This window comes from Microtus oregoni, unplaced genomic scaffold, assembly GCF_018167655.1.
Source record: "Microtus oregoni isolate MIOR12 unplaced genomic scaffold, Mior012 000004F_ref0000308, whole genome shotgun sequence".
Taxonomy (NCBI): Eukaryota; Metazoa; Chordata; class Mammalia; order Rodentia; family Cricetidae; genus Microtus; species Microtus oregoni.
The window spans coordinates 3,327,447-3,454,784 of NW_024543063.1; the positions used below are offsets into that span (position 1 = coordinate 3,327,447).

The window sequence follows — 127,338 nt, forward strand, 5'->3', positions numbered from 1 at the left end:
AGATTACAAACACTTCTGGAAAATAAAATTATTCGAGAGGTCATTAGGGAGACGAACTTTTAGATCAGAATGATCATGAAAACAGGATCCAATTTGTTATGTCAGTCCAAGGCAGGACTTTAGAAGTTCTGTAGCTTTAAATAGAACTGAAATCTTAGAACACTGAAGGCTTAGAGGGAGCTACAAACAGAATCTAAAGACCCATGAAGGGAATAACAGGTGAGGACAGGAATAAGTAAAATAAAGGGGAAACCGTGAAGATTCACAAAACTAAAGCTGGACTTCTGACAATATTTAAAAACATTGAAAAGAGGAAACGGGCCTGGGGAAATGGCCCAATGGGCGTTTGCTTTGAAGGCACGAGGAACCAGAGTTCAGATCCCCAGGGCCTGTGTCAATACTGGGTAGGTGTGGTAGACCATCTGCAATGGCATTGCTTGGGAGATGGAGGCAGGAATATCTGCATAGAGTTGGATAGATAGATTTGCCAAATCGGCAAGCTCAGGGTTTGCTTGAGAGACCTTGCCTCAATAGTGAGGTGGGAGGCCAAGAAAGAGACACAGTGTCAGCCTCTGGCTGCTACATGCATGTGCACACATACAATGTACTTGCACACACATGTGGTCTCACTCATAAATGCATACCACATACCACACACCCAAATGGAAGAAATATATATATATGGAAAAAAAGAGATCCAGAAACCAACAGTGTGGTGGTCAGTCTTCAAGTTGGCTGGATTTAACATCACCAATAGACACAATGCGGACTTTGTCAGTGAGGTGTTTCCAGAAAGGCTTAATTGAGGGGAGAAAACCCCTAAATGTGGGCAGCACCATCTCATGGGCTGTGGTCCCGAACTGAGGAAAACAGAGAACGTTAATCCGTCCCAGCAGTCATCTCTCTCTGCTTCCCGACTGTGGACACGATGTGACTGTGGACTCACGGTGACCGTGGACACCATGTGACCGGCTGCCTTAGGCTCCTGGTCACGTCCTCCCAGGAGAACATCTTCCCACTGTGATGAACAGTATACCTTCTTAAACCTCATGTTAGCAACTCAAAAACTCAAAGAAATGAATGCTTAGAAAAAGCTCAGTTGCCTGGAGAGCTGTAGACTTTGCGGGGATTAAGAAGCGAAAACTGAGTCGTCATCACCATGACTTTCTGGTCCTGACTTCCTTGAAGATCAACTGCCTATTAGCCATATTGTCTACAGTTGTCCAGTATCTTATTTGGGTAATACTGGAGAACAAGAAGGGGAGTGGGAAGCTTTCCCCTGGCTTTTGAGGGGCCTGGTGGGAGTGGGGGTAGTATCTACCAGAAGATGGAGGGTCTGGGCCCAGGCTACCAACCGGGATCTTGCAAACTAAGGTGGAGCACCGCCTCCCTCAGGTTGCTGTGGATTAAATGGCTAACAATTTACAGAGCCCAGCAACTGCCGGGGAGCAGGGGATGTTGCCGGCAGGGGCTCTTTGGCCAGGAAGCCTGGAGCCCTAGTTTCATGGTCGTATGACGTCATCTCACCCACCACCGCAGTGCGGGGAGTCTTGGTGGGTGAGCTGACCAGAGGCCCTGTCAGAGTTACTCAATCCTGGGCTGCGGTTGGCCCCATGTGCATCAAGCTGCCAGTCAACCCCGACTGAAATAGGGAAACAGAGGCGAGTCCTTGAAGGCCGGGTTTGCCGTTGAAGATCTAGGGAAGCATGCGGGTTGAGGTCCAGGGAATTCAGACCGAAGTGATAGTGTGTGATGACAGCCTATGACCCATGGAATAGGGAGTCAAGGATGGAGGTCTCCACCCGAGGGAAGGAGATGCGGGTCAGTCCGCCGCCTGTGGCGTCATCCTATTAGCAGCACACCCTGCAATGCTCTGACTTCCCTCTGGTGATCTGGCCCAGGCACCAGAAGCGATTTTAAGACTCACCTGTTAATTCTCTGGAGTCCAGAACCCTAGCCCGCCCTACATACCTTCTTTAGGGAAAGAAGCACCCCAACCCCACACCCAGTGGGTTCTTTTCTTGTCCCTCTACGAGGCACCTGTGATGATGTTCCCGGGCCCAGCAGGTGGATGTTTTACAGTTTTTATTATTTCAATTGAAAACAGTAAGGAGTCTGCAGGCAGGTTCCGCTGGGCGCTACCGAGCCCCTCTCTGAGAGTGAAAGGCAGTGCTGAGCTAGGGGCTGCTGCATCCGAATCCGGGCGTCTGTCCCCCACCCCTCACTGGTGATGTCACAGCCCAGCCTCAGTCCCAGTCCCAGCCCCCTCCCGCTCCAACCTCATCTCTTCTGCGGCCGCTACGCCCGTCCCTCTCCCCGCGCGCGACAAACCAGCTGGCGGCTGAGGCTCGGACGCAGCGCGCAGCCAACCAGCGCATCGGGAGGGGCTCGGGGAGGGCCGGGCCGGGGGGCACTGAGCTCGTCACGCGGCGCCACCGTCACAGCACCAGGAGCAGCCAGCAAGCAGCATTAGTTCCAGGCTCGGGGACCCTCGCCGATGCCGATGCCCATGAGGGGCCGCCGCCAGTGACGCCTGAGAGGTAAGGCTACCGCCCGCCGGCTTGTCACCATCCTCATTCATCCTCCGCGTTCATCATCCTGCACCTGTCTGTAGCATCCGGCACCCACACTAAGTGTGCATCGGGTGGTGGATTCCGGGCCGACGCCAATGTCCTTGTCGCAGCCCGAAGCGCGGGCTTAGAGCTGTGGCTTCCCTTCCCCCGACCTTCCTCCGCCTCTTCGAAGAACAAAGAGGCGAATTCAGGGGTGTTGGTGCTCCCTGAGAAGCTTTTCAAGGCCCTCAGAAAAGACTCCTTTGCTGTCGCGCGACCCTTGGCCCATGTGGGCGGAGGTCGCCAGCGAGAGGGACCAGCAGATTTATTCAGACTCCTTTCCCCCTGTATTCCTGCACTGCAGAGAGGCTACCCAGAGGGATGCGACGGATCTGCGGGGGAGGGGAGGCAGAGAAGAGGGGAGGGGAGTAGGGATCAGGATAAGGCTGCGGGGCGTCCGGACCGGGCGCGGCTGTAGATCTAGGCCCTAGGGGAAGGTGCGCGGGGCAGCCGCTCTGGTCCCCGGTGGATGGGGGAGGGCAGATGCTGGCGGCGACAGCAAAACAGGCGGGCGGGCGGGCGGGGCGGGGGATGCGGCGCCACGGCCAGGCCACCGGCTTAATGTGCACTTGGTGACTGCCCATCACTCCTATTGCTCCCGATGCCCCTCCCTCCAGAGACCCCATTTCCCTTCCAGAAAGACAGCGCGGGAGGAACCACCCGTAGACACGCCTAGAGGCTACTAAGCCGGCGCCCCAGTAACAGGTGTGGCCCCCGGCTGGAGGAAGGGGGCCGAGGGACGCGTCGTCTGGGCTAGTAGAGGTCCCCAGGCGTCTGGCATTGGTTGACTCTAGGAACATTGCCAGGGAAGACCCTCGCACTCCCTCGTTAAGCCACTCCTTGCTCCTACTGCTTCCTAGGGGAAGGCCACCGCCCTCTGCTCCCGAAGGGGCAGGGACCGCATTTGGGCTGAGAGGGAGAGGAAGGGTCTGAGGTGCAGTGAGGTGCAGGTTGATGGGGGCCGCAGGCGAGGGAGGGGGAGGGGAGAGAGAGGGATTGCCAAGTCATGGGGCCTGCTGGGCGCCGGCGCGACGTCGCCGGGCGCGGACCCGATGCGCGCCCACGTCCCCAGGAATGGGGACTTTTCCCCAGAGGCCAGAATACCCGTCCCCCAGAGGCTAGCCTACCTAAAAGGGGACCGCATTGCTGGGATTAAAGCCCTGCTAGGGTAAGCGGATTGGGTCACGCGGCTGCGGGAGGAGGAGGAGGTGCGGAGAGTTCCTGCTGCGTTCAGGGCTGGTGCTAGTCCAATCCCGGGGACCCACAGACTCAGCGCAGGCTCCTGCGGAAGACACGGTCACACCGAGCTGGCCGAAGGCGGCTGTCAGAGCAACGTGCCAAGCGCCTCTGTCTAAGGAGGCAGCGCGGGCTGCAGGGAAGCTGTGAGGTTCGGGGGCTGGGGACGCACCTGCGGCGGCCATTTTGCAGGTGTGGCTGGCCACCTGCCCTGGTCAGGCTATGAGGAGCGGGTGGGCAGGGCACGTGCGGGGCACCAGGATGAGGGGTGCTGCAGGGTCCAAGGTAGACCTCAAGTCGGCTCTAGCTCTGCACAAATCTGGTCCCCTGGAGGTTCCTTGCTTTTGGTGGGTGGAGTCAACATTCAAGTCTTCTCTGGCAGAGGGCTGTGTCCTCTGGGTGTGAAGCCTGGGAGGGCCCAGTTTCCAAGGCAGGGATCCCAACTAGTTGCTTCCTCCTGTAGTGAGGATGGATCTGAAGGACAGGTTGTCCTTCTTGGTTTGTGGGCCACGAGTCAGAGAGACTGCCTTAGGAGGTCCCTGTGTGGGAGCTTGCCTTATGACCGTGGGGGCTCCTCCACTGGGCACCGCTTGGGCTGGATGCCTCTCTTGCCATGCCCCCTGATGCCCTACTCAGATGGAGCATGGAGCCTGCAGACTGCACTAGCCTCAGACAGGTGGAGGTCTGGGCTCTCCGCAAAGCCAAAACTGATGAATGGCTGAGCAGTATCCAGGTCCAGGCCAGTGGGGTGAGGGGGGTGTCTCAGGATCCAGCCTGTTCTGTGCCCAGTTTTCTGTCTCTTAGGCTGATTGTGTGCTCTGCGAATGTTGGGCAATACTCCTATGGGCTTTGTGCTGGGTTTGGGGGGGGGGGGCAGCAAAGACAGGGTAGCAGGTGAATCTGACCGGCCGCAGCAAAAGATTATTCAAGGAGGATCATTCTGCACAAAAAACGGTACCCTGGCCAAGCCTTTGGGCAGAGCTCATCTCTCCAAGAACGGGAATGGGACTCAGTGGAGAGTGACGGGCCTGGGTCACTGAGCTGGCAAACGAACATGTGATTTGTGGTGTGCAGAGGTCCCACGTGTTCCCTATGGGCAAAACCAGGGCTCTTAGGCCCAAGGACAGAGCTTCCCACGGTCATCAGCAGGAGCAGTGAGAGACTCCCTAGGCCCTCCTGATGTCGTAGTGTTTGTTGCTCTACACCTGAGCCCAGCCAGGGTCCTGGATCTACACTTGACTGCTGACTGCCCCTCCCCCCAGGTCTTGGTGACTCAAGGTTGGCTGAACCAGGCCTGCCATGGTGAAGGTGGGGACATCGCAGGGCTCGAAGATTCAGTTGAGGCCAGCAGCAAAGGCCCTCCTGACTCTTCCGAGTGCCTACCCCAGTCCTGCCCGCTGGCACTAAGTTCTTGAGTTTGCCCTCAGCAAAGCCTAAATTTATACCCTACGTTCAATCTAATCCTGGGTGTGGCATGGGCAGGCCAAGACATCCAGATGGCCTGGAGGTCCCCCTGTGTGCCATCTCTTGCTCGGATTTCAGGACTCACATCTACCTACCTGGGTATCCTTCTTAGCCCCCGCCCAAGGCCAGGAACCGGCAGCAGTGGCAGCCCTGGTCCTAGAAGCAGGTGGGGGACTAGAATCAGGGACACTAAGTAGCTGTGTATCCCTTGCTCAGATTGGCAGTGTCCTTCAGTGCTGGTTCCCACTGACCCCTCATCCTGGCTTGAGCTGGAAATAGGTAAGGAAGGCAACTGTGGCCAATCTAAGGGTCTCTGGCAGAAGAGACAGGGTAGGAGTTCTGGCATCCATGTAGGACTTCCTGGGTACCACTAACTTTACACTGGGACAGACCAGAGATCAGCTCAAGGGGAGGGGCCGCAGGAGCAGTCAGGGTCATCAAGACCCTGAGGGTTTTATCTTCTCCATATTTACCTCCTGTGGCTGGGGCCGGGGCCACACACACCAGATACAAACACACTATGGCATGTTCACATATGTACACATCTGCACAGGTCACACTCGTGCACACATGCACGTGTGTAGACATACATACATTCAGCATCCCTGGGTCCCTGCTTTCGTTTTGACTCTTCTCTGAATCGTCCTCTTCCGGGCCCTAGATCTTCCTGAAAGGCCTCTTTGGTACCGCCTCCTTCAGAAAGTTTGCTGTAGGTCACCAGCATGAAGGGAGGCTGTAGGCTTGGGGCTGGGAAGAAAACAGAGGACATTTATTTGACATAAACAGCACTGTGTCATTGTGTGAATTCCATGATCTGATACTCTCAGATACTCTCAGATACTCCTCAGTGAGGAGGTGGTAGCATGCCCATTACTCAGATGCAGACACTGAGGCTCCTGAGAAGTCATGCTTGATTTTTCCAGTCTCCAACAATTGCTGCTCTTTTAGTTCCTTCTGCCTGCCTCTCACCCCTCCCATCTGTCTTTCCGTTTTCTCTTATATCCCTATTCCTTGTCCCTTTCAGGGGGCAGCATAGTGTCACCTCCTACCCCTCAGTAAGACTCAGTGAGTACCATCTTTGATCACCAAAGCCCAGGGTAAGCAGCTGCTACACTGTCCACTGGACTGGGGTAGTCTTAGGTCTGCGAATTTTTGAGGCTGTCTGGGGAAGACATCCTTCCCTTTGGGTGTAACTCTAGCGGTCACCCAGCCCCTGGCTGTCCCTATGGTCCCCTCTCCTTGAGCTGGCCTCTGGGGATGATGATGCCCAGGAACATGCTAGAGGGGTGCCCAGACTCCCCACATCTACTCACCTTCCCGGGGACCTCAGCTGCCTGTCCCATCTGTTACCCGTTCAAAGTAAGAGAGTAAGAGACCTGGCCAGTGGGCACCTTTCTGAGGCTGCTTCCCTGGGGGTGGGGACTCAGCTGCTTCTTGTGATTGCCTCTCACTTTCTGGCTGCTTCTTGGTCTAGAGTCACTGTGGCTGCAGGTCCCAGCACGGGACAGGGCATGGAGGAGCATGGAGACACATTGGCCTGGATTTTTGCTGCCTGTGCCTTACTTCTGTGCTTCCGCAGGGTTTCCTTTTTTTTTTTAAAAAAAAAATATATATATATATATATATATACATATACATATATTTTAAATTTAATTTTATGTGTATGTTGTTTGCATGTAAGTCTGTACATGCATGCATGGTACCTCAGGAAGCCAGAAGAGGGTGTCCCTGGAACTGGAGTTATAGACGATGGTGAGTCACCGTGTGGGTGCTAGGAATTGAACCCAGGTCCTCTGGAAGAGCAGCCAGCACTCTTAATCACTGAACCAGCTCTACAGCCCTGGCAAGACTTTCTTGATTAGGTTTTCATTTTCTTTTCTCTAGACCTCAGATTCCTTCCTTCCTTCCTTCCTTCCTCCCTCCCTCCCTCCTCCCCCCTTCCTTCCTTCCCTCCCTCCCCCCTTCTTCCTTTTTAAAGTTGAATGGCTTTCTTTTGTCTCCAGGGTTCCGCAGCTCTGCTGAGTCCCCTCTTTCCTGACACCACAGGCCTGGGAGCCACCTCCCTCTGGCTGACGTTGGCTACTGCCTCCCATTAATTGAGTCTGTGATTCTGCCCCCCCCCCCCCCCGCTGTCTGTTTATGCTTTTCTCTCTTGCTTTGCTGGGGCGCATCCTCTCAAGATTTAATGAAAATGACGCATGACTCTGAGCGAGCCTGTGAGGGGCTCTGCTCCATCCTCACCCCCTGCTGAGTCATTTCCTCTGAACTTGGGAGGCTATGACATCACAGGCCTGGGCATCCCTGTGCCTTCACCTGTAACTCTTCTTCTTGAATCTTCGTTTTCCACGGGAATCTACCATACATTTGGATAGGTCTCAGTGGGTGTTTGTTTTTAATGATGCCTGTGGGCCATTTGGATGGAGGATCAGGTCCCTCATTTGTAGGTTCACAGTCCTCCCACCTTTTCTCTCCTTTCTTCCTCTAATTCCCATGTTGCTGCTTTTCTCCCCCACATTCATCTCCTTGTCTTTTCTGCTTCGCGGACGATTCTTAGAGTTCGTTTTCCAGTTCTTGGTCTGAATCCTGCGTACTCCCTTTCCCATGTTTCGCCTCTAACACCTTACCTGCTTTAACTGCTTCTGTCTCAGAGCACCCTGCTCTCGTTGCTGAGTTTGGTCTGCTTGTTCTGTCTGTGGCCAGTTTCCTGCAGCTTTACCCCAGCTCCCCATTTTGCTCATCCGCGGGACTCAGAGACCCAGGAGTCCTCGTTGGTACATGCAGGACTTGGGAGGCCCAGCGTCAGAGGATACGTGCAATCCATCTGCTTTCTCTGAGCGAGACCCTGACTGGAGTAAGGACCCTTTGCAGGCTGGTCCAGGGGATGGGGTGGCTGCTGCCAAGTTACCTACTCAGTACCAGAGTTTTGGTCTCTGCCTCTGCCCTGAAGGTTGTGCTCTTTACTATTTGTGGGGGAAAAAGAAAGCAGTCAGCCGCCTACTGATGGTCCCAGTAGTTACTGATTCTGAGGCGGATGGTAACAGTGGGTGTTGGGCAAAGTTTCCGATTTAGCCCTATGCCTCACACCCGCCTTCCTCAGGATTCTTTGGGTACCCTGGGAAGCCCTGGGAAGAGTACCACACAAGCAGCCACGGCACCACTGAAGCCATCCAGGTCCTTTATTCTCACCATTGGGGTGACTCTGCTGTGCCCTTTCTCTCGTTGTCTTAGTGTGACTGGCAGGTGTGATGATTGGTTGAGGGCTCCCTCCATACACTGTGGGAGTCACGGGTGTGAACTGGCTTTGAATTGTGTTAAGAAGAAAACCCGTTCCAGATGTCTTCCCCCCCCCTCGTATTAAGGAAGAAAAACCTGGCGATGCCATGTTCTTCAGTGTCCCTGGCATGGTTGTGCATACACGGATCAGCCCACTGACCTATCTGAAAAGTAGACAGATCCCTAGGTAAAGGCTGCTCGGTTGCCAGGGAGGCCCTCGTGGGTTCTCTGTGGAGTCTCATCCTTCCTTGGTGGCCAAGAGCACCTGCTGCTCATGCCTAGCCCACGTATTTGTCTGCCTTCTGCATGTGTCTTGATCTGAGTTCTGTAGCTTTCATGAAATACCTGGGACCGTGTAACTCATGAAACATATGGTCTTATTTGGCCCCTAGTCAAAGAGCGCGGTGCCTGCCTTTGCTTAGCTATGGTGAAGGACTTATACCGTATCCGACAGCCAAAACTATCCCATTTAAGACAGAACAGGTGTACCAGAGGGTTTGATTTTATATTGAAGTCACTCCTGTGATGAGCCATTAAACCATGAATCCACAAATGGTCCATTTCTTCATCCTAAAGATGTTGTTAGCACACGACTCCGGGGATTAGGTTAGATCCATGGCTGCATTCTCAGGCATTGCATCATGGCTGTCTCCTACCCATGTCCACAGGGATTTGACATTTCCTTGCCTTCGCTGTGCACAGTCCTGTCCCATGTTGACGCAGAAGCCTGAAATATACAGATGCATCCTGGCCCATGCCTCCCTCAGACACCGATAGCAAGCAATGTCTCCGATGCCCCAACATGGGTCCTGTCCCCTGGCTCAGGAGCCCCCAGGACAGCCTAGTTTCCTTTTGTCTGTGTCAATGCCATGCTCCACATTAGCCATCCCTTCCATAGTGCACAATGACCCATTCTCCTGGCCTCTGAGAGAATTCGCCACCCCCCACCCCCTCTGGAGTATGGTGTGATGACGATGTTATCTTAGCTACCCTTTCTTAAACATATTTTAAGAGTTTTTGTATGTGTGTGTGTGTGCATGTGTGTGTGAAGGTGTTGTGCCCATGTTTGCACATGCAGAGAGGATGCAGAGGCCAGGGGAGGACTTTGAGTGTCCGGCTCTAAAGTCTCCACCAAGACTCTATCAAGACAAGAGTTTCTCACCGACTCTGGCTCACCGTTGGTTTAGCTAGGCTGGTTGACCAGCAAGCCCCTGTGACACTTTTGTCTCTGTAACCTGCCTCCTCAATCCCTGCTTGGGTTACAGGTGTGCCTGGCTTCTTACATAGATGTTGGAAATATGGACTCAAGCTGTTATAATAATAAACCTTACAACATTTACAACGTAGAAACTGCTTAGTTTTGCAAATTTCCATTTAATATTTTTAGGTCATGGTTGCTCCCAGGTAGCTGAATCCAAATGTGTTAGCTGTTTTTATAACAAACATCTAAGAGAATCACCTTACAAAGGGGAAGGTTTTGTGAGGCTCACAATTTGGTTCCAGGGTTGCATGACCTCATCGCTTTGGGCCTGTGTGGAGACATCACCATAGGAGTTCACTGTGAATTAAGCCAGTTTTTACCTCATGTTTAGGAGAGAGGAAGAGAGGCTAGGGTCCCTCTATTCCTGTCAAGAATCTCCCCAGTGAACTGGAAGACCCCCCCCCCATTCCTTTTCTAAAGGTCACATCACCTCCCAGCAGTGTAAGCTGGGATCACAGGGACTGAATGTGGGAAGTCCGGATCCAATTCGTAGCCCTGGGAACAGTGAATCCATGGTCTGTTTCCCTTCAGACTTGGCACTGGCATCCCTAGTATCTTGTTCTCCCACACACATTTTTAGAAGCAAGTTGCCAAGTTTAATAAAAGAGATTAAGCTATCACTTGAAATTACACTGATGTTTTAGATCGATTTACATAAAAGTCAGCATTTTTGAGATTTTTGTTTTTCATGAAAGGTCATAGCTCAGGTTGGGGAGGTAGCTCAGCTGGTAAAGCTGGTGTCAGGCAAACATGAGGACTTGAATTCTAATTCTATCCCCAGCACCATTGGGAAGTGGGCAGTTCTCTTGCTTGCAATCCAGGTGCTGGGGACATGGGGCAGGAAGGCTCCTGGGGCGTGCTGGCCAGCCAGTTTAGCTGAATGGGTGAGCTCCAGGTTCAGTGAGAGACCCTACCTCAAAGAATAAGGTGGAAGGAAACACCTAATGTAGACCTCAGCCCTCCCACTCACCTACAGGCTTCATGCACACAGACATGCGCACACACTACGTATGCACTAAAATAAACAGGAAAAGGTCAGAGTTCTTTATTTAGATCTTGGTAAAGTTTAAAGCCTTTCTTCATGAAAATTTTATAAACTCCTTAGTGATGATCTTTAGGTATTTCGTAATTTGGTTATTATTTTAAATGGTATCATACAATGTTTCTAATTCTCTGACCTGGTATACATCAACACATAGATTTCCAAAGTGCCAAAACCTTGCACTTATTCATGATTTATGGGAAATAAATTGGCATCTATGTAAATGAACAAACAGAGTGGGTGGTAACCTCTCCCTCCCTCCTTCCTTCCCTCCCTCCCTCTTTCCCTCCCTCCCTTCCTCCCTCTCCCCCTCCCCACACCCCACCCTTTGTTTATTGTTTTTCCTGTCTTACTGTGTGGTTGGAACCTCTGTAACAGTTAAGCAGAAGTGGTGGCAGGCATTCTGGGATGGTCCTAAATTTTTTATAAATGGAACATTTTTTCTCCAAGTCACTGACAAGTATGACGTTTGGGTGGGTTTCAGCGATGTCTTCTGGGATTTAAAAGTCATTATTTTTTTCAAATATCACTCAGAGATTTACATATGTGGGTTGGGAAGACAACTGATTTTTTACTGTTATTTGTTTTGTTTTTTAATATCTGTTGAGGATGTCTATATTCCATTTCCCAGCTGTGTAATGAGTCACAGTGACAGATGTCCCTGTTGTACTTTACACCAATATTTCAGGAGCTCCATGTTTTTTGTTTCCTAATTAAATTTTTAAAATGACATTTATTTGCTTTTTATTGCATGCGTGTTTGTGAACTTGAGAGCCATGACCACGCCTGTGGCGGCCAGAGGCCAACCTGTGTTAGCTGGTTCTCTCCTCCCGTCAGGTATTGCTTGTGACTGACGTCAGACACGAGGCTTAGTGGCCAGCACCTCGATCCTCTGAGCCACCGTGGGAGCTCCAGTGCCAACTCTTCTGGGCTCTTGCGTCTATGTTCATTAGTGAGATCCATCTATAATGTCCATTTTTCTAATTCTCCTTCACCAATTTGTCACCAAAGTTTTGCTAGCTTCAGTGAATAAATTGGAAATATAGACTTCCTTTCTGCATCCTTCTCTCTCGCCCACTTTCTATCAAGATCTATATAAAATTTAAATTATTATTTTTAAAATGTCTGGTGGACCTCATTTATAAAGTGCTTCTAGTTTGTTGATTTTTTTTATGTTATTTACTTTAGTTCTTTCCTTGAGGTGGAGTCTTGCTCTGCTGCCCAGGTAGGGATCAAAATCCTGGCCTCAAATGACTCCCACCTCAGTCCCTTTAGTGCTCGCGCCTGGCTTGTGGGTGAATTAATGTAGAAAAATGTGTGTTTCTGTTGGCTGGCTTTTCTCGAGTTCCAGGTTTTCCTGCTTCTCAGCACATCTGGAATTAATTTTTTGGACACCAGGGGTGGTTTTCCCACTCTGGTCCGAGTCACAGGTTTTACCTCTAGAGCGCACTGGGTATTGCTCTGGCAGCTCTCTGGAGGGGTGGCTTTGTCAGTAAAAAGCCCATGAAGCTTTTCCAGGGTAGATCTAGAGTAGATTTCCTGCAGGGAAGTGTGTTGAGTTACCTAGTTACAACAGGATTCTTTGGTATCTCCACAGAGTTCCTGGGATGGAGAAGACTCTTGTTTCCTGACTGATTGGATCACAGATACCTGTTGTAGTACGGAGCAGCGGGCTGTGTCCCGCCACCCAGCTAGCTTTACCCGAAATAATTACACGGAAACTGTATTCTTTTAAACACTGCCTGACCCATTAGTTTCAGTTTCTTATTGGCTAGCTTTTACATATTGATCTAACCCATTTCTATTAATCTGTGTAGCCCACGAGCTGGCTTACCAGGAATGATCTTAACCTGCGTCTGTCTGGAGTGGGAGAATCATGGCGACTCCCTGACTCAGCTTCTTTCTCCCAGCATTCCGTTCTGTTTACTCCGCCTACCTAAGGGTTGGCCTATCAAATGGGTCTAGGCAGTTTCTTTATTAATAAGAAATCACTCCCACATCATTTCCCCTTTTTCTGTTTAAACAAAAAAGAAAGGCTTTAACTTTAACATAGTAAAATTACATATAACAAAACAGTTATCAAGCAAGAATTACAGTTACAATATTTATATCTATTTTATCTTTTATCATAACTAAGGAAAACTATATCTATTTATTCTTCAACTCCATCAAAGACTCCAGAAGGATATAATACTACCTAAGTAAACAAGAAATAAGAAAACTCTAGAAATGACAGAGACATCTTGCTGCCTGGACAGTCACCCAAAGTTCTTTTGTATGGTTGGGGCATCCATCTTCAGCCTTCAGGCCCATAGTATCCAGCAGACATTTCCATGAAGCAGGAAATTTCAAAGACAGTTCAGTCACTATCTGCTGTGTCCTGCAGAATGTCTCGCAGACTCTTTCATGAGTCATGAACCCCAAAATACCGTCTCACCTTTAGGCAAGTTCAGCAGTCCTCTCTCTGCGGGTTCTCTGTGTCCATTTTATGCAACAGTCCAGGCAAGAGCAGTTTCTTGCCCAAATGGCTATCCAACTCCATAAGGATCCTCTTCGATGCCCATCTTCCTCTCGAAGTAGATTGGTGCCATCAGGAGCAGATATGTCTCATTGTCATGAAAAGTCCTAAGTTATTAAAACATTAAATGCCATATTCTGCAGTCTTTGAAAGATATGAAGAATGTCTATCTAACTGAAATGTATCTCTATATATCTAGAAAATCTAACTAACATGACTACAAGCTTGACTATTATTGATGATTAACCATTAACCTATATTTTTTAATTATACATTACATTTTTAAATGAACTACACAATCACAATACCTTAATCAAGATCAGAAATACATATACATATAACAAAATTGACCTTAAAATCCACACCAATGCAAATTATTCATATCTATATCATTTCCCCCTTTAAATGTAAAAGAACTTTTACAAACAATATTTTGGGAACATGGGCGCAGTTTTTTCTCTCCAAACTGCTTCCTGCTGAATGGGGGCGCTGTTAATCAGATCATTTAGGGTGTAACCTGTGTGCCAGGTTTATCTCAGTTGCCAGTTGAGTGAAGTAATTTTTTGAGGGTGTTCACAGGAACTTTTCGGGAGGTCGTGGTCTATCATACCATATCGGGATAGATGCAATCCATAGGGTCTGGTCCTCTGTGAAAACAAAAGAAGACCCTTTCCAAAGCATCATATCCTTAGACCCAAATTGTGAAGTCATACCCTCATGATATCCGTTTTGGTTCCACTTGGCAGCCCATAGAATGAAATGTCTCTCTGTACTTAGCTCCTTCACAGTCAAAAATTTTAAAGAAAACACAATGTACATAATCCAGACTCTCTGTGAATTTTTCATTTTTACGTGGCTTATTTTTCTTTATTTCTTTTAATCTCTTAACTATCTGTATTCTGTCTCTTTAAAGACTTTACCTTTTTTTTTTAAACCATTAACTTTATTGTCTATTTTTTTTTCTCTCTCTCAAGCCTATGTACATTCATCCAACAGTGTGGTCTTTTATGTCTGAATCTGTTTTATTGTGAATCTGTAACATTTTTTTACTATCTAGGAGCATTTCTTAAAATGTTAAGCAGTTTTTAAAAACTTAAGTTGCGCCATGTACAGGTAATACGGTACCGCCTGTGTCCTGCCCAGTTGAAACCTTAAATGCACTGTTTTTATGGTAATTACAGTAGTTCCTGCCTGAGACCAGCACAGTTCAGCATGGCAGAGCTGAGCCAAGCCGCTCCTGCCTCAGAGCCATTTGGTGCCCCTGAGCCACACACAGTTACAGGCACACAGCAGTCCACATTGCCATCAAGCAAGCCGTAGAGCTTTACTCCAAATGCTCCATTCAAAAGCTCTGTCTCCCACAGGAGCCAGACAGAGATCGCAATGGCGGCACAGCCCAGAAAGCCAGCATTTTAAAACAGCCAGTTTTTTCCTGCTGCTGAATCAGGACAATTTCTTTGCGGCACGCAACCCACAAACAGCAAAAAGCTGTCTTAAATTCTCTCTCTCTCCTTTTTAAGCCCTCTCAGGTTTTACGTGGAGTTCATTAGCACGTTGGGTGCCACTCTGTTGAAATACAGAGCGGCGGGCTGTGTCCCGCCACCCGGCTAGCTTTACCCAAAATAATTACACGGAAACTGTATTCTTTTAAACACTGCCTGACCCATTAGTTTCAGTTTCTTATTGGCTAGCTTTTACATATTGATCTAACCCATTTCTATTAATCTGTGTAGCCCACGAGCTGGCTTACCAGGAATGATCTTAACCTGCATCTGTCTGGAGTGGGAGAACCATGGCGACTCCCCGACTCAGCTTCTTTCTCCCAGCATTCCGTTCTGTTTACTCCGCCTACCTAAGGGTTGGCCTATCAAATGGGTCTAGGCAGTTTCTTTATTAATAAGAAATCACTCCCACATCAGATACCTCTTAAAAAAAAACAAAAAACAAAAACAAAAACAAAAAAAAACCAAAAAACTTTTTTTTCATTTATTTTACATACCAACCACAGTTTCCTCTCCTCAAAGTCCTGCCCCACTTTCCATGTACCCCCTCCCCTTCCACTTCTCCATCTTTGTTCAGAAAGGGTTTGAGCAAATCGTGCCTTCAGTGGTACTCTGTCCACAAACCCCTCTTTAGTCGGTGCGACCTTTGGAGATTGTTTAGCCTGGAATGCTCTGTCCATTTGTCTCTGGATCGCATGGCCATAGACTGACGCTCTGCAAACCTCAGGGGCATCATTGGCAAATACCCGGAGCTATGAGCAGTCTCTTCCCTCCCAGAATTATCCAGTTTTCCCCACCTACCCAAACCCTGAGAGTTGAGTCTGGCCCTTCTGACTCCGTGCTGGTTGGAAGAGAAGCCCTGTTAAGGTTGCTGATAGTATTTTCGTTATTGTTTACGAAGAATTTCTGTAGCTCCATTGTGACTCCTTTGGTGTATCCTTTATTTAAAAATTTATTTTTAAAATTTCTAAATGTGTGGGTTAGTTTTTTTTTTTTTTATTTTTCGAGACGGGGTTTCTTCGTAGCTTTTGGTTCCTGTCCTGGAACTAGTTCTTGTAGACCAGGCTGGCCTTGAACTCACAGAGATCCGCCTGCCTCTGCCTCCCGAGTGCTGGGATTAAAGGCGTGTGCCACCACCGTCTGGCCCATGTAAAAATTTTAAAGCTTTCTTTCTTTCTTTCTTTCTTTCTTTCTTTCTTTCTTTTGGAGGGGGGTTTCGAGACAGTTTCTCTGTAGCTTTGGTGCCCGTCCCAGAACTAGCTCTTGTAGACCAGGCTGGCCTCGAACTCCCAGAGATCTGCCTGCCTCTGCCTCCCGACCACTGGGATTAAAGGCATGTGCCACCAACTGTCCGGCTAAAGCTTTCTTTCTATAGTAAAACAGTGGGCTTACCCTGTCAGTCCTCAATATTTTAAGCATTGTACGGAGAGGCAGTTAAGGTATTTAGCCTTTGTGTTGTGTTTATTTCAGCGCCTTGCTTTTGAGATTCATTCATTCATACTCTCTATTCTGAAATTAAAAGACAGTAAACTAAAGAAAAGAACTGGGCTTTCCATGAGGACAAGGAACAGGCGAGAACACAGAACAACCAAATCAGTACTGTTGTGTGATGTTTTACTCTTTTGGCTTGTGGGGGCACCCAGCTCTTTCCCCCCTCGGCTTTTACCTTTCTTACTTCTGTATATCTTACTTTCACTTTTACTCTGTGGCTGGCTGTGTGGCTGGCCCCTAGCGTTCTCTCTCCTCCTTTTCTTGCTCCTCTTCTTCCAGATTTCTCCTTCTGTTTATTCTCTGTCTGCCAGCCCCACCTATCCTTGCTCCTGCCTTGTTATTGGCCATTCAGATCATTATTAGACCCTCAGGTGTTTTAGACAGGCAAAGCACCACAGTTCAGAGTTAAACAAATGCAGCATAAATGTAAGTCACACACTTTAAAATAATATTCCCCAACATTTCCCCTCTTTTCTTTCTAAACAAAAATGAAAAGTTTTAACTTTAACATAGTAAGACTGTATACAATAAAAACAATTATCAAAAAAGATTACATTCACAGTGTACTGAATTCCAATTCATTTGTATCTGATAAATTTAAAGAAACTGCTCCATAATCTATCCTATTTTAGTAAATCTAAAAATTTATATCTAACTTATTTTCTATCATATCTAAGGAAAACTACAACTATAACTATCTAGTCTTCAACTCCATCAAAGACGCCAGAAGGATATAATATTATTTAAGTAAACAAAAACTGCATTGCAAACGACTTCCAAAATCTCTAGAAATGACAGAGACATCTGACTGCCTGGATAGTCACCCAAAGTTCCTTTGCAGTGTTGGGGCATGCATCTTTCGCCTATAGGCCCATAGTTTCTAGCAGACTTTTCAATGAAGCAGGAAATTTGAAAGACTGTCCTGCCGACATTGGCAGTTTGCCAGTCACTTTCCTCTGTGTCCTGCAGAAGGTCTGGCAGTTTCTTCTGTGAAGCAGGAACTGTGAAGGACCATCCTACCTTGTTTTTGGCAAAGTTCAATGGTCACTTTCCTGTGGATCATGCAGGTCCAGTTTATGCAACATACTGTCAAGCAGTCCAGGCAAGAACAACTTCTTGCCCAAATGGCTAGCCTTGCCACATTGAAAGCAAACTCCATAAGAATTTTCTCCAATTACCATGATCTCTGAAGTAAATTGGTATTGCCAGGAGCAGATGTGTCTCATTTTCATGAGAATCCCTAAATTAACAAAACATTTTTAATAGGTCTTTGAAGTGTTTGAAGACAATTTATCTATCTAAAAATATATCTCTGTATGATCTAGAAAACATACCTAACATATCTACAAATTTGATTGCTATAAATGACTAACCACTAATCTGTGTTTCCTCATTATTCTAAGTAGTTCATAATGAGAGCTTTCAAAAACTAAAACTTCATCTTACATTTCCAAATGAACTGCATAGGCCCAATACCTCAAACCAAAAAAAACCATATATACAATAAGTGGTAACAAAAAACTTTGAATTGGTATCAATATACAAAAATCCTTTAAACAAGTTTAGAAACATATACAGTGTTTTGCAACAAAAATGACCTTAAATTTGTATCAATATACAAAAGTCATTTAAACAAGTAAAAACATATATACATTGTAACAAAATTGATTTTGAATTTGTATCAGTATACCAAAATCCATGCCAATGCAAAAGTATCTGAGATTAATAGTTGTATTTTTTTAATTTTTTTTTTTTTTTTGAGACAGGGCTTTTCTGCAGCTTTGGAGCCTGTCCTGGCACTTGCTCTTATAGACCAGACTGGCCTTGAACTCACAGAGATTTGCCTGCCTCTGCCTTCCGAGTACTGGGATTAAAGGTGTATGCCACCACTGCCCGGCTAATAGTTGTCTTTTTAATCCTATATTCCCTAAATATAACAAATATCCATGATTCACCACATAATCCAAAGCCTTTCACATCCCAACTCTTGGGAATGTGAACATTGTTTTCTCTAGACTGCTTCCTGCTGAATGTGGACTAAGACATCCTGGGGGTCCCCGAGAAAAATTTGAATTGATGTCCAAATCCTGGGAAGACCATTTGTAACCTTTTTTGATAGATATCACCTGTCAAGGTTCAGGAGATCTCCCTTGATCAAACCAGGTCCAAATCAACCTGGAATGAATTCATAGCCTCTTGTTTCCTGTGGAAACAAAAGCAACCTTCCTGAGCACTAGAATGGCAATACTTGCCTGCAGCAGGCATTTCTTCTTTTTTTTTTTTAAACTTCATTTTTTAATTCTTAGTTAGCATGAAAAAGGCTGTTTAAGTGCTCTGCTGTACAGCAGGTTTTTTTTTTTTAAAGGAGCTGTTTTATTTTTTTTCAGCTTTCTCAGGCCCTACATGGAAATACAGGCCCACGCTGGTATGCTACAATATTGTTGTTGGTTTTTCTCTCTTTATACTCTTTGAGGGACCACCACCCAGCTCCCAAATAAAACACATGGAGGCTTATTCTTAGTTATGAATACCCAGCCTTAGCTTGGCTTGTTTCTTGCCAGCTTTTTAAAAACTGTCCCAACTACCTTTTCCTTCCTTTATTTTACCTTTCTTACTTCTGTATATCTTACTTTCACTTTTACTCTGTGGCTGGCTGTGTGGCTGGCCCCTAGCGTTCTCTCTCCTCCTTTTCTTGCTCCTTCTCTTCCAGATTGCTCCTTCTATTTATCCTCTCTGTCTGCCAGCCTCTCCTAGCCTTCTCCTGCCTTGCTATTGGCCGTTCACCTCTTTATTAGGATCATCAGGTGTTTTAGTCGGGCAAAGAACCACAGCTTCAGAGTTAAACAAATGTAACACAAACAAAAGTCACACACCTTAACATAATATTCCCCAACACAGTACACAGTGATAGTGAGAAAACTATCACTAGGAAAAAAAAATCCTTAAAAATTAAAAAAAAAAAGAATGAAAAAATTCTTGATAAAAATAGAAGCAAAACTCTTCAGCAAAATATCCATCTCTATAGGGCCAAACCCAACAGCACTGGAAAGAATCGGGTGACATCCTTTGTAGAGATGCAGGGATGGTTAGATACACGAAAGTCACCAAAACCAGGCACCGTCAACATAACGAAAGACAAAATGTTGTCTCAACAGACAAAGCAAGGCAGTTGATAAAATTCAACATCCTTTCATTTTTTTAAAAAAAAATGAACAAATTAGATGCACAATGAATGTAACAACACAATAAAGACCTTTAATAATGAGCTTGCAACTTGATTACATTCGACCAGAAAACAGTGGGTCTTGTTTAAGCTCTAGACAAGGCCTGTCTTTACCACTTTCCTTTTTTTATATATTTATTTTAGGTGTTTGAATATTTTGCCTGCTTGTACGCATGTGCGCCCTGTGCACACACGGTGCTCGCAGAGGTCAGAAAAGGGCATTCGATCCCCCTGGAATTTTGGTTATGGATGGTTGTGAACCACCGTGTGGTGTTGGGACCTGAACCTCTGCAAGAGCAGCAAGTGCCCTCAACCCCTGAGCCATCTCTCTAGACCTCCCCTCTGCCTCATCTTCACCCATTTGCAATGTAATGCTGGGAAAAAAATTCTACCACGACAATTGCAAAACTCTGATGAAAGAAACTGAAGAGGACACGGTATCAACATCCCTGAACCCATACCTGCCCACCCCCCAACATGCACACACCAGAACAATCACTATTGTTAAAATTACCATATTTTCCAAAGACATTTAAGGTCAGTGTAATTCCAATCTAAGAGTCAGTGACAGCTGGAGGGGTGGGACGTGCCCAAGTCCCAGCATTGGCAAGTGGAGACAAGAGGACCAGGAGGATACTGCTCAAGGTCGCTGGAGGGGTGGGACGTGCCCAAGTCCCAGCATTGGCAAGTGGAGGCAAGAGGACCAGGAGGATACTGCTCAAGGTCGCTGGAGGGGTGGGACATGCCCAAGTCCCAGCATTGGGAAGTGGAGGCAAGAGGACCAGGAGGATACTGCTCAAGGTCGCTGGAGGGGTGGGACGTGCCCAAGTCCCAGCATTGGCAAGTGGAGGCAAGAGGACCAGGTCATTTTCAGCTATGGGGCAAGTTTGAGAACAGCATGGGTTACAAGAGACCCTTCTTCAAAAACAAACCTGCCAATGATATTCTTCAAAGAACTAGAAAAAATAGTCTTATTTACATGAGGCCATAATTAACCCCAAATCGGCAAGGCTATCTTGAGCAGAGAGAACAAAGCAGAAGTGATTATACTGTCTGAATTCAAAACGTACTGCATATCTGTTGTCATCAAAACATCATGACAGTGACATAAACACAGACACACAGACAAATGGAACAGAACAGAGAGCTAGACGTGCGACCCGCACCTATAGCCAGCTGCTTTCTGATATAGCCAGTGTACGAATGCATACTGGACTGAGAAAGAATACGGGTGCACGCTTTTAATCCCAACATTTGGGAGGCAGAGGTAGGCGATCTCACATAGTGAGTTCCAGGACAGCCAGGGCTATGTAGAGGGACCCTTTCTTAAACAAACAAACAAACAAACCAAAACAACAAAAGGAACACACACACTGGGAAAAGGACAGTCTTGCATAGTGGTGCTCAGACAATCATCAGCTGTCCACGTGCCGATGGGGCTAGACCCCGCCTCACACTTGGTATAAACAACTCCAAACAGGTCAAGGACATGAGCTTTGAAGTGTGAAAGTACCAGATGGCATAGGAGGAATGTTTCTGGACAATTGTAATCAGCAAGGAGTTCTCAGAGAAGAAAGACCCCAAAATACAGGAAGCAAAAGTAATGATAGGTAGATGGATTAGTTGCTATATAGCAAGAGCAATCAGGAACCCCAACTGACAGAGCGGGCAGCAGCAAGTGGTTCTGTCGGCAGCCGCTTCCGAGGCTCATGGCCATGCTACGTGTCTCATTTTCGTGGTCTCTGGACTGCTTTAGAACAGCAGTAATTCATTTCTTGCCATTTCGGAGGCCAGAAGGCTGTATTGAGGTGTGCTCAGTGTCTGACGAAGGCCCCCTTTGGCACCATCTTTGCTGTGTCCTCACATGGACGATGGAGCCTGGGTTCTCTCTCAGGTCTCCTTCCTAAGTGAGCTAGGCCACCCTGGAGGTCTCCCCCTCTTGACTCAGTTGCTTAGCAGACATTCCAACACTTTGGAGGTTAGAATCTGAGAGCGACGTTCAGACTCCGCGTCCCTCCACAACCTGAGCTCTCATCTCTGTCTTTTGGATTTCTACTGCACTCGTTCTATCTGCTTCCGTATTGCTGCTTGCCCTGTTCATCCACGATTCTATTCAGTGTCTTCATCTGCATTTTGTTGTTGTTGTTGTTTATTTGGGAATTTTTCTTTTCAGTTTGAGAATTTCCTTTCGATGCATTATAGTTTCTAGTCCTGGGACTGGAGAGATGGATCTGAAGTTAGAGCATTTGCTCTTATGCAGGACCTGGGTGCCATTCACAGCATCTCTTCCCTGTGTGTGTGTTTGTGTGTGTGTTGAAGTTAGAGCATTTGCTCTTATGCAGGACCTGGGTGCCGTTCACAGCGTGTGTGTGTGTGTGTGTGTGTGTGTGTGTGTGTGTGTGTATTCATCTATATATAACTCCAGGTTCAGGGCATCTGATACCCTCTTCTGGCCTCCTGGGCTCCAGGCAAAACACTCATGCACATAGGATAAAGATTTTTTTGAATTTCAAACAAAAATACGAATCTTCTGGTAAAATTCTCCCCTTCGCTGAAGTCCTCTGTCCTTTGTCCTGTGTTTTGAAAGTCCATGTTGATAATTCCTAGGTCTGTATAGTGTGTAGTTTTATTTTCCCCTGTTTGAATTTTTGGTTTTCCCCTTCTTGTCCCTTTATAACCTGTAACATTTATTCAGACTATTTAAAAATATTTATGTGTATAAGTGTTTTTGTCTGCACATATGTATGTATGTGCACCATATGCATGCCTGGAGCCCTTGAAGGACAGCAGAAGATAGCACTGGATCCCCTGGAACTGGTCACGAGCTACCATGTGGGTGCTGGGAACTGAGCGTAGATCCTCTGTGAGAGCAGTAAGCTTTTTTAACTGCTGAGCCGTTTCTCCAGCCTCAGGCCTTGTAACTTTTGATATAAGGGCTCACGCTACCAACAGATGCCATCCAAACCCTGACACTGCTGTGCCCCATTGCAGGTGACTCACCTCCCCTACAAGCTTCAGTCACAATCATTTGAGGCCAGGCTGTGGCAGGGTTCATCAATGTGGCCTCGTCGACTGGGCTTTGCTGTGCATCTCTGGAGTTTCCAAGAATGGCCTACGTGACCCCCGCAGTTTGTAGTGCTTGCTTACCGCTGTGGAAATTTCCTTTGACTCTCAGAGGCTCTTGGCTTGGGCTCTGAAATTCTCTACCTGGGATTCAGAACTTGCCAGATGTCTTCCAGGGAGAGCTGCCTGTGTGTCCACCTTGGCATCCCGCTTCCTTATCGTGGCCCCCTGTTTGTTTCTCCACCACAGCTCTGCAGGTTTTTCTGTCACTCAGCAACAGCTCTCTGCCTGGAAAGACTCCAGTCTCTCAGCCTCTCACCCCGTGTCCAGAATGCAAATTGGGCTGGGAGCCAGCACTGTTTAGTGTTTTCTGTTCCTGCACCCTTCTCGCCCCCTGCCCTAGAATCTTGGCCTGGTACTCTAGCTGCTTCAGTAACCCTGAATCCTTGGAAAATCGAACATTTTATCTGCAACAGCTGCCCACCTGCATGCAGGACTGCTTTGCCGGCTTCCTGAAGTGGCATTTTTGTTTTTCTCCAGGGAATAGACCTGTGTGTTTGTGCTTCCAAAAAGAAAGTTCCAGCTCATGATTCAAAGAGGCCAGTTGTTCAATGCTGACCTTAATTTATTTTTCACTGTCTGTGTGTGAGTGTTTTGCCTGCGTGTATGTCTGTGTACCACATGTGTGCAGTGTCTACGAAGACCAGAAGAGGATATCAGAACAACAAATGCTTGTGAGCTGCTGTGTGGATTCTGGGACTCAAACCTGGGTTCTCTGAAAGAGTAGCCAGTATTCTCAACTGCTGCCCTAATGCTGAGCTTATAAAACATTACTATTTTCATAAATACACAACACAATATGTATATATACACATATGTATGCATGTATGTATATATGTATGTATGTGCATATATAGTAATGTGTGTGTGTGTGTGTGTGTCAGTCTGTGGATATAATCTGTCTTTTCCACAGAACCTCCCACGTGGGTGCAGTTCTGCCTAGCTTTAATTGCCAAGTTGACATCATAGCCTTGAGTCATCCGAGAGAAAAATCTGAATTGGGAAATTGCCTGAATCAGATTGGCCTGTGAGCACGCCTGTAAGGAACTGCCTTGGTTATTAATTGATGTAGGAGGGCCCAGCCCACTGTGGGCAGCACCATCCCTAGGCAGGTGGCCCTGGGCTGTATAGGAAAGCTAGCTGGATATGAATCCACAAATGAGCCATCAAGCCGTGTTCCTCCACAGTGTCTGCTTCAGGTTCCTGCCCCGACTTCCCTCAGCGATGGATTGTGACCTGGAAGTCTCAGCCAAATAAATCCTTTCCTCCCTGTGTTGCTTTTGGTCTGTATTATCCCAGAAACAGAAATAAAACTAGACCAGACACCATTCCAGCCTTGAAATGAGCACAGCTTATCGTGTATGCCGGGGCTGGGGGGAGGTGTGTGGCTGTTCTTTGTCCTCATTTCCCAAAGATTTTTATCTTGCCAGATTTCACTGAAAGTCCTGTGGAAATATCTGGGTGACAGGAATTGAGCATCTGCACAGCTAAATTTGGGGAACAGGAGAAGCTTACCACGTCGTGTATCTCAAACATGTTCTCCCTTGCTAATGACTTACTATTTCGGTCGCAGGGTATACTGCCTTAAAGGGCGTGAGGTGTGCTGCTGCACAATACTGCCTAGGACTCCTGTCCTAGCGACTTCGTGGGCTTGCCTGCACCCCACTCTCATCCCTGGCTAGGATGTCAACACAAGGAAACACGCTTCACCTGTCCTTCTTAGGTGGCCACTCGTGGATTTGGGAAAGGTGGCACCTGCTCTCGGAGTGGCTGGCACTACGCCTTGGAGCTGAGGGGCTGCCATGAAGGCGTGAATCCAGTCCCCGCCAGTTTCTGTTCCCATCAGCCGTAGGGCGGTCTGTCCCTCTCCGGCAGCCTCTGGAAGAGCTGTTTCCCGAGGGAGGTCATCACGCCCCAGCTTCAGCCTGTGTGTAGGCTCATCACTCTCACCCTGCGCTCTGGCACACCCATAAGTCAATGCCCAGGGGTGAATCACACAGCTGGTGACCCTTGCCCAAGGAACCCTGTAGGTGTGAGGGTTACCAATTTCTTCTTCTTCTTTTTAATTCAGTTAAAAGATTTCTCATACAATATACTTGGGTTATATTAATTTTTGTTTGTTTGTTTTCGGACACAAGGTTTTTCTATATAACAGTCCTGGCTGTCCTGGAACTCACTCTGTAGACCAGGCTGGCCTTGAACTCACAGAGATCCACCTGCCTCTGCCTCTGAGTGTTGGGATTAAAGGCAGGCGTGTGCCACCACCACCTGGCTTGGGTTATATTTGTTCTCCTTCCAAAGTTCCTCCTACCTCTTTCCCCATCTCTACCCGCTCAACTTCATATTCTTTTCTTAGAAACAAAACAGCACAAAATGAAAATAAGAAAAAAACATACACCCCCTCACCCCACCCAGGACACACACAAGAAAACAAAAACAAAACAAACTAATAACGCAGCATCTGTTCTATGTTGGTCAACTATTCCTGAGTATACTGCCCTGGGGTGTGGTTGATAGACCCATTGTTGGCTCATGCTCAAAATTTGTACAGTCTCAACCCAGACAAATCCTAGCACTGAGGAAAGGAAGTGGACACAAAGTCCCATCCCTCACCAAGAAGCCATTTGCAAATCATAGCTGCTGGGAGAAGGGAGCCAGTTTTCTTGGCTGGAGGGCTCCTTACACTCAGCCTAGCTCTGTGCTATTAAAATCAGTTACCTGCTCCCACTTCTGTGTCCTGTCCATTGGTCACCACACTGTGTCATTGGGGTGGTCGAAGTGGGCGGAGAAGTCCTGTGGGTACGGCCAGGTACCCTTGTACTGCCTCTTTGAACACTGCTCCTAATTTGTGTCTTCTCCCCATTCCAGGTGACTCTGCCCTCTCTGGGGCAACCGCAGCTGCTGAATTACCAACAAACTCCACAGAAATGGCCGGGGCCTCTGTGAAGGTGGCGGTCCGTGTCCGCCCCTTCAATTCCCGGGAAATGAGCCGCGACTCCAAGTGCATCATCCAGATGTCAGGGAGCACCACAAGTGAGTACTGGCCATGATGGCTACCAACAACTGCTGGTAACATGCGACCGTGGGACCATGCCTACTAGCCAGATTTAAGAGCCAACCTAGCCTGCATTCAAGAGCCCTGAGCCTTCCTCAGCCACATGGCGTGTGGGGGCCGAGGGCTCCCAGGGAACAGATGAGCACAAATGATGGAAGCCAGACATTCAACCCCAAGGCATGTGCAGGGGCTTCCTCTCCACGCAGGGGACCATCTTTTATGATCTCTCCAAATGTCTGGCTGGACTTGTGGCCACACTGCTGTCACTTGGTCTCCCTGCTATCCGTGTCCCTGTGTTCGGGTTGGTTGTTTGATAGAGTCTCAGATTGTATCTTCTTCTTTTGTTGTTGTTGTTTATTTTCCATCTCCTCCCCTCCTCCCATTTCCCTCCCCCTCTCTCTCCAGTTCAAAGAGCAATCATGGTTTTCTGCCCTGTGGGAAATCCAAGGTCCTTCCCCTTCCATCCAGGTCTAGGAAGGTGAGCATCCAAACAGACTAGGCTTCCACAAAGCCAGTATATGCAGTAGGATCAAAACATGGTGCCATTGTCCTTGGCTTCTCAGTCAGCCCTCCTTGTCCGCTGCGTTCAGAGAGTCCGGTTTGATCACATGCTCCATCAGTCCCAGTCCAGCTTGCATTGGTGAGCTCCCATTAGATCAGCCCCACTGTCTCAGTGGGTGGGTGCACCCCTCGCAGTCCTGACTTCCTTGCTCATGTTTCCTCCTTCTGCTCTTCATATGGACCTTGGAAGGTCAGTCCAGTGCTCCATTGTGGGTCTCTGTCTCTATCACCATCCATCGCCAGATGAAGGTTCTATGGTGATATGCAAGATATTCATCAGTATGGCTATAGGATAGGGCCATTTCAGGCTCCCTGGATTACTAGTCACACTATAGCCCAGGCTACCCTTGAACTCTTTTTTTTTTAATTTATTTATTTATTAAAGATTTCTGCCTCCTCCCCGCCACCGCCTCCCATTTTCCTCCCCCTCCCCCAATCAAGTCCCCCTCCCTCGTCAGCCCAAAGAGCAATCAGGGTTCCCTGCCCTGTGGGAAGTCCAAAAACCACCCACCTCCATCCAGGTCTAGTAAGGTGAGCATCCAAACTGCCTAGGCTCCCACAAAGCCAGTATGTGCAGTAGGATCAAAAACCCATTGCCATTGTTCTTGAGTTCTCAGTAGTCCTCATTGTCCGCTATGTTCAGTGAGTCTGGTTTTTATCCCAGGCTTTTTCAGACCCAGGCCAGCTGGCCTTGGTGAGTTCCCGATAGACATCCCCATTGTCTCAGTGTGTGGGTGCACCCCTCGCGGTCCTGAGTTCCTTGCTCGTGTTCTTTCTCCTTCTGCTCCTGATTTGGACCTTGAGATTTTAGTCCGGTGTTCCAATGTGGGTCTCTGTCTCTGTCTCCTTTCCTAGCCTGATGAAGGTTAATATTCAGGAGGATGCCTATATGTTATTGTTTGGGTTCTCCTTCTTATTTAGTTTCTCTAGGATCACTAATTATAGGCTCAATGTCCTTTATTTATGGCTAGAAACCAAATATGAGTGAGTACATCCCATGTTCCTCTTTTTGGGTCTGTCTTACCTCACTCATGATAGTGTTTTCTATTTCCATCCATTTGCATGCTCTTTCCTCAATCTCACAGCCTGGCCTGAGACACAGGCGTGTGTCATCCCTGGATGTATCTCTGGCCTTTTTACAAGGATTAAGGCATAACTAACAGTTGATCACATCTTTACCATCCTGTTTGCAAGCCTGTCATCTCAGCTGCTCAGGAGGCTCAGGCTGAGTACCACCTGGGACTAGGAGGACCCAACTCAGGTACCATAGTGAGGTCATGTTAAAGGAAAAAAACAAAACAAAGAAAAACCTAAAAAAACAAACCAAACAACAATAGAACAGCAACAACAACAACAACAAAAAACCTGTTTCCAGGTAAGATCACACCCTGAGGTTCCAGGAATATGAATTTCAGGCTGGAAGCCAACACTATTTAACTCAGGAGTGATGACTCTGGTTAAGAGCACTGCCTGCTCTTCCAAAGGTCCTGAGTTCAATTCCCAGCAAACACATGGTGGCTCACAGCCATCTGTAATGAGATCTGGTGCTCTCTCGAGGAAGAGACCTGGTCAGTCATCCTCATCAACTTAGACCATGAAACCCAATACGGACAAGTTCAACAGAACCACTGTATATAGGCTGTTCGGGCATACTTCAGCATTGCCAGGACAGAAATTTCATTCTTTTTTTTTTTTTTTTTCATGGTTACAGCCCCGGGTTGTAACTTTGTCTGTTCTTTGCTGTGTTTCTCATTTTGGTCATGTCAAACTTTGACAAGTTGGGGTGTGGGGTCTGGTCTGGTCTTGGGGAATAGAAAGCAGTAAGCCTGGGGACAGCCCTTCCATAAGGCCAGGGACATAGACCTGCCCTAAAGGTTCCATCAAAGGCAGGATTTGACTGCTGGGATGGGAGAGAGACCAGGCTCTAAGGCTCTTGTCTGTTCATTATTTTATTGGGAAGATTTCTTAATGAGCTGTGGTAGACCAGCAGAGAGGTGGGCAGATCACAGTGGGAGTCTTGCTGGAATTTTCAGGATCTGACAGCCACACCCAGATGGGCAATAGTGCTCAACAGGGCCAGCTGCTGCTGTAGTTCCCCCATTCCTCCACCAGGGGAGCTGTCGGCCTATCTTCTGACTCCTAGGCTGGTTGGGCCCACTTTGGGGTCCTCTGCGAATGGCCCAGGGTTTGAGTGGACTAGGCTCATGACAGTCCACCCTAAAATGCTTTCATCTTTGGATTAGAACTGGTCATTGCCTCTGCTTATGGTTGTCTGGGCTTGGTGGATATGTGAGCCTGGGTCTCACGTGACTTTTGTCCATTGCCTTCTACAAGCTTCTGCTGGTCCAAACTGCACCTAGTGGTTGGCACCAACAGATACCTGGTCCTTCCTCAGGGTGTCAGATGATGACATCACAGTGTCCACCACCTGTGCAAACACCTGGCCGGTCGTTTCCTAGCTCACGGGTGTCTGCTGGGGTTGAGGGTCTCAGATGCATCCATTGATGCCCCCTTGGGTAGTCTCTCGGCCTATTGAGGGAGGAGGAGGACCTTGGAATCACTGTGGGGTGTTCCCAGCACCTTTAGGTCCTGCTGTTCTGTAATTGCCATCAGGGCAAACAATGTTTTGTGTGCTTTATTCGTGGTCTGTCTCCTACACAATGGGGCAGTCTGTGCCTCTTGCCTTTTGTTCTCCTCTTGTCATACTCTAGTCTCAGAGGAGTGTGGGCTCTGGTTCAGCCATGTTCCTGTGCAGGCCTCCGGGTGGGCTGGTGACAAGTCTCACACTAAGGGATCAGCCCAGGATGTAGCCCTGAAGCGAGTTCCTGGAGAGCCAGGGATAGAGAGCATGAGAGGGAGGGATTCTGCTGTTCTCTTATCTTACTTGGGACCAACCTCGGTGGAACATCTCTTTAGGCCTCAGTTTCCCCACTTGTGCAAAGAAGTGATGCTGGGTCCTCCCTACAGTCCCAATTTCAGGCCACTTCTGAGCTTTCTCGCCACACAGAAAACCCCTGGGGTCAGGAGGCACCTGCTCTTGCCTCTGCACAGCACACTCATCCCCTCCTTCTGCTGTGTTCCTGGCTGTAGGGGACATTCTGATGCTGAGAAAACCGCTGGATTAATTTCTTTCCCCTTGCCACTCTGCACACTGCCCCCACCCTCACTTTTGTCCTTCTCACCAGGTGGCTGCCTCCATGGAAGAGCCTGGTGCCCGGGGGCCCAGCCAGAGTCAAGGGTAGAAGGGCTGAAGCCTTAATGAGCTGGTCCAGGGGACCAGCTTCCAGGCCTAAGTGGCCCCATTTCGCCCTCCCCCTGCTTCCACAGAACAGCCAGTTGCTTTCTGGCCTAACGGGCTCTGCTTTTATGAGAATCAGACTGATGGGGGAGGGAGCTGTGTGTGGTTGGACAGCCAGGCCTGGTGCATTATGGGATCTAGGCCTTCTGTGTTATGTGAAATGCGGGGAATGACTGAAGAAGGTATTTCTAGTAACATACTGCAGGATCCAGGAGACAGGCTGTGGGGGGCTGAGAACAAGCAGGGTCTGAGCCTAGGGTTCTATGCCAGGTGGGCCCCACAGGAGACTCTTCCCATGGACCACTTATAGCTTGAAATGAAGACCTCTCCTCCCCATTCATTGTCTGCTGCCCCATTCCCATGAGCTTGCATACTTCCTCTGCCCTGGGAGGCTCCAACCCCGGGGAGCTTAGGGCTTATATGGGGGTACACTGATACCTCTAATACCAGGACCCCATCAGAGCCAGAGAGGATGGGGCGGTTGGGACATGGAGTCCGGAGCTCAGGCCTGTCCGGGAATGAGAATGGGGCAGCCATAGGGAATCTGGGACTATGTGGAGGCTTTGATCGACAGGACAAGGGGTGAAGGAGCAGAGCCAACAGAGGTAGGGCGATGGTGGCATGAAACAAAGGGGTCCTGGCTTACTCACTGGGGTTTCAGAGGCCCAGTTCAGGCTGCAGTGAAGAAGGCAGTCGTTTCCACGGCTCGGGTTCTGGCTGCATTGAGGCCACTGATCCTGGGTCCCAGAACATGAAACTAGGTCAGTTTGCACCACTGCCCCCTTGAGGTGCTGTGGTAGGGCATAAATAAATGGTCAGTCACTGTGTCTAGGGACCCAGGTAAGGTCTGAGCAGAGAGGTCTCCCTGTGTCTCTTGGGCCGGATGTTTGACCAGAGCCTTGAGGGACATTGAGTTTGTTACAATGGTAGAGCTGCCATGACAAATCATGGAAGGTTAGTTTAACTTCTGGAATGTACTACACAGCCAGCCACGCTGCAGATTTATAGTCTGGGCTAAGGCCTCCTGAGGTGGGGAGGGAGGATCTCCCCCAGGCCCCTGCAGAGCTCTTGGAATGCAGATGGATTTTGGTGTTGTGCTTTTTATCTTTGTCTTAACAGGATGCAGCGTTCTCCCTGTGTGTGTCCCCGAATTTTTCCGTTTTGTAAGGATATCAGTCATACTAGATGAGGGTCCCTCTGATGATGTCACTTTAATACACTCCATCTGCAGTGACCCCCCCATCTCCAAACAAAGTCACCTTGACATACCAGGGCGTCATTTTGAAGTGGGTGCAGGTTTGAGAAAATAATTTATTTATGACTGAGAACAGGTGTCTGGGCCCTCCCCATATTGTAGCAGGAAGTCATCTTGGATGCAGACTGGTAGGTGACCAGGGATTCTATGGGCTCTGTTGTGATTCTCACTGAGGAAGACTAGTCCCAAGTTGACAGAGTCCTGGGGGTAGAGAGCTTTGCTTTCCAGAACTGATGATGACTATGATGGACGCATGTCCTTTATGGATGTGAGAACTCAGGGCAGTGTGTGCATCCGGCCTGGGGTCCTCAAGTCTCTATCATACACAGGTATTTTGTCTTTTTTTAAATATTTATTTATTATTTATTATGTATACAATAGTCTATCTGTGTGTATGCCGAAGGCCAGAAGAGGGCACCAGACCTCATTACAAATGGTTGTGAGCCACCATGTGGTTGCTGGGAGTTGAACTCAGGACCTCTGGAAGAGCAGGCAATGCTCTTAACCACTGAGCCATCTCTCCAGCCCTAGGTATTTTGTCTTTGACAACCTGGAGAGCACAGCCTTAGGATGTGGGAACCAAGTCCCCTCTCCATTGCTACTGGTGCTATTGGTCAGGTCTGTTGGAGATGCATGTCATAGGCTATGGTGTGGCATTGTGGGCCTCCCGGATTAATGGGGGTCTCTCCCGGGAAACTTCAGGCCCTCGCTGTTGGTGACACATCAGTGCTCACTCAGACTGTGTCCCCTGGCTGTGGGACTAAGATGCTGCCTCAGTCATCTGGGTCTCTGGGGTTGGGATAGGGCCTCTGTGAGGAGCAGAGAGGAGGCAGACACTGTGATACCTCAGGAGAAACAAGTCAGGGGATAGGCCCATGAGCCTGGGTGGTAACAACAGGCTAGAAGACATTTACTGACAAGAGAGGAGGGGATTGTGTTATGCCTGGCAGTGAATACCTCCCCTGTAAGAATGGGAGCATGCCACCCACAAACACCCAAATGAGCTGTGCAGGCATGAGAGTGTGCCTGCAGGAGGTAGGACTGGCAATGTGCCAGGGTGCTCTAGACGTCAGCTGCTTTGGAGGCACAAGTGTGCCAGGCAGGGCAGGTAGACCAGTAGGCTGTAGAACCATAGCATAAGGGAGCTGGAGCCTGCAGTATGACTGTCTTCAGGAAGAAGTCACCAGATGACAGGCCTGGCCTGGTGATGCTCTCTGACACCCATGAGTCCACCCCAGACAGAAGGGCAGAGACTCTTGCATGTTTGTAAGTGGGGCTCTTGTCCCATCTAGTTTGGGGGTTGGTCTGGCTTGCCTGGAATTCTCTGAGGATTAGGCTTCTACTTTAGGATGCCATCTGCATGGTTGGGATTCCAATGCATAGAATTAACCAACCTCATTATCTGTGTCCTTTGCAGCGATTGTCAACCCCAAACAGCCCAAGGAGACACCCAAGAGCTTCAGCTTCGATTATTCCTACTGGTCACATACCTCGGTGAGCTGCATCTGGGGAGAGGCAGGATGGTGTTGTGAATACTGGCCCAGCCCTGACTGGAGTGTGACCCTCGGGAGTCCCGAGACCTCCCTAAGCTGCATGTTCTCTTATAAAATGGAATGAAGGCGCTACCCTATTCACCTGGAGGGTCACCCTGAGTTGGTCACCAACCTCTAAGGACAAGATCCTCTTGTTCACAGTCCCAGCATCACAGTTGTGACCATTCCCTTATGTCTTCTCCCCTTTCCCAAACATTCCAAATTCAGAAATCCCAAAGCTGAGCCCTGCCCGGGAGCTCCAGACTCCTCAAAGCCCGAGGAGACTTGAGGACTCTAGACTCCGCCCTCCCCAGCCCCCGCATCCTGTCCACATCAAGCCCTGTTCACAGTCCACCTCTTTCTGGATCTTTTAGAAGCATGCAGTCTGTGCCCTCAAGCTCCTTGGCCTCTGGATCTCTGGATGTAGCCCTGGAGTTCCTCAGTGCTGCCTCCCCCACATCCAGTCCTCCTCCACAGTTCTGCCCTTTGGCTTGGCCATACTTTCTCTGCCTGAGGAACCCTCTGCCCTCAGGATAATGTCCAGCCTACATGGTCCCTGAGCTCTGGAGCCCTGCCTTCTTTCAGCCCCTAAACCCACCACAGTCACAGGAACTGGCTGGGTTGAGCTCTTATCTCTGGGTCTTTGCACATGCTACACTCAGCTGTGATCTCTTTGCCCTGCTCCCCTCCGCTGCCCAGGCACCCTCTGTCTCCTAGTCAGGAACAGGATGCGTAGCCCTTCACCCTAAGGCTCTGACCCCATCTGGGCTCCAACGACTCAGGGACAATCTCTTACAGCCACGCCTCTTCTCTCTGCAGCCTGAGGACATCAACTATGCCTCTCAGAAGCAGGTGTACAGAGACATTGGGGAAGAGATGCTACAGCATGCCTTCGAGGGCTACAATGTTTGCATCTTTGCCTATGGGCAGACAGGGGCTGGCAAGTCCTACACCATGATGGGCAAGCAAGAGAAGGACCAACAAGGCATCATCCCACAGGCATGGTTGGGGCCTAGAAAGGATAGCAGGAGGAGGCCTAAGAGGAGGAAGGAGTAGAGCCTGGGATGGGCTGCAGGAGGGGGTCAGCCTTTGACAGTACCCAATGGGGGTGTAGCCACAAGATAAGACACCAGCTGGGAAGATGTTCTATGTGGGGGTTGTGAGGACTCGGGATAGATGTCAAGAGGTGACCACATGTTTATAAACGACTCCTCAGAAGCCACTATAAGTCTGACATCTTCCAACACTTCTCTCCTCCCAGAAAGGAGGTCTCAGGATCCAAGCTGGGTCCATACTTGTCCTGCTCAGAGAAGGAGGGATGCTGGGTCAGCTGAGGAACAGTGGCCCCGGCCTCTGTGCAGATGAGGATGGGGTGACAGGTGATTTAGGAAAGGGTCAGATACTAACCAGGGGACACTAGAGTTAGAAGGTGGGGTGCTTGGATTCCTGTCTTTACACTGGAATGTGAATCTTGGAGGAAGCAGAGGGGTCGGGCAAAGGAGCACCCCTGCCTGGGTACAATCTGCCCACAGCACCGTGAGGGCGGGGCTCTGAGCCACCAGCCCTCATCACTAACGTGTTTCTCTCCCTCCTTGCAGCTCTGCGAAGACCTCTTCTCTCGAATCAATGACACGACCAATGACAACATGTCCTACTCAGTGGAGGTAGGACTTCCTGCCTGCTGCCTGTTTCTGAGTGTAGATCTGGGGAGTTCTAGGTGTGGTTGGTGATGCTTTTCTGACCTAAAATGAATATCTATTCCTGTCACTTATCCACACTATGACGGTGTCAGCATGCCCACACGGGACTTGGAGACTCTCAGCGCTAAGGAGGGGTGATGGGAAGTTGGCCCCTGGCAGGTGTTTATTACATAGCTGCTTATTCTGCCCAATGTAGGGGCAGACACCACAGAGCCTGAGCTATACTGTGGCTCCATTCTTGAAGCTGAGGTGCCCCCAGGGTGACCACAGGGGCTTGTGGCATGTCATTAGTTTTAAGATGGCTCTGAGTGGGAGAGGGCAGGGCAGGGTGAAGTAGGCTGACCCAGGCTGAGTACCCATGTGTGCCCTGCCCAGTAGGCAGGCAGCCACTATCCTGCCTTGGAGTCCCTGATGGCATAGCTTGGTCCTGTCGGTCAGTTACATAGAGGGAGGACTGGACAGCAAGAGATGGGATGACATTCACCTCACGTAGAGGCCACAGGCTAGACGCCCTGTGTGCCCTTCTCAGGGATCAACTTTCTTCCTTGCCACAGGGTTCTGATGGTGAAGCTTAGCCTCACTTGGGGTCCTGATGGTGCATCCTAGCTCCGCTTGGGGTCCTGATGGTGCATCCTAGCCTTGCTTGGGGTCCTGATGGTGCATCCTAGCCTCGCTTGGGGTCCTGATGGTGCATCCTAGCCTCACTTGGGGTCCTGATGGTGCATCCTAGCCTTGCTTGGGATCCTGATGGTGCAGCCTAGCCCCACTTGGGGTCCTGATGGTGTGTCCTAGCCTCACTTGGGGTCCTGATGCTGCAGCCTAGCCTTACTTGGGGTCCTAACGGCCTGGCTTCACTTGGGGGTCTTGATGCTATTGCTCTGCAGGTCAGCTACATGGAGATTTACTGTGAGCGGGTCCGTGACCTCCTGAACCCCAAGAATAAAGGCAACCTGCGTGTGAGGGAGCACCCTTTGCTGGGGCCCTATGTGGAAGACCTTTCCAAACTGGCTGTCACCTCCTACAATGATATCCAGGACCTCATGGACTCAGGGAACAAGGCTAGGTAAGTGGGATGACTTGTCTTCTTTAGCCACACTCCCACCTCTGACCTGGTCTTTGGGGGGACTATTGATTTTACCTCCCGATGGGTCTGTGTGGTGACTCCTAGGGCAGCATGGGCTTCGTGTACCAGGTCACTGAGGACCTGTTTCAGCCTGAGAGAGGCCCTGGCTCCCACGTGATGAGGGCTGTTCATGGGCTGAGCAAATGGGCTGTGTGACTCTGCCACCTCCGGTAACTAGGCTCTGATAGCAATACCAACAGCTCCAGTCTTGCCCAAGGGCAGCCGTTTTATCAAGCCTAAGCCTAGAAACTGTGAGGTTCATCATGGTGGCCATAAGCAATCCACCCCCTTTAGCCTGGGACACTGGGTGTCATGATTGTTCTTCTGCATACATTGATTGCCTCAGGTTGCTCAGGTGATTGCCGTCAGTTCCTGAGGTAGTGTGTATGTGTGTGTGTGTCCTGAACTACCCCGACAGACCCTCAGGGTTGTACATAAAGTCCCTCAGTGCATGTAAGGGACAGTGTGACCCTCGCATGCCAGGTTCTGAGCCATTGCAGTGAATTCCATCTTGGAAGATTCTGTGAGGTGCTTGGCAGGTTGGGGCAGTGTTGGAACCAACCCCCACCGGTCCCAGGCAGCTTTGGGATTTTACCTGACAGCCACATAGTTGGCCTATGTTAACTTCTGTGGGGTATGGCTACTGAGGACATGATACCCTCCTAGGACCCCCAGAGAACCTGCAGTGGCGTGAGATAGATGAGTGGTGGGTATTGGTCCCTTCCAAGAGGCTTCCCCACATTAAACCTGTGAGGACTTCTGTCCAGTTGGGTGATATTGAGCCTCAGTAACAGGACACACCAGAGACTCTGCAGCCACCCGCCCCCCCCCCATATATGAGACACCATTTGAGGGCTAAGCACCTCCATGGTGAACCAGCAGGCAGAAACTGGGCTTGAGTCTTGGCAGGCGGTGTGGTCACAGCCAGACTGCAGAATTTGAGTCCCGTTGACCTAGGTGAGCAAATTGCTACCTAAGTCTCACGTCTGACCCCTGGGTAAGGAACAGATAACCTCACTCAGCTTCCTGCTCCCAGGACTGTGGCGGCCACAAACATGAACGAGACCAGCAGCCGTTCTCACGCTGTCTTCAACATCATCTTCACCCAGAAGCGCCATGATGCCGAGACAAACATTACCACGGAGAAAGTGAGCAAGCGTGGTCTGGGCGGGCAGGTTCCGCCTCGGGTGGTAGCTGCCACAGGGCTAGGGTGGAGGGTTACAGTGGTATTTGCGGGCCTTTGATACTGGCTGGTAGGGCAGGGTCTCCCACTCCTCCCGGAGCGGTGGGGTCCCAACCGGGAACAGGACGTGTGGTGAGCAGTGTCTTCTTAGGTAGAGTGCCTATGCTGAGGGAGCACAGTGCCTGTGCTGAGGAGCACAGTCCTGGCAGTTCCTGCTCCGGATGCCCCTCCTCCAAGCCACACATTGGCCTTCTCAGTGGGTCTGGACCATTGTCTGAGTATTGTTTCCTGCGGTCTTTGTCTTAGTTATCCAACCTGTGGGCTTCTGGAAGGGTAGCAGAATCATTCCGGGCCTCTTGCCATCCCTTTGCCGGAAGGTCCTCCTGTGCAAATGTTCTCTCAGACGCCTCAGGAAAGAGCTCTGTAGAGGAGCTAAGTCTCCTCTAAGGTCTCTGTGGGGTCCCTGATAGTGCTGGGGTCACCTAGGCCTGGTGCCATGCTCCCAGCTGCGTCCCATGACATAGGAAGAGGCTCAGGAAGGCAGAGGAAGGCTGAGGTCACTGGAGAAGGCAAGGTTTTACTGCCAGGGTTTCTCTGAGAGGGTCCCTCTTACATCACTATCGAATCAGGAGAGGCTGTGCCTTCCTGGGGTCATGTGATTGACTGCTTCCCTGCAGGGAGCCTGGCCAGTGTCCTATGAGGCAGCTAAGCGACAGCCATGGCCTTTTGTGGACCTGGGTTCAAAATCTGTCACAGATGATTAGAGACATCTGTGGAAATGGGTGACATGCCCTGCGTCTGCCTCCTGTGTCGCTGTACAGTATGCCCAGCCCAAGGAGGCAGGACTGGGGGAGGTGTGTGCAGCCTCTGAAGGGGTGGTGTGGTATCTCGCTGGGATAGAACGTCAAAAAAAAGCTGTGACTGGGGGTGCAGAAGGAAACTGGGGGGACCTCAGGGAAGGAGTGTGGCCATAGCTTCTCAAGCAGCTCATGAGACTATCCCCAGAGGGACAAGATGCCCCTGCAACAGTCTCAAATCAGGGACTTGCAGCAGGAGATTGCATTTGGTGCATCTGCCATTTCAGGTGAGCAAAATCAGCCTGGTGGACCTGGCTGGCAGTGAACGCGCTGATTCCACGGGAGCCAAGGGCACACGACTCAAGGTAGGGCCAGGGTATCATGACCAGAGAGAGCAGTAAATCTGCTCAGAGGTCCAGTGTCCAAGCATTTGCTGCTCCAGGGTGGGCTGGAAAGGGAGTCTGTTTGGGGATGGACAAGGTTGGGCCACCACCAAAGGCAAGCCTGAACAGAGATGGTGGGGTACATGGGCCTGAGCCTTTGGTCTTCAGTAGACAGAATATCAGTCTTGGCACTCCGGCTCCAGTGAACAAGAACAGACACCAGTCTGAGAGTAAGCTCCTAGTGTCTACCACTGGACTTCATCTCCAGGACTTTCTGCTTCCCGCCCCAGGGAGATAGGCTGTGGGGCAGCCGTGGACTGAGCTGCCTAGCCTGTGTCCTGAGGGCGTACCCACTCTGAAAACAATCTTGTGTGTCAGGAAGGAGCATTTTTAGTTTCCTGAGCATCTGCATTTGGCGCATGCCCGTGATCTGCTGACTGGGAAGGGCCCCTGTAGGTTGTTCTGTGTGGGTTCAGACGTGTGAGAGGTTATCTAAGGTCCTGATGGGGGTTGAGCAAGAACCCTGGAATTCTGACCAGCTAGCTGCCTGCCGCAGCATCCTCTGTCCCTAGTGACCTCAGAGATCAGCTTCAGGGTCTCAGCCCCATACCCCACAGACCAGGCCCCAGAGAAGGACCTTGCTAGATCAAGAGGCTCTGGGTGCCAGCTGACATCCTGACCACCTTCTCCACACACAGGAGGGAGCCAACATCAACAAATCTTTGACCACCCTGGGGAAGGTCATCTCTGCCCTAGCTGAAATGGTGAGTGGGCTCCAGGCTTCTGGAGCTAAATTGGTGGGGTGGGCTACAGAGGAGTGACCCTCACCTGTCCCCGAGGAAAAGCTGGGTGTCTTTCACGCATGTTCCAGGTTCTATCTTTAGAGAGAGAGCTGGGGCTCAATGGAAAACTCAGAGATGGGGAGAGTGCCACAAAGCTGGAAACGAAATAACAATCTAGAATTACTCCCCTGAACCTCAGTTTTCTTACTTGTAAAAAAGGGACGATGGGCCTCGTTCATCGCACCTTTCTGAGGGTTACCACATGTCAACTGTGAGTTTGGGCTGGAGTCCTTATAAACTGGTAACGCAGTGCTTAGCTTCCACCATTGCGGGTCTGGTAAAACCATCCTCTAGAGGGAGCCCACAGTCCTTGGAGGTGAAGAGCTAGGTGTCTCCATAGGACAGTGCATTCTACCCCCGCCCCCCAAAAAAACACCAGGGAAGATTCTAGAGACTGTATCTTATTCTGAAATTATTAAGTGTATACAAAGATTGCTGTGTGACAACAGCCTGAGAAGTCACACTCTTACGATCAGTTCAGGGTAGCCAGCTGTGCCTGGGCAGTGAATGACAGATACCTGGCATGAACTTGGGCTCCCGTCTGCCATTTGCCCCTCTGGAACCAGCCTGTCCTTTCTGTCCGCTGTACCCTTGGACCCTAGCCTTGCTCCAGGTTCTCAGACTCTTTTTGTTCTTTGTTTTTCAGGACTCTGGACCCAACAAGGTAAGCTGAGTGCTTCAACTTCAAGGGAGAAGGGTCAGAAGTCCTTGGCCCCGGCTCCCTACTGTGCAAGTTCCATCAGAAAACTCAACACCTCATTCATTCACTTAATGAGGAAGCACAGTGTGCTTCTGAGCTGGGGATCGGTGCTAGCAGCCGGGTCTTAGGATGAACAACCCAAATGGCTCCACAGTTGGAGAGAGGCACAATAAATAGGAACATGAAAATGTAATTGCAAATTGGAATGCATTCTACACAGTGTGGCGAAGGGGGGGCACTGCTGTGAGGACCATCTTGAGGAATGCAGTGTTTAACTGGGAGAGACCGAGTGAGGGCCAGTGACGCCGCAGAGGACCTTGTGGGGACAGTGTAGGAGCTGTGTGAGGGACTTTGATGAAAAACTTCTTGGAATGGAGTGAGCTTTGAAGCTGCTGGTTGAGGAACAGAACCTGGAGAGGAAGCAGCTGTCGATGAGGAGGAAGGCCACGGGCCTGAGGATGGGTGTGAGGTCTTGGGTCCACCATCAGAATCTGGCTGTGATTTAGTAGAAAGGAGTGGGTGGATTTTTAGCAGTACTGAGTCAGATTAATCAGGGCTGTCCACGCTCAGGCGAGAGTGTAGATTACGAGTGAGGTGGCCTGGCATGGTAGTCGGGAGAGTAGAAAGTCAGTGTGGTAGTGGTTCAGGCTTGAGATAGCAGAGAGGGGAGAGAGAGACAGAGAGAGACAGAGAGAGACAGAGAGAGACAGAGAGAGAGAGAGAGAGAGAGAGGCAGAGAAGACTGGACAGCTGGACCGGCTCCCAGGGGATGGAATGGGAACAGTAGAATAATGGGCTACTTTCGGGCTCCTTGGCTGAAGTGACAAATGCCAGTTGTGGGAACAAAAAAAAAATACAATATATGGCAGAGAATTCAACCTCAGGAACTAGATTAGAAAACCAAACCAGAAATAGTTTTTCTTGTACTGAGTTTCCAGAGGCAACACAGGAGGTGCCTCGTGTGGACAAGCTTTGGGAGGGCATGGGGGGTGGCACTGTTGCAGGCTGCTCATAGAGAAGTTGGGGCAATGGTTCTGAAGCCCACTTTGATGGTGTGGTGTAAGGACATCCAAAATGTATTCGGTTGTGAGGTAGTGGAGCTTGTCCTAGGAATCGTCCTAGGAATGACGATGAACTGTGCAGATCCGGGGAAACGGAACAGCCCTTGAGATGGTGCCTGTGTGCCTCCCTTAGAGTTGACCTGCTAGGTTTCCAGGGACTGATATTACCCTTCTCCTTGCTGCGTGAATCCTGAGTGGGGAGAGATGACGGCTCAGGGGACCGGCTGTGTCTGTGGGCCACAACAGATGCTCAGTTACCGATTTGCAAACAAATGCACCATGAACTAGTAGACATTGGGCAGTAACTATGTATCTGTAATTTACAACATTGTTAGGTCCCTCACAGAGTGTCCATGAGAAGCCAGGGTCAAGAATATGGAGGGTGCCCATGCACAGGGGAGGCCCGGGAGCGTAAATTATTTAAAGGAGGGGCTCAGAGTTGGCTTCTAGGGATAGGAGAGTGTTCTGTCAGGAACAGACTGTGTGGATATTGGAAGTGCCTCATTGTGGGGAAGTCTTTCCCCCCTGCTGGAAGGGGCTGCTGTCCTGGTGGAGTAGGGGGGAGACACAGTGGCCAGTGATGTCATCATTCCTGGCCTCGAGTCCAGTGAGTGGACCAGAGCGAGGGAGGAGCTAGAAGGATGTGCTAGCTTGGCCTTGATCTCAGCCCAGATTGGAGTTGCCTGGAAGTGGCACCCCAGGATTCAGGTGAAGTTTAGGGAGGCACTGAGAACATGGTCCTTGCTTCCTTCCCCACTTCCGCTCCCCTCCCCTCCCCTCCCCTCCCCTCCCCTTCCCTTCTCTTCCCTTCTCTTCCCTTCCAGTAGACACAGACTTGACCTTGAATGTCCCCACAGAACAAGAAAAAAAAGAAGACAGACTTCATCCCTTATCGAGACTCCGTATTGACCTGGCTTCTCCGGGAAAACCTGGGTGAGCATGCGCCAAATCCCTGGTCACCTGGCTCTGGCTTCCACTCTGTGCTATGCCCATCTCTGTGTGAGGAAAAACCATTTCATTGTTCAGCCACAATGCAGCCTCTTGCCTTTTCTGGGAAAGTCTGAAGTAAGCTTGGAAGGGCCAGTTGATTCATAGTACAGCCCTTAAGGTCTGGGGCAAAGGTGGGTGAACCAAAGCAAGTTTGAGGGGCCATAATGGCCCTTGGGACCCAAAGACCACATGCCTTGGTGTCTACCTTCTGGGTAAACTTATTTATGACACCTGAACAAGTTCCCACCCTTCTCTGAATTTTTAGTTTAGTTTTGTCTGTAACAGGGACCTAGCCCTTGGTTCTGCGAGCACTGCTGACCTGCTACAATTTGAGGGACTGATATTCGAGGGCCCTTAATTCTAAGTGGGGAGAGACGATAGATGAAGGCTGATGGATGTACAGCATAAAACCCATCCTTTCCAAACTCACCTCAGGGTCCTCTCTGGATGCCTTTGTAATGGAGAAGCTGCCACCTCAGAGTGATAAGCTAGATCTTAGGTGGGACTCCCTGGCTCCCTTGGCTACATGACTCTGCACCCCACAACTGGCTAGGCTGATGTTCAGCTCAGGCCAGCATCGTGTCATGGCAGCCCCAAGTAGATGACAGCATGTAGGGCCACATGGGCCCTAGTGAGAGGACAGGGGTGTTGCCACAATTACCTGTCCCTTCAGCTGGGATGAGATCTAAGCCAGAAGCAGGCCTTTCTCACAGGGCCGCAGTTTTAGCCCTAGAGGAGAGCCTCAGGGAGAATCCTCTCATAGAGAGACCCTTGGGGTCTGTGCCCAACCCTTTCTCTCCTCACAGTCTCTGTAGGAGATGCACTGGAGAGCCACACCTCAGAAATGTGGCCCCAAGGACACGGTTCTCTGAGGTAAAGCAGGCAAGAGCAAGGGCATATTGAGGAGAGTACTTCCAATGGAAATGGTAGAAATGAGTCAAAAAAAAATTGGCCACAAATATAGAAATCAATCTCAAAACAAATAAACAGCAACAAAACAAAAATAATAAAACAAAAACGAACTCTCCACAACTTATCTCTGCTACAAGGAAAAGGGGCCCATGACTGGAGACTGAAAAATGGCTATGAGAGCCAAGGGGCAGCCAAGGAACCCCTGACCTGCCACTGTCCCCGTCACACAGGACTGTGTTTCAGTGTCTTCTCTGGGCTTCATCATCTCCACCGATAGCTTCAGTAAGAGGACCTTGTGTACAAATCGATTGTCTTCCCATAGGAGGTAACTCAAGGACAGCCATGGTGGCAGCCCTGAGCCCTGCAGACATCAACTACGATGAGACCCTCAGCACCCTGAGGTATGTTCTGCCGGGGACCCTGGGGCCAGCACATGACTTTCCATGTTCCTTTGGGGCACATTCTCTAGGAACTCGGAGGCCAGCAGTAAGGTTCCAGAGCTCTAAGGTGTTCATGGCCTGTTCTGCCCCTGTTATATATACTTTAGGAAACATTTCAGGGGGGCACAGAGCCCTGTGGCTCCAGGCTGGAAAAGCCATACTTCTGTCTGTGGGAGTGGAGGACTTTAAATTAGCAAATAAGGTCCCATGAGCTCTCCCCAAATCTCCCACTGTGAGGTGGGCATTTTGGGATGGGAAGCCTGGGTGCAGGAGACAGCTTGATTGCCTGGGTTGGGAATGTCTGGCCTATATAAAGTGTACACTTCCTGTGGAAAATGGAGCCTGTGTCATGGAAAATTCCCGGGTGCTTCTGGGATGGCAAATAGCACGCTGAGCATCAGGTACCCCTGTTCTAAAGTGGTCCTCTCTATCTTGGAATGTCAGACTCAGGTCTAAAGGTGTCAGTATAGAGTAGGACAGCGTGCTGTGCCTTCGGTGCCCCACACCACAACCTCCTAAGTAGATAAGAAAGGCTGGACTATCTCACCAGTAGGACGCTCTTGGCCACTGGTCCCAACGGCTATCCTTTAGAGTGGTGGGCTGATTTCTCGTTCTGCCAGCCTAGGTCAAGGATTTTTCTCCCCAGCTGAACTCACCAGGCAGAGCTCTGAGCACCCCTGGGTCTGCTCTGTGGACCCATCCCCCAACTCCTTTATCCCTTTGCTGCCCAGATACGCAGACCGGGCCAAGCAAATCCGCTGCAATGCCATTATCAACGAAGACCCTAACAACAAGCTGATTCGAGAACTGAAGGATGAAGTGACCAGGCTACGGGACCTGCTGTACGCCCAAGGTCTTGGCGATATCACCGACAGTGAGTGTCCGTGGCAGTCTGCCCTGGGTGGGGTAGGGGCCTCAGATGCCTCATGCCCTCTCTCCTGGGGCTGCCTCCTACCCTTGTGCTGTTCACGGTAGCTACAGTTGTCGCGAAGTGTTGAAGCTGCCCAAAGCCTCATCCCTCCTCCAGCTCCTGGGCAGAATGCCTTGGGGTGGGAGGCCGGGGCGGGCAAGGACAGAGCCAGGTTTTCTGGCCTTGACCTGTATGGATTGCATGGTTTGGGTTTGGAGCTGGCCCAAGCAGGCCAGGGAATGTTTCTTGGAAGCCCCCAGGTCAGCTGCGGCGGCTGGGACTTTGAGGGGTCCTATGTCCCTACATTGAAGACCTACTTTCCCTGATGCTATTCACTCTGTGAGATGGGTACATGGACCCTTGGGGACAAACTGCTCTGTTTCTCTGTCTCTTCCTCCCCTGCCTGCCCTCCCCATAGCCAACACTGTGCCCGGAGGACCCAAATGTGTGTATTCCCCACTGCTGCTCTGCACCCCTGCTTTTATCCCGGCCATGGGGGCCACAGGGCAGCACGGGTGGGGAGGGAGGTCTCACCACCCTCTTCTGCCTCCCCCATGAATGTTCCTGGTTCATCCCTGTCTGCGTGGGAAACTGAGGCAATAAATAGGCAGAGTGCAGTCAAGAGTGGCTGGGCTAGACTTCTGAGCACCCATGGGCCTAGAAAGGCCGGATGTTAGAGCCTGAGGACTTGGGGGGCCACAAGGCCATGCTATCCTGGCTTTTGGCCCAGATCTACCTCTTTCTGCTCCTGCTCCACCTAGCCCCACATCCGTGTCCCTGAAAGTTTCTTGAGGCTGAATATAGCAATGGTTGCTGCCGAGTCCTTCCCCACAGTATCTCTTCCATCCTGGGGTTCACTTCCCCAGTGCCCCGTGCTGTCCTGTGTTGGCTGCTGCTTTGCTGTGTGTCTGCTTCTACTGGAAAGGGCCTGGCACGTCTCCTCCAGGTGCCATAGCCCAGCCTCCCATCTGTAAGGGTGGTGGAATTCTGGGGTGGTGGAAGAGTAGGGGCTCCCTCGTGAGTGTCGTCCTTGCACCTTCTCCAGGTAGTCTTTGGGCCCATTCTGGGTTCAGTGGGATGATGAATACAGCTCAGCTCACAGTAGAGCCCACGCACAGAAGATGACAATGAACCTTGGGGAGTAGGGGGGACAGGTGACCGAGTGATCTGAGGTGAGCTCCTGGCCTCAGGTGCAGGATGCTGTGAGGTGGCTAACAGGCATGGGCCTCCGAACACAGGTGCAGAGTCTGCAAAAAGGCCCCAAAGGGAGGGTGGAGTGGTATATGTACAGAACGGGGATGGGTGCTGTTAAGGGAAGAGAGGGCCCGTGGGTCAGGCCAGGCAAGTGGCAGGACCGAGGGTAGCAGGAGACCTTGCATGTGCTTGTCCTGGGCAACTGGGCCAGGCTGCTGTGCCTTGCCTGTGCTTCCCATTTCTTGCCTTCTCCTGACCCGCCTCTTGCTTTCTCCAACTGCTTCTTTCTCTTCTCCCCCTCTCTCTCTCTTGCCTTCCCTTCACGTCTTAGACATGTCTGACCTTGAGAACAGTAACCATAACGGGGGCGGGACCGAGCTAAGCCAAGCCCCTAACAATCTCTTCACAGTGACCAATGCCCTGGTGGGCATGAGCCCCTCATCTTCGCTCTCAGCTCTGTCCAGCCGTGCGGCCTCTGTGTCCAGTCTCCACGAGCGCATCTTGTTTGCTCCAGGCAGTGAGGAGGCTATTGAGAGGCTGAAGGTGAGGGCCACCTGATCCAGGGTACCCCTGGGTGGGTGATGGGCATCAGCCTGTAGGACAAGGTAGGCTTAGGGAGGTGAGAGCGGACTCTTGCCTGTGACCTATGGGACACCCCTTAGGTATGGCCTCACCTCTCAGGAGCAGCGTGATATAATAATGGAAGTCTCTGGCATGTGGCCAGCCCACCCAGAGCAGCCAGAACAGCTAGTGCCTTCAGGCACCAGGCTGAACCAGGTTCAGATAATGAACAGAGCCGCTGGGCAGTGAGTACCTTGAAGGTTCTTGGACCTCTCTGGATGGCCCCGACCCTGACTGCTAGGGGAGGGAAGCCCAAGTGTGGAATGTCAGGCCAGGGTTCACGCCTGAGCAGGCGCTGGCACAGGGAACAGTGGACTGTGTGGTGACCGAGGTGGGGGGTGTCCTGTCCCAGCAGCACCTCTATAGTGCCTCCGTGGGTCCTGGCAGCTCCGTCTGGCATCTGTCCTGCCGAGCTGCTTTCATCAAGAAGGGAGGTGGATGTTCGGGCTCTTAGCCACTTCCAGGCTGTTGGTTTTTCCTCTCAGATGAGGTCCCTGCTCCCCAACACTGTGCTTGGCTAGCTCCAGCCTCAAACTCCCTCTGAATGTAGGGTGGTCTGCACAGAGAGCCCAGCCCCTGTGGGCTGAGGGACCAGGGAGACAAGGGACAGAGGCTAGTGTGAGGAGTAGTATAGGGTGACCAAGAAGCAAGGAGCCTAAAGCTCCCCTGATGTGGGATAGATGACCTGTTTGGGACTTGGGGGCCCAAATGAAGTTATAGTTGGGGGAGTGGCTAGGATGTAAGTGGGAAGGGAACAAGGGCCAGTGCCACTGATGAGAAGTGAGGCCATGTCCTTAGAAGGGGCTATTACATTTGGGAGCTGCTCCCAGTGTTTCCCAGGGGCACTGGCTTCCTCTCTGCTCCTGATTTAATTTGCTGTCCTTGTTCTATGGGGTGTGTTCACAGGAAAGTCTGTTGTACTTCACCTTGATCCCCCAGAATCTCACAGGCTGGGAAGCGCCTGGGTGTCTGAGCCCCAGGGATCTGCAGCCTCTTTCCTGACTCCCCTACATCCTTGAATGCCTCCCACCACATACATGCAGACACTCCCTGGGATCTCACCATGCTCTGTCTCACTCCCCCAGGAGACAGAGAAGATCATTGCTGAGCTCAACGAGACCTGGGAGGAGAAGCTGCGGCGGACAGAAGCCATCCGAATGGAGAGGTAAGCAGGGGGAGGCTGAGAACAGGCCTGGGGGTGAGTGAGAGCAATCCTTGCCTCTAGCCCTGGAAACCCAACCCCTGGGGGAGGTTGCATGCTGACCATGGGACAAGTCTATACTGTCTGACCCAGGCAGCTAATGTGTGGCACTGGCCCCTGGCCATCGCGGCCTTGAAGAACAGAACTGTGGGTGAGCCCGGTCCCACGGGGTGGACGCTGCCCAGGCACTGCTGATAGTTCCTGGTTGGTGGGTGGGTCAGACAGGGTGGGGCTAGTCCTGGAAGCCTCTGAGCTTGTGCTGACCGTAGCTCTGTCTTCCAGGGAAGCCTTGCTGGCTGAGATGGGTGTGGCCATGAGGGAAGATGGTGGCACTTTGGGTGTATTTTCTCCCAAAAAGGTAGGAGCTGAGTCGAGTGCCAGTGAGGACAAGGGTGGCATCACTGCTGGTGGCCGTCAAGTGGGAGGTTCTGGGGGAAAGTGTAGTAGGATGGGGCTCTGGTTCAGGCCTGAAATGGCCTTACTTACACTTTCCATTGTGTGGTGGGACATCCTGGTGGCTGGGTGACATCATGTCGGGCTCTGAACTGTTTGAGGTTTAGACTGGATCCCTCAGGACTGAAACAAGACTTGGGGGTAATGTCCAGGCTGCAGAGCTGAGTGTTGTGGGCCTATCCGCCACCCTGAGTCTGCTACTTCTGGAAGCTTCTGGCTTTCCTTCCCAGAGCAGCTTCACAGGCTGCAGGGCCAAGTGGCAGAAGTCCAGGAGGATGGCCCTGGTCCCCAGTCATAGCCAGTTTCTAGGCCCTGCTTTGTGTTGAAGAAAGGCTCCTTGAGGGAAGTGGAGTTAGCGGCTTAGGCATCTGAGAGACAGAGCCAAATACCAGTGGTGCAGCCTCCCTAGATTCTGCTGTGCTGCCTTGGTCTAGGACTGCTTAGAAACAATGTATCACATGACAGCTTGAGGTGGCAAGCTGGGGGACATAAAGAGAGACCCAGGATGCCAGATCACTGCACACACACAGAGTGGTTGAGGATGGTCCGTGTCAGATGGTCAGAACTCTACACCCATGCTTGAAAGTGCACTTGGATTTATAGTTTAGCATGGCAGTGACTTACCCCAGGGTACCATGAGGGGGAACAGGAAGCAGTCCCGTCCTGGCACCTCTTCCTTGTTATAGGTCCCTCATTTAGAACACAGATATAAGATGGCTCCAAAGAAGCTCGCAGGAGGGGACTGAGGCAGGAATGACCTAGGACAGGAGGCAGAAAAAAGCTGTCAATGGTGTGGGAAACAGGAGGTAGACACCTTAACCTGGAGTTGGGATGCTAACATGCAGGTCCTGGGTTGCTCAGTGGTGACTCCATCAGCTGATTCTTCCCAGACCTCCGGGGAGACCCTTCTTGGCCAAGGCCCTCGTTCTTCTTGCTGATAGTTTCGCTGGAGAGTCTTTAGTTCTCGGTTGTCCCTCTGAAATGAGCTTCCTGGACCAGCCTTGTGTGGTGCAGAGTCAGGGGCCTAGGATTCTTGAGACCAACCCTGGAGCCCGTCGTGCACCCTACACATCCAGGACTTCCAAACACAGATTCCATCTAAGCTTTACCTGGGTCCTCCAAGAACTGGGAACTGGGTCTCCCAGAGCCCCCTGCAGCCCAGCTCCCCACAAAATATTTAGGCCCCACCAAGCCTGCTGTTTTCAAGATGGGCTAAGCCTGGGCCTGGAGTTTTATTTGTCTTTCATTTTTCTGACGAGGAGCTGCCAATCTGTGAGGCCAGCTGAGCTTGGGACTCTGGGGTTCTGGGTGCCCTACTAAAGGTTCCCTGGGGGGTCCTTGTCCTCCATGTCTCTTTTCTTCTCTGCTGGGCTGGGGAGAGTATTACGTCCCCAACAAATCCGGTTCTGAGAATGGTGGTACTTTGGTGTCTGAGCAGAGGGCACGCGGGCTAGTCACTGTGAGGACTCTGTTCCTCCCCAGGAGAGTGACCTTTTTGTTTCTTCCCAGACACCTCATCTTGTCAACCTGAATGAGGATCCGTTGATGTCAGAGTGCCTCCTCTACTACATCAAAGATGGAGTCACCAGGTAGGTGCTAGATGGGTTGTCAGGTAGAGGAAGGGTAGCCAGCTGAGGGGATCACAAGGTGAGGGAGCAATAACATCTCCAGCCGGCCTGGTTCTAATGGGTTGGGGTGTGCGGGTCCCCTGTTCCCACTATCCTGTGCTGTCCCTTAAGAGCTAAGTTGGGTATTAGCCCTATGTAGCCCATAATGCTTTTTAAGTGTCTCTAGGGGCCATCTGGATTTCCCTATAGCCGGGCTGCACTGGGGGTCTCTTGCCTACTTTCATTTCTCCATATTCCCACAGTTCATATATCCTGGTATTTTAAAATAAAAACAAACACGAAACAAACAACAGCAAAAGCCATCTGGGCATCCCTAGGAAGCTGCATGCAGAAGTAAGTCGGGCAGAGTGGGTGTGCCGGGGCCCTAATGCTATGCCACCCGTGATTCCTCAACAGAGTGGGCCGAGAAGATGCAGAGAGGCGGCAAGACATCGTCCTGAGTGGGCACTTCATCAAGGAGGAACACTGCATCTTCCGGAGCGACTCCCGGGGAGGTGGAGAAGGTAGTGCCATCCTGCCTCAGCCCACCACCTATCCTGCCCCCATATTGCTGATCAGGCATCAGTGAGAGCTCAGCCCTCAAAGGGTAGGGCGCTAACCATCCACTCAGCTTCTCAGCTCTAACCATGCTTCTGGACAGAACTCTATGAGCCTTGAGGACAGATGAGTGATTAGAAAGGTGTTTGGGAAAGGCCTGCTGACTCCTGTGGCCATGTGGCTGTTGCTCTGGGGAGCCAGCTGCCTTGAAGACTGGACCCCAGGGTCATGGTGGGATGTTGGGACAAGGAGGGTGTTGAGTATGTAAGCAGGCAGGGATGTGTATGGTCAGAAGGACAACGGGCCACATAGATGGAGCCCACTCAGAGCATGCTCCCCTGTTGGCTGGGTAGCAGCTCTCTGTTTTCTCGGCTTGCCAGCACCCTGCATGGTGCTGTCTCAGTGCTGCACCAGGCCTGTGTGCTGGTGTGCAGACACTGGGTCCATGCCTCTGCCGGTGTGCAGGGCTGGAGTCCTAGCCAGAAAGCATCTGACCATCCTAAGACTTGTGAATCTATTATTGGATCCCTGCCTTGGGATGGTAGCCCTAAATGGTGCTGGGGATAATTGCCACTCCTCGATTTTCCTGTCCACAGATTCCCATTTCTCTCCTGTGCGGAGGAGTCAAAGGAATCTAGACCCTCCTTTTACATGGTAGCTGCTCTCGCTCTTCTCCACTTAGAGACCTGAATGAGAACATGAGAAGTCAAGCCTAGCATGGCCTCCTCAGCTTTGACCTTGGCTCATGTGTCTCCTTTTTGACATTTTTCCTCCTTGACTCCTTGGGTTCATCCAGGGGTCATGATCAGGTTCTATGGCCAGCCGGAAATGAGGAACCTAACTGGTGCCTGCCAGGGGCCAGTAGAGCCGAGCCACTGAAGTAATGGCTTCTTACAGTGTCCCTCTTACCTGTCTTGCAGCCGTGGTGACCCTGGAGCCCTGTGAAGGAGCTGACACGTATGTCAATGGCAAAAAAGTCACTGAGCCCAGCATCCTGCGGTCAGGTATGGCTGGGAGCCCTCGGGGACTCCAGGGTAGACAAGGCGAAGCCTCGGTGCTCACCCTCTCAGGCACTGTTTGCTCCCAACGAAAGGCAGCATTGCTATGAGCAGCCCCTGAGACCCTCTAGTCCCCATACTGGGCACTTGAGAACTAGAGTGCCTGGACCTGAGACTAGAAAAGCAGAGGGGTTCCCACTCACAGGATACTGGGTTAGTGCAGAGTGAGAAGTCAGAGTGGGAAGGTCCTGAATGGTCACTTTGTTGGGCTATGCTCAGGAGAGAGGGCAAGAGACAGACAGATGGTTGGCCAAACTGTGGTATTACAGAATGGCCAGTGTGGGACAGGTGAGCGCCCTCTTCAACACCCGTTTCCTGGGATTAAATACTATAATTCCCACCCTGCTGCTATAAAAACCACACACATGGAGGTGTTAAAATCTCTTTCAGGAAAGTCATATAAGATATATAAGGTGGGTCCCTGAATGATGTAGCTCTTGCCTGCATAATGGGAGGCATGGATGTTCATGGGATTGAAGACAGAGCTGGGCAGATGAGGACAGAAATATACACACATGTATACTGAGACATCTCAAGGCACTGACTTACAGGAGCACCAGTCACCATCTGTTGCTGAAACAGAGCATCCAAGGAAACCATTTAGGGGAAAAGGATTGCTTCTGGCTCACAGTTTCAGAGGCTTGAGCCCATCTTCACTGCTTTGGGCCTGTGGTAGTCAGAGCATCATTGTGGGAGGGTGGGTGAAACAGAGCTGCTTACCTCTCAGTAGCCTGGAAGCAGAGGCGAGAATAAGAAGGTTCTGGAAACAGACACACCCTTCAAAGGCATACGCTCTACTTCCACCAACAAGCCCCACCCCCTGGTCACTCACTCATCCTCCAGTGAACTCACAGATAATCGACCAGTGAAGTTAGTACTCTCATGATCTGATCTCTCAATAGTGCCACTGGCTGGACCCATAGCCTTCAACACATGAACCTTTGAGGGAGACGCCATACTGAACCCACAGCATTCTACTCCTAGTCTCCCAGGCTGTGCCCATCTCACAATGCAAAGTGTATTCCGTCTGTCTCCAAGAGTCTCCACACACCTAAAGTTCCATCATTGCTTAGGAGCCCAAGGGTAAAGTGTTCTCTTAGACTCAGGCCAAACTGTAGTGCGCCCATGTGACACCAAAATGGAAATGACACACTTCTGGTACATGATGAGTCAGGGTGTACATTCCCATACTGAAGGGGAGGAAAAGAAAATTAGCCAGGAGGAACGGGGCTAAAGCAAGACAAAAACTCAGCAGGGCAAACAGTAAATCCCATAGCTCCATGTTTAGAAACTAAGGCGTGTGGTGTATGATGCAAAGTTCAAAGGCCTCGGTAGCCTCATCTCTCTGACCTCTCCCGCTGTAGCCTACGAGGCTCATCTGGAAGGCTCTGCTGTGGCTCATGGCTTTCCTTAGAAGATGTCCTGTGTTCTGGGCATCTCTAGCATGCTGGGGTCTTCACAGAAACACAGCATTGACTCTCATGGCTCTATACGCTTTCCTCTCAAGGTCTGCCTGTGAGGTATATAATTTCTATAATATATATTTAATATATTATATATTATAAATATATGAAAAAAATATATAAAACTGGCCTCTCCAAACTTACACTGAAATCTGTTCGGAAGCCTCTGTAACTACATAACTCTAGTGGTTCACATATCTGCAAAATCATCGTCACTTGGACAATGCTAAACCCACTGCCAGCTTGAGCTGTATCTGGGCCTGCTTGTGTCACGGCTGCAATGGCCACTGAGTGCCTGGACGATTGGACACAGGGAAGTACTTCCTGAGACAGCCTGTGCACACACCTCCGTTGGCTCTAGCATGTCAATGTGCTTCTTTTCTACTAAAAATTCCAAGTTTTTAAAATCTTTCTGCTCTGGTTGTTGCTCCCCAATCTTACTGGAAACCTGGCCAGAAGCAGCCGTTGAAGTCCATGCCATAGCTGCCTGGATGCTATGCTGCCTTGAAATCCCTTCCACCAAGTTAATTAGTCCAACACTTTCAAATCCAGCCTCTCATGCGGTCTTAGCACATGGACAACACGTAGCCATGTTCTTTGCCAGGACATAGTGTGAATAACCTCTAGCCCAAGTTCTCATGGAATCCTGTTCTCATCTGAAACCTCATGAATGGTCTTACATCTGATCTCCAATCAGTGTTCCAATCCTTTGAACTTCACCTTATAGCATCCTGGGACTTCTATAGCCTGTGTCTCTAAACATTATCAATCCCTCCTACAAAACCTAAACCACATAGTCAAGAGGATAGATTTGGGAGACAACAAAGGGGCCCATTCCAAGGAGAAAGGTGATTTGGAGCCAGGGATTGGGGGGCTGGATGCTCTTCCTGAGGTGGGTGATGCTAGGCAGATGAAGTACCTGCACCCCTTTCTCCCTTCTCCTTCTCCCACCCTCGAGGGCACCTGGAACCCACAGGTACCCCAAAGCTGCTTTTGCCTCCATCTCCCAGGGAACCGCATCATCATGGGCAAGAGCCACGTGTTCCGTTTTAACCACCCCGAGCAGGCCCGCCAAGAGCGTGAGCGAACCCCCTGCGCAGAGACGCCTGCTGAGCCAGTGGACTGGGCCTTCGCCCAACGGGAACTGCTGGAGAAGCAGGGCATCGACATGAAGCAGGAGATGGAGCAGAGGTGAGGCCTAGGGGCAGATGCCTGCCTGCCAAGTCTCATGGCCTTGTGTTCACCCGATGCTCTCTTGCAGGCTCCAGGAGCTGGAGGACCAGTACCGGCGAGAACGGGAGGAAGCCACATACCTGCTGGAGCAGCAGAGGCTGGTGAGAATGTGCACCCCGCTTTCCAGGCCCCTATATGCTTTAGCCCACCAGGAAGGCAGCTCTCTGCTCCCTCCGGCCGTGCTCTCTTCTGGCCGGGTCCCTCCTTTGCACTCCAGTGGGCTAGGGTGAGACTGTCTCAGTCGATGGTAGAGCCACAGGCCCTCCCTATCTCTTCAGGACTATGAGAGTAAGCTGGAGGCCCTACAGAAGCAAATGGATTCCAGGTACTACCCAGAGGTGAATGAGGAGGAGGAAGAACCAGAGGATGAAGGTAAGGACTCAAGATGGGCTTGTCTCCTAGCAACAAGGCCTGAAAGAGCAGGTCCCCGGTGGCTCTCTGGAGGTCTGAACTTTTGCCCTGGGAGGTAAACCTCCTTCATTCAGGGTACTATCCTACAGGCAGGGTTTGGGAGGCTGGACTGGAGCAAGTGACCACACATCTCATGCACACAGACACATGTTTGTTCACGGGAGTGGGCCAGAACCATGGGTGCTGACAAGGGCTCTCCATGTTTACTGTGTGGTGTGTGGAGACCACCAAAGACCTGGCTCACTCTGCACCTCAACTAAGGATTCCCCTTTCCAGAAGGGCTTCATGAATAGAGGATGTGTGAGCCTCTACTCCGCCCTTCCTCTTCCTCTCCCAAGAGTGTTCTTCCCCACTGCCAGCCCCGCAAGGCAGGTGTGGCTATCACTGGTGATATGGTCTCTGAGCTGCTTTGACTTCCAACCTATTAGGGAAGCTCATTGGTGGGGTGGGCACTTAATCTTTGGGTGATCTGGGGCATTTCCACATTTCTTATTTGACTGGTCCTTCTGTTTGGGTCTCCTTTCTCCACACCAAGAGGGCTTAGTATGAAATCAGGAATGCGAGCATGGGGACCCCAACCCAATATGGCAGGGACTGATTGGAGGAGCCTTTATCTGGGGAGAGAGGGCTGGAACCCAGCCAGTCTTCCAAGTTAGCCTGCCCTTCAGCATCTATCTCTGGCTACGTTGACTACAGAAGGGCTACTCTTTATTCAATAGACCAGCTACAGTGTGGACCAGGTCCACTTAGCTGGTCCTGTGATGTTGCCAAGTCATCTTGATCTTACAGGACTCAGGTTGTGGTAGGCTATATTATGGCTTTCTTTAATGACACCCATGGCTTCTCCCATAGTCCAGTGGACCGAACGGGAGTGTGAGCTGGCATTGTGGGCCTTCCGGAAATGGAAGTGGTACCAGTTCACTTCTCTACGTGACCTGTTGTGGGGCAATGCCATCTTCCTGAAGGAGGCCAATGCCATCAGCGTGGAGCTAAAGAAGAAGGTGGGAATCCATCATAATCCATCATAGGAGTTGGGTTCTTCTTGAGTGATGGGCTAGTTGCTTATAGTCACAGCTCAATACCAGCACTCAGGCAGCCCTAGAGCTGACTGGGGCTCTTGCCTGAACCAGGTACCCAGTGTGGGTGGTTGAAGGAAGCCCTGGAACTGGGCTTGGGAATCAACAAGCCATGGTGGGGACCGGGGTTGGAGTGTCGACCATTTTTCAGTGACTGGTTGAATAGTTTGGTGAACTATACAATATAGAGCTGCAGTCTCGGTGGCGTGGGGAGAAGCTCCCTGGAAACCTGGCTTCCTCTCAGCAAGGAGTGGATGAATGAGCATCTTCTCCCCTTATAGGTCCAGTTCCAGTTTGTCCTCCTCACAGACACCCTCTACTCCCCACTGCCGCCAGACCTACTGCCTCCAGAAGCTGCCAAAGACCGAGAGACACGGCCCTTCCCCCGAACCATTGTGGCAGTGGAGGTCCAGGATCAGAAGAATGGGGCCACCCACTACTGGACGCTAGAGAAACTCAGGTGCCGCTGATGGGCAGTGAGGTGGATGGTGGATGGGTGTCTTCCTGGGGACAGAAGCAGACTGGGGTGTGCTTCACAACAATGCCAGTGTGTTTCCGGGTGTGATGCTTTTGTTCCGCTTCTGAAGGAGCACTCAGGCAGTAGAGGGGACTGGAGGGTGGCTTAGTGCCTCCAGTCAGGTCTGTGCCAAGGACCTTAGAGTTCGGGGGTGGGAGGGGCTGGCTTCTCTACTCTGCATGCCTGAGGGAAATCATCCCCTCAGCCCCCAGAAGACTGAGGATCTGGGCAGGTGGAAGGGCATCGGTAGTGACCCGCCATTACTGAAGTTTTCCACTGCTTGTGTGTTTTATGAGTACTTCTGCCTCCTTAGACTCCTCCCCAAACTCATGCCAAGTCTTCATGTGTGAAGATGACTGGGTAATGACTTAGGCATCTGCCACGAGAGGAGTAGAATGTACTCACAGCCCTGGGAAGAGAAGGCACAAGACGGGCCCATGACTGGGCATCAGTGCGGGCTAGGAGTGAGAAAGCCAGGGTGTTCCTGGGACTGCTGAGGAAAATGTGGAGCAGCTGGTCTCTGTGGACCAGCTCCCTGAATTAGGCCAGCCTTGAGCAAAGGACCTTCCTAGTTTCTCGCTGTCCTTGGCAATTGAAGGCAGAGAGAACACTGGTCAAGTGCGTGAGACCTTAGGAAGAGGGGAGGTGGGTGTGGACTTGGGGTCCGTGGGTTTGTATGTAGAAGGTAGGCTCACGAATGAGTTGTTAATCTCTCGGGATTAGAGCAGAGGTTCTCAACCTGTGGGTCGGGACACCTTGGGGACTACTGACCCTTTCACGGGGGTCGCCTAAGAAAACACAAATATTTACATTACGATTCATAACAGTTGCAAAATTACAGTTATGAAGTAGCAACAAGAATAATTTTATGGTTGGGGGTCACCACAACATGAGGAACTGTATTGAGGGGCTGCAGTATTAGGAAGGTTGAGAAATTCCCACAGGTCAGGGAACCCTGATTGCTCTTCGAGCAGATGAGGGAGGGGGACTTGATCGGGGGAGGGGGAGGGAAATGGGAAGCGGTTGTGGGGACGAGGCAGAAATCCTTAATAAATAAATAAATTTAAATAAAAAAAAAAAAGGAAGGTTGAGAACCACTGAGCTAGGTAGAAAGGGCTCTTCCCGGTCAGTCAGGCCTCCTGAAGACAGCAAAACATTATTAGTAGGCACACCTTTTTCTTGTTCAGTTTGTGTGTGCCTCTGGGCTCTCCATCCCTCCTGTGTCCTAGGAAGTCAGGCGGAATATAACACCATTCGTAGTGGATGCTTCTCTTCCTAGAAGGCAAACTCTGAGCCCTCTAGAGAGCACGATCTCATTTTCTTCCGCCTACATTTTGTCCTGCCTGGGGGTGGGGTGAGATTTAAAAATGCTTTGTGGTCTCCATTCCCTTTCCTGCCTCACGACAAGAGCTTTCAGGACTGTGTTACCAATCCCGCTTCTGAGTTGCTGTAGGGTGTCTCCCCACATCTCTGTCAGTTCTCCAGCTGTGCCCTGCCTTGTCAAGTCTGTTCAGCTCACCTTTTCCATCACCGGGTAGGACTTGGAAGGCAGTTGGGGTGACCTGCCATTGTCATGGGTTTCTAGCTGGCAGACCTCTGAGTCTGTGACCCTGACAGGACGGTGGCGATGGGACCAAGCCGAGTCTGATGCCCTAGGACCAATGGGGTGCCAGGCTGCTTCTGGGCACTGGTCTGAGCCTACATGGTCTTTGAACCCCAACAGGCAACGCCTGGACCTGATGCGGGAGATGTATGACAGAGCCGCAGAGGTACCCTCCAGCGTCGTTGAGGACTGTGACAACGTGGTGACCGGCGGGGACCCTTTCTATGATCGCTTCCCCTGGTTCCGGCTGGTGGGCAGGTGGGCACCTCCTCCCGTCCTGAGAGAGAGAGAGAGAGAGAGAGAGAGAGAGAGAGAGAGAGCGCAGTGGGGTCAGAGCCCAGACCCTGAGCTGCCCTGCCCTGAAGTCAAGAAAGAGCCATGTTCCACTTTTGTCCTTCCCTCCGCCATTCCTCATCATGCACCTGTAGGCCCAGCTTTTTTTAGGAGACCTGGGGTGGCATCTTGTCACTACTGCAGTCCTACTGCAATCACCTACTGTGATGCGTATACATGAGTGTATGTGTTGCCCAAGCACCCTGGTGCCTGGAGCAGGCATTCTAAGTGAATAGTGTTTAGGGGGTGGGAACACAGAGGCTCCTTCCTTATTTTCCAGTCTGGTGTCTGTATCTAGTCTCCGACTCCCATGTCATCCAAGGAGGTCCTCAAAGAGCTTTGGCTACGGCCAGCCTGGACCCTTGTTCTCGCTCATATATGTTGGTGGTGCTTTCCAGAGCCTTCTACTGATAATGGATTCTGTTGTCGTTGTTAGCTTGGGGTGTTTTGTTTTGTTTCCTCTTCCCAGCCCTGAGACTGGGCGCCTCTTTGTTCGTTGTCTTTTAAAGCAGCATTTCTTGGTGGTTGGTGCTTGGTTTGAAACAGAAGTCCTCCTTGTCCCGCCCCACCCTGCCCCACCTTCCCCAGAGTAGCTGGTGTTAACCTCTTTCTGTCTTGTCGCACTAACCTCAGTTCAGTCATCTCTGGCTGCAACAGCTACCCTCTTCTCAACACATGCATGAGCGAGCGCATGGCTGCTCTCACCCCCTCCCCCACCTTCTCGAGCCCCGACTCCGACACCACCGAGCCTGCCGAGGAGCAGAGCATGGGGGAGGAGGAGGAGGAGGAGGAGGAGGAGGAGGAGGAGGAGGAGGAGGACCTGGAGGACGACGTCTTTCCGGAGCACACGCTGTGCGACGGCCGGGACCCGTTTTACGACCGGCCTCCCCTGTTCAGTTTAGTAGGAAGGTTGGTGAGGTTGAGGCACGCATGCTGGGGAGGAACCAGCTCTTTTGCATAGGAGCACTGCTGTGGCAATCGATGGGGTTATCAGGGCAGACACTGGACCCACTGGGCCAGCCAGGCTAGGGCTAGCTTCTGAGGAAACTGAGAAAGCCGGCTCTCCTGTGTCTTCACAGCGGGATATATGCACATCTAGAAGATGGGTATTCTGGCTCAGCGGGGAAGAGTCTGGGGCCAGTGGCAGAGAGGCTGGGGCTTGGAGTTCAGAGCTACAGCCAAGAGCTCCCCGTGCCCACTCTGGGTGGCTGGGATGGTTCCTGTAGTGACTATAAGAAGTGACCAAGATTCTGTGACCCCTTGGGCAGGGTTCAAGGGGCATTTGAGAGGGGAAAAAAGATATCCCCAGGAAAGATGCTCCAAACCCTTGTCTTGGGAATCAGCTTTATTCAATTGAGGTGCCTTCTGCTTATTCCACTGTTGTCCAAAAAGAAGGCACCCTATGTATTCAATGCTACTCTGTTCTGAGAAAAAGAGCCGGGCTGTGAGCCTCCCAGGGCAGGGAAGGAAGGGCCTCCACCTGTCTGCTTTAATTTTGTGGAGCCTAGCAGGTGGGAACAGTTCCAAGCCCCTGACCACCCAGGCCAACGTGATGAGATGGCCACGTGCCCTTTGCAGAGAACCCCCAGCTGCTTACTTTCTGGAATAGGTGAGGGAGGCTGAGGTTGAAGGAGTGGGCTGCAGGGAGGCCCATCTATTTGCTGGCTTCAGCAGTAAGGCGCATAACTTCAGACATGCTAGGCTTTGTCGCCTACCTGCTTGGAATGGATGCAGTCTTAGGAGTGCCCTCTTGTGGAGTTTAAGATTGGTTCTCGGACTGTGGGAGTTTCAGAACTCTTGATCTTGGGGCACAAATATTGAAAGTTCAAGACTGAGCCTGGTCCCTTACAGACTATGGACTTTCCATGCTGTTCCTTCCTTCCTTGAATGGAGGTGATGGTGTGAGAGCCCCTCTCCCTTTAGGGAGGTAGCAGGTCCCGTATCACTGGCCAGGAACGTCTCTGATGTGTTCTCCTAACTGTCGTTGGCTGATGTTAGCCATGATGAGCTAACCAGCTGCACACAGATGGGTAACCTCTCCCTCTGAGGTACCCTAGGTCTGGACTTCCACCCCGCTGAGCCTGAGCAAAAGATACAGATTACAGGCCAGCTCTGCACAGGCTCCCCTCTCTGTGAGCCTTGGGCTATAGTATCAGACCTCCTGTGCCTGCTGGACCCTGGGTGTGGTTCCAGGTGTCAGATAGACAAGGGGTCAGAAGACACAGAGGACAATGATATTGAGGAGACATGGGGTATGGGCTCTGCAGTCTTGTGAAAAGAGCTGGGTCCTTCCAACGTTGTTTCCCCCTCTTGTGGATTTGAGATTTCACAAAATGACCAAACTTAGCAAAAGTCATCCATGAGAGGCCCGGGCCCCTGTATTTGTGGGGTGCTCTGTGCAAGGCTTCATTCGGCAATAACCTGACCTTTTTGGTTTGGCAAGAATTGGCTTCTCCGCACAGCAGCTATGCAGGCCCAGCCCTGAGGAGGGCTCCACCTTGGTTTTCCTTCTTACCCTCTGGTAGCTGCTGGCTCTCTCTCCAAAGCTTAAGCAAAATTGGGGTGCCCACTCTCGTCCCCTCTGGAAAGGCTTCCCGGGGTCCCAGCATGCGTTTCTGCACCTCACCAATCTGTGGTTAGCGCTGCCTCCTCCCTCCTGCCTCGCCACACGTGCCGCTCTGCCCGTCCTGCCCCGCCCTCCTCTCCTCTTTTGGGTGTTTAAGTCTGCTTCAAGGTACTCTGGATCTGGGCAGTCGTCTCATGGCTATAACCAGGGAGCCTCTTCTCACATCCCAGGTCTGATGGTTAGGTGTCAGGGGGCCTGGGGATGTGGTTGAGTTGGCTGGTGAAGTAGGCCCAGGGGCTCCCATTTTCTACCTCACACACATCCAGAAGATGGGGGCAGGGAGGCAGGCACTGGAGAGAGGAGGATAAGAGTTAAGGGTTTAGGGGCCAGGATCTGGGGAGGGTACTAGAGGGATAAATGTTGACCCAGCAAGAAGCTGCACCTGTTAGCTCCATGAGTCTCTTAGCTCAATGCTGGGCCTGCCTCCTTATCCGGGCCTCCTGTCTTTGCCGGTGTGGCTGTGACAGTATTCTACTGACCGAGAGCAGCCAGGTGTTCGACTGATGTGGCACACTAAGGTTGGCAAGGGCTGTGTTCTGACCCTGTAGCGGCTTACACTGTCTTCTAGTTGTTTCTGGTGCCCAGAGAACAGGTAAGATGAAGTCTAGAGTCTGTGGTCCCCCTGAGCAGTGTCCGCCTGGGTGCCCTCATCTCCCGGGTGTGCTGGCTGAATGAGTTCCACTCAGAGTGGAGCACAGAAGTCTTCCAGATTCAGCTTGTAGCCCCTTCAAAACCAGTGCTGCCCCTGGAAGGCAGTCCAGGCCCAGAGATCTCTTCTAGCCAAATGACCCCACCACAGTGCCAACTGGGCTGGGTTGGTCATATAGATCGTGTAGAGAAAAGGGGGGCATTGCATCATTTTTGTCCTCACCAACATCTGACCCCACAGCTGCAGCTGGACCCATAGTTCCCATGTGATCTGTGTGGGGATCATGACGTCAAGGAGGAGTCGGGGCTTTGGTCACAAAGGGTCTCTTTCAGTACATGACCCAGCCTCCAGTGAGAGATAAGGGTTAGGATTAGATATGGGCAATATTGTTCCTACAGTTTGAATGGGGGCCATGGCAGCCTGGGTTTTCCCTCTCTGATGGGAGGAAGTTCTAAATGATGGAGATGCAAGATTGATTCGTGATTAGTTGCACTGCTAAGCAATGAGTGGCAGGACTGAGAGCTACCTAGAGGGTAACTTGCAGGTCCCATCCTAGCTCTGGCCCTTGCTGCCACCTCGGGGTACTGCCCAATGTTTTTATGCATCAGTTTCTTCTCTTGTGAAATGAGCCTGCGTGCCATATTGCACCAGCTCTAACGGGCCATGCCAGACTCTACATCCATCAAAGAGGAGAGAGCACAGCTAGCTAAATTTTGGGGCATCACTGTTAGGACATAGTTGATAAGCTACCTTCCAGGTGTTGGGGAGCAGCAGCTGTCCCAGGATATGTATTTCTTCTTTGGGTCCTACAGTCTCTGGGGTCACCCCATTTTACAATAGGCATCATAGGGAGCCTGGATAGCTGCCTGCTGACATCTTACTATATGACCTAGGCACAGCATTGCTCTGCCTCAGTCTCCCTCTCTGGGTACTGCTCCAGACCCCTAGTTCCGGACGGTGGGGGATGGTCAAGTGGTGAGCTTCCCTATGGGTGCTCACAGAGCTGGGAGTATCCCCATAGCACCAATTCGGCTCATCTGTCTAGCTCAGAACCTGGGCTTGATTCCAAGCAAGCTCTGTGCATCCTCTAGAAAGGTAACTTAGGTTATCAGGGCCTTGGGATGGCAGAGGTAGGTTTCAGTCTGGCTCGGGGTCCCTGATTAGCCAGCACAGGGTCTTCACCTGACCCCCAGGGTGACTTTTCCCTCAAAGTCCTCTGTGGGCTCTCTACATCCTCTCCACAGCAATGCCCTGACTGGTGCCTTGAACAAAAGGGTTTGGGCTAGTACTCTTCATAGGGAAAATGGGTCCCAGGGAGATAGCCCAGGGGGACCATTATGCCCTTTGAAGGTAGCTGCCTCCCACCCTCCGAGGCCTGACTTGGAAGATTTTGCTAGAACGACTTGCTGAAACTCTGTCATATATTAAAAACACAGAAAACCAGAAAGACTACAGAGAGGTTCTTAAAGTCAGAATATGGAACGAGAATGAGCTGTTGTCATTGGCCCGTGTGGCCAGGTGGAGGCTGCACATGGGCCAGTAAGATGGGGTTGGCTGTCCTGGACTGCATAAGGCTTAGATGATTCGATAAGGGGCTTGGGCATCCCTGAAGGTGTGGGAACTTCTATGTGACAGGTGCCCTACATCCCTCTAGGGACAGTGGGGAGAGGCAGGGTGATGGAGAGGCCAACTGAGGGAGCTCCAGCAAGACTCTTGATATAGGTGGTGTTGTCTAGCAGAGAGGATCAGGGCAGTGCCCAGGCTTCTGAGTGATGGGTACACTCGGAGTTATGCCTGCCCCGAGAAGGGTGACACCTAGGGATGGGTTGTGTCTGACCTCCAGGTAAGCGGAAAGGGCACAGGTGTCTGTTAAAGGAGCTCCACAGAGGAGTTGCTTGAGGGCGCCCGTGGAAAGTAGACATCCGTACTCTAAGCGCTGAGGCTTTGTGAGCATGGCCCTGTTCAGCCCAGGTCCTCCAGCCCTTGAAGCAGGCTGAAACCCCTTCTTCAGCTGTTCTTTTCTCAGACAGCCACGTCCAGGCTGAGCTGGGCTGTGCCCTCCACTCACTGAGTTCCTTCCTCTCTGTACCTCCCCCTCCTGTCTCCTCTGAGCACTGAAAACCCTCCTCCCTCACCCCCCCCCTTGCCTGTGCCCAGCCCACCTCGCTGCGTCTGTCCGTCCGCCCTGGCTGTCTCGCCGCTTCGCTCCGCTTTGCAGCTTCATGTTGTGTGTGAGCCGGCCTTGGTATCACTGTTGTAGCTCAGAGCACCTCCCTGAGGGTCGCCTGTGACAATGGCTCTGCTCCTGCAGGGCCTTCGTATACCTGAGCAACCTGCTGTACCCTGTGCCCCTGGTGCACCGCGTGGCCATCGTCAGCGAAAAGGGAGAGGTGAAAGGCTTCCTCCGTGTGGCGGTGCAGGCCATCTCAGGTGTGTGTGGCTCTGAGGCCCTTGGCGGAGGTGGGGGGCTTTGCCTTTGCAAGCAAAGGTGGGAGGAAAAATATTGTGCAGGAGCCAATATGAAACTGACTTTACCCAGGACCCCTTAGCCTTCCTGTGGCCAACCAGGCAGGTGGGCAGGTGGGGCTTGAAGGAAAAGTATGCCAAGTCCTTGGTTCTGGCCTCCTAGGCTCTCCTGGACTAGACAGGGACATCTCAGCTGTGCAGGCTCTGCCCAGGATGCCTGAGCCTGCTCTGGCTTGGAATTCCCACCTATCACACAGTCCAGGTGGGCCCAGAGATTTCCCTGTTACCTCCCAGCGGCATGGACTGCCTACCTGCCAGCCCAGCCCACTTGCCACTTTCTCCATAGTCAAGGGAACCTGCAGACTGCTGGCCCCTCCCAGAGTGGCTCTCAACAGCTGCCTCAGTTGTTTCTCTTCTATGTTCCTCCCTTAGGTCCTGGTCTCAGGCACAGGCCTAAGCTGGAGGCTGTAGACTCTCCTCATCGGTGGGCCTGAAAACAAAGGGTCCTCCATTTGTAAAAGGTGTACAGTTTCTCACTCCCCATCCCCCTGGAATAGCCTGGAGGTCCCAGGATTAGCCAGCTGCAGAAGCCCCTGGGCCTCCGTTTGCTCATCTGTAGTCCTATAATGCAATCCCTATATGGTGAGAATGTTTGTAGGGCTACCGAGAACAGTGTGAGGTCATGGTTCAGAAGGTAGCCGCAGGTCAGTGGTGACATCTGTTATATTGGCAGTTCAAAGCCTCCTTTTCTCTGCCCTAGACCGTGGTCTGTATACCATGGCTGCCCAGGCACCTGGGGACAGGGAGACCGGAACCCAGTAGAACTAAGTGGGATGCCGCAGGTTGGCCATGGTTAGTCTGGCGCTGGCTCAATGTGGGCCCCGGAGGATCTGGGAAGGCCAGCATCCCAGTGTGTTACACACTCCCAGGTTCTCATATTGTTCTAGATTGTCACACTTCCCAGGTTCTCCTACCTCTAAGATATCGTGTCCCAGCTATCCCCCTCACTCTCATACTCTCAGATTCACGATACCCCAAGTTCTTGCACCCCAAATACCACCAATATACTTGTACCCCCAGGTTCTTCTCTCCCCCAGGCTCTTATACCTCTGACCTTCCAATGCCTCTTCCTCCTCTACTCGGAAATGTCTAATCATTCCTTCCCTGGTATTCTGGCCACATTAGGTGACATTGGTTCTACTAATTAAGCTAATTGTGGGCTGTATTGCCACTCTCGTCAGCCTGTGATTTCCAAATGTCCTGCCCCGCCCCTGCCCGTTCCAACCTATCACCAGTCATGACGCACTGATAATCGCTTAGATGAGCACAGTCACTGTTTCCCCCAGCGCTGGTCCAGAGCTCCCGTCTAGCAAGGAAAACCAGGAGTGGGAACTATGACCTGGTAAAAGAGCCCAGACTTCAATACCACGCTGGCCTCACTGCTGGAAAGTCCTTGTTTAGGGGTGCCTCCTTCCTGGGGAGTTCCTCCTCCATCTTGCCAGGCCCTTAATCTCCTATCTGATCTAGCAGCTCCCAACCACACTGGGTAGATGTCTCCATCTTGTCCAAATATTCCTCGAGGCCAAGGGACTCACCCTGCAGAGGAAGTGGCTAACCTGCTCTGTTCTCAGTGAGAAGAGCCCTCTAGGGGGTCATCATTGGGATTGCTGGCCAATGATCCCATCTCCAAATTTAAGCTGAGGTCTACCTCCACTCTAAACCCAGTGGGACTCAGTGGGTCCCCCATGTATCAGAGGAGGGCTGAGAGTTAGAAAGGTGTGTGAGGCTTAGCTCAGGCCTGTGAGCAGCCACAGCCCTGCTGTCCCCTAAGTCATATGCAGGAAAAGAGGCTATGATGAAGTCTGATCTGGGGTCCCCAGATCTTCTATGGAGACAACTGGATTTTAGCATGTTTGGGGTCATAACTAATATCTCCCCATCTGTGGTAATGAAAGAAAGGAATTTAGGAAAAACACAGTCTTGTCACCCCTGCCCGGCCCTGTGGCCATGGGTTGGGGTCAGCTCATCCATTGAGCCCCGTTGGGGCTGGTCCTGGCTATCAGATACAGTTGGCTGACTGGGTGGTGGCAAAGGAGTAGCCACACTGCTGGAGGTGACATAGTAGGGCCCATGAGCTCTGAAGAGGGTGGTGGAGAGGTGGCAGGAGCCTGTTGTTCTCCCTGAGCACCTGGGACAGGCAGGTCGGACGGACAGGGTGGGGCTTTGTGGGGTCCCCGAGGCAGCACAGGCTGGTGGTTAGTATGGTGACTCCTGAGCTGCGGGTGGTGATGTTGGCTGCTCAGGGCAGCTAAAAATCTGGTACCTGGTTCCTATACCCTCTCCACGGTCCCAGGGCCATTTGGTCTGGCTCTGTCCACTATGGAAACTAGTTGGCCAATAGACCCCCTGCTTATTCCTCTTGCAGCTGATGAAGAGGCTCCAGATTATGGCTCAGGGGTCCGTCAGTCAGGGACTGCTAAAATCTCCTTTGACGACCAGCATTTTGAAAAGGTATTATGAAGACTTGCCTTGTATATTCCCTTTTCCACATAACCCTAGGCAATAAGGGTTTCCTGGCAGGGATCCATGGGCGTGGAGTCTTTTCTCTCTCCCCGAGTGCTGTGCCTGTCCCATCCCTTGCTGTCTAAAACACACAAATGTCCCTTCCCCAGTTTGTCAGGACCCACTTGGCCCAATCATCTTCCCGAGTTTCCCACAGCAAGGCATAGAGATGGTGAGTAGAGGCAGCTTTTTAGAATAGGCACCCCCATTCTCTCTCCTCGGGGTTCCCATAGCATACTATATTTTCTACCATCCTTCTTCCTGCTTTCCCTCAAACCTGTGAGAATGAGAGCAACCCCGTTGAGACCACCCTCTGACCCCCACAGAAAAGACTATCTGAGGAGATGGTAGAGGGGTTAAATCCATCCAGTGCCCCTCTCCAGCCACACTTACTTAGATACCTGGCTTAAGATCTCAGCCTGAGGATGTCCAGTATGGAAGAACTGCCTGTGACCTGCCCCCAGGAAGGCCCTGGTGCCCTGGGGGTAGAACTAAAGGCCAGGAATGGTTCCTGGTTCCCTTTCCTATGTCTCAGGCACTGAGGCAGGTGGTGTGTTCCTCTCGGACAGTTCACACCTCAGCTCATCTAAACCAGAGAGTCAAGGTGGGCTGCTCATGGCAGTGGGAGGAGAGGCCTAGACAGGTGGGTGCTTCGTATAGGCGTCAGTGGCAAGGCTGGCTCAGGACCCTAGGGACCCAGGTCCCGGTGCACAGATCTCTAGTCTGTGACAGCTTAGCCATCTGCCTCCTGGGCTTTCTCTAACTCTGTGTTCTCACAGTTCCAGTCTGAGTCCTGCCCTGTGGTGGGGATGTCCCGCTCAGGGACCTCCCAGGAGGAGCTGCGCATTGTAGAAGGCCAGGGCCAGGGTGCTGACTCCGGGCCTTCAGCTGATGAGGTCAACAACAACACCTGCTCAGGTAGGCACGGTCTCACTGTGTGCTGCACAGATGTGTGGGAGCAGGGCTTGAAGCGCCTGGAACCTAGAGGCCCTGTCCCTCTGCCCTGGCTCCCAACAGCTGTGACTCCTGAAGGCCTCCTGGACAGCCCTGAGAAGACTGGAGCCCTGGAGGGACCCCTGGACACAGCCCTGGACCACCTCCGCCTAGGCAGCACCTTCACCTTCCGGGTGACAGTCCTGCAGGCGTCCAGTATCTCTGCTGAATATGCCGACATCTTCTGCCAGTTCAAGTGAGCCTGTTGTCTGCACCCTGGGCTGCTGGAAAGGAGGATGCTCTCCTGAGGGGCGCGCAGCCCACATAGGCTGTGGGCCATGCAGCCTCATGTGATACCCAGTGAGACCACAGGTCCTTGCTGCAAGTCCTTGCTTCAAGTTCCTCTTCTTGATCCACAGCTTTATCCACCGCCACGATGAGGCCTTCTCCACTGAGCCCCTGAAGAACACTGGCAGGGGACCCCCTCTTGGATTCTACCATGTCCAAAATGTAGGTCCTGGCCCTTATCCCAACACCAAGGGTGTTCCCTTCCTAAGCATGAGTTTCCCTTCCAATCCGTTCTTTCTCCTCTGAATGGACTGTCCTGGGGCCTGTCTGGCACCAGGTTGTAGAACCTCCAGTGCCATGCTGGGATACTGACGTACAGCTAGGTAGCAGGGGAATCTGTGATGTTTAAAATTGGAGCCTGGGGTCAGAAGAGAGGCCCTGAAAGCGTCTCAAAATGAGCCCTGGGCAGACACGGGCACCAGATCCAGGGATGTCATGGCTAGAACTGGTGCAGAGGGCTGGGCCAAGAGTACTGTGTTTTCATGGACACAGAACATTTTCAGATATGATCCATCCTTTCCCTCCTCTCCTTCTAGATTGCGGTGGAGGTGACCAAGTCCTTCATTGAGTACATCAAGAGCCAGCCCATTGTGTTTGAGGTCTTCGGCCACTACCAGCAGCACCCATTCCCACCTCTTTGCAAGGACGTGCTCAGGTCATCTACCTAGGTCGCCCAAGTGTCCCATGTACCTCTAATGTCCTCTCCTTAGCTTCCCGGCATAGTCAGAGCATGGGCCGTGCCTGCCGCTGCCCTTTGGGACCACTGTTGTCAGTACCTGACCATCAGCCAAGCATGGGAGTCTTCCAGGGAATAGGCCAGGCTTTGCTGCCTGCTGGCTACTTCTAGGAAGGGAACTGCTGTCTGATCCCCCCCCCCCAGTATTTGGGGAGAGGGGACAGAGGGAAGTCTCAGGAGGTGGGGGTGTGAGGTTAAGGGACCTGTAAGCCATCGCACCATGGGTCCAGGAGATGGAACGGGAATGGCAGCCACCCTGAGGTCTGGAAATGTGTTGACAGGCCTTTGCTCCTCTCCAATGCTATCTCTCGTCAGCTGAGCAGACCGCACAGCTGAGGGATGCCCAGGGTATGGGAATAGAAGAGGGAAGAAGCAGAGATTATTTGGGGCACTGAGTCCCTGGGGCCTTGTGGAGCCTCTGAGGTGGTATCTAAGCCCCTAAGGGTTCCTCTTCGCCTATCTAAGCATGTACAGAGACCTGGGTTCTTCCTGGGTCTGATGGGACAGGAAACTAAGGGACACATGAATGGGCTTCTGATCAGGCTGCCCTGCCCCAGGACTTAGCCACCAGCCTAGGTCTGCTCACTCTGACTTTTCCTCCACAGCCCCCTGAGGCCCTCACGTCGCCACTTCCCCCGGGTCATGCCACTATCCAAGCCAGGTAGGTGAGGTTCTCCTGAGTCCAGGGGCCCGGGCAGTGAGGGCCCTCACTATGGGTGAAAGTGTGGTTGAACCCCGCTGTGGGTGTAATGGTCTTTCAGGCTGCAGCTGATACAGCAGATGTCTTCTGGCCTGAGGAGTAGATAGTTTTCGGCTTTGTGCTCACCAGCCTGTCCGCAAGGGAGACATTTAGACCCAGTGACAGGTGGCATAATGAACACTCAGCAGGGGCTCAGTGGAGGAAGGGCCCAGCGCAGGGGCTGTGGACAGACATGGTTGGGCCCAGGAATACAGGGATGGGGTGGGGTGGGTAGAAGCGGTCAGGGGGTAGACATGTTGGAGAGCCAGCAGGGCTGAGTTTAGGGCATCCCAGGCAAGTTGTGGGTGCTTGGCAAGACATACTTGGATTGATACATTTTGCTGTGTCCAAGTGTAGATCAGGTAACAGTCCAGGCAGAGGAGTCCTATACATTGGGAGGAACTCTGAGCAAGTGTCTCTGCTGCCCTAGCGGTACGTGGAGTCTCTAACCACCACCCTCACACCCACGTGTGTAAGGCCACATGCTCCTACTTGGGTGTAGAGAGCGTAAGTGTCCACACATCTGAGACCAGTACCAGGTTTCTCATGCCTGACCATGCAGAGCTGGGGGTGACCTGGCCATGGGTAGACCAGTTGGGTACCTTTGTCTGGGCAATCGTTGCCCGTGCAGCCTTTGCTGCTCTCCCCTTTGAGTGCCCCATCACACGACATTGCTTTCTTGTCTTCCTAGTGCCCGCCACTAAGCTCAGCACGATGACACGGCCTTCCCCAGGTCCCTGCCACTGCAAGTATGACCTGCTGGTCTACTTCGAGATCTGCGAACTGGAAGCCAATGGCGAGTGAGTGGCTACCCGGAGTGCCCATGTTGGGTGCCAGCTTAGAGCCTAAGAGTCCGTAAATAAAGAGGAGAAGGGCACCAGGAATGGTGTTCTGAATGCAGCTGAGAATCCACAGTGGCTAACATGGGAAAAGAGGGCCAGGGAACCCTGAGCTGGTGTCGGGAGGCCTGGAACCAGGTTCTCCTTGAGTGTCCCAGTCTTGAGGCATGGAGCACAGAAGTCCTGATACAGCTGTGCCCAGGTCATTGGATATATAGATTTCTGACTTTTAAGGTACATGGGAAAATATGAGAAAATACGGGAGCTGTTATAGACCTGCTCTCCTGAAGGGGTTTTCAGCCCTGCCGACTCTGGGACCAGGTCTCATGCTGTGGGTGGGCTGGAGGAGGGGCTTTGTATCTCACCACCACCATCTTTTCCAGTTACATCCCTGCTGTGGTAGACCACCGTGGCGGCATGCCCTGCATGGGGACCTTCCTTCTCCACCAGGTGGGAAGCCTTCCCTGCCTTCCCCAGAGCTTGCCCTGCCCTGAAATTCCTTGTATCCCCACTGCCACCTGACTGTTCCCTCTCCTGGCATGTTACAGGGCATCCAGAGACGGATAACCGTGACGCTGCTGCATGAGACAGGAAGCCACATCCGCTGGAAGGAAGTGCGAGAGCTGGTTGTGGGTGAGTGCTGCAGACCGGGGTTACCTCAGGAGCAGACAAAACCCTGGGATCTAACCACAGTTCTGTCTTGTGTGGGGGTCTGGCTAGGTCATGAAGTCTTTTTGTGATTCAGCCGATTGCCCAAAAGGGAGAGCCCTGGATCTGCTATAGTCCCAAGTTTCTACCAAATCTGTGTTGCCCTTCCAGGGTTGTTGAAACCACAGTTAAACTTAAAACACTAGGAAACTACCAAGTGTCACAGTTCTGGAAGTCAGGGTGCCAGCAACAAGCATGCTGTCTGGGACTATCTGGGACACTTCAGGGTCCTTCTCTGCTTTGTCTGGTCTTGGGAGGTGGCTGTGATCCTGAGTGTTAGCTTGTGGAAGACTATTCTAGTCCTCGGCATTATAGGGCGGGCTCCGTGTATTTTGATGGTAGGGCTGCCACACTCACCCCGTGATGACTTCTGCTTGGCCAATGCCACTGCTGTGCTTTGGGGCCAGAGCTCTAGCACACCTTGCTAGGGAGGGCAAGAACACTGTCTTTCTCTATGACGTTGTCTTTTGAATTCCCCTTTACCAAGCTGTTCCCTAGACTCTCATTGGGGGACATGGGTAGATACCTATCTCAGTATGTAGCTCCTCTACCCTGGGGCCGAGGTATATCTGGAAGCAGCTCCCAGTCCTGGGTAGGCAGGATCTCAGGACCGGTGTCCTTAAACTGACCTGTCATCCTGGGTCCCCACACACAGGGCTGTGGAGAGTTGGTCTGGGTATGAGGATGGACATTTGGGCTTTACAAGTGTGTGTCAGGGATCAGAAAAAGCATGAAACCTGAGATCAAAGTATCCTATGGGGAGAGTCCAAGCTGAATCCATTCCAAGGCCAAGGTCAGACCTACCACCTGGCTTCTGAACCCAGCTATCGCTGGAGTGGGGCAAGTTCTGCCTATGCTGTCATCTGGTGGTGTCCCATGCCACTATGTCCTCCCCCTCAGATGGACAACCCAGACCGCCTTAAATCTCACCTCTCTTCCTCTAAAAATGCAGACACCAAAAGCTGCCGATTTGGGGTGGCAGTGGGGACTTAAAGGAAGTGAGGGAGATACTACCGTGAAAATTTGGTCCAGTTTAGGTTATTGCTAATCCCCAAGCCTAGCATCCCTAGCATGGGCCTTTTAGGCCCTGTGAAGTGGACACTGTGGAGAAAGGCCATCAAGATGGAGGACTTTGGTGGCCATGAACTCCATATAGGTGGCCCTTTGAGGGATAGAGATGACCCTAACCCAGTCCCCATCTCTCTCTTGTATCCTGCCCAAGTCTTTCCTCAGGCAGAGAGCTCTGTGGAGGTCAATTCCCTAGCATTGAGTATCTGCTCTGGGCAGGCTCTCCTTGCCCTAAACTCCTACTTGCCATGGGTATCCCAAGTACTGGAGAGTTTGGCATCAAGAAAGGACCCTAGATTGTCCCCTCCCAGAATCCTTATGCTGCAGAACTGCAGGGAGCTAGGCAGAATGGCCCAGAATGTGCAGTGGAGGAGAGGCAAGCTGGTCACTCTCTTGCCAGGGCAGAGAACCTATGAGCCAGACGTGGGCTCCTTTACATGAGAAGATATTTGCTTTCAGGCTGAGGAGTTAGGAGATGAAGTGTCTCTCTTGCAGACAGACAGATGGACACCAAAAGCAGGCATCTTCTAGGCCTGGAAAAGTGGTTAGTGCCTAAAGAGAGTATGCACGGACGCTGTGGCTTCTCCCTTTGTTATTATCTTTAAGCATAAAATGGGGTACACTCACCCCTCATCTGGTTTAGGTCTCCTTGTCCCACAAGTAGAAAGGCCTGAGCTTGCTAAGCTAGGCAGCTGAGATCCACCAGAAAGTGTAGAGCTGAAAAACAGAACGCAGCCCCTCTGCTGGAGGGGAGACAGAGGAAGGAGGCATTGGCCATGTCACAGGAACCATCAGGTCCCCAACAGCCTCCCTAGTGCTAACAGTCATGTATGGAATCCACTCATTAACCTGGCTTCTGTCTAGCAGTCTCAGCATACCTGGGCCACTAGCCTTGCCAGGCATGACACCCGGCCACTGCCCTTCCCGCAGGTCGCATCCGAAACACTCCAGAAACTGACGAATCTCTGATCGACCCCAACATCCTGTCCCTCAACATCCTCTCATCGGGATATGTCCACCCAGCCCAGGATGACCGGTGAGTCACAAGGAGGGTGGGAGGATCACAACCCCCGCTGACCGGCTCGCACACAGGTCAACCACACCAGCCTATCATGGCCTCTACTCACCAAGGCACTCATGCCATGGCCAGCGCCAGGCCCACATTCCCTCTTTCTGACACCTAAAGGGACAGAGCAGTGAGTGGTGGCCTGTGGCCTCCGAGTCTCTCTGCTCCCTCAATTGCATGTCCCCCATCTCTGGTTTACACATTCACGTCATCCTGTCTCCTGAGGAGTGTCAGTGTGAGCTTGTCCTGTGCCTGGGGGTTTGTGGGTAGATGATTGGTTGCAGGGGGTGGGAGACTAACATGCAGGCCATGTTTCTGAGAACCACACTGGTAGGAGCAGGTCTGAAGACTCTGGCAGGGAGGATGAGTGGGGATCAAGAAGGCAGTCCAGAGTTGGCAGCTCGAACAGAGGTGTGGCTGCTGGTTACCACTTAACACATGCTTCTTTCCACTTTCCAAACTCCAGAGAGTCTCAACCCCCATCTTCATTTAAACAGTAGAGGGGAAAGGGCCCCCTGAGATGTTCTTGGCAGCCCTGAAGGGTTTGCCAGGGTGCTTGGGTATGACAGAGTCGCACAAAGGCTGCCAAGGGCCAGAGTCATCCTGCAAGAGTCATCATGCCAGGGCGGATGCCCAGCTGGACAAAATTGCCCAGGACACAGTCTCCCAAGGATTTTTAGGTGTTTGGCAGGGGCTGAGCCTCAACACGGGTCTTCCTCAGTGACTCAACCTGACCCAGGGTCAAGGAATCAAAAGCTGACCCAGGAGCTGTAGCTGAGGCTATTTGTTGTAAAACATTTTTTAAGGGTGCAACACCCTTGGAGAAGCACAGGAGGGTCACATCCCTATGAGGGGTTGCATGGACCCAGAGTCCCAGGAGTGGCCTCTGTTCTTCCGACTTCTGCATCCAGAGCTCCTCTTCTGCACAGACACATAGGGAGGGGCCAGAAGAGGTGCTCCCCCAAAGCACCAGAGGCAGCTTCCTGTTGGGTACAGCCAACAGGAGAGGATGGAGACGTGGTGTGCCCATGTGGCTCTAGTCCTCACCCTGCACTTCTGGAGGTGTTCTCTTAGGAAGGTGGTACTATGAGAGCTAGGCTGGAGTTCACGTCGAGAGATAGGAGGGGAGCCAGACTACTGTGTGAGGGGGACCTAGAACTTCCTCTGGTCTTTCATCTCCTCCAGCTCTGCAAATGCACCCTGCTGAGGCCTAATATGGGTGCTGCCCCCTAGTGTCGGCCACTGTGCCTGGGCATGGGAGTTCAGGGCCACAGGCAAGGGTGAGGGCTGGGAGGGCTTGTCTGCCACTGAGTGCTAAGAGGTGCTTTGGGGTCTGGGAGTGGCTTAACCCCCTTGACCCCTGATCACCTACTGCAGGACATTCTGGGAGCCAAGGGGAGGGGTAGGACCAGGAGGTCAGTGGGTAGGTGGGAGCCTTCCTGACTTCCCTTCTAGTTATCTCCTTGTGCTGAAGACCTTATTGCTGGTGTCTTCTTGTCATCCATCCCCCACCAGCCCAGCTATCCTTGACCCTGGCTAGGTAGGGGGCAACTATGAGGCCAAGACTCATTGTTCCTCAGCTGACAGGACGTTGGTTAAACAGGCTCAGGCCTTGCCCTGGACTGACTAGCTTCTGTCCTGTTCCCTGTCCAACCCCACACCTAGGCTGGAGGCCCTGGGTGCCAGGAGGAGGGAAGACAGATGTGGCCCCTCGCTTGGCTCTTGCCCTCGCTGTCCCCGCTGGTGCAACCCCAGCCCTCCCTACCCCAGAAAAGTCTCAGACACGCTCCTTAGCCCATGGCCTCTTCCCCAGAGCCCAATGGGGCCAGCTTCCTGTTCCCTGGATATGGCTGACATCCTAGGAGCCTTTGAGAGCCAGGCTGCTCAGAGATCAGCCACTCCACAGAGGCTGAGGCTTGGGCCTGGCTAGCTCTGCCCAGGGCCTCAGGCTACCATGCGCTTTGCCACATCTGGGCCTCTTCCTGCTCCACGGTCCCTGCTTTGCAGCCCCCCCCCCCCCCCCCGCCCGGCCCTGAACGGGTTAGCCAGCCACAGGCGGCTGCCCCCGCTGCCGCTTGCTGCTGTCCCCTGCTGTTCCACTGCCCACCCACAGCCCTTCACTAACGTGTGGTTGTTTGTGTTTTACAGGCAGTTTCTTGATTCGGACATACCTAGGTACCATTTCTGTCCCTTGGTTTGATTTCAGCCTTTTTCCCTCCCTCCTCCTTTCCTGGTCACCTACACAACCCTAAGATTTTAATTTTTTTTTTTTTTTTTTTTTTTTTTTTAGCTTTTTCAACTCATAACTTGCTCACCTTTCCTTCCTGTTTTCTCCCTCCTTTTAATTTCATTTCCTCGGGATAGCGTTCTGGTTTTATTTTAATTTTCCTCCCCAGCCCCACCTTCCTGGCTGAGTAACTCCCGCCTCCTCTAGCCTTCATTCCTGATTTTGGCTGCTTTTGTAGTTTTCTGCCTCTGTAGACACTGGCCGGCCTCCTGCTCCTCCCACCCCAGCCTTGCCTTTTCTGCTGACCTCTAGCCTGGCCACAGTGGGTGCAGGTTATCTCCCGCATGCAGGCTGGACAACCCGGCTGCTGGGCTGCACCAGCTCACAAGGGCCAGCCAGTTCCTGCAAGGGGCCATAGCAGGCAGAGCCAGGAGCATGGGGAAGGGGCAGACAGGACCCACTGCCAGGAGACTCCGAGCTCCCATGTGCGCCACAGCTGCCCAGGAGCCCTTTTTAGGCCAAGTCAGGAAGAAGGACCTCACTCTAGCCTCACTACCCCAGCCATGGCCTCGGCCTCGGCCTCACTTTCTGGAACTCCACAAGAAGACTCGCAGGCCTTTGAACGTGGCTTATGCCCATTTCAGACTCGCTTACTAGTGCTGAGTAGGGGGGATTGCTGTGGCCTCCTTTTACCTGGTCCGAGGAAGTCCCGGAACACACTGGCCTATGCTGGGACTGTGATCACCGGGAAAGGGCAACCTCCAAGTCCTGCGTCCATATCGGGTACAGGGAGAACTTGGGGCTGTTCTGAATGGGAAGGCCAAGGTGTCACCTTCTGGGCACTTGCAGGACGGTGGCCAGAGCTTCCTGGTGGTTGTCTGTCTCATGGGTCAGCTTTCTTAAAGTCACGAATGCTGCTTAAACCTTTAAGCCGCACTCCCTACATAGAGTTCTAGGACGGAGTGGGCTGTGTCCTTGTCGGGTCACGGCTGTAATGATCAGTGTGGACGGCATTCATTGGCCGTCTTGCCTGGGTACCTGGGAGTGGGGGCCCCAGAAGGAGGATCTATGGGGTTATGGAGCTGTGGTTCTCTGAAGCATATTCCCTGGGCCATGGATGTGGGACACCTGAGTTACTGACTCAGGTCAGTAACTGTGGGCCAAGAGCTGAGTGGACACTCCCTGGAGACCTGGGGCTAAATGAGGCAGAAACCTCATCAAGAGACAATTGAAGTGGTGGCCACACTCAATCAGGGGACATAGCCCTTTCAAGCCTGAGCATTTCTCCCTACCAAGATCAGCTGGGTGGGCTCCAGGAGGAGGTGGCATGTGGGTTGTGGAGGCAAGTGATCTATGCAGGGATGGAATAGAATTGGGCTTCTGTCTGCTGGCAGCCTCTGTGTGTTTGAGAGGTCTTTTTGATGGACTAGATAGCTCTAGCTACGAACATCTAGTGCCTCCTGGGGACTTCTGAATGAGCAAAGAGACACTGGCTCTGTGCAAAGGAGGAAGCTGGTTTCCTTCCCTTTGGTACTTCTTTCTCACAAGCTCTGATTATGCACCTGGGTTTGACCTTGGAGCTGACCCTCCCATTCTAAAAATAAATGTGTTGGTAACAGGCCTGGGCTTGGCCTATTGAGAGAGAAGGAAGGGAGGAAGAAAACAAGGAAGGAAGAAAAGAAGGAAGAGTAGGAAGGAAGAAACGAAGGGCAGAAAGGAAGAATAAACGAAGGAAGAGCAGAAAAGGAAGGAAGGGAGGGAGGGAGGGAGGGAGGGAAGGAGGGAGGGAGTTAGGGAAGGAAGGAAGGAAAGGAAGTCCTTAGGTTGGAACTAAAGCTTCCTCCCAAATCCAGTTCTACAGGACAGGAATCCATCTTGATGGCCAGTAATGCCATCAGGATCATGAAGGGGAAGAGTCTTAACCCATGTGATCCTGGGACCACACAGCTGAGCCTGAGGCAGCCTGATTAAGTCACTTGCTAACTAAAGAGGGACAAGTGCCAGAACTTTCTGGATGTTACTTCTGCCCTGCGGATGGGGAATAATGAGAGCTGTGGGTTGTGCTGTCGTGAATTAGCTGATTCATGCGAAGCTCTCAGTTCAGGCCCAACATGAGTCTCCCATCGTTGCCACTGACAGTGGCATTTGGTGTAAGAATGCAGAGCCCCTAAACAAATTTGTGGTTTGTATCTTAACCGCTGAGGAAACCACACCAAGACACAGTGGGGGACACACAGGGACTCCAGAGAGTTGTAGAATGTTAGCCTGAGTGTTTATCGCTTAATCCTCATCTTAAAAGACACTCAATCTGACCTCTGCCCATCCTGTGCTCCTTCATACCTCACCTGTCCTGAGTCACGGGGTTCCCCTAGATGGGTATAAGGGGCAACAGGTCCTTTTGAAGCGTCCCCAGGAAGTAGAGATACAATTGGATCTTGGCTCTCTTCATCTGCCCAGCTTCAGAACTCATTTTCCCAATGCTCCGAGAGTTCTCTAACCTCCTGGAGAGGGCCAGATGCGGGGTCTCATGGAAACTTATTTTCCTATCTGTCTCCCCTGACGTATTTGTGAGCCCATAGCATTCACTCTTTCAGACGTCCCTCCAGTCCTGTGAACTGTCTTTAGCTTGACATTAGGAACTGTGGGTCCAGAGACCCAAAGCCTATTGGATACTTATTCACCCCATCCCTGCTGCAGTTGGTGATTGAGCAAGCTGTCCTTGCCTTGAGGCCCCGGGGTTGGGGTAAGGGGGTAGCAAAGAACTTTGCATTGGGATTCAGCTCCTGAACCTCCTTGATGAGGGATAGGGGATGGGCACAATGGAGAGACAGCACCAGGAAGAAGAGATTAAACCAGGCTGGGAGTGGAAAGGGGTTCCATGCATACAAAAGGGGAGAGTCAGGCAACTGACCAGGATTTCCCAAAAGGTAGGTCTGGCCAGGGTCCTCTTCCAAGGACAGTGACTCTCCAGACTAGGCCTGGCCATGTGGGCCAGCGAGTCAGAATGAAGGTTGTCTATCAGGTACAGAAGTCATTACCAGCTCAGGTTGCCTCTGCTGGGCTCTGGCCCCAGCCCTTGCCTGATAGATCTTGAAGAGAGTCACACTCTCTTCTGGGTTCATGTATCAGGAAGAGGGTCTCTGCAGCTGCATGCCTCCTATCTGGCCTGCCTGCCATCCCAGCTCCTCAGCCTGCATCCTGGCAGGCTTCAAGCTCAGCAGCACTTCCACCTGTAGGCACCCTCCTCACCTGTTCATCCCGGATCTCCCCTTTCCCTGTCTGTCCCCCTAAGGATGGGGCCCTTGAAGGAGCCACATGTGACCTTGAAGAGTGAGGAAAGTAAGCCAGTATGATCAGGACCCATTCGGAGAAGGTGGAGAGGCACCCTTAACCTGCAGGGTGGGTTTGGAGTTCAGAAGGTGGCTGGTCCAGCCTCCCTAGGATGTTTTTCATGGTAGCCTGGTTGTGATGCTGCCATTTTAGTTCTGGGAGAGGGTCCAGCCGCGTGTGGCCACTGTCCATCCTGGGCCATCAGATCTGGAGCTACGGGTAGAATTTGTGCTTGGCTGTGTGTTGCACCATGTTCAGACCTTTCATACAGGATCTCCAAGGTCAGCTTTGGAACAGTTCCCCTGTTCAATTTGCCATCAGTCATGCCATCAAGCCCCCATGGTGGAAGGAACTGTCCTGTTTGTAGACTGGGAACTTGTGACAGCAGTGAGCCTGTGAAGGGGCTTCCTTGGAGGACCTGGACCTCCCCCACTGGAAACATACTCCTCAGGGCATTTGGATTTTGGGTTGCAGTCGCAGGCCTGGAGTTTTATGTTCAGATCCTCAGGAAATCCCCTTGCACTGATGCCCGCAGTGTTTGCTCTCTGTGACTGGGATACCTTCAAGGCCTCAGAGTCAGGGCGTCGTTCAAACACACTTTGATCACCGTCAGCAGCAGGCAGAGAGCTTCACCCAAGAGTGACGACATTTATTTACAAGTTTGCACGGGAACACGGGTGTCCTAGTAACCCACAGGCTTATTTAGGGAACATGAGCAAGAGGAAGACTCTTTTGTAGAGGTTTTTCTTTTTTTGGACTACATCAGGTGTTTCGAAACAGTGATCTTTAGTCACAATGATCAATCCCGAGAGACGTCAGTAGTAGGTTGGCCAGACACGCTGGGCAGCTATCCATGAGCCAGCACCTGGGCAAGCTCGCGGTTTTGACTGTCTTGTGACAGTCACTGCAGGCAGTTGTGATAAGAAGCCTCCCTTCATGGCTTCCTGGCTTTAGCCTTCATCCGTCATAGCTGACACAAGGGAGTCCATTTCAGTCCGATCTTGTCCTCTGTTCTTCTGCACTACCACAGACGGTAGGAGCTGATGCTCTGTAGAACCTGGTGTGTTCATGAGCTGCCCTCTGGCGGCCGGGCAGGAAGTGCATCTGCCTCCACAAGGACTAGGGAAGTGCATGTTTCTAATTTACAAATGTGTGGTGGCGTGGGATCACTTGGCCAGGTGCCTGCAGCCTGTCTGTGATAACAGTGGTAGACAGAGTGGGTGTCCCACAGAGCCCACTGTCCTCTCTATGGGCAGCCCTTGGATAGTGACGGCAGAACTCACCACATGGTTCATACCCTGCTTGAGCGCTATGCTCACCGTATCATAGGTCTGAATTTGGCTGTCCTGTTCGTAGGCTTCCAAGGGTGGCTGTGTCCCCTTAGAAGAGAAGAGAGCCACACAATAGGCCTCCTGGTGTCCCTCCAGGTCAAGCAAGCCAGTTGGAGGCAAGACATTTCCTAGAGATCCCACCTACTACACCCTCTGACTTTAGAAGGAGTCTTGCTGGCCAGCCTTTCCTTTTGAAGACCCTATGTCACCTGCCCACACTCTGCATGGTACAGATTAGCCATTGCACATCCCTTCCATTGAATGAGGCCCCAGAAATGCTGCACCTATAGGGATGCCAAGGGAGTACGCACAGTAGTCACAGACTCAGGTGGCCCAGAGGGGAAACAGTCAGAGCAGTTGCTGATGCGGCTTGGAGGGACTTTACCTGCCCTAGGTCTGTTTCTTCAGCTGTATTTGGAGGGTCCCCAAGATGATGGGGAAGCGGAGCAGATAGCAGAGGCCATTTGGGCTCAACTGAGGTTCTCTGTTCACAGGAGACACCAGCCAGAGTTTCGGACTCGGTGGTATGGGGTGAGGCTCAAGAATGCACAGGGTAACGAGTTCCCGAGCGGTCCCGGTGTAGGGTCTTGGCTGTTTGGACTGCTCTCATAGTGTGTCTGAGTGGCTGGTCCATTTCCCAACACTCTAGGAAACTATCTGAGGTTGGGTGACTAGGAGAAGCAGGGTGTTTGGGCTCAGAGTTCTGGTCCACTGTGGGTTGGTGGACTTGCATCTGGAGAAAGCCTCTTGTTGCAGAGTTATAGAGTGACGCGGAGTCCTCATGCGACCAGGAGCAAGAGGTTCATGTTTTGCTCTGTCTCCTCTTAGCCATCAGAGTTCAGCCATGGAGAGCCCCTGGCCACCGTATCATGTCTAGAGGCCGAATCTCTAGACACCATCTTCCACCCTGCGGATGCCTCACAATAGGGCACACATTTTGATCCAGGAATTCTGGGGTCCCCCATTTCCAAACTATTGGCTAAATGTCAGCCTGTAAGGAATGAGAGGTTGTGTGGAAGAGATCCAGGCTTCCCCTGGGGTACCTGATACCCAGTGATCCAACTGAATCCTGAATTCCATGTGGAGTAAGGGTCCACTGCACCTCCACGGGCCTCCCCATTGTCCTTTTCTTGGGCTTTCCTATGCAGGACACCTCAGCTTCTCTGACTTCTATTTTTCTGCCTTATTGTTGATGGTAATAGATTATGGGTCCCACCTAATGGCCTGCATGTTTGGTGGAAGTCCCTCTTCTTCCCCTGAACCACCCCCAACTTGCCCGCCCTCAGCAGAGGTCTCAAGGACACTGGGAAGCTCCAGACCCTCCAATCCTTGGGGCAACACAGTCTATGTCCCATGACCTAAGTCATGGCTGGTGGAAAATAAAGGCTGGCCACAAGGCCCTATGTGTGTAGCCCCCAGAGGACAGCAGGTGACCTCCAAGGCAAGGGACCGAGCATCACTTGGGAGTAACTTGCAAGAAGACTCATGACTGCTGATGTTGGAGCCTGTTCTGGTTGGCCACCTGGCTGATATAGGATGGGGCAGTGTCTGAAAAGGCCAGTCCTGCTACAGAAAATGGTCCAAACGGAGTCACGCCTGCCTCAGATAGACATCTGCTGGCCAGGCCTTCAAGAGATAGCCCAGTTTGCTGGGGTTTGCAGCATCCTCCACCGATCCACTCAAGGGCCACCGTTTTGTTTTCTCTTACTTGGGCCTGGGTTAAGGTGGTTAATTTAGGCCCAGCTGGCAGGGCACCCCAGATAAGCTCCGAGACCCCACTAGCCTGGCCAGATTCATTCCTCTAGGTTTTTCACTCAGGTTTGAGAAACAAGGACAGGCCTGGGGCTCAGTCCTTGTGGGGGAACCCAGGCTGGGGAAGCCATACTTTTTACACACACACACACACACACACACACACACACACACAGACACACACCACATTCAGAAGCTGCAGGCCACTTCAGAGACTTTGAAGGCAAAGAATAGTAGATGCAGGTGCAAGGTCCAAGCAAGCCGTGACAGTGATGGTCCTACCCTGGCATCGTTGTAATGGTGACCCTGGCTCTAAGATGCCCCCATTCCAACCCTCATGCTCTCCTGACCCCCATGTTAGCTCCTTGGTTCTGAAGGGCACCATGACCCTTGTGGTCATAGCTGGAAATGGTTTCATAAAGCTGATGGGGCATCTGTGGGGCTGGGCTGGGTCTCCAGGGGGCCCCTCAGCAGCTGTGCTGGCCATGGAAGGCCTGTTCTGACGTCTCACTCTTTTCTGTGTGTGTGCGTGTGTCCTGGCTGCGCCCTTAGCGTTTCCTTCGGAAATGACACTAGGTACAGGCACCATTCTCTCCTGCCCTCGCTTGCTCCACCCCCTCTACTCTTTCCCTTCCCCCTTTTCCTCCAGTGCTGCCTGCTCTTTGCCCTGTTCTGGTTGCCCGCTGTCTCCTCTTGCCTTAGACCTCTCCTTAGTGATACGTGTCTTACAGTGGCCCTGCCCAGCCTGCTTTGTCCCATGCCCCTGACCCGTTGACCCCATATCCTATTCCCCGGACAGTGTCGTACAGGAAGAAAGGCAGCAACAGTCAGACTCTCACATGGCCAGGCATCTCAGGGAGCCTGCCGGTGTCCTTGAACAGCCTGGCCATGAGGTGGTAGGAGAGTGTGCTGCCGCCTGGGCTGTGAACTGTGTGTTAGCGAGGATGCTTGGATCGGATGGGGCTGTGGAGTGGCCATGCTGTGAACCGAGGCAAATCTTCTCCCTGGAAGCCCTGGAGATTTATGTTAGGATAAATAGTATAGATACTGTCCCACGACAGCCATCTTTCTGAGAAGGAGCCTATGGGGATTGTGGTGCAGGGGTCTCTATGGTAGAGGCAAAGTCCTGGGCTCCTGGTAGCCACCTTGAGCCATCCTGGGCAAATCTGAGCCCTAATGACCCCCAGCTGGAGATAGGGACAGAGGAAAGAGCCATGGTTGCTATTCCCATGGACCTGCTCTCAGGACCCCAAGGGATGCTGTTCACAGGCCACCATTTCCACTCCAGGCATCCTCCCCAGAGCCTTCCCCAGGCAGCACGAGTCTCCATAGAAAGGGGTGGGTGGAGGAGGGGTTAGCTAACTTGGGGAGATCCCTAGTGATGCCTCTTGGCTCAGACTGAGGCTGGGACAGCCCCCTCCCCTTCTTCTGCCTTCCTCCTTGCCCTTGGTGTGTCCTCTGAGGGCTCTCCCCTTCCTCCCAGTCCACACCGTGGAGCCGAGGAAGCTGGAGCCGGCAGGAAATGGCCCTCTGGAGGCCCCTGCTTGGTGCTAGGTCTGAGTGAGGAGGGATCTGCCACCCAAGCTTCCCGACCTGTGACTCCAATGACCCCCCCCCCCCCCCTGCAGTTCTGCCCTCTCTGTGTTTGTCTGCACGTCCCCGTTCCCGCCGAGAGCAGCCCCACACGTTGTCCTTTACCTTGTCTGCTTTCTTCCAGGACCTTCTACCAGTTCGAAGCAGCCTGGGACAGCTCCATGCATAACTCTCTCCTGCTCAACCGTGTCACCCCTTACCGCGAGAAAATCTACATGACCCTCTCTGCCTACATTGAGGCAAGACACCCACATCCACAGCACTGCCCCCCATAGCTCAAGGGACACTGAGGTCCAGTGACCCCCCCAACTCTCTTCCCAGAGAATGTCTCAAGTCCTTGAGTAAACCCATATGCCTTTAATGACAATGCTCAAAATTAGTATACACCTGCATCTTTAGTGCATGGATTCTAGCTTTGAGACTGCAAAAGGACTGCGTGACATCATTATTACCTTACATCAATATTCCAGAAAGGACAAAAATAGAAGCTCTTTACTGCAGCCGCCAGGCTATGGCCAGGTGTGTGCTGTGGCCCTTCTCTGTGGCCCCTGAGTGCTTCCGCCTGGGCACAGCAGCAAAGGAGAAGTGTGGGGATGGTGGGAGCCAGGGCACCGCTTCTCCATAGAGACAAATCACTCTGGATATCAGGTGTGGGCTGCCTCAGGGGCAGTGATACAGTTAGCCTGGGAAACACCAGTAAAGCCCCATCTTCAGAGCGTGTTTGTTGTGAGATGCCCACTATGTGCAGCTGGAGTTGTCAAGCATCCGCAGGAAGGAGTTTGCTGTGGTCTTTTAGAGTCTGGAGTGAGAGTGGCCAAGTTCAGCTTTGAGCTACAAGAAGATTTCAGGCTCTGCCCCTGGTTTACAGTTACACAGCCCAGGAGCAGAGTAGGTTTAGTGCCCTGGAGATTCTTGCTACCCTCTGTCTTCAGCAATGGGGGGCGGGGGGCAGAGCCCTGGCTCCCTCCCCTAGGATTCTGCCCAGGGTCAGGAGCAGGCATTAGTGTCTTCGGTGACTATCTCTCATGTCCTAGAGGAAGGTGGATAGGGATGGACATTGTACTGGTTGGGCTGGGGCCTGGGCACTCTGGACCGTCTCTATGCCTTGACCTCTGTCGTCTGTCACAGATGGAGAACTGCACCCAGCCAGCTGTCATCACCAAGGACTTCTGCATGGTGTTCTACTCTCGCGACGCCAAGCTACCCGCTTCACGCTCCATTCGCAACCTGTTTGGCAGTGGGAGCCTGAGGGCCACAGAAGGGTAAGCTTACTAGGGTGGGCAGAGGTGGGAAGCCTGAGCTTCAAAGAGGGGAGGGAGCCTTGGGTGTCACCCAGTCGACGGACACTCCTGTGTCAGGAAGCCCATAAGCTCCACAGCGCAGGCTGCTGGAGTGAGGACCAACCATCAACCCTGCAGCTCCCTGCCTTCAGGTGTACGTGCTGGGCAGTGGAAGCACATGTAGGGGACATGCATCATGTCAAATAGGCATGGCAGAGTCCTCTATTCCTTATGGGAAGCAGAGAGGCCTATGGACACCAACCTCCCCACGGGTGCCCTGCAACTCTACCCCAGGAATTTCTGCCCTTGGGTCTGCTTGTAGCTCATAGGAGAAGCTGAATGAGTGTGGTGGGGGTGGGGTGAGAGAAATGGCTTTGCTGAACCCTGGAAGGCCCAAGAAAGTTGGGTTTCAGACACTGGACCATCCTCTTCCTCCTCCTCCTCTTCCTCCTCCATTCTTGACGCTTACTGTAGCTTCAGTGGGAGGGCCTGAACTTGAACCATGGGGGAGGTGGGGGGGGCAGTGAGGCCCTCTGCAGCTCAGTACAGGCCACTAATCTACCACATGGAACCAGGGTCTGAGCCAACTCTGGGCACAGCCAAAAGGAAGGTGCTTGAGGATTAGGACTCAGTGGCCATCAAGGCCCAGCTCTGTGAGAGGGTTGTGTTGGTGACCTTGGTGGCATTGGTATCATAAGAATAGGAGGGTTTCTCTGTGGGCTTTGAGGACTTCAGGAGACTAATGGTGCCTGGTGCTGAGTGTAGCAAGTCTTTCTCTGTCCCACCAAGTCAGCTCCCAAATAACCACACGGAGACTTATTATTAACTGTGAAAAGCTTGTCTGGATAGCTCATTTCTAACGAGCTCCTGTAACTTAACCCATTTCTTTTAATTTACACGTTGCCACGTGACTTTTGGCTTGTTACCTCCTCTCCTACATGTCATGCTTCCTTCATGTCTTCCCACGACTCCTTCCTCTTCCCAGTGTTCTCTCTGCCTCCCCCAAATCCTGCCTAGCTCTTGCTCATTCAGCTTTTTATTAAACCAATCACAGTGACAGACATATCTTCACACAATGTAAAGGAATGTTCTACAGCAGCTGAGGATCTGAGCGGGGGACAAATGTGTCCATGTCTCTGTGTACCCCGACTCCCCCCAAGCAACTCCTGCTTCCAGAAAGGTCATTTAGTTCACACAGCCGAAGTCCCTTTGGGGTCTTGATCTAGAGTGGAAGTCTGCATAGAGAATGTAGTTTAGGAGGTGACATTACCACAACCTGAACAGGCTACCTGCCTTAGGCCTGTGATGAGATCTGTGTCCAGAAGGCATCAGCGGTGGTGATCTGTCCTCAAAGCTGTGCTTGCTATTGATATGACCTCTCCCTCTGCTTCCTCAGCAACCGCGTGACTGGTGTGTATGAGCTCAGCCTTTGCCACGTGGCCGACGCAGGTAGCCCAGGTAGGAAACTGTCTTGACTACTCTCTGCAGGGACAAGAGTCAGCACCCTGGGACTCCTGGCTAGATTTCCCTCCAGTCTCCAGTGTGTCCTCAGATGGGAGGGCAGACAGGAGGAGTCAGGTTTGCTAGCTACTGTGGCCACCTATGTCATAGTCTCATGGGAGAAGGACTGTTAGGCAGTCTGTGGGTGAGGCCCAGGGGAGCCAGTCTTGAACCCAGAAAGGAAAGAACTTTGGAGAAACCTGGTGTCTGTCTGTCAGAACGCTAGAGTATCAATCCCCATACAGGGATGCAGCGTCGGCGCCGGCGTGTGCTGGACACATCAGTAGCCTATGTTCGGGGTGAGGAGAACCTGGCTGGCTGGAGGCCTCGGAGTGACAGCCTAATCCTGGACCACCAGTGGGAGCTGGAGAAGCTGAGCCTTCTGCAGGAGGTGAGTGTGGGAGGCACTGGGGACCAAGAGGCACAGGAGAGCAGGACTAGGCAAGTGTAGCTAGTCAGCTGTGACCCGAAGGAAGCCCAAGTGAAGCCAGGGAAGTGCCCTCTGCAGAGATCTGCCACTGCTGGGTCTACCCACAGGGTGCACACGGGAAGCAGGATGCAGAGGCACAGTCCCCTACTGCTCACAACGGGGCCCCGTGAGCATCATGGGGAATCCTCGCTATGAAGGAGACCGCAAAGCTTGCCTGGGACTTCTGAGTCCTGCCAGCAATGTGTCCCTCAGGTTACCAGCCATAACCCGGGCAGAGAGGACTTTCCCACACTTTACCAGGGGCCCCCTGCTCTGGCTGGTGCCCTCTCTCACCTTTGTTTCCTTGGCAGGTGGAGAAGACGCGGCACTACCTGCTCCTACGGGAGAAGCTGGAGACCACCCAGAGGCCTGGCCCCGAGGCGCTGTCTCCAGCCTCCAGCGAGGACTCTGAGTCCCGCAGCTCCTCGGGTGCCTCTTCCCCACTGTCAGCTGAGGGTCAGCCATCACCCCTGGAGGTGCCCAATGAGAGGCAGAGGGAGCTGGCCGTCAAGGTAGGTTGGGTTGGTGGGTGCTGTGGCCACAGCAGTGACCCAGCCTGGTCTATGACAAGCTCTAGTCTGAGTTGCCAGAAGTTAAAGGATGGGGATGATTGGGACTAGTTAGTTCTTTGCCTGCTACCTTGCTCCACTTCACTCTCCTTCAGAACCCCCAGTTTGAAGCCTTTTGTAGGTTCTGTCCCAGCAGTGACTTGCCATCTCTGCAGTCTCTGAACTGCTGGGGAGCTAGCTCCCTGCCTCCACGCAGAGCCAGTCCTTGTCGCTATACAGGCCATTAGGGAGGCCTCGTGTCTTTAGGTGATGCTAAGTCACAGCCTCCCTAGAAGCACAGTGGAGGAGCTCTTTAATGTGTCCCACCCCATGGCTGGGTGGAAGTGTTGCCTCCTCAGCTTCCTGTTCAACAACTCCCCACCTCTAACCATGCGTTCTCCGTCTGCAGTGCTTACGACTCCTCATGCACACTTTCAACAGAGAGTACACCCACAGCCACGTCTGCATCAGTGCCAGTGAGAGCAAGGTAGGTTCATGCCCCAGATGTCTATAGTCAGGGGTGATCCTGGCCTGGCCTGCCAAAGGCAAGGAGGATTTGCTGAAGATCTCAGTTCTCATGGCCCAGTGAGATACCTTATAGCTGAATGGCTGGTTTCCCTGGGCCTGGGATCTGAGGAGACTGGGGTGTAAGTGAGGGCCTGACCTGGCCCATCTCAAACCACATGGTGTCTACCCAGGCTCTGTCTTCTCCTCGCTTCCTGTCCCCTTGACATTATCATTTTTTTCCTGGGACCATCATCCTGCAGGTTCCTACCAACTCCAGAAGCTCCTGACCCTGTAGACGCTGAAGGGGGAACCCACCTGGGTCAGGGCAGTCTGAAGCTCTGGGAGGAATAGTCGGGACTCTGTAGGAGTTAGAAGGAAGCCAGGGGTACAAAAAAAGGAGCACCCTGAGCTGGGAAAAGTGGGAGGGAGGGCATACAAATCAGAAAGTAAAATGCAGGCCAGCCCCATCCTCCTCCAGGCCCAGGGGTTCAGCTGAGAAAAACTTTCTGTCCCCTGCAGCTCTCTGAGATGTCCGTCACCCTGATGCGGGACCCATCCATGTCTCCTCTGGGTGCAGCCACACTCACTCCCTCTTCCACGTGCCCCTCTCTGATTGAAGGGCGCTATGGTGCCACGGATGTGAGGTGAGTGAGCTCTGCTCCTGGGGAAGCTTCCTGACACCCGAAGCCAATTGGTGACAGTTGCTGGGACTCAGGGAGGGAGAAGGTGGGTGCTGGGGCCCCAGAGAAAGGCGGGGCCTGGTGGAAGGATGCATTGGCCTTCTTGGAGTACCTGTGTCCATCCTACTCATACAACCTCTGTGCCCTCTAGCTCCTAGCTAGCACAAATGAAAGATATATTAGTGAATAAACCTGGAAACAAGAGAACAGAAACACCCCCTTTCCAGGGACAGGGCTCTAAATTTCTCGGTGGAGAGAAGGTAATTTGACCGGCGGAGGCTGTGGTGCAGCGTGGTAACACCGCCCGTTGTAACATCAACGATTACTAAGAGTTTGGGCTGTTTTCATTTTTTACTTTAAAGAATGTTTTAGACTTTCCAATTAAAAAAGCAAACAAGCAAAAGCAAAAAGCATAAACAAACAATCAAACAGAAGGCCTGGAACATTCTCTCAATACAGAGCAGCTTACCCCTGCTGAGCGACCATGGAGCCTGTTCACTCAGCCCAGTAGCTCTGAAGCCAGGTGGACTCTGACGCCTGGGTACTCCTCCTGAGGACTTAGCCAGGCAGCCCCTGAACCATTTCCCAGCAGCCCTGGAGCTGGGTGGACTCTGACACCTGGGTACTCCTGAGGACTTAACCAGGCAGCCCCTGAACCATTTCCCAGCAGCTCTGAGGAGGACGTTCCCAGGGAACACTAGTCCGTTGAAGAACCATGACAGAAGGCCAATGTTACCTTCCATCTCTAGGACCCCCCAGCCCTGCTCCAGGCCCGCCAGTCCAGAACCCGAGCTCCTGCCAGAAATTGACTCCAAGAAGACTCCCTCCCCTGCTCGGGCGTCAGAGGCAGACAAGGAGCCCCAACGCCTGCTGGTCCCCGACATTCAAGAGATCCGAGTCAGGTATGCGAGGTCTCTGCCCCAGTCAGAAGCTGTCTAGCAACAGGCACCCAACCCTGATGTGTGTGCAGGGCAGAGCTCGGTGCTAGGGACCCCCTCACCTATGTACAAGGAAGTCAGGCCTCTCTGGCCCTTGGCACAGAGGGGTAACAATCAGAGAGTAGAGGATTAGGGAATTGGGCAGAGATGGGGACTGAATGGATGGTGGGCACTGGGAAATTGCTTTGAAAATTTTAGCTTTTTTCCTCCCGAATCTCCCCATTGAAAACTGGAGAATTAGCCCAGATGTAGTTGGTGGTTCTGCTCTTGGGTATCCCAAGGCAATGTCAGTGACCCCTTCACAGCTGGTCTCCTTCCTTCCCAAGGGCCTAGTGCAGGGTCATAGAGTGTGAGCCCCCGTGTTGGTCCCTTACCCCAGCTGGCCGCCCAGGGTTCCTGAGCCAACAGGTGTTGTCTCTGTCTCCCAGCCCAATCGTCTCCAAGAAGGGGTACTTGCACTTCCTGGAACCACACACGGCTGGCTGGGCCAAGCGCTTCGTGGTCGTGCGGCGCCCCTATGCCTACATGTATAACAGCGACAAGGACACGGTCGAGAGATTTGTGCTCAACCTCTCCACGGCCCAGGTGGAGTACAGCGAAGACCAGCAGGCTATGCTCAAGGTGCGGCCGGAGCCCAGCTCAGATGTACTGAGTCCACCAGGGGCGCTACCCACTCTTTCCTCCCTGACCTGGCCCTGTCTGAGCCTCAGCAGCAACTGGTGATAGTATTGCCATTTGCCCATGCAATGGCCAGCAGTTAGGTCCTGTCCTGGGGCTCCCGAGAATCCTGGCAGGTCGGGTTACAGCTCCAATGAGCTCTCTTGCCCAAGGCATCGAGCCAAGGCTCTCCACAAGCATACAGTGCCCTAGAGGTATGGGAGCCAGAGCCTGTAGCTGGTCAGAGGGAAGGCTCTCCAAGACTGTGGAATGAGGCTACGGTGCTCACTGGGCATTTTATCTCTTGTGGTGAGAGCAAGCTTTATGGACTTAGTTACTATACACAACCAGCACAGAGGGCACAGATGAACGGGGCACTTTAAGCCAGGGTCCCAGGCAGAGGTGTGGCCCATGAAAGTCAGAGTCGTTCCCTGGGGATACAAAGCAGCATGAATACAGAGCTGGAACAAGCTTCCCGACCTCAGAGGCTTCCAGAATGGAGCTGCATGCCTGTGTGGTCAGGACAAAAGTGTGTGTTTTACAGAGAAGCTAGCCCCGCTCCTGGGGAAGTGGGTGCTGCGCTGTGTAAGCTTGGCTTTCTCTCCCACCTGTCCACTCTTGAAACCTTCCAAAAGAGCTTTTTCTCGGGAACGGGAGTGGCCATGCCGCCCCAGAGCCTTCTCACCAGTGACTTCCCTCTACAGACACCCAACACGTTCGCCGTGTGCACCGAGCACCGAGGCATCCTGCTGCAGGCCAACAGTGACAAGGACATGCACGACTGGCTGTACGCCTTCAACCCACTCCTGGCTGGGACCATTCGGTACGGGCTGGGCAGAGAGATGGTACCTGTTTCTGTGCCAGGGCTGCTCATGCAACAAGTCAGCTGGAAGACTTTCTGAATGCAGGTCCTAATGGGTGAACCCGGGCCCTTGGGATGGGATCTCACCTCTCCCAAACCACAGACTTGATGAAGGGCCATAGGGATGAGGCAGGCTAAGGTGCCCCTGCCCCCAAAGCATTGATGCATCAGATAGCAGGTTTCAATCTATGAGTATAAGGGGCCAAATAAGACACGTGGCTATGGCATGGTGTGGGGATCTGCTGAGCTGACTCTGGCTTCTGGAGGGTCTGGGGATCGACTCCTGGCCCTGACCACAGCTTCTTTACCCGCACCCTTGCAGGTCCAAGCTCTCCCGAAGGAGATCTGCGCAGATGCGGGTCTGAGCCGAAGCCTCCTGGACATCCAGTGGCCCAGACCACTCCCCTGTCCTCATCTGTCCTGTCATCTGCCACTCAGCCCTTCTCCCACCAGGGGACACCTGTGCTGGGCCCAGCAACCCCACCTCTGGTGGGAGGCCTACACCACATGACGAATTGTGCCCCCCAGAGGTTGTGTGTGTTGTTGTTTCTTCCAAAATTGCTCTGGTGGAAAGTTCGGAATGCCAGGAAGGTCAGAGGGCACAAGACCCAGGGTATTGCCGCTGTTCTAATATTTTTTTAAGCATAGACAGACTTATAATTAATATACATTAGTTAGTGGCGTTGAAACAGTCCTCTGAGACATTAACTATAAGACTGTGTTCTGTTTGTAAGTATTTATTTCTAATGCCTCCAGGTAGGGCTGTAAGGTTCACGTGGAGCTCTTCCCAACACCCTTCACCCCCTCAGCCTAGGCCCTGTTGGTTCCCACATATGTCTCCAGCCTGCTAGGAGCAGAGAGAGGAAGGGGTGTGAACAAGCCATGGCTCCTCACAGCTGGCCCAGGGATGCTCCGCCCTGGCCAGTTTTGTCTGAGATGGACCTACCAGGGTCTGTGTGTGAGAGGGGTCTGCAAGTTCCGAGACTTAGGGGACTCAGATGGTGCAGTCTGCTGCTTCTGAGGGAACGGCTCCCAAGATGGCTCGCTAAGGGTAGGGCAGGCAGCTTCATTCCCAGAGTGGGGAGGGTCCGATGAGCGGAGTGAAAGACGATCACCCCTTGCTTGGCAGTGCAGACTGGCTCCAGCTAGGCTGTGCACAGGCTGTTGGGTAAAGTGGCCAGGTTTACACAGGGCTGTGGGCGGCAGAGCCCGCTGGCATTCAGGATGGGGTCTCTGATTTTAGCCATGGGTGTCGGTGAGAAGAGAACTCAATGAGTGATGTGTGTCCTTATCAGGCAGTTGAGGGTGACCTCGTGGTGGTCTCGGCAAAGGGACTCTTCTCTTCTGCATCTGGGGAATTTCCCTGTCACAGGCCTATTTGGAAACCTGAAGCCAAACCTCAAGTCCCCAGCGCCCCTCAGGAGCAGTTACACTCAGCATCCAGCTATTCCAGGCCTCTCTCTCCACCTTCGCCATCTCCCCCACCCGCAGATAAACTGCTGGGTCTGAGTTCCCTGTCAGACCAGGCTGTCTCCACATGGTACTGACATGACATGGAGACTCCCGAGGCCATTGTTCACAGAATCTCTACTGACTGGAAAGGCATAGCAGACGGTTCTGGCTTCAAGGTCCCTTAGCATAGTTATCAAGTGCCCTGCCCTTCATCCAGGCATCAAGATTCAAGGTGGTAGCAGGGTTCATGCTGGCAGTTGTATATGCACCTGCCAGCCAGTGTGAGCCCTGCTGAGACTGAGAATCCACCTATCACTGGGGTCAGGTGCCGTATGAGTGGCCACCATCATGCCCGGCTATCCTCATCCCCGGGACCTGAGGTAATTGTCCTTAGCATCAGGTCTCAGGAAACCCTATCTTTGCAATATAGAATAAGACTTATTTCTATGAATCCAGACCAAGATGCCCACCCCCAGACCAAAATTAAACCATAACCAGAAACCAGGTGACCTGGGCTGTCTAATATGGTGGACCTTGGAGGCTGCGGTAGAGTAGAGAGAAGACAGCTGTGTGCTTGACTCTGATACTCATGATCTACAAAAAGAAGGGAAAGAGCGAGTTGCTTAGATTTCTTGGTTCCCCAGGGCCACACAGCCACACAGCTCCCAGCAGGCAGAGAGGCAGCCAGGCTTGCCACGCTCGCTCAGGCCAACCAACCTGAAGCTGAGGCCTTGGAAGGGTCTGGCTGCACCCAGCATGTGGGTGTCTGAGGCCAGCCAACCTACAGAGCCCCTGTGCCTGGGTCGGGTTATAGAAAGGTAGGAACTCTACCCCCCACCTACACACACACACACACATACACTATTCAGAGGCATTGTCTAGGAACCAAGGTGGGCTCCCTGCTTTTGTGGGAAGTCCTGAGTCAGAGTCTAGTAACCAGAACTGGTTGAGCAAGAACCGCATCCACAGCCCAGGAAACCTGATTTCTTCATGCCCTCCCTGCCCAAAACTATGTCAGCTGAAGGTCATTTATCTGAGCCGACAGGGAGGGCTGACTTGGAGACGGGGTGGACTCATGTCTTGAACTACAAGCACATCTTTCTGTTTGCTGCTAAGTGTAGAGAGACGGATCCAGAAAACCACTTCCACAGACAGTTTGGTTTTGATACTTGATGCTGCCCAGGCTGTGACCTCAGTTTAATTTGGGATAATCATCTTTCCTGGAGAGTTTGGGCTGCTTCTGCATCCTGGGAGAACCCGGCCCAGTGCTGGGTTCCTGTGAAACCCTGCTACTGCCTGGATAACACGTCTAAGGCCTCCTGTCCTGCTCTAAGGAATCATGCCAACCGTGTGTGTGTGTGTGTATGTGTGTGTGTGTGTGCGCGCGCGTGCATACACACATACACACACAACAGCTGTACTAAATTGTTCTCCTTATCTCTCCTGGTCCCTGGAGACCCCTGAATGTCTTGGGATTGCTGAATGTGACTGATGTGACAGATATGTTGATTCTCTGCTCCACCTAGTGTGGGAACCTCAAGAGACACATTCCTTTACCCGTGGGATTGGAACCATGCAGTCCCCCAGGATGGACAGATGCCGTGGCTGACCTGAGTCTCTCCTTGAGCCTGGACCTCCTGTAGTCTGTCTATACCGAGGGCCCCCCTGCAACTCAGAGGCTGTGTCCCCGACTTGTACATATGTGATTGCCGTGGGCACCCCCTGGCCCCCGTGTCGTAACCATCCGACGTAATGACTAGTATCCTGCTGTTTACACCTGAGTGTTAGCTGTAGGCTCTTGTACTGTTTGTGTGCTCTTAGGGCTCTGTCCAATTAAGAAATAAACGTGGCTCTCATGCAACACACAACCATTCACTTCTGTCTCTGTCTATTGGCTACGACTGGACATGCTCACAGGTGGTACTGGCCCCCTGGGGTAAGGAATGGAGGAGGCCGCTTCTTGGATGACAGAGAGGCAGAGGCTTTGAGGGGTGCAAGACGGTGCTAGCTCTGAGCCCGTCTGCTTCCTTCAGGACTGACTGAACATATTCCAGGCATCCCTACCTGTGTGCAGTGGGCTCTATGCAGCTGCTACTCACTCCTTTTCCCAGCAGCCTTTTGGGTTGCGGTGCCTCAGAGGCTCTGACCCACAGGGCCTAGGAACTTTCCCTGATGTGAGAGCCTCACCCACTCATGGGGTCCTGATCTTTCAATGGGCTGGGAGTTTGGAGTCCCCACCGCACTGGTGATTCACGGAAGTATAAGAAATGAGTCTCGGACTTCAAGAAAATGAATACACAGTCCACAGCATATTGGCAAGTCAAGAGCCCAGTGCCTCGCTCTGGTGGTCATTACTTTTCCTCACATTCTTAGGCGATTGGCTAATACCAAACTGCACAACTTCTGGGAAGAAATGAAACTTATCATATATTTTGATTTCAAGAAATGCTGGTCCTGTAGGAGTTTGAATTTCTACCAAGTGGCTTCTTTACATTTTTTTTTAAAAGTGGAGTTCTGTCTTATTTGAGAGGAAAAACAGTCTTTGCTTCCATTTGTCATGGGAGGATGGATCTATATGGCTGCCAAGTGTTAACTGGCTACCTCCAAAGGACACCAGGTTGGCTGGGGCCCTGGGGAGCAGAGATGTGCCCTGGAGTCTCCTGTGGTGTCACTCCCTGGCTGCAGAAGGTATTGCCCCAGCCTGAGAAGCAGCTGCCTCAGTGGGAGTCTTGGGTCTCAGGCCTGGTAGGCTCTAGGCTTGCGGTCTGTGGAGACCACGAAAACATCAGAGGGCATGGGCTAGCCTTCCTTCATCTTCCTGAGCTAAGTTATATTCTAGCCCTGAGTTCATTTGGCTTGGCCAGCCTGGGCGTGTCCCAGTGTAATGAGACTGGATCCCTAACCAGGTGCTCCAAAGTTGGGGTCAAGATTCCCAGAGATGCAACATGGCCCTGAGACACTCGGGCTCTGGAAAGCTTGTGACTGGTCGCTCTAGACTGAGCAGGGCTAGCTTTGAGGGACCAGCTAGCCAGGGAAGGAGGAGTGGTCTGATTTTTCTGTTTAAGTATTGAACTTGTGTAGTGTTCCCTACTAGGAACTCCCTTGGTCCCAGGCATGTGATCTGCTTCAGTTCCCATCAGAGATAGGCTCCTACGGCCTGGTCCACACTCGCCTTGTCCACACCCGCCTTGTCCACATTCGACTGCTGACCTTGGTCATCCCTTGAAGCAGGTGTGGTGGTGCTATTCTGGGTCCAGAAACAGAGACAGCCCCTGCTCTGAGACTCCCGGGCTGCAGGACCAGCTTCCAATGGCTTTCTGATCTTCCCCACCAGGGGGCGCTGCCTCACAACTGCCCCTCCCCCCCAAATCTTCTTTCTTTTCTTATTGATTTATTCATTCATTTATTTATTTTATATCCCAAGGGTGAATTCCTCTCCCTCCGCTCCTGCTTAGGATGGGTGGCAGGACCCTCTTGGGACCCAGCTTTCGGGGGACCAGGCTCTCTTCACCCAAGCAGGCTCTGGAATAGCAGAACATGGGCTGTGGAGAAGGCAAAGGGCCCAGCAGGGGCAGACAGGGGAACCCTTATGGTTGGTTGGGTTGGCCTGAGTAGCTTGGGGCTTGGGAGTGGTAATCCCAGGCTCTTCTGCCCCAAATATCCTAAAGGCTATGAAAGTTTTAGTCTAGACTTGTGCAGGGCAAAAGGAAGATGACCTTACACTCAGGACTGACAGTGTCCTCCCTCTGATTTAAGATGAGTGTCTGCTGCCAGATGCCCTGGGTTAGAGAAACAAGAATCAATGCCCTGGGTTAGAGAAACAAGGCCTGAGAGGACTGACCACCAGGGGCCTGCATTGAGGAGCCATCATGGGCTGGGGAATTGCCTAGTCAGGAGGGGCTGTGGCCCAGGAGGAGGAAGAAGACCCACAGGGTACCACCCGGGAGACCAGTGGCTCTAGACTCCGGAAGGATAGAGTACTGCACAGGCTGAGCACCTCCCAGCCAGAAACAGCCACTTCCCAAGCTCAGGTCCTGATTTCACAGTTCTGCAGAAGGTGCTGGGGTTGGACTGTCCCCACAGACAGTTCTGCAGAAGGCTCTGAGGTTGGAATGTCCCCACAGACAGCCGGGTGTACTTCCTGAGGAGATTGTCCATGGCCACTCGGCTTCCTCCAGCATAGACCCGGCAGGCTCCCTCTCTGCCTGCATCCCTTACCTACCTCCTCTCCCATACAGAGGAAATCAGTGTTGCTCTGGCTTTTCCAAACCAAAAGTGAAACTATTCTGATAAACAAGTGTGCATTTTTTTTTGCTAGAAATAGATTTATTTTTCATAAAAACACTGCATTTTGTTTTGTCAGCAAATCTTAACTCATGGAGTTTTAGAGACTTCTCGATGTATTGCTTCATAGACATACCATAGTGAAAACGGTCAGTTTTCAAAAGCATTGGAAACAGTGGTGCAGCAAACACCAAAGACTGGGAATGTACTCTGGGATAAATTCCTATCAAAAACTGTGTGTGGATATCCACTCCTCTACCCCATGCATGTGGATGTGCACACATGTGTGTACATGCGTATGCACGCAACACTTGCACAGCTTCTAGAATAGCTCCAAGCTGTCCTCTCACCACCATGGCACAGACACACGTGGCTCTTACATCCTCCATGTACATCACTCCGTACAGCCACCTTATACATAATGTATTATTTTTTCGCTTTCCACATCTGGACCAAGTTCTGCCACATTGTGCCAAAAGACTGTGACCCTGACACTTCAATCCCAGCAGGATTTCTGTCCCAGCTGTCCAGGCAGGCCATGAAGCCCCCAGGCTGCCAGCCTCGATGGGTTCGGTGTGGCCGTGAGGAGCTGTCTCTGTTCCTGGGATGCCGCCTTGGGTGCGGCAATTATGATGCCACCGGCAGGCCTGATGCAGTTATAAAGTCCTGCAGGGTGCTGGTAGGCACACGGCCCTTATCACCTTCCATTGCATGCACACTGCCCCCACATCACCACCTCTGTGTCCTCACCATCCCAAAGTAGGAGGCCACACAGAACTGGCTCTCCAGCCCCTTCCAAGAGCAATCAGGGAACTGGGTCCTTGTCACTCATTTCCAGGTTGGTCGCACCAACAAAGGGAAGGAGGCTAGGTGTTCCGGACAGGGACCTCTGCCAGAATGAGTATGCAGAAGAGCCTTAGAGAAGGTGAAGGGGCAGGCATGGAAGGGTCTGAAAGCATCTTCTCCTTGTTGTGGCCTAACCAGTATCCAGGAAACCCGGACTATCCCCTTGCTTTGTCCTCTGGTCCTACCCCATCACAGAGCAACTGACCCAGGAACTTCTTGGGAGAAGGGTTGGCCTAGCTTTGGGGAATAAAGAGCCAGTGTTCTAAGGGTAGGAAATGTGAGAGATAGCAGCATTAGGTTCCTTGCTCTGGGCCCGGACCCCTGAAATATATCCACTGAACTCCACTGCAGGTTCCACAGTTGTCCTTGGGGTCCCCAGAAAGTCTTAGGCCTCTTTTGACTCTGGGCTCCCAGGCATGTACCAGGTAGCCAGGCCCAGGTTAGCTCACCCTGGGCCTTTTGCCAGTCTTTGTAACCTTAATTTTTTATTATCACTCTGTAAACATGAATCAGGAAAGAATGTGTCAGGTAAAAAGGACTCACACTCACCTGTCCTTCCAGAAGCTTCTGTCAGGCCAGGGAGTCAGGTGGGTCACAGACACGGTTTATTGGCAAATGGATTCATGGAGGGGAGCCCCAAAAGTCTCATGAGGGGTCTGAAACCTTGTGAACAAGACAGCTCAGCTGGACCCCAGTATCTACAGCTTTTTGCCACTATACTCCTTTGTGGGCGTCTGGGTAGCCGCAGAACCTGGGGACAGCTTCCCTCTGGGAGTTCGGTACTTGTTTTTCTGCCGATAGAAGAGATTTCTCTGGAAAAGGCGGGGAAGGTGGCCCTGATGGAGTAGGACAGCCAGGATCATACCTGTAAGAGGTGGGGTCAGGTTGTAGAAGAGTCCCAACAGAAGAGCCCAGGCCCTCCCTGCAAGGCTCTACCTGGGCTCTGGCCACATCCTTCCTCTGGGTCTTGCCCCTTAGTGCCGAGAACAAGCTACCTAGATCTTTTGGAGCACAGATGGGAGGTTGGGATGCTTCTAGATTGTGCTCTGGGGACTCAGGATTCAGGTGTCCCATGCAAATGTCCCACACCAGTTTTCAGTGCCCTCCTACAGCCTCTCTTTCAGGTTGCTTCTAAGGGTGGCGAAGCAGGCAGGCTGCTTTCAGTTAGCAGAAGTTTGGGGGGAGGATATGCTGGATAGTTTTTTTTTTTGTTTTGTTTTTTGTTTTTTGGTTTTTTTTTTTTTTTTTTTTTTTTGTTTTGTCACAAGCTAAAGTCATCTAGAGGAGGAAGCCTCAGTTAAGAAAATGCCTCCACCTGGTGGTGGTAGTGCACACCTTTAAGTCCAGCACTTGAAGGCAGAGGCAAACGGATCTCTGTGAGTTCGAGGCCAGCCTGGTCTACAGAGCATGTTCCAGGACAGCCAGGACTACACAGAGAAACCTGTATTTTTTATAAAAGCCTCCATAAGAGTGGGCTGTAGGTAAAACTATAGGGCATTTTCTTAACTAACAATTAATGGAAGAGGGTCCAGCCCAAACTGCGGCTGGTGCCATCTGTGGGCTGGTGGTCCTGGCTTTCTTTTAAAGAGAGCAGGCTTGAGCAAGCCAGAGGGAACAAGCCAGTAACTGCACCCCCTCCATGGCTTCTATGTCAGCTCCTGCCTCCAGGTTCCTGCCCTGTTTGAGCTCCTGTAGTGACTTCCTTCGATGCTGTTGTGGAAATGTAAGCTGATTGGCCCCTTTCCTCCCCAACTTGCTTTGGTCATGGTGTTTGTCACAGCAATGATAATCCTAAAACGGGGGGGGGGGGAGCACAGGGCTGAACCCGGCTGGGAGGGACTAGGGAGTGGGCAGCTGGATCAGTCTCAGTTTTCTTCTGATATCCCCAGTCCCCACCTCCTCCAGGGTCTCAGAGGGACCAGCTAGCCAGGGAAGGAGGAGTGGTCTGATTTTTCTGTTTAAGTATTGAACTTGTGTAGTGTTCCCTACTAGGAACTCCCTTGGTCCCAGGCATGTGATCTGCTTCAGTTCCCATCAGAGATAGGCTCCTACGGCCTGGTCCACACTCGCCTTGTCCACACCCGCCTTGTCCACATTCGACTGCTGACCTTGGTCATCCCTTGAAGCAGGTGTGGTGGTGCTATTCTGGGTCCAGAAACAGAGACAGCCCCTGCTCTGAGACTCCCGGGCTGCAGGACCAGCTTCCAATGGCTTTCTGATCTTCCCCACCAGGGGGCGCTGCCTCACAACTGCCCCCCCCAATCTTCTTTCTTTTCTTATTGATTTATTCATTCATTCATTTATTTTATATCCCAAGGGTGAATTCCTCTCCCTCCGCTCCTGCTAAGTTCCTGCCCTGACATTCCTCGATGATGAACAGCACCTGGAGCTGAAAAGCAGGAGGGAAGGAGGGCACATGAAACAAAGTAAAACCCAGGCCAGCCCCATTTTCCTCCATGCCCAGAGGTCCAGCTGAGAAAGACTTCCTGTCTCCTGCAGCTCTCCGAAGTGTCTGTCACTCTGAAGCAGGTGATATGGAAGTGTAAGACAAATAAACCCTTTCTTCCCAAGGTGCTTTGGTCATGGTGTTTCATCACAGCAATGGTAGCCCTAAAACAGGTTAGACCTAGCCTGGGAAGGACTAGGGAGCAAGAGGGACCAGCCGACTGGGAAAGGAGGAGAGACCTCAATCTGCAGTGTCCACTCCCACCTCCTCTCTGGAGCAGATCTCCCATGGATACCATCAAAACGCGGCATATCAAGTTGCAGTAAGAGAAAGCTCCTCTCCTTATATGAAGGCTGGGCAAGGACACAGGAGGAGAAAGAGAGTCTCCAAAGCCGGCAAAAGAGCCAGAGACAGCCCCTCCTCCAACTGTTAGGAGTCCCACAAATGGACCAAGCTACAGGACTGTAACAAAAACGCAGAGGGCCTAGGTCAGTATCATTTAGGCTCCCTGGTTGTCAGTCCAGACTCTGTGAGCCCCTAAGAGCCAGAATTGATTCTGTGGGGTTTTGTTTGTTTATGATGTCCTTGACCCCTCTGGTTTCTACAATCCTTCCTCCCTCTCTTCAGTAGGATTCCCTGTGCTTCGCCTAATGTCTAACTGCCCTGTTCTTTTTTGGGGGGTCGGAGGGGTAGAGGTGTCTTGTTTTGTTTTTGTTTGTTTGTTCTGTTTTGTTTTTTTCGAGACAGGGTTTCTCTGTGTAGCATTGGCTGTCCTAGAACTTGCTCTGTAGACCAGGCTAGCTTCGAACTCACGGAGATCTACTTGCCTCTACCTCCTGAGTGCTGAGATTAAAGCCAACTCACCTTAGTTCTTAACGGTGACTCCCTGTCTCTCTCTTTCCCCCTTTCCTGTGTGTGTGTATTATGTATGTGTGTGTGTTTGTGTGTGTGTATTTCTACATCCCAGCCATATGAAGATTGTGGTGACTTGATCTCAGTTCCTCATGTGTTCAACAAAAACATTTTACGGAACAGAGCCACCGCTCCAGCTCCTCAACGTTGAATTCTAACTAAACTTTGTAAATTTTTGTTTTCGTGTTGGCGACTTCTAGATGAAGATGGTGACTGGAGCTAGGCATGGTGGCACATGCCTTTCATTCTGTCGCGCCAGGCAGGAGGCTCAAAGTCTGAGGCCAAGCTGACCAGAAGTGACCCCCACATCGTGGGGGATGAACATGGAGGCAGCCTACCCAAGTTATGTTAAAAACTGAAACATTAGGGTTGAAGAGATGTCTTGGCCTATAAGGTACTTGTCTTAAAAGTACGAGGGCCTGTTTGGTCTCCAGCACCTATGTATATATGTAAAAAAAGCCAGGTATAGCACACACCTTTAGTCCCAACACTCAGGAGACAGAGGCAGGTGGAGGACCTCTATGAGTTTGAGGCCAACCTGATCTCCATAAAGAGTTCCAGAACAGCCGGGCTTCATGGAGAGACCCAAGCTCACCCTCTCCAAAAAAGCAAGATGTCGTGGTACATGCTTGTAATCCCAGCACTGGGGAGGAAGAGAAAAGATCCCTGGGGCTTGCTGGCCAGTCAGTCTATCCTAATCAGAGAGCTCTCTCTAAAACAAAAACAACACAAAACAACAACAAAGGAATGACATTCAAGGTTGACCTCTGGCTTCCATGTGCACACACCCAAATGTATACTCACATACATGAACACACATGCATACTCATGTATATGAACACATGCACGTGCACGCTCACACACGTGTTCACATGCATGAACACATGTACACGCATGCACACACATGCACAAACGCATGTACATAGCGCACAATGCACACATTCATGTCACATACATGAACACATGTACACGCACGCACACGCATGCATTCATATGCACGAACACATGTACACAGCACGCAATGCACACGTGTGTGTTCACATGCATGAACACATGTACACGCACACACATGCATTCGTATGCACGAACACATGTACATGCATGTGTGTTCGCATGCACGAACACATGTACACAGCGCACAATGCAAACATGTGTTCACCTACATGAACACATCCACACACATGCACACGTGTGTTCACATGCATGAACATATGTACATGCATGCACGCACACCTACACACACGTTAAAGCTATAAAGTCATAGAGGAGCCCTGCAGTGTGTATTTGGGGACAAGGACATAAATTGGAAGCAGTCCACAGTCACCTTACAAGAAACCAGGTTACAGGGCTGGTGAGATGGCTCAGTGGTTAAGAGCAGTGACTGCTCCTCCAGAGGACCCTGGTTCAATTCCCAGCACCCACATGGCAACTCACAGCTGTCTATAACTCCAGTTCCAGAGAATATGACATCGTTATACCAATGTGCATGAAATAAAGTTAAATAAAGTTTAAAAAAGAAAGAAAGAAACCAGGTTACAGGTGGTGAGCCCATATCTCAGTCCTCATCCCACGGTTGTGTTCGTGGGAAGAGCTGGGACTCGTGTTCCTGTTCCTGTTCCCCTCGGGTTGAGGCTCTACCCTGAGTCCTGCCAAGTGTGGACCCTGAAAGGAGTGGAAGGTTTCCAAGTTTCCAGTGGGCCTCAGTCATCTGGTAAAGCCATGGACGGTGTGGGGAGACCTAGTACCTGGGCCCAGGGCCAGAAAGGAATTCCCCAGATCCTGTAGTGAGAGACAGAGACATCTGGTGGCCTTCCCTGGGTTACTCTAGCCCAAGGACTTCCACTGCTCTTCCTCTTTCAGAACTTGGATGACTGGAGGGGGTTCACTTTGTGCTTCAAGGAGTCACAGGGCAGACCCACCGGGAGCTACAGGCCCTGACCACCCAGGGCTGCAGCCCTGAAAGACATGAGATCATCCAAGCATGACCTCTGCGCCCCAGAGACCCTGTGGCAGCAGAACCCAGAAGGACAGCTTTAAGTAGGTATGTGAAGATGCCCTGGGGAGGAGGGAATCCCAGTCACAAGTGAACTTGTGCAGCCTGTCCCTGCTGCCCACACCGAGTTTCGGAGGGTCCGATTCTCCACATCCCACTTTCCACCCAACACCGTCCCCTCTCCTCTGTGACAATCCAAACCGAGACATAGCCATCTTAGTCACTTCCTCCAACTGCCCACACTACAGACACCAGGAAGGAGAACTGAGCTCAAACTCTTGTTGCCCCAACACCCAAGGTCCCAGGGAGCCAGGAAGGGTGGCAGCATCATGAATCTGTAGCCGGCAATGCCCTGTGTGTCTGTGTCTGCCCATGGACACCACCTAGGCCAACCTCGCCCCCACTACTCACCCGCCACAGGACCAAGGCAATACACATGAGCGTACTCCAGCAAGGTGTTCCCAGAGCAGTGGAATGTGACAGAGGCAGCCAGGGCAGGATTGAAGAAGGCAGATGTGTAGGGCCCAGCTGTGGACAGAAGCACCAAATCCTCATGGCCTGATTCTGACTGAAGCTGAGACCATGCTGCTAGACATGAGATTGGGCTCTTGGCACTAGGGGACTGGGGACAGCCGCTCTCCTTGTTGCAGGCTGATGAGCACAAAGGAACAAGGCCAAACAAGGTCACGGGAGAGGCGCTAGGACCAAGGTCGTACCAGGGATGTCTGACACACTCCCCCATCCCTCACCCTGAGTGAGACTCCTACATCAGGAGTCCTCTGATCCAACCCCCACCCCCAACTTCTGGGAGGTGACCCAGAGATATTGGGGAGAAACAGCAGGGGATATGGGGAGGGAAAGAGAAGAGGGCCAGAGCCAGAGAAGGGAATACAAAACAAACAAACAAAAAAAATAAAACAAGGAAAGGAGCCAGGGTAGGGTGGGGGTGGGGCGGGAGGCAAGAGCAAGACAGGGAGAGTGAGATAAAAACAGAGATGTCACTTGCAGGCCTTGGGAGAACTACAGAGAAGTCACCTGCTGAGTAGCCACAGGAGAGAAGTGGGGTGAGGGGAGCAGTTGAGCCAGTTACGACCTTTCAAGCCATGCCAGGAAGCTGGACAATGGCTCAGGAAGAGCAAGCGCCCTGTGGACCTAGACTTGGGTGGGAGCTGGGAAGCCTGGCTCGCAGGGTAGGGTAAGGTACAGCTGCTCCTGTGTGCTCTGCTGTAGGTCACCACCCTCCCTCATTCTCTGTGCTTCTGGCCTCAGCTCATCGCCTCTGACCAGGGTGCTGGAGGTGACCACGGTCTTGCTAGGGTCACCAAGTGTTGGGCTGACTTGGCTCAGCATTGGCTCGTGTTGGGTTCTTGGCCTTCTGGAACAAGCCTTTAGAAATCTCAGCTCTGGGGCTGGAGAGATGGTTCAGAGGCTAAGAGCACTGACTGCTCTTCCAGAGGTCGATTTCCACCAACCATGTGGTGGCTCACAACCATCTGTAATGAGATCTGGCACCCTCTTCCGGCCTGCAGGCATACATGCAGATAGAATACTGCATTCAAAATAAATAAATAAATAAGTAATAAATAAATAAATCTTTTTTAAAAAGGAAGGAAAAAGCAGCCTCAGCATCCGTCATGATGCAGCATCCATAGAGCCCGCAGCTCTCAGGAGCAGCAGGTCAACAGCCTGTAGTGTTCCCTGTCCTGGGACCCCATCTAGGGATGTCTCCCTCCAGGAAGATCCCTAGGCTGATAAGTGAGATCTGGGAGCCTTGAATCAGCCTGAAGTGGGCCCAGAGAACCCCTTGAAAGAACATGAGGGACCACAAAAACCTAGTCAGGATGCCAGCATGACCACAGCAGAGATCACAGGCGTGTGGGGCTGCTGCTGTCCCGGGCCTGAGTGAGGAGGGTGTGACGACCCAAGGAGAAAGAAATCATAAGACTTGTTGCCCTTTTTGGGGTGATCGAGGGCTCAGGAGCATCCAGAGCACAGCCGGGACCAAGCCATGAACGGTGTAATTGCTTCAGCTGCCCCAGATGTAATGAACACAGTTGGGAGCTACGGAGACATGCATGGTACAAGGCCTAGCCTCCCAGCCCCTACCCCCTTGTTGGGGAGCCCAACAAGTGCCTACAAGGACTTGTGGGCCCCTCGGTCAGCAGACCCCCCCCCTTAGGGTACCAATGAAGGTGCTGAGGTCCTGAAAGTGGAGCCCGTCTTACCTGTGTAGGCCATGAAAGTAACCAGCAGGGCCAGGGCAGGCACCCTGTAGACGAGAAGGCTGTGCTGCAGGTGGAGGAGGCTCAGATGGAAGAAGAAGGTGCAGGCACCCTCCACCAGTGTACCCTGCAGCACGGATGTGCGCAGGGTGGAGCTGCAGTCCACAGCCATGAGGCTCTGCAGCAAATGTAGTTCACTGAGCTCCCAGGTCCAGCAGTGCTGGGTCAGGGCACAGGCGGCCTGGGCACCCAGGACCTGGGCCACCACTTTCAGCAGGGTGTTGGGCAGTGATGCCTCGGCCATGAGGAACTCCTGTAAGGCCACAGTGGGGTTGGCAGAGGCCCCATCAAAGGTGACCCCGTGCACCACGAAGAGCAGGAAGACCAGGGTCAGCAACAGGTCGGGCCCGAAGCCCCCGGCCCAGGGGCCAAGTTCCACCAACACTCGCAACTCGAGGCAGCAGGCTGCCAGCTGGGCTGCTCCCACTGCCTCCCGGGAAAAGTTAGCATAGGTGCCTGCTGGGAGCAGGGCTTTAGATGCCCTTCTCGCCACCTCACACAGGGCACAGGTGGCAAAAAAGAAAGAGAGGGATACGTTCAGACTGGCCATCACTCTGGGACCTACAGGGAGTTCTGCTGAGCTAGGACCTGGTGACGTGTGGGAGACTGGCTGGCCCCGCAGTCCAAGGACAGAGGAGCTGTACGAGAATGCACCTGGCTCCTGGGAACACCACACCTGTGCCCCTCACAACTGACACCACAAAGCCAAGTGCTACAAGGAACACCCACAGGGGACCCGCCCTGCTTGGTATTCTCCTCGGGCTGAGACACCCTGTCCCCACTTCCCTCTCTCACTAGTCTGGGGCTCTGGAGACAGGCCACTTTCTTCAAAGCCACCAGGAGGTCTGTGACTCACACCAGAGTCTTGGCACCAGGACCACAAACACCTCTCCCCAATGTCTGCATTGTCCCCACCTTGCCCCTCATCTCCCTGCGACTGTACTATGTCCACTCCTGGGAAGGTCCCTTAGAGCTGGGAGCATACTGTCTCCTGCTCCTGGAATTAGCTGAGAAGTAGCTGCCCTACTGGGATCTGCTGTATGGACCAGGTCCCCCCTCTCCCATCCTCACACACGTACACAGGAAACTGGTGGGGACATGTTATGTCTGGACCTACTTCACCCTTCTCTCAGGACTGGCGTGTGGGGAGGGAGCTGCTTGGACACTAGAACTACAAAGGTGGGTCACTTTGCTGTGCTTTCTGGTTTTCCTGACTAGCCGTGTAAAGAAAGACCTAGAGGAAGTTCTTGACAAAATGATTGACTGAGAAGCATTGCTGCTTCCTATAGACCCCAGAATGTGTTGGACCAGGATGAGGACATGGTGCTACCTGCTGGGGACAGTGCCCTACACAGTACCCTGCCCTTTCACTGTGGACAGGTATGTTCCTGGGGCCATATGGTGGGCTATGGCTCTCGGGACTAGAGGAATCAGAGGAACTGGGGACACTGTGGGGACTCTGTGCTGGGCCCTGGTCAAGCTGCAAAGCATAAAGGCTAGAGGTCACGGTCCTAGGGTGGAGGGTTGCCATAGGAGACCACAGGGACACTAATGGAACAAGAGGATGAGTATGTATTCAGAGGAGATGCTGGGGGTGTCTTCAGGGCAGGTCAAGCAGCTCCCTCCCCACACGCCAGTCCTGAGAGAAGGGTGAAGTAGGTCCAGACATAACATGTCCCCAGCCACAGAAAAGACATTTCCAAAAATTGTTGCCATGATAAAAAAAAAAAGAAAGAAATCAGCCGGAGATCTGGTCAATGTTCCCCAAGACACCGCTACAGCTCCAGAAAGGGGAGCAGTGTAAAGGGAATAGAGAGAATGAAGGGTCAGATGGAGGTGGGACACCTACCTGCCTGGGCCCCCAGCAATCCCAGAGACAAAAGCTTTCCGGGCCCCACTGAGGTCAAAGTTAGGGAACTCAAAGAGTAGGTGTTGTCGGTTGTTTTGCTCTTTGCGGGGCCCGCCACCCAGCTCCCAAATAAATACACACAGAGTCTTCTTCTTTCCTATGAATGCCTGGCCTTAGCTTGGCTTATTTCCAACCAGCTTTTCTTAAATTATCTCATCAATCTTTTGCCTCTGGGCTTTTTATCTTTCTCTTTTTCTGTATAACTTTTCTTTCCTTGTTATTCTGTCTGGCTGTGTGACTGGGTGATTGGCCCCTTCTTTTCTCGCTTCTTGGTCTTCTCTTTTTCTCCTAGTTATTCTCTCTGCCTCCTAGTCCCACCTATCCTTTTCTCCTGCCTTGAATTGGACATTCAGCTCTTTATTGGACCAATCATGTGTTTTAGACAGGCAAAGCAACACAGCTTTACAGAGTTAAACAAATGCAACATGAAAGAAAGCAACACATCTTTGCATCATTATAAACAGTATAAGGAGATGCCGCACATCTAAGATTTTTATTTTGTTTTCATTACATGCCTGTGTATGGGTTTGTGCACATGCATGCAGGTCCCCACAGAGATTAGTGTTGGATCCCCAGAAGTTGGGGCTGTGGCCTTGGGGGCTGCCTGGTATGGGTGCTGGGAACTGAACTTTGGTCCTCACTCCTGACCTGACCTTTGTTAAGTCCTTGCTCCATCACCAGCATGTGCTAGGGTTTCTATAGATGCCTTTGGTCAAGTTGACAGAGCCCCCCCCCCCCCGCCGGGACTAGTTTACTGGAAGTTTTATTAAGCATGGACATCAGAGTTTGTCTGGAGATTTCTCTACAGAGACATTACAGGCAGCACAGTGGGTACCAAGGCAGAGCTTTCAGCTCATCCCTTCCTTTTTTTTTTTTAAAGTCTCATCTGGGCATGTTGCTCCCTCCTGCTTAGCACCCCTCCTGAAATGGGGTACAAGTTGACTTGCCTCATCAGCACTACCCCCTCCCTCTGGATCAACCCTCTTGAACTCACCCTTCAGCTGTCACCATGAACATCCAAGGTCACTCTATCAAAGAAGTCACTGTGGTGTTGAAGATTGGGAAAAGGTGTTGGTGGCCATGGTGGCACCTTCTCCTCGGGCTCACGTAGCAGCGATGGTGGGGGACAGCGTGCAGGAGTCCCAGCCATCTTTGGTTCTGTTGGCAGCAACCTGCAGCGGAACTGAACCATCCAGTACAAACAACAACTCCCAGGATCTGGTCAGTCAGAGGCACAGGTGAACCTGACCTCACGGCCTCTCAACTTTCACAGGGTGCCAACGACTGACAGATCACCTCTTACTCTTCTGAGGCCACTCCTGACCCCCAAGAAACAGTGGCAACAGGTACCAACAGCAGCAATGGCAGTGAGCCTTCCGAGAATCGCAGTGTCTGGTGGGCAGTGTGCTGTGCCTGCCACCTCCGGCTTATAGAAGTAGCGAGTCCTGGCAGGTCTACCCAGAGTGATGACTAAATATTCAGTATAAAGTCGTCCCACGGTTCCTGCGCTGACAGCCGGCAGCTGCAGTTTGCTGCCTTCGAGGCCCAAGTGCAGCAGGATGGGTCTGGTCAAATGAAGATCATACCAGCTGCAAACCAAAGGGTGACTAGGAATCAAGGAAATGGGGCATCACCGCTGCTGTGCCAGTCCCGTCCCCCTCCAAGGCCTGGCTAATGAAGCGCTCTCAGACAGACTCCGTATGTGACCAGGGGACCAGTGGCCCTGAATGGAAGCGTTATTTCGCTACTCTGTCAGCAGCATTTCAGAGGGTACCTTGACTCCCCAGACTCCCAGTTCTCAGGCGGTCACGATCGGCAGGTTCGGATCCCAGGAGAGCAGCCCACAGCATGTCATCTCAGGGACTTCCATTGGTTCTGCCATCTCACTGTCTTCATATGCTAGTTCCAGCTCCTTTTGTACCAAAGTCGATAGGCACTCAGCAACCACTACCACCAGCAACACGTAAGTGACGCAGTTTAATCAGGGACCAGCTCTCAACGCCAGATGCTCCAGGTCAGTGGGCTACAGGAGCCTGATGACCTGAACACATGGGAACATATGGGAGAACCAGACATTGGGACGCTCATTGCAAGGGAGTCAGCCAAAAGAGGGAGTGAACCCTGCAGACACAGTAAAAACAAACCCCACTCCCCTCAGCTAGTTTAGGGGGCGACAGCTCTTCAGGACCCCCAAGCAGCCCACCATCAGGGCAGACCTTCACAACTCAAGCTATTTCCCTGGGAAACTTTTCAGAACCTCCAACTTTGAGACACCAATAGTTGAGAGTCAAGAGATGTGTCAGTTAGCAGAACCCCCCCCCATGCAAAATCTCCAAGTTTAGAACCCAATGCTCAGACAATCACCTTGGCTCCAACGCAGGGTCTTTACTTGGAGCAGAATAGCAACAGCAAGATCACCCAGAAACCCACTGCCTTAACTGCCTGGTCAGTGTGAATTCTGTCCAGTTCCCCTTCACATCAAACCTCCGGGTGATTAACTTCAGTCTGGGGTACTGTGGGGAAGCAGAACCATCTCCCAGCCTGCGCTGACTATCGAAAACGTCCCAGTTCATCACAGAGCTCACCTTGACCTCCATGAATCTGGTGGGTGATAGATGGAACACATAAGGAGACATCAGGTGGGAAAGAGAACAGCCCTAATTCCTATTCCCAAGCTGGGCAGAGGACCCAGTGCGACATGGGTATCTGTCCCTACTATAAAGACAGCAGAGGGAGGGACTCTGGAGAGCCTGGCACAAAAACAGACCACACATTTGCCGCCTTGGGGTGAGCCAAAGAATATGGCAAGACCTCCTACCTCCGGGACCGTGGAGCTGGCACGTAGCAAAGAGACATGTTTGCGTGTTCCTGGCCATGCTGTGGGAAGCCCTCGGCACATCCAGATGAGCTGAAGAGACAGAAACACACATGCACAGGTGGGAAGAAATGTGCCTGCTATGAGTACCCAAAGAGCTTCATAAAGGGCGGCCATCTGTCAAAACTAGCAAGGCTCACCGGGTTAAGAAGGGAAGCCCTGGGTGGAGGAACCTTGCCTCCAGACAATGGGGCAAGTTTGGAAGGCTGCAATAATGCCACTACTTAGCCTTCCTTACCACCAGTATGGAGGCCATCTGTCCTGACGGCATCACCCGTATTGCCAACAGCGGCGTCGGTGCCATCCAGGAGGCAATGATTTCTGAGATGAGAGACCTGGGGTTAGGTCCATATGAGCTATTATCCACCAACCATGGGGTGCAAGGTAGCATGGGTCCATGAGACACGAAGAGGAGAGCCACGAGGCATTAAAGTGCACGTGGTGGGAAGGATTTGGAAAAGGACAACGGAACAGATGAGACTGTGGCGCCCATCTATGTCACCCGTGCCTCCTTGAAAGTGGAAAATACTAGTGAAAATTCTGTCGATGTCACCCTTTAGGAGAGACACCTCAGTGCACCTCTCTCTCTTTCTCTCTTCCTTCCTCCCTCTCCCTCTGGGAGAGAACTGGCAGGTAGGAACTCTCAACTATTTGGATTGTTTCGTTCTTCTCCATAGCCCCCCGGGGAACCACTCCAACCAGTAGTCCAAGGTCTGGCATCTCTCTTGACCAACTGAGGCTCACCACGCATACTGACCTCCTTCACCTGCCGCCAAGGCTTGGCCACTGCACCCCCTCTTTTCATCCTCCCTCTCAGATGACCCCAAGACTCTTCTGTTCAGATCCTACTCTGGAGAGCAGAGACCTGTCCACACCGTCTGTCCACAGAAGAGTGTCACCTCCTCTTCCAGAGAGCCCATCCTTCAGGAAGCCCACTGCCGAACTCTAGAGTCACAGCAGGACAACTCTCTCTGCTCAATGAATGCTCGTTCTTCCCTTTTAGTTTTTATGGCTCAGTCAATCTAACAGATCATTTTAGGACAGCATTCTGTATTTAGGCATGCTGGGTAATTTAGATAGGACTCTTAGAAATTAAATGTTATGCTATTTGGAAGGGGTGATTATGTCATTTTGTGGTTGCTGATAAGTATAACAAAGTAACAGGAAGCTCAAGGAGAACTTGGAGAACTTGGTTTTGTCATTTTGATGTTTTGTTTGCTTATTTATTGCTCTGGTCTAAGCAGCTATGCAGGCTTTCCATGGAGTTCTGAAAAGGATGACTTTAGGGTATTGTCTGATGGATTATTTTACATTATATGAAATGCTTTGTTTTTTTTAGAGTGGACCTCATATGATCCAGGCTGGCCTTGAACTTACAACATAGCTGAAAGTGACATTGAACTTCTCTGATCCTCCTGCTTCTCTACCTCCCAAGTGTTGAGATAGAAGATGTGCATGCTCCCAACTTTTTTTTTTATTTGGTTTTTCGAGACAGGGTTTCTCTGTAGCTTTGGCGCCCGTCCCATAACTAGCTCTTGTAGACCAGGCTGGCCTCGAACTCCCAGAGATCTGCCTGCCTCTGCCTCCCGAGTGCTGGGATTAAAGGTGTGTGCCACCACCGCCCGGCATGCTCCCAGCTTTTGCCTGGAAATAGAAAACACTATTCTGAATGAGATAACCCAGACCCAAAAATATGAATATGGTATGTACTCACTCATTAGTGAATTCTAGCCATAAACAAAGGACATTGAGCCTATAGTTCGTGATCCTAGAGAACCTAAGTAATAAGGCGAACCCAAAGAAAAACATATATAGATCCTCATGGAAACTGGAAGCAGACAAGATTGCCAGGCAAAAATAAATAAATCTTAAAAATAAATATGAATTCTATTAGTGTTCTATTTGATTTCTATAGTGTGAGTGGTTTGGAGAGTGTCCACTGACCCAGAAGTCCCCACTCTCATAAACCAACTATGTCTTTCCCCTAACTTGACTTCCTAAGGCTGTCATGGAGGAACATGGGGTGATTACACACATGCACTCTAAAGCGAGGTGGAACCCTAGATCTGCAGACAGCAACTCCAAATGCAGCTTGTCTGGAGGGGAGTCCTGAGTGAGCTGTGATGGCTCTTCCCCTTGGGACCAGTTAGGGATGCTGCAGACATGACTGCATGGGGCGTGTGGAGCAAGCGATGGGCTCACCCCTGACACAAGACTGGTATGTACATGATCAGGTGTGTGTGGTAAAGGTTTGGGGAGCATGATAAAATTCCCTGTTACTGGCACGTTGGTGACTCCAGGAGGTATGGCCATGGGCTTTGCTTCCTCGGTCTTTTTTTTTAATATTTATTTATTTATTTATTTATTTATTTATTTATTTATTTATTATGTATACAATATTCTGTCTGTGTGTATGTCTGTAGGCCAGAAGAGGGCACCAGACCTCATTAAAGATGGTTGTGAACCACCATGTGGTTGCTGGGAATTGAACTCAGAACCTTTGGAAGAGCAGGCAATGCTCTTAACCACTGAGCCATCTCTCCAGCCCCTGCTTCCTCGGTCTTTATCCTGAACTTCATCTTGGGTGAGTTCTCGAGTGGCATCTGGTCTCTCCCACTTGAGTGACAGCTCTCAGAGCCAGGGTTACTAAACACACTTCAGGGTATTCCTATGGGTAGGACAGGGCCACCAGGATGTTCCCAAGTTGGATCACCCCTTCTCAGCCAGCCCTGCACCCAAGATTTTCCAAGATTTTGATTGTCCTTGCCTGCTCTGTGTGCTTTGCCTCCCAAACCTCTGCCCATTCCTGGCTTTAGATGCCCAGCTCTCACCCCCACCCATGACCTCACTAACCCTTCCACCACTCTCACCTTTAGCGATGCTTGGCCACACCCACTGACAGTTACAACTGCCCACAGCGGACCGTTTAGAATTCTGCTTCCTCTCAGGCAAGGCTAACGCTGTGGTCCAGTGACAAGAACAGAGAAACCCTGCTGGCTGGCCATGCCGCCCTGAGTGCTGTCCACCTTCTCCATACTGTTGTTAGGTAAGGCTATCGTAAGACTGGACACAGTCTTGCATAAGCTCATTGCGGTCAGAATTTGACATCAAGAGGGACCAAGTCCGCATCAGTGGGAAGAACATTCCCTTCTCCCTGAATGATTACTCAGGGACAGTAGCCTCTGAGTGAGGGGGTCTGCATGCTTCTCCCAGTTCCCTGCTGTAGAGAGGATGCCTCACACTGTCGTTTGGTCACTGAGACTACCTGACTGGAGCTACCATCAATTTAGAACAGATATTCTATCCTGGGAAGACAGACTGGTCATTTCCTCCAGGACTTTGGCCAGAGGCTTGAGTGTCGTGTGGAAGATTCTAGCACTACGGAGAAATGCTACTGCAGTTCCTCCAAAGCCCACTGACAGTTCTCTGTTGCCCTATGCTGTCTGAGAAAACCCTTCCTTCTGAAACCACACCTCATCCTGGTGGGCTTCACAACACAATATGCCCTTACATCCCAGCTGCCAGAACAAGGGTTTGGTTTTTTAATTCTGAGCCAGGCTTTTGCTGCCATCTCCACTGAGCTCCTGGCATCCGAGGAGCCACCAGCCTGCCTTGGTGTCATTCCTTTGTTTGATTTTACTTGGAACCCAGACTTCCCAGCTGTCTCTATCCCATGGGCTAAATACCTTCTCAGGATTGTTCATCTCTAACGCCGAGGGAATGGTTTCAGTGCATCGTGTTCTGGAGGTGCTGGTGAAGCCTCAAATCTAATAACGCTGATGCTCCCACATGGGTGAATTGGGGTTTAAAGGCATGAGGAGCATCATGGACACAAGAAGGACCCACTAGGGAGGCCCTGATGCTACTGGGCCTCCCCTCCCCCATCAAGAGAGGTATCTTTTCGATCCCCCTCCAACTCTATCCACACCTGTTTTCTCACTTCTCTGTGTTCAATGTACAGTACAACCCAGAGCGACGGGGCTAAACTGGCTGTGGCCTCAGCCTCTGGCCTCCAGATTTGCCGGTCAAGCTGCTTGTCATGGCCTGGACATCACTGCTTCCTTGTCCTCCACAGTCACCCACTTGCCTCTGCTTACCTGTAGACACTGCTACCTTGCCGTCTTTTCAGAAAGTGTAACTGAGGTTATGAGACCCACATCCCTGCAGCTCCCCCATGCCTCTGCCTGCTGAGACTCATATCTGGACTCCTTTCTTCCTTCAGGTGTCCCTAACAAGGCAAGAGCTGGAGAGCACCTGACCTTAGCAGTTCTTGCTGGGAGTAGGTAGCTGCTATCTGAGGGTCCATGGCTCACAGAGCACAGGGGCCCCCAAACCCTTCCCATGTTGTCCCTGTGCTATAGGCTGGCTTCCCCCAAGGCATCCCCATGCCCCAGGGCCTTTTCTTTCCTAAGTATCACCACTGTCCTCCCTGGGATGGACGTAGCTTGCTGATCAAGGTTGTCCTGCCCACAGTTCACGGCCCGTGCATCGATTCCCCTCACCTCTTATTTCCACACAGTCTCTCTATTGAAGACACTTTGAACTTGCCCTCTATGGGCAAAACATGTGCTGTTGATCCTAGCTGTGTTCTAGAGCCGAGGTTATTAGGATAAGGAGCTCACCTGTGCTAGCCTCAGTCCAAAGAGTAGTGAAATTTGTATAGGCCCATCCCATACCTCATTAGGGGTCAAATTCTCTGCAAGCCTGATCCTCCCTTACCCTTGTCAAGCTGTTCTGCATAAAGGCAGGGCTTGGCCTTGTCTTTTTTTAGCAACCAGGAACTTGACCTCTTGGCAGCACTAAAATAGAAGTAGAAGAGCCCATGACCTGCTGAAAGGTATCTGCCTGATGTCTCCGGTGGACCTTGGGACCGGCCCGGGGACTCCTCCTGGCTTCCTTTGCAAGTTGCTGTCTGTTGGATCTCAAAGGCATCTGTTGATTTGTGACTAATGTTCTCAGTCTGCAAGCACAAAGCCGACTAGTTACAAAGGAGACAAGATGTTTTCCTATCTGGCCCTCTACAGAAAAGGTTGGCCAGTGCTGATAGAGACCCCCGGCCTGGCAAGCTGCTGCCAGAACCAAAGCAACTGGTCTGCAGACTTGTGGGCCAGTGATCTCACACTAACCCAAGAGGATAACGGGTGAGCACCCGGTCAGGGTCCCAGGAAGAGCACAGATCTCACTGTGGGAAGCTGACATGCCAGATAGACGCTCCCTCCCCATTTGCCTGAGGTGGTCCTAATCTTCACTTCCCCTCCCAGGCCGCCTCAGCATGCAATGGGATCACGTTTAAAAGGTTAACAACACACAGACAGCACCCACTCTGACCCACAGGAATAACTATACCCCTCTGTTCTTTATTGGTTCGAACGTCCCTTCATTCCCCCTGCTCAACAAAGACCCCAGAGTACCTGCCATCCAACAGCCCTACTCTGGTGCTCAGTCCAGAGCAGAAACCAGACTTTAATGGCCTCACACAGCTAGAGTGTGGCTCAATGGTAGAGACTTTGCCAGCTCCTCTGTCAGCGGCACCTCGGGCTCATCTCTCCAGCCGGCCAGGACCCTTCGACCATGTTCAGATACCTCCGTCAGCAAGGCATTGTTGCTGCTAAGACCTCCTGAGTGGTCTTTGCTGATGAGCATTGGCACTGGTAACAGGACCATCACGCTACTGACAGATACTGAAATGTGATCAGCGCTCACTGGGATTTCCAGGTTCTTGTTTCCTGGGAAAAGAAATGGCACAGGGACGTGTGAATAGCAGTAGAAGCAGAGACAGTTTATTAAGGAAGAAAGCTCCTTTTGGGGAAAAGGTGGGCCAGAGTTTGAAGAAAGGTCAGAAGCTCAATAGTGCCAGTGCACTCTTTGAGGATCTGCTATGAGTTGGTCTTGGACGGGATAGGTTCAAGTTTTTTCTACCAATAGGATTTCTTTAAAACACTAATGCAGGCCTACCTCTCTGCCCTACTCTCCTGACACAATCACCTCTGTCACGAAGGGCCATGCTGGTTGTTTGTCCTTTTCCAGGTCCCAGGTCCCAAGGCCGGCAGTTGTGCATGCATAGCAAGCCACAGACTGCTAAGTAACGCTTTCCCCTGATTGGAGGCACAGCTGCCCTGGCCTTACTTTTTTTTTTTTTTTCAGTAATGTGGTGATCATTTGGGTGACTTTAGTCCCCTATTTGGACTGACAATGTCACAAAGACAGAGGGACTGGGGCCTGCAGTTCCACAGGCACCAATGTAGGTAGTGTTTGACTCTATTGCAAAGGCAGCGTCCCGGCTGGGGTTCATCCAGCCTGGTCCTTGGGTTGGTTGCTTTAAGGAACCCTGGAAAGCAAATACATTTTCTGTCCCTATCTCTCGAGCCTGCCTAGAAGCCTGGAGTCATGCTCAGCTGGGAAGATAGTGCGACATGCCATCTGGCCCCCTCTGGCCCACAGCGGTCGCCTGCGGAGGGGGGCCCATTTCACACCTGTGTCAGGTGGGGACTGAACCGTGTCCCCCAGCACTGGTTTTGGCCTGAGCACTCCAGGAGGATCTTATTCTGGGGTAGCCACAACAGGGAGTCCAGGTAATAAGGTCAAGTCCTAAAGTTTTCTCGGTTCTCACCTAAGGGGACAGATGCAGGGCAGGAAGCTTCTCTCCTCTCCCTGGATATGAGCTGCTGGACTGGGGGTGGGGGTGGGGGTGGGGGTAGGGCAGGAGCCTCTTGATCACTCACAAATGGATCAGCCTCCAATGGCCCAGGCAAGCTGTGGGAGCAAGAAGTAAGAACAGCTGAAGCTGGCCAGTGTCTGCTCACAGAACTACTGAAAACTAACCAGGAAATTAGTGCTTAGGTGGTAATCATGGTTACTGCTACCATCTGAGGCCTCTGGGGAGCTGCCCTTCGGGTGAACAGTATCTATATTGGCAAACTTGGGCTTCCATACTCTCAGGGCTGGGACAGGCTGAGGAGGCACAGCCTCCCTGGCCCTACCCCAGATGTCCCTGTACAGCTGAGGCCATAACAGGTTCTTGGAGACTTTTGCTGAGTAGCACAGATTCCTCACTTGGACCCACAAAGCCACAAACCCCAGGATTGAGACCTTGGCATCTCTGCCTTGTTTGGTGTACTGGTGAACCTATCTCATCCACCTTCAAGGCTGAAATCTCAGAGAAAAATCGTTGTCCTGACCTGAGGTCACCTTGGATTCTAGGAGCAACAAAGTCTCCCAGGAGAGGCCTTTTTTTTTTTTTTTTTTTTTTTTTTTTTTTCCCCAGAGGAGGGCAATGATCTACGAGGATGAGGCTGCTCCTTGGCCGGGTTTATTTCATTATACGTAGTTCCATTTCTCCTGCACCCGTTCTCTGTTTTAACCTAAAGCTCATGTCAGTATTCCCAAAGAGGACTTGGGAGATCCTCATGTCTGCTCCTCTTTCTACTGCAGCCACAGTGATTACATTTCCGACCTTGCATTACTGTTTGTTTCTTGAATTGGTGGACCAGTGACGACAGTGGGTATTGGGGTGTGGTGGGTACATCTAGAGAGGGTCCAGGTTCTTACATGCCAAAACAAGAAATTGGACAGAAACACACAGATAGTAATAATGTAAATGAATGTCTTAATGTGCCTCCAAGGGAGAAATGTGCTGGAGCAGAAGGAAAGTTTAGAAACTTAGTGTAGTCCAATCACAAAGCATTGGACTGGGGCACTGGTATCACTAGGGTGGGTTTTAGGGGGTTCATTTGCATAGCACCTACTTTGTGGTTCATTTGTATAGTATGGGATTTCCTGCACCCTGTTACATGTTGCTCATAATGAGTTACACCTCACTTTTGAGCGTTCTGGAACAACTCTACCCCTATCCCAGTACCTTCAGCCAGTTCTAGTCAGGCTTGGTGGTGGGTGAGCAGTTCTAGCCATCTTTGTTTATGCCAACAGGTATTTCTCATATTCTATCTATGCAGCCTTTTGTTTGTTTGTTTTTGGTAAGGTCTTCTTAGATCTCCCACTGTAGCCAACTCTCCCACCTGGACTCCTTCCTGAGAGCTGTGGTCTGTAATCAAAGGTTTCTCTGTCCCACCCTGTTCCACAGTCGCTTCCAAATAATCGTTCAAAGGCTTATATTGGTTACAAATGCTTGACTGATGACTCAGGCTAATTACTAGCTAGCTCTTACATTTAAATTAACCCATATTATCTATGCTTGTCACTTGGTTCGTGGCTTGTTACCTTTTTTTTTTTTCATGTCTTGCTTCCTCAGTGGCTAACAGCCTCTCCCAGACCCTGCCCTTTTCCTCTTATATCTTGGCTTGAATTTTCTGCCCAGTTCTATCCTGACTTGCCATAGGCTGGAGCAGTTTATTTATCAACCAATATTCACAGAGTACAGAAAGACCATCCCACAGCAGTGGTCCCAGAAATCTTTGGGGGAGAGCTGGAGGACAATGATACATCTTTTAATATCTTTCAGTAAGTATTTCCTGCTGTGAAGGGCACAATCTCTACCTAAGAGGATCCACCAAATTCCCTGTTCCAGTCAGTGACTGGAGAGATTTGGGCCCCATGTAGTAGGAAATTTTCTGAAATCCCCATCTCACAATGAGTTTACTCTGAAACTTCTGTATTCTCCTAGAAGACTCAAATTTTATAGCAAGGTTAAGAACATAAGATCCAAAGTGCCCACTAATGATCCCTAATGGGGCAAGAGCCAGGAAAGCTATGACTGTGTTTTGTCCCAGGGGAGCCATCCTTGTCCAGTGTGCTCCTGGGCTATATCTTTGGGCTGCTTTAAAACAGAATACTGGTGGGGAAGAAAAAAGTAATTCTAAGAAGAAATACAATTGTGAAACAGATTAAAAGGAAAACAGCTGATGTTGTAATCACTGAGCGTGTATTACATGAATAGTGCCAAAAGAAAAATAATATCAAGGCAGGGCTGTTAACATATGCTAGCCAGATGTATTAACCACACATCTTTACATTTAAAAGATATATTTTTAGAAGAAAAAAATACATTTTCTTGATTAAAGGAAATGTTTAATTTTAAGTTTTCAGGTATAAGTGGCCTTCAAGATGGTCTTAAAATCAGAGAGACCCAGAGGAGAGAAATTGTATTCTAGTGATTAACCTTGTTAGTCTAGGTGGAGAAGGCATCTCCCCACTCTGAGAAGATCCCAATAAACATCAGAAGATATTTACCTCCTGGTCAAGGCTTGTCTTTTGCGTTGCTTTGGCTGCTATAGCTTCTAAGCATCTAGGTCTTCACATATCATGGGTCAAGAAATGTCCCCGAGCTTTTGAGTGAGGACTCCCTATTATTAAACCAACACAGGGCAAGTCCCTAGCAGGAGCACCTCCCGCATTAGGACAGTTAGGTGATGATGGCAAAGTTGAACCCCCAGGAGCAACAATCTCCCGAGAATCAATCCATACCCGGAGCAATAGGAGTTTTCTGGGACCAGAATTGAGACAATGATCAAATAATACCTTGACCAATTATGTGTATCTCTGACTCTCTGTTTTATTTTTTTATTTAAATTTAAAATTGTATCTAAATATGGACCTGGGGCTGTTACTCAGTTTGGTTTTTTTTCCAACAGGGTCGTGTTGATTGAACCTCTTTTTTTCTGTTCTTTTCCATCATTTCATTTGAGGCTGCCAACCAGGATTTTGGACTAGAACTCCATTTACTCTGTGCACTAAAAGGAAAGTTTTCAGTTCATGTGACCACTTATTTATAAGCCACTTGGGTACCATGTAAACAACATACAAACCTAACATATGTAGACAACACATATCCACACATGGCTACATATACAGATTTAAGCCCCAAAGGTTTTTTAGCTTTCGACTCATCCTTTGCCAGTTTTTAACTTAGACTGTTGATGTGATTATTTCTTCCACAGCACTGAGTGATATTTAATCCAAAACCTACTCTTTTGAAGACTTTAATAGAAATAAAGAGGGCTTAGACCTTAAAGACAGACACGAAGTTGAAACCATCCCACTACTGTGGGTACAACATAAATATTTAGGCGGCATGGCCAATTAGCAAAGTAACGGGGATTCTGCCCAGGACCCATGACTTCCCCAGTCATGGGTTTTTGACCAGGATCACAGTACCAGCCATAAAACTTCTTCCTGTAGAACAGGCCTCAGATCCAATCAGAAGGCAGTTAGTTAATCGCCATGGCAATCCTGCCACCATTGCACCTGTGGGCACATCTTGCTGGGCAAATCAAAATTACAAACAAAGCAACAAAAACACTCCCCACTCTGAGTTAGGGAGGGTTTTGTTTCATTTTCTTTCCTGGACCTCTTGCTCCAGTGTGCATCCTATTACCTGGGAGCAATAAACAAATGCATGCCCTCAGAGATGGGACTGTCCACAGTAAATGGACAGGAAGGACACAACATACAGAAAGTGTGACCAGCAGCTTGAGCTCTCGTGTGGGGTTGAATCTGGAAAGATAAGGCCATCGTAGCTCATTATCTTCTTAGGACAGAAACTGAGGCAAGGCACAGGGGCCCTTAGGAGGAGAGAACTAATCCTTTAAGACATCACAAGCCACTGGATATGATCTTTAGAGAATGGGGCATGGGGGGGGGTGTGTGTGTCACATTTTGGTTTTGGCTTTTTTATCTCTACCTCCCCCCCCCCGACAGATCAACAGGGTTAAATTATTGAAGAGTAAAGCTCTCCTTCTATCTGGAACTGATTGGGGTCTAGGAGACCTGGATGCTGCCTTCCTGACAGAGAAGGATCATAAGGCACGAAGAGACCGGGCTGCATATTTGAGAAAGCACTGGATAGTTATCACAGGAGGTTGAAGGTCACCTGTGACATCATTCCAGGGGTCAAGAGGTCCTCAGTTGAGGAGCACAGTATCAGTGTAGATAGTAGTCGATATCCCTGAGACAATCCTAGCTAGAGCTTAATGGCCTATAATCCGCAGGTACCAAACATGCTGGAAGGCTAACCAAGCAGAAGCCGGGGTCTCAGTAACTTTCCTGTTGCTATAATAAAGTACCTTTACAGCATCAGCTTTGGAAGGGAGACTCTGTTTCTGCCAGCAGCCCAGGGTCCTATCCATCATCACTGTGGGGAAGTATGTTACAAGAAGCAGGGGGTTAGTGCTGGATGGCAGTCTCCTCCAAGCCGAAACACCAGGAAGTAAACTTCACATGGCTGGGAAAGGGGCAGCAAAGGCCATCTGGACCCCTTCCTGAGGTCACAGAACCACTGAGGTGGCTGGGCAGCCTTGCTGCCAAGAGGCTACATGCGGAGTTTTAGGAATGCAACCTTCCTGAGTCCTGCATTGGGGTAGCTTTTCCATGATGCAGATACCTGTGACATGGATTTGTCTGGTCTGCAGATTTAATAAATCGTTATGTACTGAAGGGGGCTGCTTCCAGGAGGACACTTCCCTTCCAGAAGGGAAGACAGGGCCTGGACTAGGGTCTATCCAAAAAGGTGGGGAGAAAATCTAAAAAGGTGGGTAATACCCAAAGCCCTAAGGTGAGACAGACCAGACAAACTGTTCAGTGTTCTGGATGGAGGGGGTCCTTGTGGTGATATTTTGTTTGTGCTTTAATAAATAAAGCTTGCCTGATGATCAGAGTGCAGAGCTAGTCACTAGTTAGCCATAGAGGCCAGGCAGCAGCGGTGGCACACACCTTTAATCCCAGCACTTGGAAGGTAGAGGCAAATGGATTTGTGAGTTCAAGGCCATCCTGGGCTACACAAGATCAGTCTAAAGGAGAATCAGAGCCAGGCAGTGGTGGCTCACATCTTTAATCCTAGTACTTGGAATTAAAATCACACACCTTTAATCCTAGGACTAGCGAGATGGAGGCAGAAAGGGATACGGCTGAGCAGAGAGAGGAATATAAGGCAGGAGGAGACAGGAGCTCAAGACGTTCAGTCTGAGGATTCGTATGGCCAGGATCATCCCTGTAGTCTGAGAATTCAGTAGACAGAAGAACTAGTGGCTAGCTGCTCTGCTTCTCTGATCTTTCAGCATTAACACCTGTATCTGAATCTGGGTTTTTATTATTAAGACCAATTAGAAACACGCTACAGGTCCCACCATTTGAAAGCAAATAGGAACTGAAAGTCTAGCTGGCTGAGAACACAAAGCATCCTCAACAGCTAACATTGTGACTCAGGGGGACTGGAGGACACCCTAGTTTCTGCTGTCTTGCACTGATGGACACCATGACAGAAACCTGAAGGAACTGAAGCAGAAGCCATGGAAGAACACTGTTTTACTGACCTACTCCCCATGATTTGCTCAGCTGCCCAGGAGAGTCACTGTCCACAGCAGGTTGGACCCTTCCACATAACTAGCAATGTGAAAAGTGTCCCACAGACATAATCCCAGGTCAATCCGCTGGAGGCAATCCTTCAGCTGGATTACCTCCTCCCAAGCTGACAAAAACTGATCAGCACAGAAGGAAGGTATCTATCCCAGAGCACTAAAGGATTTCAGACTATAAGATGGGTTAGAACCACACAGCTTCATTTACTGTTGTTTGGTCCTGGACCATTCTGGAAGATCCATTTGATTTCTTTATGCCAAAATAGGGGTACTGCATTTAGAGGGTTACATATGTGCCTTAGCTCAGTAACCAGAAGTTATTGAGAGGCTAAGCCTGCCTTTAAACTATATTGGGTGTCTTTGAGGAAAACTGTTAGAGCCCTTAAGAGTAATTGTTGGCCGAGCAATGGTGGTGCACACCTTTAATCTCAGTACTCAGAAGGCAGAGGCAGGTGGATCTCTTGAGTTCAAGTCTAGCTTGATCTACAGCGTGAGTTCCAGAACAGTCAAGGCTACACAGAGAAACACTGTCTCAAAAAAAAAAAGTAATTGTGATGGGAATTTGTCAAAAATTGTGACAGTAATGTCCAGGAATGGAGGCCCCATACTTCAGTGTCACTTGTCGGGTGAGTAGGCATCTACGGTAGAGACTATAGGAAAGACACTTGAGGCTCCAGGTGTCTCTTGGCCACCATGGGACAGGGAACTTGATAATAGGAATGTCACAAGAGCCTATGGGGTTTTAAAAATCGACCTGAAATTTAGAGATGGTATCTCTACTTGGGAATGGGTGGGGCAACAAGGCAGTAGCAGAAAGGGATGAATGAGAAGATGTGTCTGTCATATACATACAAGGGGGTTCATCTGGGCTAGTTCTGGCTTTCCAGAAACAACAGCGAGGAGAATGGGGAGTGAAAGGATGAGCCAGAGTTGCCAGGGTGGAAACAGTAGCTCCAGTATCCAGACGAAAGTAATGTGGTTCCCTATCATGTTTAGGCTTATCCAAGGCCATCCGCAGAGGTGCAGACTACAAAAGCCCTATCTTGGCAGTGAAGAAGTCAGATGGATTGTCCAGAATAGTCCAGGACCTGAGTTTAGTAAAAAACAGATGGAGAAGAGGTTGGGGAGGAGGAGGAGGGGGAGAGGGTATGTGGGATCAGAGTTGCTAAGTGGAAGTGTGGCTGGATGGATTGTGACGCTCGTCCTCTGGGAAAGGAGCTGACGTAAGAGAATCTGGTGAGACATAAAATCCCTCCCACAGAACATGACATCCCTGTGACAAGGCCATGAAGGTTTGGACATGGGAGTCTCACAGTCTTTTGAAATTATGAGAAAAAGAGGTCTAATTGCAAGACTCAATTATAGCTTAATGAGACATTAGGCTAGCAGCATTCTTGGTCTAAGAGTGGATATAAAGAATCAATTTGTTACAAGGGAAAATAACTTGAGAGTCTGAGGCTCAAACAGAGCAGTTCTTAGGATATGCTGCACGGGCGCCTGTGGAGGAGATGGCCATCATGAGACCAACATGATCTTACCAGGGGTTGAGCACAGACCCTGAATGCATCCCTTACAGCAGTGGGTTGATCTATGCGTACTGATTCAGAGGGTACGCATAGATCATAGATGTCTTCTTCCTGGGTATCCCCCAAGGAGAAAAGGGCCTTCCCCTGTAGCTGGAGAGCCTGCAGAGCATTGCAGCTGGCTTGAATTCCCAAGTTAGCACCTGGGCTTTGGATTGCCTTTTATGACTGTTACCTTTTGCTACTATGTTACCTTTTGGTACTGCTATCTTTCATGACTGTTACTTTTTGTGACTGTTACCTTTTACTATTGTTACCTTTCAGCAACTGTTACCTTTGCAACCTTTAACTTCTGAGATCGCTACCTTTTGTTTGAAGAGTTTGAATCTTACCTGATTTCTTCCTGAAGGGTTTAAGACCTCTGGAAAGTTGCCTGTGAGAAAACTTGGATAACCAAGAGGCCTAGCTACTGAGAATTGCTTTGGCATTTGTTTCCTTGATGGGGAAGTTTTCAGATAAGAGGTTTTAGTATGCGGAAATTGTCTTGTTAAGGTGTAAATTGTATAATAATAATAATAATAATAATAATAATAATAATCTTTTGCAAAGCAATGGCAGTCGGTTCACCAGAAACTTTTCCCTGGTGCTGCTAAGCCAAAATTCATTCTGGAGTGTCAGGAGCCAATTTCTCCCCAAAATTATTGCAGGAACCATTGTCCTAAGGAATTTGCAGAGAACCCCACTTCCCAATTGTATTGAGAATTATTTTATTGGCAGAGCCTACCCCACACCCAATTATCTGTTAATAGAGAGCTATCTGTTAGTGGAACCCACCCCACACTCCAATTATCTAGAGAACTAGGTGTGTCAACTTGTGAACTCCTAGCTAAGGAATCGTGACCTGACCAATCATAACCTCCTGGCCTACGTGACCAGCGTGGACCACGCAGCAAGAGCCCATGCCCCTGCCCCCCAAATTCCTCATCCTATATAAGCTGTAACCATGACTCTAATAAACAGAGGCTTCGACAAATCTGCCTGGCCTTCTTCTTCTCTCCCGCCCATATCTTCCAGATAGCGCCTCTCTGGGACACTGGAATAACTGACCCTGCCAGGCGGGTTACACCCCTAGACTGAGTGACCCGCCACGTGGTCTACACTGGAGTAACCCAATTTCTTCCATGAACCCATGCAAAACTGAATACTGACACTCCCCCAAGGAGGTAAAACCCAATTTCACTCCAGAGGCAAACCTTCAGTTGATCAGACTGGACCAGCCTCAAAGGAACAATCACAAAGTGTACTTGTCCACATAGCTGTGGTGAGGGGAGGGACTCTCGCTATCCTGGAGAAATTAAACCCTGGTGAAGCCAGAAGTCAACCAGTTTGGCTGGGAAGGAGACAGCAGGCTCAGACACCTCCGCCATTCTGCTCCCTTCTGTTCTGAAGGGTGGGGCAAGTGCCGGGGTGAGGAAAGGACCACGAGGAGAGAGAAATGAATGGGTCCTCAAAACATGTGGACATCACTCTAGGGAGGTGGTTCTCAACTTGTGAGTTGTAATCCCTTTGGGGATTGAACAACCCTTTCACGGGGGTCACCTAAGACTATCAGAAAACAGATATTTACATCACGATTCATAACAGTAGCAAAATTGTAGTTGTGAAGTAGCAATGAAAATAATTTTATGGCTGGGGGTCACCACAACATGAGGAACTGTACTAAAGGGTCACAGCATTGGGCAGGTTGAGAGCCATTGCTCTAGCTGGATACCATCCGCCCTGTTCCGCAAATTTCGGGTGAGGGAACTTTTAGAAGGGAAAAAAAGTAGTCCTTGCCCTTACAGACTACAATGTCTTGACCTGCTTCAGGTTCTGCCAAAGCACTCAGGATCTGTCAATGGCAAAAAAGAAAAACTTTCCACAGGGGGTCAAAGTAACTTTTTAGCTAATACCTTGGTGGGTGATAGCAGGCCAAAGTCACAATACAGAAGCTTCCACACCACCGAAGACGTGACCCAGACACACACAGGTCTCCAATTACATGTGAACAGCTGAGCTGGCCACCACAAACATCAGCGTCTAAAGAATCAAGGCATGGGGTGAGACCCCCCCCCCCAAGGAGGCTGCCAAAATATTCTGAAAAGTAGGAGCCCAAGGAACAGAGGTTTTACTAAAGGCAGAACTGACACATGAAGTGTGGTAAAGGTCGGACGCCATGGAGTCCATCACAATGAGGAAATTCTCAAGAGATATAATTACCACCTAATCCCTGGAGGAACTGGGTCCCTTTATAGCAGTTAAGAAAGTGACTTGGCCTTGCCTCTTGGGCAGTGTGGAGATCACATGCAAACTGCTCAGAAGAGGGCAACTCAGTATCTTCTTGGGTAGGTACTTTTGTGATGTCATTTGCCCCTCCAGAGACAAGCCATTCAGTATGAGGGGTCAGCCTTCGTTAGGAGTTAGGCTGTGGTCGCTTGACTAGCGGGCTGGTTTAGGCTCCAAGCAGTCAAGGTCTTATTGTTAGAGAGTGAGGGTTCAAACGCACCTTTGTTTTTGTCCTTTTTGTCTCCTCAAAGTAGAGGAGAGAGAGAATGGTAGCCATTTTAGGCTCCTTTCAAGTTACGACTCTTAGCAGGAAGCTGCTGTGGTTTCACAGCGTCCTGGCGCACAACCGCGGCTCACGATGACATTATCCTGTCACGGGAGTCTTCAGGTGTAGCGTGTAATTCCTCGACCCATATCCACAGTTGGGGTGGCTCCTCTCAGATACCTCTAGGATGAATAACATGTTCAAAGAGGTTAGACACATAAGACTTGCCTCTTGGATGGCTTGCCAAAATGTTGTTGAGTTTAACAGCATTTCTGAAGGGGTTCCAGGTCTCCCAAACAAGGAGTTGGACAGAGACATGTGGATAGCAGCAAGCAGAGCAAGAGAATTTATTCAGAAATGATCCATTTCCAAAAGACGTAAAGCAGGCTGGTACACGGAGGAAGTTGGGGAGCTCAAACAGAGATGGCACACACGGGCTTTTGGGGTCATTTGCATAGAGTCCCCGCTGGGGTTTCTATTGCTGTAATAAAACACCACAATCAAAACCCATCTGGGGAGAAGGTGCATTTCATCTCATAGCCCTCAGGCCATACTCTGTCGCCGAGGAAAGTCAGTGGCCTGCTTTCCACGGCTTGCTTAGCTTGCTTTCTTCTATACCCCAGGACCACCTGCTCAGGGGTAGCACTATATATAATGGGCCCGGCCCTCTGCATCAATCACTCATTAAGAAAACAGGCTTGCCTACAGGCCATTTTTTCCTTTTATTGAAAATAGATTGCTTTCTACGCATAATACCCCCACCCCTGTTCCTTCTCACTGCCCTCCTATCCAGAGCTAATCCCTTTCTGTCTCTCATTAGAAAGCAAGCAGGTTTCTAAAGGACAATAAAATATAACAAAATAAAATATAATCAGATAAAACAAAAACTGTCACCTCAGAGTTGGACAAGACAAACAGAAGGAAAAGAGCCCAAGAGAAGGCACAAGAATCTGAGATCCACTCATTTGCACACTCAGGAATCCCATAAAAACACTAAACTGAATGCCGTAATAGATACACAAAAGACCTGTGTATACACACACAGGCCCCATGCATGCTGCCTCGGTCTCTGTGAGTTCTTATTCGTTTGATCATGCTGATTTAGAGGGCCTTGCTTTCTTGGTATCCTCCATCCCCTCTGACTTTTACACTCTTCCTGCCTCTTTTTTTCTCAGGATTCTCTGAGTCCTAAGAAGAAAGATTTGATAGAGACATCCCATTTAGGAGTGGGTGTTTCAAGTTCTTTCACTCTCTGCATAATGTCTGTTTGTGGGTCTCTGTATTGGTTCCCATCTGCTGCAGAAGAAAGATTCTCTGTTAATGGCTGAGCAAGGTACTGCTCTGTAAGCATAGCAGAATATTATTAGAAGTCATTGTATTGCTGTCTTGTTGTTGTTGTTGTTGTTGTTAGAACATTAGTATTTGGTTTTAACCTGGACAAATACATACCCCAGGCTATCTAGTCTCTGGTTATTGGTCACCCAAGCAATGCAAGGTATGGGTTCCATCTCGTGGAGTGGGCCTTATGCCAAATCAGATATTGGTTGGTGACCCCCACAAGCTTTGTGCCACCATTGCCCTAGCGTATCTCTGCACACTACAGGACACCAGTGTAGATCAAAAGGTTGTGGCTGACTTGGGGTTTGTGTTTCTCTTTTGGTGGTGTGCAGAGTATCTTCCCGTACCAAAGATGCCAGACGTAGGGGTGGATACCTCTGTAGACGGCAACTCAACTTCTCCATGTTCAATGAGTTCTGTAGGTATTGAGGCCTTGCTGTCAGTTAGTGGAGAGCAACTTACAGTCCTGGCAACAGCCTGGGTTGTTCGGGGAGTCCCATGACACCCCTTTGGCCAACAACTCAATTAGATGCAACCCAATCCCTGCACTGGAAACTTTATTTAGTGACAAGAGATGGCCTGTTGGGACTCTGTCTTCCCCATTATTTGGTGATTTCATTTAGATCACCTTCATATTTTGTATATATTTTAGGGAGCTTCTACTGTATTAGGTTTCAATACTGCTCTCAAATTGCCCTGAGTTTTAGCTGTCTCTCTCTACATTCTTTCCCTCATCCCCCTCTTCTCCCCTTCCCCACTTGATTCTCCCATTCCAGTACCTCTGTCCGTTCATAACTCGTCTGTTTCCCTTTCTCAATGGGTCTAGCTGTCAACCCCTACTCCCTTACTCTGTACCCACTCTCTGTGGTTCTACAGGTTGTAGCTTGATCATTGACTTAACAGCTAATACCCACATATAAGCAATACTTACCAATTTTGACTTTCTAGGTTTGGGATATCTCACTCAGGATGATTTTTCTCTAGTTTTATCTATTATTTGTGAATTTCATGATGTATTTTTTTTTAAATGGATGAGTGATTTTACTCCATTGTTTAAAAGAACCACTTTTTCTTTATTGATCCTTCTGTTTAGGGATATCTAGGTTGTTTCCAGTTTCTGGCTATTATGAATAGAGCCCACATCACTTAATCATTAAGAAAACAGGGTTGCCTACAGGCCAGTCCTACAGAAACATTTTCTCTATTGCAGTTCCTTCTTTTCAGATGACTCTAGCTTATCTTGACAAAACAAAACAAAACCAGCCAGTACACACAGAGTGTGCTTTGAGGAAGTTATTTTTGTAGCATGAGCTTTCTCACGAATGCTCTCTCACATGCAGTTTTTAACAAG

At 51.1% G+C, this 127,338-nt stretch overlaps 2 protein-coding genes across 18 annotated transcripts; one reads left to right on the forward strand and one right to left on the reverse strand.

Moving 5' to 3' along the window:
* Positions 1 to 2,390: 2,390 nt before the first annotated feature.
* Positions 2,391 to 92,549, forward strand: LOC121447572 (kinesin-like protein KIF1A). Of its 17 annotated transcripts, none has more exons than XM_041650892.1 (51): positions 2,391 to 2,540; positions 25,614 to 25,778; positions 32,332 to 32,408; positions 33,266 to 33,445; positions 34,045 to 34,110; positions 35,031 to 35,209; positions 36,306 to 36,417; positions 37,537 to 37,614; positions 38,331 to 38,396; positions 39,121 to 39,138; positions 41,093 to 41,168; positions 42,460 to 42,538; positions 43,309 to 43,451; positions 43,906 to 43,932; positions 45,091 to 45,224; positions 46,388 to 46,467; positions 46,786 to 46,861; positions 48,466 to 48,545; positions 48,981 to 49,087; positions 50,042 to 50,125; positions 52,653 to 52,833; positions 52,904 to 52,976; positions 53,154 to 53,247; positions 54,139 to 54,287; positions 54,644 to 54,822; positions 56,603 to 56,740; positions 57,449 to 57,724; positions 62,402 to 62,520; positions 64,982 to 65,067; positions 65,898 to 66,036; positions 66,136 to 66,307; positions 66,471 to 66,561; positions 66,936 to 67,054; positions 67,741 to 67,796; positions 68,566 to 68,674; positions 69,097 to 69,163; positions 69,262 to 69,346; positions 71,420 to 71,525; positions 73,704 to 73,730; positions 80,748 to 80,771; positions 81,913 to 82,027; positions 82,917 to 83,050; positions 84,465 to 84,526; positions 84,814 to 84,959; positions 85,349 to 85,549; positions 85,995 to 86,072; positions 86,612 to 86,736; positions 87,522 to 87,674; positions 88,139 to 88,331; positions 89,072 to 89,190; positions 89,552 to 92,549. In XM_041650892.1, the coding sequence occupies exons 2-51, from the start codon at positions 25,673 to 25,675 to the stop codon at positions 89,592 to 89,594; spliced, it is 5,427 nt and encodes a 1,808-aa protein (XP_041506826.1). In that variant the 5' UTR covers positions 2,391 to 2,540; positions 25,614 to 25,672; the 3' UTR covers positions 89,595 to 92,549. The 17 variants fall into 17 exon arrangements, with proteins under 17 accessions (XP_041506826.1, XP_041506827.1, XP_041506828.1 ...); XM_041650893.1 differs by having other exon boundaries at positions 57,473 to 57,724; XM_041650894.1 differs by lacking the exon at positions 80,748 to 80,771.
* Positions 92,550 to 96,509: 3,960 nt separating this feature from the next.
* Positions 96,510 to 103,994, reverse strand: LOC121446896 (aquaporin-12-like). The gene is made up of 3 exons (XM_041649793.1): positions 103,388 to 103,994; positions 101,574 to 101,690; positions 96,510 to 96,676 (listed from the first exon to the last, which is right to left on the reverse strand). The coding sequence occupies exons 1-3, from the start codon at positions 103,992 to 103,994 to the stop codon at positions 96,510 to 96,512; spliced, it is 891 nt and encodes a 296-aa protein (XP_041505727.1).
* Positions 103,995 to 127,338: the final 23,344 nt, after the last annotated feature.

Bases quoted from the DNA above. Each gene is read 5' to 3' on its own strand.
- LOC121447572 (XM_041650892.1), top strand. From the start codon at position 25,673: ATGGCCGGGGCCTCTGTGAAGGTGGCGGTCCGTGTCCGCCCCTTCAAT. The intron at 37,615-38,330 runs GTAGGGCCAGGG...CTCCACACACAG, and splicing joins CCAAGGGCACACGACTCAAG to GAGGGAGCCAACATCAACAA. The intron at 86,073-86,611 runs GTAGGTTCATGC...TGTCCCCTGCAG, and splicing joins TCAGTGCCAGTGAGAGCAAG to CTCTCTGAGATGTCCGTCAC.
- LOC121446896 (XM_041649793.1), bottom strand. From the start codon at position 103,994: ATGGCCAGTCTGAACGTATCCCTCTCTTTCTTTTTTGCCACCTGTGCC. The intron at 101,691-103,387 runs GTAAGACGGGCT...TTCTGTCCACAG, and splicing joins TACTTTCATGGCCTACACAG to CTGGGCCCTACACATCTGCC. The intron at 96,677-101,573 runs GTGAGTAGTGGG...CACCTCTTACAG, and splicing joins TTGCCTTGGTCCTGTGGCGG to GTATGATCCTGGCTGTCCTA.